Source organism: Chlorocebus sabaeus, chromosome 1 (genome assembly GCF_047675955.1).
Source record: "Chlorocebus sabaeus isolate Y175 chromosome 1, mChlSab1.0.hap1, whole genome shotgun sequence".
Taxonomy (NCBI): Eukaryota; Metazoa; Chordata; class Mammalia; order Primates; family Cercopithecidae; genus Chlorocebus; species Chlorocebus sabaeus.
The window spans coordinates 28,188,419-28,327,700 of record NC_132904.1 but is presented as its reverse complement, the minus strand read 5'-3'; the positions used below and the strand labels follow the sequence as shown (position 1 = coordinate 28,327,700).

At 37.7% G+C, this 139,282-nt stretch overlaps 3 protein-coding genes across 13 annotated transcripts; 2 read left to right on the top strand and 1 right to left on the bottom strand.

Moving 5' to 3' along the window:
- The first annotated feature begins 45,202 nt into the window (after positions 1 to 45,202).
- RAG1 (recombination activating 1) lies at positions 45,203 to 51,900 on the top strand. The gene has a single exon (XM_037999512.2). It carries the CDS (start codon positions 45,499 to 45,501, stop codon positions 48,628 to 48,630), a length of 3,132 nt encoding a protein of 1,043 aa, XP_037855440.1. The 5' UTR covers positions 45,203 to 45,498; the 3' UTR covers positions 48,631 to 51,900.
- An 11,406-nt stretch (positions 51,901 to 63,306) lies between these two features.
- RAG2 (recombination activating 2) lies at positions 63,307 to 70,179 on the bottom strand. Of its 3 annotated transcripts, none has more exons than XM_073017275.1 (3): positions 69,592 to 69,726; positions 66,164 to 66,553; positions 63,307 to 65,558 (listed from the first exon to the last, which is right to left on the bottom strand). In XM_073017275.1, the coding sequence occupies exon 3, from the start codon at positions 65,529 to 65,531 to the stop codon at positions 63,948 to 63,950; it is 1,584 nt and encodes a 527-aa protein (XP_072873376.1). In that variant the 5' UTR covers positions 65,532 to 65,558; positions 66,164 to 66,553; positions 69,592 to 69,726; the 3' UTR covers positions 63,307 to 63,947. The 3 variants fall into 3 exon arrangements, with proteins under 3 accessions (XP_072873376.1, XP_072873377.1, XP_007999806.1); XM_073017276.1 differs by having other exon boundaries at positions 66,164 to 66,358; XM_008001615.3 differs by lacking the exon at positions 66,164 to 66,553 and having other exon boundaries at positions 69,592 to 70,179.
- IFTAP (intraflagellar transport associated protein) lies at positions 65,829 to 130,711 on the top strand. Of its 9 annotated transcripts, none has more exons than XM_008001656.3 (7): positions 65,840 to 65,950; positions 69,133 to 69,219; positions 81,682 to 81,840; positions 102,749 to 102,903; positions 105,568 to 105,634; positions 117,921 to 118,060; positions 126,711 to 130,711. In XM_008001656.3, the coding sequence occupies exons 3-7, from the start codon at positions 81,705 to 81,707 to the stop codon at positions 126,873 to 126,875; spliced, it is 663 nt and encodes a 220-aa protein (XP_007999847.2). In that variant the 5' UTR covers positions 65,840 to 65,950; positions 69,133 to 69,219; positions 81,682 to 81,704; the 3' UTR covers positions 126,876 to 130,711. The 9 variants fall into 9 exon arrangements, with proteins under 9 accessions (XP_007999835.2, XP_037855437.1, XP_007999847.2 ...); XM_037999510.2 differs by having other exon boundaries at positions 65,840 to 65,999; XM_008001629.3 differs by having other exon boundaries at positions 65,840 to 66,118.
- Positions 130,712 to 139,282: the final 8,571 nt, after the last annotated feature.

The window sequence follows — 139,282 nt, the reverse complement described above, 5'->3', positions numbered from 1 at the left end:
TTAAATTATGACTGTAAGAAGGATTCCTTCAAGGGAAATTGGTAGGCCAAAGGCTGTGAATATTTATGACTCCTGGTACAAATGACTTCTCAGAAAGGTATCAATTTGTGTTCCATCTGGCTCTTGGTATCATCCTGTTTATTCTCTCCAGGATTCTGAGATTGAGTATTGTCTTAAAAACCAAATGAACATAACCCCTCCACGCTCTCCCACCAACCCACACCCACAACTTTAAAAAGAAATTCAAATTCACAGACAAGAGAAAATAGTCATGTTACAGAAGATTATAAAATAAAAAGTAGAAACGTCCTCTTTACCATTTTGAAACTCGGCTCTACTTTCTGAAATAGCCACTGTGATTGGAATTTAAATTTAAATTGATTACCAATTTTAAAATTTAAAACATAGTCTTGCTGTTTATATAAGAACTACATTGGGAAAGGAAGGAAGAGCTTACCTGCCAGGACTTGAGGGCCACTATCCCACAGTTCCTAAATTCATCAACATCACAAGCTTTCTTTCGACAGGAGTGCAATCTATCAAAGAATCGCCTTGTTTTCTTGCTGACATTGCAGTGGGGAAGATGAGACCCAAGGACATTCAGCCAAGAGGGAAATGTGAGTCATATGTTCACAAACTGGAAAAAGGCTATTTATTATTGTTATTATTATTATTTTTTTAGATGAAGTCTTGCTCTGTTGCCCAGGCTGGAGTGCAGTGGCATCATCTTGGCTCATTGCAACCTCCGTCTCCTGGGTTCCAGTGATTCTCCTGTCTCAGCCTCCCGAGTAGCTGGGACTACAGGCGCGTGCCACCAGGCCCAACTAATTTTTTGTATTATTTTTTGTTGTTGTTGTTGTTGAGATGGAGTCTGGCTCTATCACCCAGGCTGGAGTGCAGTAGCCGGATCTCAGCTCACTGCAAGCTCCGCCTCCCAGGTTTACGCCATTCTCCTGCCTCAGCCTCCCAAGTAGTGGGGACTACAGGCGCCTGCCACCTCACCCTGCTAGTTTTTTGTATTTTTTTAGTAGAGACGGGGTTTCACTGTGTTAGCCAGGATGGCCTCGATCTCCTGACCTCGTGATCCACCCGTCTCGGTCTCCCAAATTGCTGGGATTACAGGCATGAGGCATGGCGCCTGGCTGAAAAAGGCTATTCAAATGTAGTGATAACATGTATTTGAAAAGGTTACAGTATCTATCCAGTAAAACATATCAGATATATAAAAGGGTTACAAACTTTATCTAAGAAAGTAAAACATTAGTGTTGTAAAAAGGAATTGCTGTGTTTGTCCAGGCCAGTGAGACATTAAAGATTACTTTGTTAGTTGAGATCTTAACTCTTAAAATATGGGACAAAGTTTATCACTATTGGTTATGGAGGCTGCTTTCCTTTCCTTTTTTCTTCCCACTTCCCTTTCTCCAGTTTATAATTTCTCAATGGTTCGAGAGTAAGGGGCAGACATTGTTACATGTTATCCTTAAATATTTCATTATATTAATGGTATGGTTTGGCTCTGTGTCCCCACCCAAATCTCATCTTTTTTTTTTTTTTTTTTTTTTGGAATTGGAGTTTTGCTCTGTTTGCCCAGGCTAGAGTGCCATGGCATGATCTTGGCTCACTGCAACCTCCGCCTCCCAGGTTCAAGTGATTCCCCTGTCTCAGTCTCCTGAGTAGCTGGGACTATAGGCGCGTGCCACCACGCCTGGCTAATTTTGCATTTTTGATAGAGATAGGGTTTCTCCATGTTGGTCAGGCTGGTCTCGAACTCCTGACCTCACGTGATCTGTCCTCCTCGGCCTCCCAAAGTGCTGGGATTACAGGCTTGAGCCACTGCTCGGCCCAAATCTCATCTTTTAGCTTCCACAATTTCCCCATGTTGTAGGAGGGACCCAGTGAAAGACAACTGAGTCATGAGGGCAAGTCTTTCCTGTGCTGTTCTCATGATAGTGAATGAGTCTCCTGAGATCTGATGATTTTAAAAACGGGAGTCTCCCTGCCCAAACTCTCTTTTGTTGTCTGTTACCATGTGAGATGTGTCTTTCACCTTCCACCATGATTGTGAGGCTTCCCCAGGTATGTGGAACTGTGAGTCCAATAAACCTCCTTCTTTTGTAAATTGCTCAGTCTCAGGTATGCCTTTATCAGCAGGGCTCAGAAGAAGACAGGAAAATGTGGGAAAGTTTGGAACTTGCTAGACACTTGTTCAATGGCTTTGACTGAAATGCTGATAATGATATGGACAGTGTAATCCAGTCTGAGATGGTATCAGATGGAGATGAGGAACTCACTGGGAACTGGAGCAAAGGTGACTCTTGCTATGTTTTAGCAAAAAAACTGGATGCATTTTGCCCCTGCCCTAGAGATTTGTAGAACTTTGAACTTGAGAGAGATGATTTAGGGTATCTGGTGGAAGAAATTTCTAAGCAGCAAAGAATTCAAGAGGTGACTTGGGTACTGTTAAAGGCATTCAGTTTTATAAGGGAAGTGGGCCGGGTGCAGTGGCTCATGCCTGTAATCCCAGCACTTTGGGAGGCCAAGGCAGGTGGATCATGAGGTCAGGATTTCAAGACCAGCCTGGCCAAGATGGTGAAACCTTATCTCTACTAAAAATACAAAAAAATTAGCCGGGTGTGGTGGCACGTACCTGTAATCCCAGCTACTCCGAAGGCTGAGGCAGATAATTGCTTAAACCTGGAGGGGCGGAGGTTGCAGTGAGCTGAGATCGCGCCACCACGCTCCAGCCTGGGTGACAGAGAGAGACTCCATCTCAAAAAAGAAAAAAATAAGGGAAGTGGAGCATAAAATCTTGGAAATTTGCTGCCTGACAGTGAAATAGAAAAGAAAATCCCGTTTTCTGAGGAGAAATTTAAGCCAACTGCAGAAATTTGCATAAGTAATGAGGAGCCGAATGTTAATCCCCAAGACAATGGAAAAAGTGTCTCCAGGGCGTGTCAGAGGTCTTCACAGCAGCCTCTCCCATCACAGGCCCAGAGGCCTAGGAGGAAAAAGTGGTTTTGTGGGCCTGGCCCAGGGTTCCTGTGCTGTGTGCTGTCTTGCGACTTGGTGCCCTGTGTCCCAGCTGCTCCAGCCATGACTAAAAGGGTCCAAGGTATGGTTCAGGCCATGGCTTCAGAGGGTGCAAGCCCCAAGCCTTGGCAGCTTCCATGTGGTGTTGAGCATGCGAGTGCACAGAAGTCATGAACTGAGGTTGGGGAACCTCTGCCTAGATTTCAGAAAGAAGTATGGAAATTCCTGGATACCCCAGCAGAAGTTTGTTGCAGGGGTGGGGCCCTCATGGAGAACTTCTGCTAGGGAAGTGTGGAAAGGCAATGTGGGGTCAGAGCCCCCACACAGAGTTGCTACTGGGGCTCTGCCTAGTGGAGCTGTGAGAAGAGGGCCACCATCCTCCAGACCCCAGAATGGTAGATCTACTGACAGTTTGCACTGTTTGCCTGGAAAAGCTGCAGACATTCAACACCAGCCTGTGAAAGCAACTAGGAGGGAGGCTGTACTCTGCAAAGCCACAGGGGTGGAGCTGCCTAAGACCATGAGTACCCACCTCTTGCATCAGTGTAACTTGGATGTGAGACATGGAGACAAAGGAGATCATTTTGGAGCTTTAAGATTTAACTGCCCTGCTGGATTTTGGATTTGCATGAGCCCTTTAGCCCTTTGGTTTTGGCCAATTTCTCCCATTTAGAACAAGTGTATTTACCCAATGCCTGCACCCTCATTGTACCTAGGAAGTAACTAACTTGTTTTTGATTTTATAGGCTCATAGGTAAAGGGACTTGCTTTGTCTCAGATGAGACTTTGGACTGTGAACTTTTGAGTTAATGCTGAAATGAGCTGAGACTTAGGGGGACTGTTGGGAAGGCATGATTGATTTTGAAATGTGAAGATATGAGATTTGGGAGGGGCTGGGGTGGAATGATATGATTTGGCTCTGTATCCTTACCCAAACCTCATCTTGTAGCTCTCATAATTCCCACGTGTTGTGGGAGGGACCTGGTGGGAGATGATTGAATCATGGGGGTGGGTCTGTCTTGTGCTGTTCTTTTAATAGTGAATGGGTCTCATAAGATCTGATGGTTTTAAAAATAGGAGTTTCCCTGCACAAGCTCTCTCTTTGCCTGCTGCCATCCACATAAGATGTGACTTGCTCCTCCTTGCTTTCCAGCATGATTGTGAGGCCTCCCCAGCCATGTGGAACTGTAAGTCCAATAAACCTCTTTCTTTCATAAATTACCCAGTCTCGGGTATGTCTTTATTAGCAATGTGAAATGGACTAATACAACCAAGAACAAGGAGCGTTTTCTATATAACCATAATATAATTATCACACTTGAAAACTTAACTTATATAATAAACATTATCCAATACACACCCATATTTACATTTGTGCAAAGGTACTTCAAATATCCTTTAGAGATGGATGTTTGGCTTAGGCTTCCATCCAGGATCCAGTCCAAGTTCACAATTGCATTTGCTGGCCATTGCATAGTATTTTTTTTTTAAAATACACTTTCAATTTTGAGATCATTGTAAATTTACATGCAATTGTAAGGTATAAGAGAGAAATTTCATTTACCCTTTACTCAGTTTCTACCAACAGTAACACCCTGCAAAACTGTAGGCTAATATGACAATATCTTGACATTCGTATAGTCAAGTTATAAAATATTTCTGCTATCACCGGGATCCATCTATCATGTTGCCCTTTTCTACCACACACATTCTCTCCTCCTCTATCCGCCTTTAAACTCCCCAAACTACTAATCTGTTCTCTATTTCTATAGTTTTATCATTTCAAGAATTTTCTATGAATGGAATAATATAGTGTGTAGATTTTTGGATTGGGGTTGGCTATGAACATTCCTGTGACAGGTTTTTGTGTGAACATAAATTTTCATTTTTCTGAGCTAAATCCAGGAGTGTAATTACTGAGTCATGGTACTTGCATTTTAGCTTTGGGGGAGAGGGGAGGAATAGCATTAGGACATATAACTGATGTAAATGATGAGTTAATGGGTGCAGCACACCAACATGGCACATATATACATATGTAACAAATCTGCACATTGTGCACATGTACCCTAGAACTTAAAGTATAATTAAAAAAAAAAAAAAGAAAAGAAATGGCAAAATAGGTATTTAGAGTGTCTCTACCATGAGACATTCCCACCAGCAATGTATGAGTGATTTAGCTTTTATTTTGGGCATCCTGATAAATGTGTAGTTATATTGCAATGTGGTGTGTGCTGTTGTTTTTTTTTTTTTTTTTTTGGACAAGATCTCTCTCTCTTGCCCAGGCTGGAATGCAATGATGCAATCAGTGCTCACTGCAGCCTCCACCTTCCCTGGCTCAGGTGATCCTCCCACCTAAGCCTCCCAAGTAGCTGGGAATACACACACACACCACAACACCTGGCTATTTTTTGTAATTTTTGTAGAGATGGGGTCTCACTATGCTTCCAGAGTTGGCCTCAAACTCCTGGGTTCAAGCGATCCACCCACCTCGGCCTTCCAAAGTGCTGAGGATTACAGGCATGACCCACGACACCTGGCCTCAATGTAGTTTTAATTTGCATTTTCCTAATGGCAAAAACATGTAACGTATTTTCATGTACTTCTTTGCCATCCGTATATTCTATTTGGCAAAAAGGTCTTTTCGTATCATTTGCCCATTTTCTAATTGGGTTGCTAGTCTTTTTTACTGTGATTCATTTTGAGTTTTTGTACATAAGAGATGAGACTTATGTCAAGTATTATTCTTCCTTCCTTATTTCTTTCTTTTCTTCCTTCCTTCCCTCTCTTTCCTTCCTTGTTCTTTTTTCCCTTTCTTTCCTTTCTCCCTACATCCCTTCGCTTCTTCCTGTCTCTTTTTTCCTTCTTTTCTTTGTGATATTCAATTGCTCTAGTACCATTTGTTTAAAAGGCTATTTTTTCTCTATTGAATTGTTTTTGCACTATTATCAAAAAAAAAATTGGGTGTACTTACGTGGGTCTATTTCTGGTTTCTCAATTTTTTTCATTGATTTTTATGTCTATCCCTCCACCAATGCTACAAAGTTGTGATTACTGTAGCTATATAATAAGTCTCGAAGTCAAGTAGATAAATTCTTCCTACTTTAGATTTTAAAAATTCCCTAAGCTCTTTTAGTTCATTTACCTTCCATATAAATTTTAGAATAATATTAGAAATCTTAAAAAATTCTTACCAGTATTTTGATAAGAATTGTGTTAGACTTGTGTATTAATTTGGGGGAGAATTGATACTTTTACTATGTTGATTATTTCAGTCAATGAACATTGTATGTCTCTATTTAGATCTTCTATGACTTCTTTCATCATCATTTTGTTGTTTTCAGAATGCAAGTCCTTTACATGTTTTGTACATGTTTTGTTAGATTTATAGCTAAGCTTTGTTTGAGCAATTTAAATGATATTGCAAAAATAAATAAATCATTTTCCAGTGTGCACATTTTCATTGCTAGTATATTGAAATACAATTTATATTTTTAGCGGTTATCTTATGTTGCTTTGCTAAACTCACATTTTTAATTCTAGCAGGGTTTTTTTTGGTGAATTCTGTGAGATAGATGGTCTACATAGACAATCATGTCATCTGCAAATAGAAGTGGTTTCATTTCTTTGTGTTTTGTATCCTTTTCATTTCCTTTTCTTGCCTATTGTACTGGCTAGAACTTCTAGAACTATGTTATATAAGAACACTGTAATTGTGATTTTCTTTTCAGAATTGTTAGAATGGTTGATTACATTGACTGGGTTTTGAATATTGAGCTAGTCTTGCATCCTTGAGATAAATGTTGTAAAATTCTTTTCATATATTATTGAATTCTATTTGTAAGTATTTTGTTAAGAATTTTTTTTTTAAGTTCTGGGGTACATGTACACAACGTGCAGGTTTGTTACATAGGTATACATGTGCCATGTTGGTTTGCTGCACCCATCCACTCATCGATTACATTAGGTATTTCTCCTAATGCTCTCCCTCCCTGCTCCCCCCAACCCCTGACAGGCCCCAGTGTGGGATGTTCCCCTCCCTGTGTCCATGTGCTCTCATTATCCAACTGCCACTTATGAGTGAGAACATGTGGTGTTTGGTTTTCTGTCCTTGTGATAGTTTGCTGAGAATGATGGTTTCCAGCTTCATGAGGACATGAACTCATGCTTTTTTATGGCTGCATAGTATTCCATGGTGTATATGTGCCACATTTTCTTTATCCAGTCTATCACTGATAGACATTTGGGTTGGTTTCAAGTCTTTGCTATTGTGAATAGTGCCACAATAAACCTATGTGTGGATGTATCTTTATAGTACCATGATTTATAATCTTTGGATATAGACCCAGTAATGGGATTGCTAGGTCAAATGGTATTTCTAGTTCTAGATCCTTGAGGAATCGCCACACTGTCTTCCACAATGGTTGAACTAATTTACAGTCCCACCAATAGTGTAAAAGTGTTCCTATTTCTCCACATCCTCTCCAGCATCTGTTGTTTCCTGACTTTTTAATGATTCCCATTCTAACTGGTGTGAGATGGTATCTCATTGTGGTTTTGATTTGCACTTCTCTAATGACCTGTGATGGTGAGCATTTTTTCATATGTCTGTTGGCTGCATAAATGTATTCTTTTAAGAAGTGTCTGTTCATATACTTTGCTCACTTTTTGATGGGGTTGTCTTTTTTTTCTTGTAAATTTGTTTAAGTTCTTTGTAGATTCTGGATATTAGCCCTTTGTCAGATGGATAGATTACAAACATTTTCTCCCATTCTGGAGGTTGCCTGTTCACTCTGCTGATAGTTTCTTTTGGTGTGCAGAAGCTCTTTAGTTTAATTAGATCCCATTTGCTAATTTTGTCTTTTGTTACCATTGCTTTTTATGTTTTGGTCATGAAGTCTTTGCCCATGCCTATGTCCTGAATGGTATTGCCTAGGTTTTCTTCTAGGGTTTTTATGGTTTCAGGTCTTGTATTTAAGTCTTTAATCTATCTTGAGTTAATTTTTGTATAAGGTGTAAGGAAAGGATCCAGTTTCAGTTTTCTGCATGTGGGTAACCAGTTTTCCCAGCACCATTTATTAAATAGGGAATCCTTTCCCCATTTCTTGTTTTGTCAGGTTTGTCAAAGATCAGATGATTGTAGATATGCAGTGTTATTTCTGAGGCCTCTGTTCTGTTCCATTAGTCTATATATATGTTTTGGTAACAGTACCAAGCTGTTTTGGTTACTGTAGCCTTGTAGTATAGTTTGAAGTCAGGTAGCATGATGACTCCAGCTTTGTTCTTTTTGTTGAGGATTGTATTGGCTATGCGGGCTCTTTTTTGGTTCCATATGAAATTTAAGGTAGTTCTTTTCCAATTCTGTGAAGAAAGTCAGTGGTAGCTTGGTGGGGTTAGCATTGAATCTATAAATTTCTTTGGGCTGTATGGCCATTTTCATGATATTGATTCTTCCTGTCCATGAGCATGGAATGTTTTTCCATTTGTTTGTGTCCTCTCTTATTTCGTTGAGCAATGGTTTGTAGTTTTCCTTGAAAAGATCCTTCACATCCTTTGTGAATACAACCTAAGTTGTGAATACAACCTAAGTTGTATTCCTAGGTATTTTATTATCTTTGTAGCAATTGTGAATGGGAGTTCACTCATGATTTGTCTCTCTGTTTGTCTGTTATTAGTGCACAGGCATCCTTGTAATTTTTGCGCATTGATTTTCTATCCTGAAACTTTGCTGAAGTTGTTTATCAGCTTAAGGAGATTTTGGGCTGAGACAATGGAGTTTTCTAAATATACAATCATGTCATCTACAAAGAGACTTAGACTCCCACACAATAATAGTGGGAGACTTTAACACCCCGCTGTCAGTATTAGACAAATGAATGAGACAGAAAATTAACAACGATTTTCAGGACTTGAACTCAGCTCTGGACCAAGTGGACCTCATAGACATCTACAGAACTCTCCACCTCAAATCAACAGAATATACATTCTTCTCAGCACCACATCACACTTATTCTAAAATTGACCACATTATTGGAAGTAAAACACTCCTCAGCAAATGTAAAAAAATCATTAAAAAACTGTCTCTCAGACCGCAGTGCAATCAAATTAGAACTCAGGATTAAGAAACTCACTCAAAACCCCACAACTACATAGAAACTGAACAACCTGCTCCTGAATGACTCCTGGGTAAATAATGAAATGAATGCAGACATAAAGATGTTCTTTGAAACCAACAAGAACAAAGACACAACATACCAGAATCTCTGGGACACATTTAAAGAAGTGTGTAGAAGGAAATTTATAGCACTAAGTGGCCATTAGAGAAAGCAGGAATGATCTAAAGTTGACACCCTAACATCACAATTAAAAGAACTAGAGAAACAAGAGCAAACCAATTCAAAAGCTAGCAGAAGACAAGAAATAACTAAGATCAGAGCAGAACTCAAGGAGATAGAGACACAAAAATATCCTTCAAAAAAATCAATGAATCCAGGAGCTGTTTTTTGAAAAGATCAACAAAATAACCCACTAGCAGGACTAATAATGAAAAAAAGAGAGAAGAATCAAATAGACACAATAAAAAATGAAAAGGGGATATCACCATCGATCCACAGAAATACAAACTACCATCAGAGAATATTATAACCACCTCTACACAAGTGAACTAGAAAATCTAGAAGAAATGGACAAATTCCTGGACACATACACCCTCCCAAGACTAAACTAGGAAGAAGTCGAATCTCTGTATAGACCAATAACAGGTTCTGAAATTGAGGCAATAATTAATATCCTATCAACCAAAAAAAAGTCCAGGACCGGACAGATTCACAGCAGAATTCTACCAGAGGTACATAGAGGAGCTGGAACTATTCCTTCTGAAACTATTCCAATCAATAGAAAAAGAGGGAATCCTCCGTAACTCATTTTATGAGGCCAGCATCATCCTAATACCAAAACCTGGCAGAGACACAATAAAAAAACAAAATTTTAGGCCAATATCCCTGATGAACATCAATGCACAAATCGTCAATAAAATACTGGCAAACCAAATCCAGCAGCACATCAAAAAGCTTATCCACTACAATCAAGTCGGCTTCATCCCTGGGATGCAAGGCTGGTTCAACATATGCAAATCAATAAACGTAATCCATCACATAAACAGAACCAATGACAAAAACCACGTGATTGTCTTAATAGATGCAGAAAAGGCCTTCGACAAAATTCAACAGGACTTCATGCTAAAAACTCTCAATAAACTTGGTATAAGTGGAATGTATCTCAAAATAATAAGAGCTATTTATGACAGACCCACAGCCAGTATCATACTGAATGGGCAAAAACTGGAAGCATTCCCTTTGAAAACTGGCACAAGACAGGGATGCCCTCTCTCACCACTCCTATTCAACATAGTATTGGAAGTTCTGGCCATGGCAATCAGGCAAGAGAAAGAAATAAAAGGCATTCAATTGAGAAAAGAGGAAGTCAAATTGTCTCTGTTTGGAGATGACATGATTGTATATTTAAGAATTTTTTATCTGTATTCAGGAAGGATATTGATCTAGAATTTTCTTTATGTCTTTATTTCATTTTGGTATAAGGTTAATATTGGCTTTACAGAATAAATTGGGAAGTTTTTTTTTCTCTTATTTTCCAGAAAAGATTGTGTACAATTGATGTCAATTCCTAATTGACTATTTGGTTGAATTCTTCAGTGAAACCATTAGTTCTGGAGATTACGTTTCTTAAAGGTTTTTAAAATTGCAAATTCAGTTTCCTTAATAACTATACAACTACTTATTTATTTCATTTTGGGTTAACTGTGGCTGGTTATGTTTTTTGAGGAATTAGTCCATTTCATCTTAACTGTTAAATTTATATGTGTAGAGTTGTTTGTTATTATTCCCTTATTTTGCTTTTTAAATCTGCAGAGTCTATACTGCTATCCCTGTTTCGTTCCTGATGTTGGTGACTTATTACTTCTGTTTTTCCTTTGTTCATCTTGCAAGATGTGCAAATTGTGTCCATTTTATTGACATTTTCAAATAATGAGTCTTTGTTTTATTGATTTTCTATGTAGGTATGCCTTTTCAATTTCATTGATTTCTGCTTCTCTTTTTATTACTTCTTTCCTTCTGCTTGCTTTGACTTTTTCTCTTCTTGCTGTAGGTTCTTGAAGAGCTTAAATTTTTGATTTGAGACTTTTTCTCTCTTCTAATGTATGCATTTAGAGCTACAGATTTTCCTCTTATCACTGCTTTAGTTGTGTCCTATGAATTATAAGTTGTATTCTCATTTTCATTCAGTCTAATGTATTTTTAAAATTTCTTTGAGGTTTCTTCTTTGGCCCACTGGTTATTTAGGAGTATGTTGTTTACTTTCAAAGTGTTTGGATTTTTTTTCTAACTTTTTGTTATTGATTTCTAGTTCAACTTCATTTTAGTCAGAGAACACACTTGATATGCTTTGATTCTTTGAAATTTGTTGAGTTTTTTAATGGTCTTTCTTAATATATTTTCCTTAGGGCCTTCAAAAGAATGTGTATTCTGCTGTTGTTGGATGGAGTGCTCTATAAATGTTGATTAGTTCCTACTTGTTGATGGTGCTTTTGAGTTCTTCTTATATCCTTGCCAATTTTCTGTCTAGGTGTTATATCAACTGCTCAGAGAAAGGTGTTAAAGTCTCCAACTATACTTGTGGATTTGTCTATTTCTCCTTTCAGTTTTTTTCAGTTTTGTTTCACGTAATTTTCAACACATTGTTTGGTGCATATACATTTGGTTGGTGCATACACATTTAGAATTGTACATCTTCTTGATAGATTAAGGATTTTTTTTTGCATTATATAAGATCCTCTTTGGGTTTGGTAATTTTCTTTACTTTGCATCTATTTTATCTGCTATTAATAGAGCTACCTACTCTTGCTTTCTTTTGGTTAATGTTTACACCAAACATTTCCCGTTATTTTACTTTCAACCTGTCCTTATTATTATATTTGAAGTGGGTTTCATATGGACAACATATAGTTGAATGTTTTTTAATCCACTCTGTCAATCTCTGTCTTGTAATTGGTATATTAAGACCATTTGCTTAATGTAATTATTGGTATGTTATGGCTTAGGTCTACTATTTTATTAGTTGTTTTATCTCTGTTTTTCATTTCTCTGTTTTCTTTTTTCTGTGAATTGCTTAAACATTCATTAGAATTCCATTTTGATTTTTAATATGGTGGTATGTCTTTTTGTATAGATTTTTAATGTTTTTGCTCTAGGCATTACATTATATATATGTATACATATGATTTATATTAACAGTCTATACAGTCTACTGGTATGATTTTACTAATTTGAGTGTAATGTAGAAAACATACCTCCTTTACATTTCACCATCAAACATAATTTTGGTGATGCTTTTGCCATCAAACATAATTTTGGTGATGCTTTCGCTATCAAACACAATTTAGAAAATGCAAGAGGAGAAGGGAAGTCTATTATATTTACTGATATTTTAGTTACCATGTTTTTTTACTGATGATCCAAGATACTTAGTCATTTTCTTTCTGTTTAAAGAACTTCCTGTAGCCATTCAATAACCTTTTTTCTTATCAAATGACATGAACTAGAAACTTTCAAAATATTATATACTTTATTGCAACGCAAATGAAAGTCTTGCTTCTTCTTTCTGATTTTAATGGAATGCTTGTAATGTTTTTTCCATTTAGTGTGATGTTGAGTTGTAGATTGAGGAATGCTTATATATTTTTATCCACAAAATGCCTTTTCATTTTCTTAATTCTCCATTTATCTCTCAGGAAAATAATGTGATTTCTAGGGCAGTTATATACAATTCTTTTTAAGATTATTTCTAGATATTTCATGTTTTTATTGCATTTATTAATGAGATATATTCCCCAAATACATCTCCTTTTGAATTTCCTTTAAATATATTATTTTGAACAGAAAATCACTAGAAATATTGGGAAAAAATGGAAAGATATGGAGAAAAAACTGAAAGCTATTTTTAATATTCTAAACTAGAGAGACTGTGTGCTAATATTTTATGTCTGTCATTCCAGTCTGTCTGGAATATTTTTATGTGTTTTGTGTGAAGTATTATATGTGTTAATTTTATGTTGATCATTTTTATATATCTATATTTATATTTTACAAAAATGGTACCATATTAGTATATGATACACTCTTTCCATCTAGCAATATATCATAAACACTTTTCTATTTTATTCAATAGCATAATTTTAATAACTTCATCCAGGACAGATGCTTTCCAGAAATTTGTCTCTAGTACAGAAATCCACCTTATCTGTGGTTTTGCTTTCTGTGGTTTCAATTATCCACGATTAACCATGGCCCAAAAATATTAAATAGAAAATTCCAGAAATAAACACTTTATAAATTTTAAATTGCACACTGTTCTGAGAAGTGTGATGAAATCTCATCTGGTCCCTTTGCCCAGCTTATTTGCTGCTGTATATGCTACCTGTCCTTTAGTCACTTAGCCAGCCATCTGTGTTATGAATTTAAAAGGTCTCAAGAAGAAGAAAAGTAGGTACAGTACAATAAGATATTTTGAGAGAGAGGGAGAGAGAGACACACACAGAGAAAAGGAGAGACAGCACATTTACATAACTTTTACTACAGTACATTGTTATAGTTCTATTTTATTATTAGTTTGTTAATCTCTTATTTTGCCTAATTTATAAATTAAACTTTATCATAGGTATAAATGTATAGGGGAAAATTGCTGTATATATTTTGTTGTAAATGCAAGAAAGCTATTATAGTTGCAGGACAGTTTCCTGGGAGGTTGGAACAGCTTAATTCTTCCCTTTTTTTTCACTTGTAGTTCTCAAGAATAGCTGCAGAATGTGCTAGGAATGCAACATCCTGAGATAAGAAGGAACTGGCCAGAAAAACCTCGGTTCTGTTCTGGTTCCCCATAGAAACAGGACGTCTTTCAACACTTAGGCCCAGCATGTGATGTGACCCCATAGTATAAAGCCAGAGGAGAGGGCGCTACTTTCTGGGGTCCCTCAGCTGCTGTGCTAGTTGAGTACTTGTAAATAAGATTCCATCTGTCTTGGGCAACTTTCCTGAGACTTGCAAGATCAGCTTACAAGGAATCCTCAGCTTATGTTGCCGTTGTTGCCAGTCTGTAAGTAATAAACCCAATTCATGTAACGGGTGTGTGCGTGTGTTCTGTCGAATTGGACTGAGGCATATTGGTAAGCAGTGCACAGTGCACCTACTTAACATTCAGGGGCATTAATTTTATATGCACTTTACTAAATTTTTATGAATTCAAAGACTTATCAGTTTATTCATAAAATGTCTAAATAGGCAACCATATGGAAGAAGAATAATGATAATTTTGTTTCTTCCTTTTCATGGATTATTTTTTAGTTCTGTTTCGTATCATGATCTCAGCTAAAATGTTTAGACAATGTTGAATAATGGTGAATGTGTTTTGTTTCCTTTATCTTCCTCTGATTTTTAAATGGAGATGCCTCTATTCTTTCATTGTTAAGTAGGATTCTGGCTGATAGTTTGATTTGCGATAGTAATGCTTATTATTGACATTGAGATAAGCATCCTTCACTTTTGATTAAGGTGATCACATGTATGATATTAATTATATTAAATTATTTATTAGTTACTAGCAGATGTCCTGATATCCATCCAATCATCCAGATAAAATTTCCACTTTTTAAAGTAATATTACTTTTTTCAGGTTTTGGTAAAGGCTTACACTTGATTCCTGAAGGTATTTTCAGCTTTTTAAATAACCTAAATCAAATGAATATAGCATTATAATTAGTTTTTCCTTAGAATTTTGAAACCTCATTGGTAAAAAAAATATTGATCCCTGAAGACTTTTTGGAGGTAATTTTTAAATATTTGTATCTATTTCATATTTGTAATTATTCCATAATTGCTCTCTTCAGATAGGCTACTTCTTAAGCAGTTTACGTTTCAAATTATAGTCTTAGAAATTTTTCTGCAGCAGTAAAATTTTCAGATTCATTACCAATTAATTTTGTATGATACAGCAGGAACAGGCAAGATCCTTGCTTTCGTGAAAAGTACACTCTAGTGGAGAAAGAGGAAAAAAAAAGCAACAGGAAACAAAGATGATTTCTTACAATAATAACAGTATTTTGCTCACCAAATGTTTCTAGTTTTCCTTCTGGCCATGGGAAGGCTGTACTGTCCTGCCCCCTTGGAGTTAGGTATGGTCACATGACTTGTTTTCCCAGTGAAACGTGAGCAGAAGTCACATGTGTCACTTTAGGATGTATAATTTGCCATACCAGATCTTTTCCACTGCCATGGCAATCCTCTCTTCTGCCACATTTTATTGACCAAAGCATATCAGAAGGCCAATCTAGAATCAAGGAGTGGGGAAATAGATTCTACTTCTTGTTGAGAGGACATGCAAAGTTACATTGCAAAAGATGTAGGGAAGGGTGAAGAATTGTGACTGTTTTGCAATCAATCTGTCTACCACAATTATTTTCTCCTTTCATTGTTCTTTCTTTATTAAAATTTATTTAATTTTTAAGCCTTTAAAAATTTTCAGTTGCATGCCTATTTCATTTATATTTTCAAAACTTATACATTTAGGTCTATCAATTTATATTTTAGTAAGGCTTTTGGTATATCCTAGCAGTTCTAACATGTGGTAGTTTCTTTGTTATTGCCCTGCAAATAGACTAAAATTGTAATTTTACTTCTTTCTTTGATCTAATAGCCATTTAGGGTTAAGTTTTAAAACATTCAAATCATCAGAATTTTATCTTTACCTTTGACTACATTATATTACATTTTGACTGGAGAATTGTTCCATATAATTGTGTTGTTTTGGAATGCATCAGGGTCTATCATGTGATCAATTTTTGTAAATATTCCATGGATTCCTGAGACAAGTTGTTGGCTTTCATGAAAAGTACACTCTAATCATAATCATTGCAGATTATGTATAATTTAATTTCTGGTCCTTATCAGGCATTCATCTCTTTCGGATCTGTTAGACCAGGTGGATATCTATCAAGTTCTTTCTCTCCTACAGAGTTAATTAGGTGAGTCTTTCACTTCTTAGGGAAAAATGTAAAGGATGTAAAGTCTGAGATATATCTATTTCAAGTTCAACAATTCCATGGATTCCTGAAAGAAGTTGTCAGCATTTTTAAAAAATAGGATGTAAAGTCTGAGATATGTCTATTTCTAGTTCAACACATTAATTATAATATATGCAATGTTTAAATATATACACACATATAGGCCAGGCTTCATAATCCCAGTACTTGGGCGGCCGAGGCGGGCAAATCACCTGAGCTCAGGAGTTCCAGACCAGCCTGGCCAACATGGTGAAACCTTGTTTTTACTAAAAATACAAAAAGTTAGTCAGATATGGTGGTGTGTACCTGTAATCCCAGCTGCTCGAGAGACTGAGGCAGGAGAATTCACTTGAACCTGGGAGGCAGAGGTTGCAGTGAGCCAAGATAGAGCCACTGCACTCCAGCCTGGGCAACAGAACAAGACTCCCTCTCAAATAAATAAATAAAATATATACACACATATAATTTATTACATAGTAGTGTGTTTTCTTATTACAAGTGAATTTCTGTCCATTTATAGTCTCTCTCTTTTTTTTTTTTTTTTTTTTTTGAGACGGAGTCTTGCTCTGTCGCCCAGGCTGGAGTGTAGTGGCACGATCTTGGCTCACTGCAAGCTCCGCCTCCCGGGTTCACACCATTCTTCTGCCTCAGCCTCCTGAGTAGCTGGGACTACAGGCGCCCACCAGCACGTCCGGCTAATTTTTTGTATTTTTAGTAGAGATGGGGTTTTACCGTGTTAGCCAGGATGGTCTTGACCTCCTGACCTCGTGATCCGCCCGCCTGGGCCTCCCAAAGTGCTGGAATTACAGGTGTGAGCCACTGCGCCCAGCCTCTTTTTGTTTTAAATATTTGAATGCTATATCATTAACCCATGAAAGATATTGTTAGCTCATCATTGTGGATTATGTATAATTTAATTTCTGGTCCTTATTATGCATTCATCTCTTTCAGATCTGCTAGACCAGGTGGATATCTATCAAGTTCTTTCTCTCCTACAGAGTTAATTACGTGAGTCTTTCACTTGTTAGGGAAGCTAAAGTAATAAAAAATAGAAACAAGTGAATCAATTGTAATAATAAATATAAATGGATGGAAGTCACCTATTACAAGGGAAGGATAGGATTAAAACACCAAATCCAATTGTAAACAACTTACAAAAAACCTAATGAAATGAAGTACTATTAGTTAAAATTGGAAACAACTCAAATGGCTACCCACTGTAAAAAGCTTAAGTAAATTTTGATATATTATACAATAGAATATGGCAATGAAACCGACTAAAATAGACCTACACACAATAAATGGGCTGAATCTTAAACATCATGTTGAATGAAAGAAGCCAGAAAAAATAACATTTATTGCTCTTTTATTTACACAAACTTCAAAAATCTTGCTCTTAGGGAGCTATTTCTAGATATTAAAAGTCTAAAATAAAACCAATAAACATTTACTCCAAGATGTGAGTAAAAAGGAGCATCTAAGGTACTATTTCTTGATTTTTATGGTAGTTCTATGGGTATTTGCTTTATAAACATTCATCATACTGTGCATAAAAACATTTTGTATGTGTAATATATTTCAAAGTTTTTAAAAAAGACATAAATTAAGAAGAAAAAATAGCATAGGTAGGTGAAAGGATGAGGATATATAAAGTAAATAAAATATATTTTTATAAAGTAAATAAAAAATTATGGTTATACTACATATAAAAAGTAAATGTATTTATTTTAAATACAAAACAACAACAATAAAATAATTCAGAGGCAGAAATAATTTTCCTAACTTTAGTAGAAATAAAAAATCTTTATACCTATTGAGCCTCAGTTATGTAAGATGGGTAAGTTCTAGATATCTGTTGTACAACCTAGTATCTATAGTTAACAATATGGTATTGTGCACTTTAAAATATGTTTAAATAAATATGTTTAGGTCTCGTGTTAAGTGTTCTTCACACAAAAGCAAAGCAAAACAAAATGTAAAAGAACATAAGAAAATTTTCAGAGGTGATAAACATATTTAGGGTCTTGATTGTGGTGATGGTATCATGGGTGTATATACATGTCAAAACTCATCAAATGTATACATTTTTGAGTATCAATTTGTCTATCAATTATACATCAGTAAAGCTTAAACAGAAGAAATCAAATAAAATATTAAATAGCATAGAAAACGTCATTTTATATTATCACACTTCCTTATCTTTGTGCTTTAAAGTTAACTATTTTTCTTTGAAAAAGGTTTTTTCAAGATCTTTTGTTATTCTTTAAATTTTAAAATTTTAATAGCTTATGCCTTGAGGAGATCTCTGTTCATTATCTTTATGAGAGTATGGTGATAAACCCTAAAAAGCTAAAGCTTTGTTTTAGCTCTGGAAAACTGACTTTAATTATATCTTGAATAATGATTGCATTCCATTTCTTTTGATTTGATTCAGTTATCTTTGGGGGGAACACCCACCATTTCTTGGATTTCTTTTCACCATTTCATTTATCCTATAGTATCTATCTCCATCTTTTTCTCTGATTATTTTCATCTCTTTATTCATTTCTTATACAATCCTAGATTATTTCTCCAGTTTATCTTCTGCATTACCAAGCTGTAAAATTGTCTTTTAAAGCATAAATTTATTTTGCCCCTTCTGCTTGAGTATTAGTTTCATTGTACTTTCTTCTTGACTGATTTTCTTACCAAGGCCCTTACTTGTTCAATTGAGGCAAGTCCTTATAGGAACAAAAGAAAACATGTTGCAACTTTTCTTCCATTTTAGAAAAAGCCTTTTCTACTATATTATTTGGTCATTAAAAATGTTTTTCCTTGTGCTGTAGAATTTCTTCATAGATATCACGTAGATTTTGTTTTATTATTGATCCTAGAAAGAGGAGAATTCTATGTAGAGCTAGTAGTGTTAAAGAATGGTTATGCTGCCTAATTCTCCATCACCATTTGGGGTGCCGTCCAGGGTCCAGCTGCAGTCCCAAATGCTAGCTGCAGCTCCTGCTTGGGTGTAAAACCCTAATTTGCCACATATAGGAAAGGCAACGCTATCTTTCTTTCCAAATGCAAAGCTCTTCAATGCAAAAGCAAACAAATTCGTACTGAAATTGTTCTTGCTGTATTCAATAGGTTCTTATTTGGAAGAATAAGAGCTAATGGAGTAGGTTCTTGGTTTGTTGTATATTTTGCAGGTTCCTTTTAGTTTCATGCATTTTCTTTTAGATGGTAAAACAAATACATGTTCATTGAACTCAGCATAAATCTTACATGCTCTAAAGCTGAAGTTACAAAAAGGCACAGTGAAGTTTTAGAGCGGTTTTTTTGAGGGGGTCTTTAACCTTTTTCCTCTGGCTGATTTCCTGGTTAGTGCAGTGATGTGTGGCTGAAATAAATTTTTATTCTTGCCTTTGAAGTCTGCTTCTCAAATACTTGTGACAGCTTCTTATCTGAGGCAGACTTTCAGTTCAGCTTAATGCTTGAAAGCCCTTTTGCTCTGGGCTGCCCAGTTCATCAGGGTCACCTCCCTTCCCACCCACCTCCAAGTTGGAAGCTGTCCATAGGGCTGTCCTGTGGCTTGGGAAGAGGCCTCAATTCAATCATTAATGCACTTTCTCTTTTCTCCCTCCCTCCTCTTCCTTCTCAGTCTTTTTCTTCTGTTTTTCTTACACGCAATTTTCTCTGCAAAAATCGATGAATGGATTGAGACTCTTGTGGATTGAATTGTGTACCCCTCACATTTGTATGTTGAAGCCCAACCCCAGTGTTATTGTATTTAGAGATAAGGCTTTTAGGAGGTAATTAAGATTAAAGGCAATCATAAGGGTGGGGTCTTAATCCAATAAGACTGGTATCCTTATAAGGAAAGAGAGACACCACCAGGGATGCATGCACAGAAAAAAGGGCTATGGAAGAATGCAGCGAGAAGGCAGTCATCTGCAACCCAAGGAGAGAGGCCTCAGGAGAAACCAGGACTGCTGACACTTTGGTCTTTGTCTTCCAGCCTCTGGAAGTGTCAGAAATAAATGCTTGTTGTTTAAGCCACCCAGTCCGTGGTGTTTTGTTATGGCAGCTCTAGTTGACTAATAGAGACTCTATCTACCCATCATCTGCTAATTGTTAGAGACTTCTGGGGATCTTGCCATATGTCCAGGTTTTTTTGTTTGTTTTTATTTTTTTCGAGACAGAGTCTTGCTCTGTTGCCCAGGCTGGAGTGCAGTGGCGCTATCTCAGCTCACGGAAAGCTCCACCTCCTGGGTTCAAGGGATTCTTCTGCCTCAGCCTCCCGCGTAGCTGGGACTACAGGCACCTGCCACCACACCCTGCGAATTTTGATATTTTTAGTAGATACAGGGTTTCACCATGTTGGCCAGGTTGGTCTTCAACTCCTAACCTCAGGTGATCTGCCCACCTCGACCTCCCAAAATGTTGGGGTTATAGGCATAAGCCATCACACCCAGTTCATTTTTATTACTAATATCAAGTACTGCTGAAATTTTCTCTCCTTTTAAATGTAAATCACAGGTATTTTAAAGGGACATTTGGGAAAGAAGAATTCATTTGGTCTTCTATGAATCTCCTCTGAAACTTTACATTTCTTTTAGTTTCTGTCATGTCACTTAGCAGTTATGTTCTATTTTGTTCCATCCATTAATAGCAATAGCTTTAATATCATCTGCCCAATTAACCTGTAGCTTGCAAGCAGCAGGTTATTATGTTCTATAATTCCTGTCTAGCACAATGTTTATGCTTAAAAGTGCTAGAGGACTGGTGGGAACATTGATCCTACAAATTGAGTCATTCTTATTATATACCTAACTAAAATACAGTCGAGAAGCTGGGGGGAGAAGTACTCAGAACATGTAACATTGCTCCAAGAATGTAATTCTCTGCAAACCTGCCTACTGAAATTGCCTGCTGTTATCTTCAACTGGTTTTGTCTAATGGTTTCTGAGACAACCTGCTACAGCTCTAAGATTAATTTTACTCACTGATGTCACTCACCAGTTGAAGCTTGCCAGCCCCCTAGAGCCTTACTAGTGCCAGTGAACTTGTCAAAAAGCAATACTTAACATTTATTTATTTATTTATTTATTTATTTATTTATTTATTTATTTATTTTTGAGACAGAGTCTTGCTCTGTCGCCCAGGCTGGAGTGCAGTGGCGCGATTTCAGCTCACTGCAAGCTCCGCCTCCCGGGTTCACGCCATTCTCGTGCCTCAGCCTCCCGAGTAGCTGGGACCACAGGCGCCCTCCACCACGTCTGGCTACTTTTTGTGTATTTGTAGTAGAGATGGGGTTTCACCGTGTTAGCCAGGATGGTCTAGATCTCCTGACCTCGTGATTTGTCCGCCTCGGCCTCCCAAAGTGCTGGGATTACAGGCGTGAGCCACCACGCCCTGCCTCTTTTCTTCATTTTTTAAAATGAAACCTCCAATCTTTTCTCTGTTCTTTGGACATACCGAAGACCGCCCAGTCTCCGTGTATGGTCTGAACTGCAATTCTTTCTTCCCAAATAAAATGTTACATTTCAGAGATTCGTCTCTACGTTTTTTATTTTGACTTGGACAGTTCATTGGTTTAAATCCTCAAATTGGACTCAGGGGCACAGTGATTTTGATCCTTTCTGTTTCCCACCTAGGTTTAGAGGTGAATTCAAACTCTACCAGGTGTGAGGGAAGAGGGACTGGGGACTTCTCCCAACAAACGTGAGTATTTAGGAGTCCCCATTTCTGGTTTCCACATGACATGATATGCTGGTCTGTTGTTTTCCTCAGGGACCTAGAGGCAGATGTAGAGAAATAGCAGGTGAGGAGGAAGGGTGGCGCTGAGCTGTAAACAACAGCTGCGGGCTGTAAACAATGGAGCTATATTAAGAAAGTCCTGCATCTGCAGCCTTCGGTTCAGTCCTGCCACCCACTGGGCATACTCTGGAATTGACTTTCCATTGTCAGCTGATCAGTGACAGATATGAAATGACTCGTAACACATGCAGGTCACATTGGGAGGATTCTTAGACGTCATATTCTTTGGTGCTTCACAAAGTCTTATTGTGGCACATGGAATGATTTCAGATGGCACACAAGATGATTTTACATGGACACACATTAATGTTGAACACACATTAACACTGAATTGCATTTCCAATATTCTTTCCATCTTTTTGGTTTGGGGATGGAGAAAGTATCTGTTTAGTGCTAGTAGGCCTTTTGACACTTCTGTTTATATTCACTAAAGGAAATAATGTATACAGTGGTCCATATCCAAGACAAAGTGCCTTGAATTGGCTTAGGTCAGCAAACTACAGAAGACACAGGATATACTAGGCCCCTGCTTGGATAGCCGATGCCTGCTTGTTGGCCTCTCCCTTCTCCCTCTTGCCCCCACTCTTAGTTGCCCTCACCCAAACCAAAAGTTTAGTCTAATAAAAAAGCATACTAGCCTGCAAAATAGCTTGTTTTGTCTGTTCTTATCAGCCTGCCCAGCTACTTAGGTCATAAGTCAAATACTTGAAGAGCCTCTGAGCTAACTAGGATTGCAATACAGTGTCAGCTGCAACAAAATGCAGCCAGACAACCCTAAAAAAACCCACCTATGGCCCCTACCCAACAATCAATAGGCAACGTCTGGGAAGATTGTGACCCCATAGTACTCAGCCTATAAGGAACAGCAAGAGGGACCTGTGCACTAGGGGATAAATTGCTTGTTGAAACTGTGCTGGGTGTGCCTGCCTATCAGACACCTGATCTTGCAAGACTGTCATTAAAAGTTTCACTTTCATTGTTCTTGAGGCCTCTGAGTTCATTGTTTGGGTTTGGATGGGTGAGTTTGTTTCTGACATTCACTATCTTCCCTCTCTAATAAAGAGAGCATTTTCTCTCCTACATTGTATTTCTGTTACTACCATTTCATATCATATAAAAGTCCTTCTTTATATAAATTAATTTAGCTGAACAAAGTGAGTCTCTTTAAAGACAAATATTAAACACATAACGCTGCAGGTGATATCTGGATAAGGGAATGATCGTGAAGGTGGTACACAAGGTAACACAGAGATGCTGGCATAGTTTATTATCAACCTCTATCCCCTCCCCTTTCCTTCTACACACAAACTGAGGCCTCTTTTGGAATGTTTTGCTGAAAGGCTGAATTGGGAAAGTTGGGATAGACAGTGAACTAATGGCATCTGTTATCACCAAGATGCCCAAGAGGAAGAGGGGCTGCCCCAGAAGTAACCAGAGGTTGGCACCTCTATGGATCTGGACCATGCCTGCTGCACAGAAAAGATCTCTGACCAGCCACTCCTTTGCTTGTTCCCAGAAGACAGGGAGAAGAACAGTGGGAGGAGAATCGAGAATGTGGCTTGTGTGGCATTGAATGGTACAGAAAACAGGACTTTCAGTCATATGAACTAGCAGTGCCACATGAAGGCAATAAAGCTTGGTGTCAATGGTGGTTGAGCTTGGGACCATAAATGATGTTTTGAATTTTTTCCTTTTAATCAATCACATAATTATTGCTCTATATGTTATATACCTCCAGTGTAAAAAAATAGAAAAAACCTGTATATGTAAAATTCACATGCAAAGTATTTACAGATCTCAGTTGTGCAAATAAGTCCATTTTTTAATTTTCCTAAGCCAGCTGAATCTCCATTAGGAATCCCCATCAACTCAAAGGCAGGAAAAATTAATCTAATCAATGCCTAGTTTTCTCTGTTACTTCAGATTGAACTAGTCACTAGTGGATCTTTCTTCTTCCCCCATCTCCTTCTTCCTTGGTGACTCCTACATTTCTGACATTATGGTTCAGGGATGGCAGATGGGGAACTGGCTGACATCCTCTCAGGGTCTCAGACCCTGGCTGACCTTCTCAGGGTTTTAGGTATAGCCTTGATTAGACCCCAGTCTCTGTGGACATCACCCTGGTCATCTGACTGTACCTCTGCCTCCTCCTCCTCTTTGGAAATGTGAGGTTGCCTCTCAACTCCTTCTGTGTCTTTTTCACCAGTCCAGCATCAGAGAACCCACAGCATGCTTGCCTCTTCCCTCTGATGCCCTGTACCCCACACAGCTTTACTGCCTCTGTGGCTGCCAGGCCACATGCCAGCATGCCATAGCAGAACTGTGGGATTTGCTCACTTTTCCAGGCTCTACCCAGGAAGTCAGATCCTCCCTGCCCTCAGATCCCAAAACTTATTGGGAGGTGATTCTGTTGTGGCACTTACCCTGCTCTTGACTGAGGTAGAAGTGCAGCTAGGGCACAGGGGCTCTTCTTGGAGGCTCTTACCAGCCTTTCTCTTACTTGGCCTCTCCCTTCCATCTCTCCTCCTAACCTACTTCTCTAGCTCAAGAAATATTGATCACATGCGGGAATAAGATGACTTATCTCTTGGTCCAAATTTATTATTTATGGAATACACTAAATTCAGAAGGCCCAGGTTAAGTCAAATCAGCCTTTTTTGGGGGGGGAACTTCTTCTTTTCTGTGTAATGAGTGACAACAGACTAATTAGAAGATGCTATAAAGATTTGTGGACAAGTTTTTATGTGGACATACTATTCATTTCTCTGGGATAAATGACCAGAAGTGCAATTCCTTGGTTTTATGTTAGTTGCATGTTTGGTGTTTTCTAATTCAGTAGACATTAAAAAAGAGTTTCAAAGGTACAGAGAAATTGAGAAGATAGTATACAGAATTCTCATATACACCTAGCTGGTTTCCTCTGTTAACATTTATATTCATATGGAACATTTTCCAGAATTCATGAACCAGTAAACTTCCTTTAACCATTTTTTTAGGGTAGGTACAATTGGCTGAATAATGGCCCTCAGAGATATCAGGGCCTAATTCCTGGGACGTATAAATGTGGCAGAGACTGCAGATGTGATCAAGTTGAAGATTTTAAGTTAAGGAGGTTGTCCTGGATCATCCAGATGGACCCCAAATACAATCCTAAGTGTTCTTATCAGAGAAGAAGGGGGATTGTTAACATAGAAGGGTCGACAAGGAGACCACTGAGGCAGAGACTGGAGTGATGTGGCCACTCTGATAGAACACAAAGAAAGCAGCTCTGGGGGCTGGAGGTAAGGAACAAATTCCACCACAGAACCTTTTAAAATTGAAATGGTTCCAGAGGAATCTAAGAATTTCTCTCTAGTCTATTCTCCTTTCTGAAGACAGCCAGTGTTAATAGGTCCTTCTGCATCTTTCCAGAGATATCTGATGCATATATAAGCAAAAATATGTTTTTATATTTTCCCTCTCTTTTCACCCAAATGATGTCACGTACATTGTTTTGTATCCTGCTTTTTCCCACTAACAACAGCTCTTGAAGGCCGTTCCATTTAAGTAGTTTTCTTTTTCTTTTTAAGGGTTGAAATGGTCTGGCTCTGTGTCCTTACCTAAATCTCATCTAGAATTGTAATCCTTATGTGTTGAGGGAGGGACCCTGTGGGAGTGATTGGATCATGGCGGGGGTTCCCCCATGCTGTTCTCATGATTGTGAATGAGTTTTCATGAGATCTGATGGTTTAAAAGTGTGTGGTGGATCCCCCCTCGCTCTCTCTTTTCTGCAACCATGCTTCCCCTTAGCCTTCTGCCATGATTGTAAGTTTCCTGAGGCCTCTTCAGACATGTGGAACTGTGAGTCAATTAAACATCTTCTCTTTGTAAATTACCCAGTCTCAGGTAGTTCTTTATATCAGTGTGAGAGTGGACTAATACAATGGTTGCATTACATTCCGTTGAAAAGATAGATTAGAATTTATCCAGTGATAACTTTAGCTGTTCTCAATATTTTATTATTACAAACAGAACTTCAATAGTTTTCTTACACATATCTTTTTCTGCATTAAAATATATCTGAATATTCTTGGGATAAATTAAACAGATGTGGAATTTGTAGATCAAACAGTGAGTGCATGGATTGAATTGTGTCCCCCCAAAATTCCCATGTTAAAACTCTAACCTCCAGTGTGTCTGTATTTAAAGATAGGATCTATGAAGAGGGAAGTAAGATTAAGGGAGGTCATAAGGGTGGGTTGAATTCAATGTGACTGGTGTCTTTGTAAGAAGATAAAGAGACACCAATATGTGAGTCATAGAGAAAAGACCATATGAGGGCACAGCAAGATGGTCATCAGCAAGTCAAGGAGAGAGGTCTCACCAGAAACCAATTCTCCTGACACCTTGACCTCCAGAACTGTGAGAAAATAAATTTCTGTTGTTTAAGCCACCCAGACTGTGATATTTTGTCACAAAAGCCCTAGAAGACAAACATAGTGCATATGTAATTTTGACAATTATTGCCAAATTGCTGTCCATACAAGTTGGATCACTTTGTACTTTTTCCAGCTTCTGTTCTTCTATTTAGGCTATTTTCAACAGATTGTAACAAACCATTCTGCAATTAACATTGTAAACTTTAAAAACAAGTTATTTTTTGTGTCTTAGAGACTCTGGTACGTTGTGTGTTTGTTCTCATTGGTTTCAAAGAACGTAGGCCTTAATATCATTATTTGTCCAATAGTCATTCAGGAGCAGGTTGTTCAGTTTCCATGTAGCTGTGCAGTTTTGAGTGAGTTTCTTAATCCTGAGTTCTAATTTGATTGCACTGCAGTCTGAGAGACTGTTTGTTATGATTTCCGTTCTTTTGCATTTGCTGAGGAGTGTTTTACTACCAATTATGTGGTGAATTTTGGGGTGGAGAGTTCTGTAGATGTCTATTAGGTTCACTTGGTCCAGATGTCTATTAGGTCCAGAGCTGAGTTCAAATCGTGAATATCCTTGTGAATTTTCTGTCTTGTTGATCTGTCTAATACTGACCGTGGGGTGTTAAACTCTCCCACTATTATTGTGTGGGAGTCTAAGCCTCTTTGTAGGCATCCGATAACTTGCTTAAGAATCTGGGTGTTCCTGTATTGGGTGCATATATATTTTGGATAGTTAGCTCTTCTTGTTGCATTGATCTCTTTACCATTGTGTAGTGCTTTGTATTTTTTTTTATCATTGTTGGTTTAAAGTCTGTTTCATTAGAGAGTAGGATTGGAACCCCTGCTTTCTTTTTGCTTTCCATTTGCTTGGGAAATCTTCCCTTTATTTTAAGACTATGTGTGTCTTTGCACATGAGATGGGTCTCCAGAATACAGCACACGGATGGATCTTTACTCTTTATTCAATTTGCCAGTCTGTGTCTTTGAATTGGGGTATTTAGCCTGTTTATATTTAAGGTTAATATTGTTATGTGTGAATTTGATCCTGTCATTATGATGCTAGCTTGTTATTTTGCCCATTTGTTGATGCAGGTTCTTCATAGTGTCAATGGACTTTACAATTTGGTATGTTTTTGCAGTGGCTGGTACTGGTTTTTCCTTTCCATATATAGTGCTTCAATCAGAAACTCTTGTAAGGCAGGCCTGGTGGTGACAAAATCTCTCAGCATTTGCTTGTCTGTAAAGGATTTTATTTCTCCTTTGCTTATGAAGCTTAGTTGGGCTGATTTGAACATTCTTTTCTTTAAGAATGTTGAATATTGGCCCCCACTCTCTTTGGGCTTGTAGGGTTTCTGCAGAGAGATCTGCTCTTAGTCTGATGGCTTTCCCTTTGTGGGTAATCTGACCTTTATCTCTGGCTGCCCTTAACATTTTTTCCTTCATTTCAACCTTGATGAATCTGATGATTATGTGTCTTGGGGTTGCTCTTCTTGAGGAGTATCTTTGTGGTGTTCTCTGTAGTTCCTGAATTTGAATGTTGGCCTGTTGTGCTAGTTTGGAGCTAAAGCAGTGTTTAGAGGGAAATTTATAACACTAAATGCCTACAGGAGAAAGCGGGAAAGATCTAAAATCAACATCCTAGCATCACAATAAAAAGAACTAGAGAAGCAAGAACAAACAAATTCAAAAGTTAGAAGACAAGAAATAACTAAGATCAGAGCAGAACTGAAGGAGATAGAAACATGCAAAACTTTTCAAAAAAATCAATGAATCCAGGAGCTGTTTTTTTGAAAAGATCAACTAAATACATAGACCACTAGCCAGACTAATGAAGAAGAAAAGAGAAGAATCAAATAGACACAATAAAAAATGATAAAGGAGATACCACCACTGATCCCACAGAAATACAAACTACCATCAGAGAATATTAAAACCACCTCTATGCAAGTGAACTAGAAAATCTAGAAGAAATGGATAAATTCCTGGACACATACACCCTCCCAAGACTAAGCCAGGAAGAAGTCGAATCTCTTATAGACCAACAACAGGTTCTGAAATTGAGGCAATAATTAATATCCTATCAACCAGAAAAAGTCCAGGACCAGACGGATTCACAGCAGAATTCTACCAGAGGTACATAGAGAAGCTGGTACCATTCCTTCTGAAACTATTCCAATGAATAGAAAAAGAGGGAATCCTCCCTAACTCATTTTATGAAGCAAGAATCATCCTGATACCAAATCCTGGCACAGACACAACAAAAAAAGAGAATTTTCAACCAATATCCCTGATGAACATCAATGCAAAAATCCTCAATAAAATACCAGCAAACGGAATCTGGCAGCACATCAAAAAGCTTATCCACCATTATCAAGTGGGCTTCATTCCTGGGATGCAAGGCTGGTTTAACATACGCAAATCAATAAATGTAATCCACCATATAAACAGAACCAAAGACAAAAACCACATGATTATCTCAATAGATGCAGGAAAGGCCTTCAACAAAATTCAACATGCCGTCATGCTAAAAATTCTCAATAAGTTTGGTATTGATGGGATGTATCTCAAAATAATAAGATCTATTTATGACAAACCCACAACCAGTATCATAATAAATGGGCAAAAACTGGAAGCATTCCCATTGAAAACTGGCACAAGACAGGGATGCCCTCTCTCACCACTCCTCTTCAACATAATGTTGGAAGTTCTGGCTAGGGCAATCAAGTAGGAGAAATAAATAAAGGGTATTCAATTAGGAAAAGAGGAGGTCAAATTGTCCCTGTTGGCAGATGACATGATTGTATATTTAGAAAACCCCATCGTCTCAGTTCAAAATCTCCTTAAGCTGATAAGCGATTTCAGCAAAGTCTCAGGATACAAAATCAATGTGCAAAAATCACAAGCACTCTTATACGCCAATAACAGACAGCGAGCCAAATCATGAATGAACTCCCATTCATAATTGCTTCAAAGAGAATAAAATACCTAGAAATCCAACTTACAAGGGATGTGAAGGACCTTTTCAAGGAGAACTACAAACCACTGCTCAACGAAGTAAAAGAGAACACAAACAAATGGAAGAACATACCATGCTCATGGATAGGAAGAATCAGTATTGTGAAAATGGCCATACTGCCCAAGGTAATTTATAGATTCAAAGCCATCCCTATTAAGCTACCAATGACTTTCTTCACAGAACTGGAAAAAACTACTTTAAAGTTCATACGGAACCGAAAAAGAGCCCGCATTGCCAGGACAATCCTAAGCCAAAAGAACAAAGCTGGAGGCATCATGCTACCTGACTTCAAACTATACTACAAGGCTGCAGTAACCAAACCAGCATGGTACTGGTACCAAAATAGAGATATAGACCAATGGAACAGAACAGAGCCCTCAGAAATGATACCACACATCTACAACCAGGTTTTTGACAAACCTGACAAAAACAAGAAATGGGGAAAGGATTCCCTATTTAATAAATGGTGTTGGAAAAACTGGCTAGTGGTATGCAGAAAACTGAAACTGGACCCCTTCCTTATACCTTTTACAAAAATTAACTAGAGATGGATTAAAGACTTAAAGGTAAGACCTATAACCATAAAAACCCTAGAAGAAAACCTAGGCAATACCATTCAGGATATAGGTATGAGCAAAGGCTTCAGACTAACACACCAAAAGCAATGGCAACAACAGCCAAAATTGACAAACAGGATCTAATTAAACTAGAGAGCTTCTGCACAGCAAAAGAAACTATCAGCAGAGTGAACAGGCAACCTACAGAATGGGAGAAAATTTTTGCAACCTATCCATCTGACACAGCGCTAATATCCAGAATCTACAAAGAACTCAAACAAATCTACAAGAAAAATACAAACAACCTATCAAAAAGTGGGCAAAGGATATGAACAGACACTTCTTAAAAGAATACATTTATGCAGCCAACAGACATATATAAAAAAAAGCACATCATCACTGGTCATTAGAGAAATGCAAATCAAATCCACAATGAGATACCATCTCACACGAGTTAGAATGGGAATCATTAAAAAGTCAGGAAACAACAGATGCTGAAGAGGATGTTGAGAAATAGGAATGCTTTTACACAGTTTTGGGAGTGTAAATTGGTTCAACCATTGTGGAAGACAGTGTGGCGATTCCTCAAGGATCTAGAACCAGAAATACCATTTGACCCAGCAGTCTCATTACTGAGTATATGCCCAAAGGATTTATAAATCATGCTACTACAAAGACATGCACACATATGTTTATTGCAGCTCTGTTCACAATAGCGAAGACTTGGAAAGAACCCAAAAGCCCATCAATGATAGACTGGATAAAGAAAATGTGGCACATATACACCATGGAATACTATGCAGCCATAAAAAAGGATGAGTTCATGTCATTTGCAGAGACAAAGTTGGAAACCATCATTCTCAGCAACGAACAGAGGAACAGCAAACCGAGCACTGCATGTTCTCACTCATAAGTGGGAGCTGAACAATGAGAACACATGGACACAGGGAGGGGAACATCATGCATGGGGCCTGCTGGGGGTTGGGGAGCTGGGGAGGGATAGCATTAGGAGAAATACCTAATGTAGATGATGGCTTGATGGGTGCAGCAAACCACCATGGCAAGTGTATACCTATGCAACAAACTTGCATGTCCTGCACATGTATCCTAGAACTTAAAAGTATAATAATAATAAGAAAAGGTTTTTGGTTTTCCAGTTAAGAATTGTGTACCAAATCAAAAGATGGTCAGATACTTGCTTTAATCAGAAATCCAAATTTGACCTACCCTAAGAGAAAAAAAGAGACTTATTTAGAACATCAAAGAGGCTCTAAAATTCCAAACATACCATGGATTGAACTGAACTTTTCCTTATGAGATGACCCCACATTTTTAGAAAGGCATAGTTTCAAGGGATCATTCACAATGGCAGAAGAAAAGATCTTCATATATATTAGTTAGGACTTAAGGTTTTGATGGTTAAATGACCCAAATACAACTTAGGTTAAACAGGAAACGGAACTGCTTGGCTTTTATTACGAGAAGCATGTGAAGTTGGAGTTTATTTCAGGCATAGCTGTGTCCAAGAATTTAAATGATGTCATCAGTCTTTTCTCGGTGCCTTTTTGCTGAATTTCTCATTAAGATCATAAATTGTTTTTCTGTATTGCCTATCTGTATTTGCTTGAATCTTGCTGAGTTTTCTTATACTCATTATTTTGAATTCCTTTTCAGGCATTTCATAGAGTTGCTTCTTTAGGGTCTGTTATAGGAGAACTCCTTTGGAGGTGTTATATTTCCCTGCTTTTTCATGTTTCTTGTGTTCCTTTGTTAGCATCTGTGCATCTGCTGGAGCAGTTGCCTCTTCCAATTTTATGGACTAGCTTTTGTAGAGAAAGACTTTTTCCTGTGAGTCTGTCCTATAGTGTTGACTGGGTAAAGTGGTTTGGATTTGGTTCTGAGTGCTGCAGTAGTGTAGTATCCATGTGATTTCTTTGACTGTAATCAATATCAGTGGTGTTTGTAGAGATAGTGATGTGGCTGTGCTGGGGTTGGGGAATGACAGGTGGACTGGTTCTCAGGCCTTAGTAGGGCATGTGTTGGGCATAGCAGCTCTGCAGTTCTTCAGTACAGTATTGCCAGTGGTGGCAAGCATTGGGTGATCAGTCCTTGGGCAATGGGGGTATGCATGGCAGTGCCCCTGGTCTTGGGGGAGGTTTATTTCCTATTCTAGACCACCTGTTTCTTGGGATGCATGTTACTGTGTGGGCTTAGGTGCAGGGTTTACAGCTGAACCACTGAATCTAGATAGAGTCTTGGATTCCTGGCTTTGTAGTCTTTTGCCTGATCATGGTGGAATGACGGCAGAGCTCCGGGTAGGTGGAGATGCCAGGACACTGGCTTCCAAAACAGGATTCACTTTATCAGTGGCTCTGTTCTCAGCATGATGCGGTTCCATAGCAGCTTGGGTCCTGAGGAGTGGAGAACCCAGCATGATTTCCTACTGTGGAGCAATGGAGCTGTGTAGACTCCAGGCAGCTTTTGTATACTGGGCTTAGGGACTGTGAGGGTCTTTTGTAGCTAGGATTTCAGGCATCTGCAGTGGAAATGAGGACTGCTAGGGATCTCCTGATTACCTTTCCCCCTTTTCCCCACTATAGGGGATCCCTCTTGGCTCTGAGCTGATCTTGGCTGGGTGCTTCATTTCCTTCTTTATACTGCCATCTTGAGTCACCATGATTCAGAGGGCTTCATCACTTCCTTACTGAATTCCAGTGTTCTGCCTTAGACACTCAAAGTGTAGTTATTTGTTTGTTGTTTTGATCCTTCTTTGTGGAGGAGGTGAGCTTTGACACTTCTAGGCAGCCATCTTGTTGACAACATCTCCCATGTGCCTTCCTGAGGCACAATTATACTGTCTTCCTCCTGCCGTACTCACCTATTTATGGTGTTGCCCAATGGCTGGATTAAACTGGAAGCTGGAGGTTGAGGGCCTTCTGGTGATGCAGTCCAAATGGCTCATCCACTTGGAGCACAATGTGGGGCTGAGGAAGGAAAAGATGGATTTTCTTGGGGCTTCTTTACACCTTCCTTACCACACTGTACAGGGTGCCTGGTTCTCCAGGTCTTGTAGGCAGACGGGTGAGCATGGTCTCCTACAGCTTCCTTTTCCCCAGAATTCCACAGAGGGAACTGAGGATGAACTAGGGGGTCTTTGGATGAGCTACTCTTCAGCCTTTGATTCCAATCTCATCACTCTTGGTTCACAATCTCATTAGCTCTTTCTGCCGTACCAATTACTCCAGGTTTGTTTATTCATTTTCTGTGTGTATGTTAATACGGCTGGATCACAGAGTGCAGAGATATTTGGCTAAACATTATTCCTGGGTGTGTCTGTTAGTGTTTTTCTGAATGATATTAGCATTTGAACTGGTTGACTGAGTAAAGCAGATTGCTCTCCCCTATGAGGTGGGCATCATGCAATTCATGGAAGAACCAAATAGAACAAAAAGGAGGAGGAAGAGTGAATTCTTTTCCTCTTTCTACCTGATGGAAATTTTTGTCCTCTTTCTACCTTGCTGGATCTGGGACATTATTATTTTCCTGGCCTTGGACTAAGACTTGAACCATTGGTGCTCCTGGTCCTCAGACTTCTGGATTGGTACTGAAACTATAACACTGACTTTCCCCTCTAGCTTGTGGGTGGCAGAGTGTGATATCCTCCATAATTGTGTGAGCCAATTCCTCATCTCTCTGTATTTTATTGGCTCTGTTTTTCTGAAACTCCGACTATAAAGCAGTGGCTAATGTGTCTAAAGTAATATTTTAAGCAGAGAGAATAGCCAATGTCAGCATATCTGGACATTTTGAGGATCAGCAAGGAGGCTACTGTGGCTGCGGGTAAGTGGGAAAAGAGATGGAAAAGGTAGGGAAAGTCATGTTCCCTGTTGACCCTTGAGAGGCCTTTCGCTTTTATTCTCACCATGATGGGGAACCATAGGAGGGTTTTGATTAGAGAAGTAAAGTGATTTGACTTCTGGTTTTAACATGATTAGAATTTATTGACTGATTGGGCATGAGGATTTAGAGGAAGAGATAAATGAAAGATAATTCTAAGAGTTTGCCTTGAAATGTAGAGTTGCCATTAAGCAAGCTGAGAAAGACTGTAAGAGAAGTGGCTTTTTGAGGAGGATTGTGAGTTTTCAAGATAACATTGTATTTAACAGTGTGCTAAGCACCTCAAATGTTTTAACTCACTTAATTCTGCCAAGAACGTTACCAGCTTTGTATTATTATCCTCATCTTCAAATGAGAAAATGGAGTCAGAGAGGTTAAGAAATGTGCCCCAAATCACACAAGTTGCAAGAGATGGGGCTAGAATTTAAACCAATGTTATGGCACTCCAATGACTGGGTTTTTAACCAGTACCCCACACCACAGCTCAACATTAGATTTATAATAATGGTCATAATAATCACACTTGCTCGTTAAGAACGAAGCCCAATGAGTATCTTCCAATTTGACCTCTTCTTCTTCCTCCTGGGGTGGGTGGATGAAGGAAATGCCCAAGATGAGAGACTTGATCCCCACTCTACTAGTTGGCTTGGGCTACCATAACACAATACCATGGACTGGGTAGCTTAAACAACAACAAAAGTATATTTTCACAGTATGGAGGATTGAAGTAGAAGATCAAAGTTTGATCTATTGATTTATACCAGTGGTTTTCCTGGTTCTCCAGCTTGAAGGTAGCAGATTGTGGGACATCTCAATCTCCATAATTGTGTGATCCAATTTCCATAAGGCAGATGTGATTTCTTGGGAGGCTTCTGTCCTTGGCTTGCAGACAGCTGCCTTCTTCCTGTGTCTTCACCTGGTCATTCCTTTGTACACACACACTTCTGGTGTCTCTGTGTGTATGTCCAAATTTCCTTTTCTCATAAGGATACCAGTAAGATTGGATTAGAACCCACTCTAATGACCCCATCTTAATCACCCCTTTTAAAGCTTGTGATGGTTAATCTTATGTGTAAACTTGACTTGGCGAAGGGATACCCATATAGCTACTAAAATGATTCTGGGTATGTCTATGTTCATATTTCTGGAAGAGATTAGCATTTAAGTCAGCAGACTGAGTAAAGAAGATCCACCCTCACCAATGTGGATGGGCATCACCTAATGTGATTAAGGCCCAGATAGAACAAAAAAGTGGAGGAAGGGTTAATTTGCTCTCTCTGAGCTGGGACGTCCATCTTCTCCTGTCCTCAGACATCCATGCTCCTGGCTCTCAGGACCTTGGGCTTGGACTGAATTACACTACTGGTTTTCCTGGTTCTCCAGCTTGAAGACAGCAGATTGCAGGACTTCTCGAACTCCAAAATTGTGTAAGCCAATTCCTGTAATAATCTCTCTCTCTCTTTCTCATAGTTCTGTTTTTCTGGAGAATCCTAACTAGTACAAGGCCCTATCTCCAGATACAGTCACATGCTGAAGTACTGGGGGTTAGGGCTTTAATATATAAATTTTGAGATGAAACAGTTCCACCTCTAACACCTGCCTTCAGGTCAACAGACAGCAACCACACATTGTTGTAACTATATACTATATTATTATTATTATTATCAAGATAGATAGCTTTTATGGAGACAGGGGGTTATGAACCTAGGTGGCCAAAAGGTCACTGCACCTAGAATTGACTCCTGGTATCTTACACACAGTCTCTACATGACAGTATGGCCCATGAGCAACAGAGGAGTTACAAAGAGGCTTCGGAGGCCTGAGGACTATTCACATTGTCTTGCCATGTTGCTGAGAAAATTTTTTTTCCTGATAATACACATGATACATGCTAATTAAGGACAATCATAGGTTTTTATGTTGGTGATTGGATCACTTTTTGGAGAGGTCACTGGAGAGATTGGAAAGCTCAAGGGAGGCCTAAGAATAATAAAGGTAAATCCCTTTTGATAGCAGCATAAAGGACTGCAAATTTCAACCACAGCACAGCTCAACTAGTCTCCTCTTATTTGCTACATAGCAAAGTTACTTTTTGAAACTGATTTATAGATAAGAATCACTAGAATTCAGCTGGGTCTTTATAAAAATTTATATAAATGATTTTATATTTAATTCAGATGGGTCTTTAAATTTATGTAACGACTCCTGTTAGCCATTCTCACATGTGGAAAGGAAGACTTTTTTTTTTCTATAATGATAATGGCAAAGTGGGATTTTTTGGAAATGCATTCTTTGAGTGAAACGAATGTTCCAAGAAAAATGTATAACAAGACAAACATTTAAATCACATTGTAAATCAGAAACTATTTTTTTGAGAAACATAGACAATTTAAAAGCAGATTTTGTATAAAAATAATCAGAAAATGATGCTCCTTTTCTATCTCTCTCCAGAAGCACTAACTGTTCATAAGCACTAACTGTTCAACTTATGAAATAAGACATGGTCCTCATGTCTTCTCTTGTTTGAGGAATAAGGAGAAGGTATTTATTACATGTTTTCTGGCCCTGGTCAGGATAAGCAAGATAATGAGAATGGAGTTCTATGTTGTCTCTTGACCTTTATGGAAGACTGGAGTTAATGAAGTGTGGGGTCTTGTGCAAGTAACTTTGACCTTTTAAGCTTTTGGCTCTGTTTCCTAGTCTATAGGAATTGTGGGGGATTTCTACAAAGGTAAGTGATGTTGGAAGCGGGGATAGGGAGAATAGAGGTTGGGACAAGGGGAAGAGGGAAGAGAAGAGAAACAAACACATAATTCATTCTTAACCAGTTCATGGATTCAACAACTTCTGAGACTTTTTCTCATGGCTTTTTCTGGTAGGCTTTTTCTTTTTCTATAAGAATATAGACTTTTCTTTGCCCACAGGGTGGCACTAGCTGCTTAGAAAACAGCGTAGCTAAAATCAGAAAGTCCGCAGAAGCACTCCTGAAAGCATGGAGAGTGAGCTGCAGTTGATGTTTAGAGCAATTAATAACTCATTAGAAATTTTACTAACGGGGTAATTCACATTGAGTTAATTAGAAAACAATTTTAAGACAGAGAAAGGGAGAGAAATGAGTGTGTGGAGATGCTCTCTCTCTGCCACCAGTGCAGGGTGGTGAGTTTGCATGCTCACCCAGGGCTCTGATCTAGCTATGACCTGTTAAGGTTCTGCTCCATTGCCAGCTTGAGTTTCTTTACCATCTAAGATGCATCTTGGGCGGGTTAGGGAGGGATGTTCCCTTTTCAGTGTAGTGGAAAGAACGTTGTCCTGGGAGCTGGGAGATCAGATTTGTAATGCTATTTCTGCTACTAATTCCCTTCTGTGACATTGAACAGGAACACTTTGCCCTTCAGGAATAAATAAAACACAGGCACTGGGGCAAGTAACCTCTAAGTTCCCTTCTAGTTCTGGCTTTCAAATTGGTGATGTTAGAAGACAAGAGTTTTGCTAGTTAGAGATGTATAGATACATGCTTATGTATGTAATCTCAATGTCCGTAAACAGCATCTGCTTAATTATGATAAGAGCTCAAAATGCAACGTGCACACACTCAGACCATGGCTGCAGGAGTAGATTTTGATTGTTATCAGCAATTGGAACTCATTGCTGTCTGGGAAGAAATTGAATTTGAAAAGGTTACTTAAAAGGGCCTTTGGGAGCCAAGGGGAGTAAGTGTAGGCAACCTGCTAAGGGGGATTGGGGCTTGGATGGAGAGGCAGGTGAAAGCAGGGATGCAGGGAGCACATTGCCTGGAGGAGCAGGGCCAGTGAAGGGCCTGTCGGCACTTCCAGGACTAACAACAGCTAATTACTAGTCTGGGAGGTCTGTACGCAAGGCTGGAAGTTGGCACCAAATTGTCCAGGCTCTAGTTCACCCTTTTCATTCTTTGTCTCTTGCAACAATTGGCCAATACATGTCGGCTGTGTTTTATTTTTAATTTGCTTAGAACAACATGCATCCTAGGCAGCTCTGACTTTGCTATTTTATGATGCAAGTCAAGGTTTTCTTGTCATGTGGAAAAGATTTGAAATAAAGACAGTGAATAAAATGTTAGCGTCCAGGCAGAGGGACAATGGGGCACCGTTTAACTTGTTTTTTCCAGGTGATCCAAGGGAGGTCTCACTTCTCAGCAGGAGACAAGTGCCTTGATTTCAACATGGACGGGAGAAATTGGGAGAAACATGGAAATGCTGGTGATGTATACAAATCCAGACTTTTATCAAACAAAGCATTTAGAAAACTGTATCTTCATATGCACCCAATATTTTGTTATGTCTCATTTAAAATTCATTGAGTACTTTATTTGTAAATATTGTGATTTTTCCTAATTATAAAAGTATATATAGCTGATGAAAAATTCAGCAATACAGTATGTTAAATACGATTAAAAAAAAGAGAAAGAGAGAGAGAGAAAGCTCCTCCATTATCTGGTCTGAACCTCACACCCCCACCGTTCTTTGATAAGTCCATTTGACCAGCTTACTTTTTCAAGAAAAATCGAAAAGGATTCCATCTGTAAATTTTTCAGCTCAGAGAAATTTTCTAACTCTGGTTTGGAGGTTACAGGCAACCTACCAACTCTGTTCACCTTAGACTCCTGATTCTAAACCAAGGAAAGTCCAAAACAAACCGGTGCATTTTGTCACCTTAGTTTCACGTAACTTCCAAGTGAACCTACAGAACTGAAGCCTGATCCTTGAAGTTGGTGCTTTGTTCTAATACTGTGAGATATTATTGTTTTGCTCTTTCCTTCAAGGGGAAGGAAATCTCACCTTTTGATCAGAATGAACATCTGACCATCATTCAGAATGAAATCAGAATGAACATCTGACCTTTTCTTTTTCTTTCTGTAAGTCCATTGGAGATGCAAGATTTTAAGGAGCAGGAAGATGGGTGGGAAGGACACCCTCTTGCATGTAAGTCATGTTATGACTCCTCTCTACTTGACCTCATTGTATAAGGAAGGCCCAGGGCCACAAAGCTTGCTTCCTGATGGTTCTGTTGAACATGAACACTGTCTTCAGGAAATTCTTAGCTCTCAGCTGCCGTTTCTCGCCATGTTGCCTTAAATATGACCCTCAGGTAAGGCTGCATATCCTTAGGGAAAAACACACTGAAGCACCTAGAAGCCACAGACCAGTTTCCCCTCTCCCCCAGTGTTACTGCAGTGGCTTCTGCCTTGTCTTTAGTGAGCAGAAGCTGTGGCCCCAGGTCTGTTGTGTGGTTAGACAGGTCCAAATGCAAAAGAGTGGGAGATGTAAGAGGAGCGTCTAATGAGGGCAGCACAGACCAGTGAAATCCTTGCACCTGCCTCCTTGACAGTTTTTTTGAGAATCAGACAAGCAAGGAATCTCTCACTTATTAGCTGAACACAGAAAGACTTTGAGGATAAAGCTGATCTGAGAATTATAAAGGGGTTTTGAAACAGAGACAGAGGTGTGTATATACCTATTCATTCTTGAGTTTTCCTTAGACTATTACTACAAAGTGGCTTTCATTATTCTCCTTTCATGGCATAATGGAGTGATTAAGAACATGAGCTTTGGAATTCCACCTCACCTTCACTAAGCAGTGGCTGTGTGACCGTGGGCAAGTCACTCCATTGCTCTGAACTTTTGTCACTTCTTTTTAGAGATAATACTATCAAATGCATATGATTGTTGTGAAAATTAAATGACACATAAAACACTTAGAAGCCTGGCCCATTGCTCTCAATAATGGGGACTAATATTATTAATCTTAGGTTGCAGGTGATGAGATTGAGGTTCATAAAGTCTAAGCAATGAATCAAAGCCTGAGTCAAGATTTAAATCCAGGTCTGTTGACTTCTATACTCGAGTAATGTTTAAACTTAGAGTAGTTGCAAGGAGCATCAACCTTCCTCAGCAAGATTTGACCAGGTTGAAAGGTTCTGAGATTGTTTGGATATCATTTCAAGATAATAATAAAAAAAATCCCATAGTGTTGTTAATATCTGATGAACATTCACAAAGAGGCAGGCATCGTTTCAAGTATTTTCCTGTAACAACTCTCATCGTATAACATTATTGACTCTTTGAGGTACACACTACTAGCATTTCCTTTTTACGGATGTGGAACTGAGGCACAGAGATATAGAACCCTGGCATAAGCTGGGGTTTATACTGACTGACAAGACCATTTCCAACCCAAACATTCTCAGGGAGGGAACTGGCAGCCAGCGCCCCAGCAAACTCACACATCGTTCTACACTCAGGCCTCCTCTGAGCTAAGCTTCCTAAAGAACCAGGTGGCAGCTGGAGCTGGGGTCTCCTGGCTTGTGATTGGCTGCCATCATTTGTGGTTAGCCCTCCATGGTGGGGGAGGCTGGGAAGGACAGTGGAAGCTGATAAACAGCTCAGCAGCATGTTCTGAGAAACGAGAGCAAGGAGAGAGCAGAGAACACACTTTGCCTTCTCTTTGGTATTGAGTAATATCAATCAAATTGCAGACATCTCAACACTTTGGCCAGGCAGCCTGCTGAGCAAGGTAACACTCATACTTTTCATGCCTTGAGCCAAAATATTTATTACATTTTTATGTTTCTAACTAGAAGTGCTTGAGCTTTCTTTCCTTCCAGGTGATGAGGGGATGGAATGAGCAAAGCTACATCAATTTTTTTAAATGTATGAAAATAAAAAAGGTATAAGAGGCCAAGTTTAGGGCCCCTGAAGGTTCATAGAAAGATGCAAAATGTCTGAATTACTATAAATGAATACTATTGTCAGAGGAAGGGTTTAAGGAGTGCTTCTTGAATGAATGTGTACAAATCAGCAGAAGGGAAGGTGTGAGACTCTTGGAAATAAATACTGTTAGTTCAGGCAAGAAAAATAGTCAGGAATGCAAGTTCTAGGGTGGGAGGAAATGTGTGGTTTCCCAGGTATGAACAAGTATTTCCAGGCATTTCCTGAACTAGATTGGCCTGAGTAGGACACCAATGTCTCTCGAAATATCCGCTCATTTTAGAATCACTGAACGTTTAAAAATGCAATTCCTGGATTCCTTCCCTAACAGCGAGACTCTTTGGGACCTGATGATCTGCATTTCTTTTTAAAAACAAGTTCACTCATGATTCTGGTTTGTATTAATTTTGAGAATTGCCATGGTAGAGACCCTGCTTTGAGGTTTTGTTCTTGAGTCAGGATTCCTGGCCAGGGATTGTGATGATAAATTTCACTTTCTGAAGTGGTTTGTGCAAGAGGTTCTCTGAAGGAAGAGCGAGGATCATAGTGCTATTTTGTGGATACTTGAGACTTATAAAAAGCTTTTGTATTTTGTCACGTTTTTGATGCATGATGTTTGACAAAAGACAGACGATGGTATTTGCAGAGTGGATGAATAAGTGGAACAGGTGTGATAATGAGAGGTCACACTTGAGCACACAGTTATTACTTGAAAATTGTGTACAGACTAAGTTGAAGACGTTAGGAGGGAAGATTGTGGGCCAAGTAATGGGGTGTGTGTGTGTGTGTGTAGGGTGGGCAGCTGGGATGGAAATGGGGGGCTGCTGCTGCTGCTGTGCCCTGGCCTCCTGAACTAATGATATCACTCACCAGAAACTACTGTTCCTGCACTGTCCAAGGCACCCCAAACTAGTTTGTCAAAATGAATCTGTGCTGTGTGGAGGGAGGCACCCCTGTAGCTCTGATGTCAGATGGCAATGCTGAGATGGCAGTGCACGGTGGGGACAGGGCTGAGCCAGCACCAACCACTCAGCCTTTGAGATCCTGAGGCTGGTCTACTGCTGAGATCTTTTGTTAGAAGAGAGGAGATCAAGCATTTGCAAGGTTTCTGAGTGTCAAAATCTGAGTCCAAGATAACTCCTTCACAATCCTAACTTCATTCTGTCTACAGGTCCATATTTTAGCCTGCTTTCTACATGTTTATCTGAAACGAATGAGAAGCTAAGGGTGGTGGTCAGATTTGAAATTAGCCAGATCTTAAGCTTTTCTGGGGGAAATTCAGAAGAAAATATGGAAAAGTGACTATGAGCACATATAAATCTAGTCTTTAAAACAGTTTTATCCAGAATAAATGTATCACAAAGTTAATAAAAATAGTACTTGCTTGTTTTGAATAATTCAAATGATACAAAAATGAATAAAATAAAAAGTGCAAGAGGCCCTCTTATCAATGCCAATTCTATTTTTTTCAGAAATTAAACACTGTTAAGATTTTAGTGCATATCCTTTCAGAATTTCTGTGATTTCATATATGTACAAATACAAACATTATACACAAACAGAATCCTACTATACTTGCTATTGTCATTCTATTCTCTGCTTTTTCATGTGGGCATCTTTCCGTGTCACTGATGCATACAGAAATTGCACATATGCATCAATGCATACAGAAAATTAAATTTTCTACATGGTTGTCCACTGTATGTCTGGACCATAGTTTATTTAATAATGAATGCCCTTTGGGTAATTATTTATATTGTTTCCTGCTTTTTCAAAGTAACAGTTTTTGAAACAAATCTGTCTGTCTTTATATAAATATTGTTGTATTCCTGTGGAAATGTTTCTATCGGATAACTTCCCAAAAGGAGATATATTGCACCAAAGATAATATAGTTAAAAATTTTAAAGACATTGCTAAATTGTCTAGTAGGCATTTGATACCAATTTATACTCCTCCCAAGAATGTATGGAGATATCTTAATTTCTCCATGCCTTCATTAATGCTGAGCCATACAAGTAGTTTTAATCTTTGCTAATTGAATAGATAAAAAATATCTAATCTAAACCTAGTTCTTAAAAGTTCTATTTTCTACCAAAAGTAATACATGTCTGTTTTAGGGAGTAAAAATCACAAGTAAGGATAAAAAATAGTGTAGTAATAAACACAGGAGTGTAGATGTCTCTGAACATACTGATTTGATTTCCTTTGGATAAATATCCAGTAGTAGGACTGCTGGATCATGTAATAATCCTATCTTTAGTTTTTTTGAGGACTTCCATACTATTCTTCAGAGTGGCTGTACTAATTTACATTCCTATTATTGCTTGTCATTTGGATAAAATCTATTTTAACTTGGGTGAGATGACACCTCATTGTAGTTTTGATTTGCATTTCTCTGATGATCAGTGATGTTGAGCACCTTTTCATATACCTGTTTGCCATTTGTATGTCTTCCTTTGAGAAATGTCTATTCAGATATTTTGCCCATTTAAAAATTCGATTATTAGTTTGTTTCCTGTAGAGTCATTTGAGCTCCTTATATATCTGGTTATTAATCTCTTGTCAGATGCATAGCTTACAAATATTTTCTCCCATCATGTGGACTTTGTCTTCATTTTGTGGATTGTTTACTTTGCTGTGCAAAAGCTTTTAACTTGATGCAATCTCATTTGTCCATTTTTGCTTTGGTTGCCTTCCACAGGAGTATTTAAATAAATGTAGTTTGGTAGATTTTGATATAGTAATTCAGGTCAGTGGGAGTCAAGGGAGAAATGTGTAGGGAAGTGAGATACTTCCAGGGATCCTACCACCATGCCTTATGATTGACTTACTCAATTTGAAAGTCAGTATTAAACTTGATGAGCTCTAGAGACGGTCATGAATTTTAAAAAGAATTACTCATAATATTATCTTGGAATACCAGAGAGCAAGTGATTTAAAAATAGTCTGGGAAGTAAAATGCTAAAGGAATGAGAAGGTATTTGGGGTTGAGTTCAACCTAAGAGGCAGGGAAACCACAGGGAAAGACCTAGCACCTGCCACAGAAGATAATTAGGAAGCAGAATGGAACTATAAGAAATTTTGAGGTGTTCGTTGGGCTGCAGTTGAAATATTTTTTGAGGTTAATGAGACATTTGAAATGGCTGTGTATTGTTTTAACTCTTGCGTAGTCCTGCATAGGTAACAATCTAATAGGATTTCTCTGTTAATCAAGTCTTAGAAATTTGCTTTTAATTTTTATGAAAAACACCCATTTCTTTTTTTTGAGACAGAGTCTTGCTCTGTTGTCCAGGCTGGGGTGCAGTAGTGGGATCTTGGCTCACTGCAACCTCTGCCTCCCGGGTTCAGGCGATTCTCCTGCCTCAGCCTCCTGAGTAGCTGGAATTACAGGTGCCTGCCACCATGCCTGGCTAATTGTTTTTTGTATTTTTAGTAGAGATGAAGTTTCACCACATTTGCCAGGCTGGTCTCACACTGACCGCCTTGGCCTCCCAAAGTGTTGGGATTCCAGGCATGAGCCACTGCACCCGTGCCCCAAAACACCAATTTCTGATGTGTAATGCTTGTAAGATGGAACAAACTTCAGTAAAGCAGGGACTTGAAAAGAGTCTTTGGTAGCAGCTGTCAGAGTTAGCCCTTGCCCCTCTGTACCCCCTAATCTCACCCCTGTTGAAAGTGTGTTCATCTGAGAATTTGTCTCCATAACTATGTGACTATAAAAATTCTCATCGATTTTGTTAGTTGATCAATTGAGAGGAAAACATATGTTACTTGACATAACTGGTGGGTCGAAAGAGTTAACCCAGGCAAATTTGAGATAGGTGGATGGGATGATGGATTGAAAATATAGTTGCTCTTTTTGCAATTATGTACTAAGTAATTTGGGAAAGATTGGTCTAATTGGGTCTAAAGAGTACACCTCACATGGCATTGTTAGACTTTTTTTCTGCATCGCTAGTGATCTGTGCACTACAACTGAAATCAGTAGGGTTTCCTAGCATATGCAATTCCCAAAATGTTTTTTTACCAGAAGAGAAACAATACTCCCACCTCTTCTTATTATGTTACAAACTATAGTGCTAATGACCATCGACCGACAATGACTTTCAGGATGACCTGTGTGAGTTTTATCTGAAACCATGTGAATTTTTCATCTTAAAAGTCCCTCAGAATCTTAGTTTATGTACACTCTGGTTTGTTGCAGGTTTAGAGTTCTGTGGTTTTTGTTTCTAATGTAGACACAGCCTTATAATTTATAACAGCATTCACTAATTAAAATTGTAAGCATAATTACTATCCATGATACTTAGTTTGCACTCATAAAGTTCAAAATTCACTTCATCCTTTCAAGTAGTGAATAATTAGTTTCTTTGGGTTTGCAGCTTTATCATCCTTTTATGACCCATTTGGAAGAAATAAACAACCAACCTCCCGGAAGACTGCTTTAAAAAGCTGGAAATATATTGTCCAGCTAGTGCAATGAGGCTAATACAATGTGGAAAATATTACTTTTCTTTGGTGTTAGTAGCCAGTTCATCTTTACATTTACTGAACAAATAACTATTGAGCATCTAATGTATACTAGGACCCTTGGGGAGACAAAGATAAATCAAAGATTCTGTCCTCAAAGTCCTTAAGGTGTTTGTGGAAGGGAATAAAACTTTACACGTATATATCTAAACATTTATATGTGTGTAACAGGTATAAGTAACCGTAAACACTGTCAGAACAGGAAATAACTCTATGATCAGCACCTAACATGATATATTAAGATAGAAGATTTAATACATATCTTTTGGAATAAATGAATAAATAATTGAATGTATTTATTTTTATTATTTAGAAGATACATCAGTGGGATATTGATATTGGTCTTAATATGATTTGTTTTCATTGTTCTCAGGTACCTCAGCCAGCATGGCGGCCGCTTTCCCACCCACCTTGGGACTCAGTTCTGCCCCAGATGAAATTCAGCACCCACATATTAAATTTTCAGAATGGAAATTTAAGCTGTTCCGGGTGAGATCCTTTGAAAAGACACCTGACGAAGCTCAAAGGGAAAAGAAGGATTCCTTTGAGGGGAAACCCTCTCTGGAGCAATCTCCAGCAGTCCTGGACAAGGCTGATAGTCAGAAGCCGGTCCCAAATCAGCCAGTGTTAAAAGCCCATCCTAAGTTTTCAAAGAAATTTCATGACAGTGGGAAAGCAAGAGTTAAAGCCATCCATCAAGCCAACCTTCGACATCTCTGCCGCATCTGTGGGAATTCCTTTAAAACTGATGAGCACAACAGGAGATATCCAGTTCATGGTCCTGTGGATGGTAAAACCCTAGGCCTTTTACGAAAGAAGGAAAAGAGAGCTACTTCCTGGCCAGACCTCATTACCAAGGTTTTCCGGATTGATGTGAAGGCAGATGTTGACTCGATCCACCCCACTGAGTTCTGCCATAACTGCTGGAGCATCATGCACAGGAAGTTTAGCAGTGTCCCTTGTGAGGTTTACTTCCCGAGGAATGTGACCGTGGAGTGGCACCCCCACACACCATCCTGTGACATCTGCAACACTGCCCGTCGGGGACTCAAGAGAAAGAGTCTTCAGCCAAACTTGCAGCTCAGCAAAAAACTCAAAACTGTGCTTGACCAAGCAAGACAAGCCCGTCAGCGCAAGAGAAGAGCTCAGGCAAGGACCAGCAGCAAGGATGTCATGAAGAAGATCGCCAACTGCAGTAAGATACATCTCAGTACCAAGCTCCTTGCAGTGGACTTCCCAGAGCACTTCGTGAAATCCATCTCCTGCCAGATCTGTGAACACATTCTGGCCGACCCTGTAGAGACCAACTGTAAGCATGTCTATTGCCGGGTCTGCATTCTCAGATGCCTCAAAGTCATGGGCAGCTATTGTCCCTCTTGCCGATATCCATGCTTCCCTACTGACCTGGAGAGTCCAGTGAAGTCCTTTCTGAGCATCTTGAATTCCCTGATGGTGAAATGTCCAGCGAAAGAGTGCAATCAGGAGGTCAGTTTGGAAAAATATAATCACCACGTCTCAAGTCACAAGGAATCAAAAGAGAATTTTGTGCACATTAATAAAGGGGGCCGGCCCCGCCAACATCTTCTGTCGCTGACTCGGAGAGCTCAGAAGCACCGGCTGAGGGAGCTCAAGCTGCAAGTCAAAGCCTTTGCTGACAAAGAAGAAGGTGGAGATGTGAAGTCGGTGTGCATGACCTTGTTCCTGCTGGCTCTGAGGGCGAGGAATGAGCACAGGCAAGCCGACGAGCTGGAGGCCATCATGCAGGGAAAGGGCTCTGGCCTGCAGCCAGCTGTTTGCTTGGCCATCCGTGTCAACACCTTCCTCAGCTGCAGTCAGTACCACAAGATGTACAGGACTGTGAAAGCCATCACAGGGAGACAGATTTTTCAGCCTTTGCATGCGCTTCGGAATGCTGAGAAGGTACTTCTGCCGGGCTACCACCACTTTGAGTGGCAGCCACCTCTGAAGAATGTGTCTTCCAGCACTGATGTTGGCATTATTGATGGGCTGTCTGGACTATCATCCTCTGTGGATGATTACCCAGTGGACACCATTGCCAAGAGGTTCCGCTATGATTCAGCTTTGGTGTCTGCTTTGATGGACATGGAAGAAGACATCTTGGAAGGCATGAGATCCCAAGACCTTGATGATTACCTGAATGGCCCCTTCACAGTGGTGGTGAAGGAGTCTTGTGATGGAATGGGAGATGTGAGTGAGAAGCACGGGAGTGGGCCAGTAGTTCCAGAAAAGGCAGTCCGTTTTTCATTCACAATCATGAAAATTACTATCGCCCACAGCTCTCAGAATGTGAAAGTATTTGAGGAAGCCAAACCTAACTCTGAACTGTGTTGCAAGCCATTGTGCCTTATGCTGGCAGATGAGTCTGACCACGAGACCCTGACTGCCATCCTGAGCCCTCTCATTGCTGAGAGGGAGGCCATGAAGAGCAGTGAATTAATGCTTGAGCTGGGAGGCATTCTACGGACTTTCAAGTTCATCTTCAGGGGTACCGGATATGATGAAAAACTTGTGCGGGAAGTGGAAGGCCTTGAGGCTTCTGGCTCAGTCTACATTTGTACTCTTTGTGATGCCACCCGTCTAGAAGCCTCTCAAAATCTTGTCTTCCACTCTATAACCAGAAGCCATGCTGAGAACCTGGAACGTTATGAGGTCTGGCGTTCCAATCCTTACCATGAGTCTGTGGAAGAACTGCGGGATCGGGTGAAAGGGGTCTCAGCCAAACCTTTCATTGAGACAGTCCCTTCCATAGACGCACTCCACTGTGACATTGGCAATGCAGCTGAGTTCTATAAGATCTTCCAGCTAGAGATAGGGGAGGTGTATAAGAATCCCAATGCTTCCAAAGAGGAAAGGAAAAGGTGGCAGGCCACATTGGACAAGCATCTCCGGAAGAAGATGAACCTCAAACCAATCATGAGGATGAATGGCAACTTTGCCAGGAAGCTCATGACCAAAGAGACTGTGGATGCAGTTTGTGAGTTAATTCCTTCGGAGGAGAGGCACGAGGCTCTGAGGGAGCTGATGGATCTTTACCTGAAGATGAAACCGGTGTGGCGGTCATCATGCCCTGCTAAAGAGTGCCCAGAATCCCTCTGCCAGTACAGTTTCAATTCACAGCGTTTTGCTGAGCTCCTTTCTACCAAGTTCAAGTATAGGTATGAGGGAAAAATCACCAATTATTTTCACAAAACCCTGGCACATGTTCCTGAAATTATTGAGAGGGATGGCTCCATTGGGGCATGGGCAAGTGAGGGAAATGAGTCTGGTAACAAACTGTTTAGACGCTTCCGGAAAATGAATGCCAGGCAGTCCAAATGCTATGAGATGGAAGACGTCCTGAAACACCACTGGCTGTACACCTCCAAATACCTCCAGAAGTTTATGAATGCTCATAATGCATTAAAAACCTCTGGGTTTAACATGGACTCTCAGGCAAGCTTAGGGGACCCATTAGGCATAGAGGACTCTCTGGAAAGCCAAGATTCAATGGAATTTTAAGTAGGGCAACCACTTATGAGTTGGTTTTTGCAATTGAGTTTCCGTCTGGGTTGCATTGAGGGCTTCTCCTAGCACCCTTTACTGCTGTGTACGGGGCTTCACCACCCAAGAGGTGGTAGGTTGGAGTGAGATGCTACAGACACTCTCAGGTCAGGAATGGAAACTGATGAGCTGGTTGCTTGAGCCTTTTAGTGAGTTCCGAAAAGCAACAGGAAAAATTAGTTATCTGAAAGCTCAATAACTCATAACAGGAGTAACTGCAGGGGACGAGAGTAAACAAAGATCTGTGTGTGCTGGGGAACTGTCGTGGAAATCAAAGCCAAGGTTGTCAAAGAACAGCCCGCGAGGCCAGGAAAGAAATTGGTCTTGTGGTTTTCATTTTCCCCCCTTGATTTATTATATTTTGTATTGAGATATGATAAGTGCCTTCTATTTCACTTTTGAATAATTCTTCATTTTTAAAATTTTACATATCTTGGCTTGTTCTATAAGATTCAAAAGAGCTTTTTAAATTTTTCTAATAATATCTTGTATTTGTACAGCACAATGACCTTTACAAAGTGCTCTCAATGCATTTACCATTTGTTATATTTATGCAGAATTACTTTACATCAGGACAATTTTGAGAAAATCAGTCATTTTTTATGTTTAAATTATGTATCTATTGTAACCTTCAGAGTTTAGGAGGTCATCTGCTGTCATGGATTTTTTTAATAATGAATTTAGAATACACCTGCTAGCTACAGTTAGTTATTAAATCTTTCGATAATATATATTTACTTAGCTATCAGAGTGTGATTCTTTATTTTTGCTTTTCAATTTCAGGTAATTTAGAGTTTCCAAATTTAGAGCTTCTGCATACAATCTTAAAGCCACAGAGGCTTGTAAGAATATAGGTTAGCTTGATGTCTAAAAATATATTTCATGTCTTACTGAAACATTTTGCCAGACTTTCTCCAAATGAAACCTGAATCAATTTTTCTAAATCTAGGTTTCATAGAGTCCTCTCCTCTGCAACGTATTATTCTTTCTATAATGATCAGTTTACTTTCAGTGGATTCAGAATTGTGTAGCAGGATACCCTTGTGTTTTTCCATCTGCTAAGTTTAGATGGAGTCCAAATGCAGTACAGCAGAAGAGTTAACATTTACACAGTGCTTTTCTTGAGGAATGTTTTCACACTCATTTTTCCTTACAACAATTCTGAGGAGTAGGTGTTGTTGTTATCTCCATTTGATGGAGGTTTAAATGATTTGCTGAAAGTTACTTAGGGGTAATAAATACTTGGCTTGGAAATTGAACACAGCCCTTTTGTCTCCAAAGCCCTTCTTCTTTCCACCACAAATTAATCACTATGTTTATAAGGTAATATCAGAATTTGTTTAGGATTCACAACTAATCACTGTAGCACATGACCTTGGGATTACATTTTTATGGGGTAGGAGTAAGCAAGTTTTTAAGTCATTTGTGTGCTCTGGCCCTTTTGATAGAAGAAAGCAACACAAAAGCTCCAAAGAGCCCCCTAATCCTCTGGTGGCTCCAGTTATTTGGCAACTATTATCTGCATCCTTAGGAATTTGGGATTTGCCAGTTGCTGGCAATGTAGAGCAGGCATGGAATTTTATATGCTAGTGGGTCATAATGATATGTTAGTGTTAATTAGTTTTTTTCTTCCTTTGATTTTATTGGTCATAATTGCAACTCTTCATACACAGTATATCAAAGAGCTTGATAATTTAGTTGTCAAAAGTGCATCAGTGACATTATCCTAAATGGTATTCATTTGGTGCTTCCGCAGGGATTCAACTCAGTATCTTTCATTAACAAATACAGCAGTTTTCCTTGCTTTTTATATGCAGAATATCAAAGTCACTTCTACTTTAGTTGTCAAAAACATATACATATTTTAACGTTTTTGAAAACTCTTGGTTTTGTTTTTTTTGGGAAATGAATGGGCTACTAAGCCACCCTTTCCTTTCATACTGCTTAATCCTTCCACCATGTCTCTACACTAATAAACAGCTAAATTCACATAATTATCCTATTCCCTGAAGTATGGTAGTGCTGGTTTATAGATTTTTTTTTTACCCATTTCTACTCTTTTACTCTATTGGTGGCACTGTAAATACTTTCCCATATCAAATTATCCTTTTCTAACACTGTAGGAGCTATTTTGAATGCATGTGACTAAGAGCATGATTTATAGCACAACCTTTCCAATAATCCCTTAATCAGATCACATTTTGATAAACCCTGGGAACATCTGGCTGCAGGAATTTCAATATGTAGAAACGCTGCCTATGTTTTTTTGCCCTTATTGTTGAGATGGCAATATGCTAGACCCTAGTTTTATACTAGAGTTTTATTTTTAACAATGCCTATTGCAAGTGCAATTACATACTCCAGGGAAATTCACCACACTGAATGGAGCATTTATGTGTGTGTGTGTGAAGTATATACTGGGACTTCGGAAGTGCAATGTATTTTTCTCCTGTGAAACCTGATTCTACAAGTTTTCATGTCAAGCCACTCAGGTGCATTGCAGGGACCAGTGATAATGGCTGATGGAAATTGATGATTGGTCGGTGAGGTCAAAAGGAGCCTTCAGATTAATAAACATGCACTGAGAAGCAAGAGGAGGAGAAAAAGATGTCTTTTTCTTCCAGGTGAACTGGAATTTAGTTTTGCCTCAAATTTTTTTCCCACAAGATATAGATGAAGATAAAGATTGTTTCAGTTGAGAGTGTGGGTCTTGCATTACATCAAACAATTCAAATTCCACACAGATAAGAGGCAGGATATGTAAGCACCAGTGGTAGTTGGGAGGAATAAACCATCATTTGGATGCAGGTGGTTTTTGATTGCAGATATGTATGTGTCTTCAATGATTGTATGAGAGATGGTGTATTCTTTTCATGTTAAAAGATTTTAAGTAAGAGTAGATACTTTGTACCCATTTTACATTTTCTTATTTTAACTAGTAGTCTACATAAATATACCTCAGAGATCATTTTTGGCAATATTTTTTGTTTTGTAGAATTGCACTTCAGTTTATTTTCTTACAAATAACCTTACATTTTGTTTAATGGCTTCCAAGAGCCTTTTTTATTTTTATTTTTTCTATTTCAGAGAAAATTCAGGTATCAGGATGCAATGGATTTATTTGATGCAGGGGACCTGTATTTCCATGTCAAATGTTTTCAAATAAAAAGAAATATGAGTTTCAATACTTATTTTATATTTTAATATTTCCATTCATTAATATTATGGTTATTGACAGCAATTTTACATTTGAATATTTGAAATAAAAGTTTAAGATTTGAAAATAGTGTGTTTTGTAATTTCTATTCAAATATTAATAATATTGAGTGCAGCATTTAAAAATTAACATCTTTTACTTTGAGAGAAATACAGAATAAATTTGGGGGTCTTTGGATTAAAGGACAATAGAATAATGATTATGTGAAAAATTTATCCTAATGGAGATGAGACAATTTTTCCCCCCAGATACACAGGATAAATGGTAAATCTTTTTATTTGTTTTTTAACTTTTTTAGGACTAGTGAAAATACAGACTTAGTCTCCTGAAAATTCACATACTTATTATATTAGGTCATTCTTGGCATTACTATAAATAAATACCTGAGACTGGGTAATTTATGAAGAAAAGAGGTTTCATTGGTTCACAGTTTTGCAGTAAGTATGGCACTAGCATCTAGTTCACCTTCTGGTGAGGCCTCAGAAAGCTACAATCATGGCACAAAGGGAAAGGAGGGCAGGAGCGTCACACAGCGAGAATGGGAACAAGGGTGGGGAGGTGCCACACACTTTTACACAACCAGATCTCATGTAAACTTGCTGAGCAAGAACTTGCTCATCATTGTGAGAATAGCACCAAGCCATCCGTAAGGGATCTGCCCCCATAATCCAATCACCTCCCATCAGTCCTGACCTCCAACATTGGGGTTACATTTCAACATGCGAATTGGAGGGGACAAATATCCAAAACAGCATTCTGCCCCTGGCCTTCCAAATCTCATGTTCTCCTCACTTTGCAAAATACAATCATCCCCTCCCAACAGTACCCCAAAGTCTTTACTCATTCCAAGTATCAACTTAAAAGTCCCAAAGTCCTAAGTCTAGAGTCTCATCATTGGAGACTCAAGGCGAATTTCTTCCTGATCCTGTAAGATAAAAATCAAGTTATTGACTTCCAAGATACAATGGTGGTAGAGGCATTGGACTGACATTCTCATTCCAAAAAGTAGAAATTGGCCAAAGGAAAGGGGTAATAGGCCCCACACAAAACTGAGAAGGGCAGACATTAAACCTTAAAGCTCCAAAATAATGTCTGTTGACACCATGTCCCACATTCAAGGCATGTTGCTGCAAGCGGTGGGCTTCCAATGCCTTGGGCAGCTCCACCCCTATATCTGCGCAAGGTGCAGCCCCCATCGCTGCTCTCAAGGGTTGGAGTTGAGTGACTGCAGCTTTTCCCTGCTGAGGTTGCAAGTTGCAGGTAGCCATACCACTCTTGGAGTTAGAGGGTGGTGGTCCCATCCCACAGCTCCACTAGGCAATAACCTGGTAGGGACTTTGTATGGGGGCTCCAGCTCCACATTTCCCCTCTGCATTTTCCTAGTAGAGGCTCTCTGCAAGTGCTCACCCATAGAGTGGGCTTTTGCTTTAGCACCCAGGTTTTCTCATACATCCTCTGAAATCTAGGGCGAAGCTGCCAAGCCTTCTTCTCTCCTGAATTCTGAGCACCTGCAGGCTTAACACCATGTGGAAGCTGCCAAGGCTTATGGCTGTGCCCTCTGGAGCTGCAGCCTGAACTGTATCTGGGGCCCTTTGAGCCAAAGCTGGAGCTGAGTGGCCTGAATGCAGAGAGCAGTGTCCCAAGGCTATGCAAGGTAGCAGGGCCCTGGGATTGGCCCCCAAAACCATTCTTTCCTCCTAGGCCCTGGGCCTGTGATGGGAGGGGTTGCCTCAAAGAGCTCTGAAATGCCTTCAAGACCTTCCCTTTGTCTGGGATAGTAGCACTTGGTTTTCTTTTAGTCGCTGTAATCTCTGTAGCCAGTGGTTGCTCTGTAGCTGCTTGAATTCCTCCTTTATCACAAAGTCAAGCTGCAAATTTTCCAAACTTTTACATTCTGCTATCATTTTAAATATAAATTCCAAATTGAAGTCATTCCTTTGCTCCTGTATTTGATCTTAGGCTGTTATAAGCAGCCAGGCTACATCTTAAATACTTTGGTGCATCGAAATTTCTTCTACTAGATACCCTAAGTCATCACCCTTAAGTTCAACCTTCACTGATCTCTAGGATGTGAACACAATGCAGCCAAGCTCTTTGCTAAGGAATAACACAGGTGATCTTTACTCCAGTTCCCAGTAGCTTCCTCATTTCCCTCTGAGACCTCATTAGCCTACCCATCACTATCCATATCTCTATCAGCATTTTGATCATAACCATTTAACCAGTCTCTAATAAGTTACAAACTTTCCCTCGTTTTCCTGTCTTCTTCTGAACCCTCCAGGCTCTTCCAATTTTAACCTCTGCCTATTACCCAGTTCCAAAGCCACTTCTACATTTTCAGGTATCTTTATAGCAATGTCCTACTCCTTGTTACCAATTTTCTGTATGGGGCCATTCTTGCATTGCTATAAAGAAACATCTGAGACTTGATAATTTACAAAGAAAAGAGGTTTATTTGGCTCACAGTTCTACAGGTTGTACAGAAAGCATGACACTGATGTCACATACTGAAAGTGGGAGCAAGAGGTGGGAGTAAGGTGCTCCACACTTTAAACAACCAGATCTTGCATGAACTTTTAGAGCAAAAACTTGCTCATTATCATGAGGAGAGCATCAAGCCATTCATGAGGGATCTGTTCCTGTGATTCAATCACCTTTCACCAGGTTCCACTTCCAATACTGGGGATTACATTTCAAGGTGAGATTTGGAGGAACAAACATCCGAACAGCATCACTTATGTACTCAAAATTTTGGTCAGAGTTGTTGACTTTTCCAGGGTCACTCAGAAAACGGCAGAACTGGCTACAGTCCAAGTGCTTTTAGTCAGTGCTTTTAATAATAATAATAATAAATAATAGTAATAATAGCTATAATTTACCAAACTTTTTTGTGTGCTAACCACTTTGCATACATTTTCTTATGTGATCCTTTTGAAGTGGATACTCCTATTATCTCCATGTTACACTTGAAATAACTGAAGCTTATCTCAGCTAGAAAATGGCAGAGCCACATCCACACATTTTTAAGTACCATAGACCCACCTTAGCTGGAGGTTTCCTAGCTCCCTTCCAGTCAGGGCTGAGATTCAGTCTTGCTGTCTCTCTACAGCTATACCATTTAAAAAAAATACTGAAATATGTTTGTATTTGTATGTAAATAGCCTGTGGCCCAAGACCCAAGTGCCCTTTTGCTACTCTCACAGCCCTACTCTATCTTTCAGGAACTGTGGATCGCTCCACAATCCAGCAAGTAACTTGCAGCACTGCTGGAGGCCTCTGGATCTGGGTTTTTAAACATTTGAATATTTGAATGCTACCTCTACCTTTCAGAATGTAGCACCTTCCTACCTTTTAAGACCCAGGTAAAGTCTGCATCCTTCTCACCCTTTCTAGTTACTTCAGCCTATATATTAAATACATATTTGTAGGATGCCTTCTGTGGGCAATGTGGGCTTGGCAGAGGAGATACAGTGGTGAAGAACATAGTTTCTGCTCACAAACAGCTGGGGAGAGATAGACTTCAAATCAACAATAGGACTCTAAATGCACTGTCACACACTCTAGTAGGTGTCATGAAGGAAAAACACTAAATGTGATCAGAGCACAATAGGTGCAGTATGAAGTACAATAGGACAATAGAATTTAACCTGCAGTATCAGAGAAAGCATCTAGGAAGAAGGAACTTTTTAGTGGAGACTGGGAAAATGAGTGGGTGAGGTCAGGTAGGTTACCTGGAGCGAGAGACCTGGAGTAAAGTTAGTCTGTGGAAAGACTCTGTGAGGGGAGAGCAATTGTCAGTGTTTAAGAACTGAAGGAAGGTAAGTGTTCAGGAGCCACCTGAAGGAGGAGCTGCTCTGGAGAATCAGGCAGAGGTCTTACAATGCAGGACCCAATGGCCTTGAGTGCTATCAGAAGTACAAAGGAAAAAAACCACTGAAGAGTTTGAGGCGGGCCAATGAGGCAATCCACACCACAACAGCAGTGGGGCACGAGTGAAATAGTTTTGGAAGCTATAAAGTATGAGGGAATTGATCCAAGTTTGAGAAGGGTCATGCAAAGGAAGCTAAATGATGGGGTAGCAATTTCAAGCATTTTTTTTCTCCTCAATGATACCTGCCTACTGATTCACATGTCTCACTTCTTTAGATGACTGTGCCCAACTCTAGGCAGGAGGAGGTGAAAGAAGGTTCTCTGTCCTTGGTAGCCTCATTTTTTTTTTCATGAAGTCAGTGTTTCTTTCCCTGACTTTTTTCCTCCTTTCTTTGGAAATTTTCTTTTTTCCCCCTTTTGGCCTTTATATAATCTTTTTCTTCTTTTTGATGATGACAGCGTATTTGTGCCATTGCAAAATACATACCAACTTACTTGGAGGCCAAGACCTGCAAATTATTTTTATACTGAGGTCTGATCCAGGTCTAAATAAATACCTAATCTCACATAGACAGTTTTTCATCTTTTCCTCAAAAAACTAAAACTTTTCCTAATTGAAAATTGATGATTTAGTCATCTTTTGCACACACACAAACCCTGCCTCTTTTAAGTTATCACTATATATTTTGCATAGCATTTCAAATAGTCTTGTCTACATTTCCAGTTATCTTGATCACAACATCTCTTCAGCAGGGCTAAAGAAAACAAAGGAAACTTGGAAATATTTTAGCCCAATTTCTTAATTTTCCCAGTATATCCCAAGTTAAAGAAAAAAAATGAACTGTTATTGCACGGACAGCCTGGACTACATAGTTTCAAATTTGAGTCTATTATTTTATTGTCCACAACTCTCTTGTCCTGCCACTTTCCCCCATTCTATAGTGGGAGTATAAATTCACTAAAGGTGAGGCTTATGTTTTATATTTCTTTTGCAGGTCTCATAATATTTAATGTCAATCTTGGATTTTCAATAAATGCTGACTGATGTATACCCTGGATAAGCCTACCGGTAAAGGAATTGAGCCATGGATTCAGGAGATTTTTATTCTTAACCATCCTCTTAAAAGGAGTAGTATTGATAACTTTTCTTTTCTATTCTCACAAATTGTGATTTAAGTGAATACACACATTTTTTTGGATTGGTATCTGGAGACAGGGTGAAGAATTGGTTTTCTTAGAAATAAGTGTGCAATGTTAGATGTTTCTTGACAGAATTAGGTTTGGAAAATATGTTATCATCTATGGTGAAGTCCAAGCCAAAAAGCAATATTCTATGCTAGAGTGGAATTTTGTGGCATATAAGTAATGTGGAATTCTTGTCACTGTGTATTACAACGGCTGTCTATTCTATCAGAATTTACCATGATATCTATTCTAATCCTGTGTGAACTCTTTTCACCAGAAAGGAGAATAAATACAACCTAAGAGCTCATCACCTTCTGTGAATTTTGCTGTACTTTTGATTTCCAAGTTCTGTGAGATATTTTAATTGATCAAGATAGTTAGAACACATAATTTATTTCCACAGCTCCTCTTTCATGTATTAAAGAATCAGAAAGATAGTAAGACAATAGCTGCAGAAGTGAATAAATTTCAGTCCTTATAGATGGAACTTAATTTAATTCAATGAACATTCATTGAGCAACTATAATGTACGAGACTCTATGCCTTCTGTTAAGAACACGCAACTGAGAAAGAAACTTTCTTTTAAGAAGCCTGTTTTCAAATAGCCTCTCTATTTGAAGATCAGGCATATACATAAATGTTTATAAGTTGATAGGTGCTATGAAAAGTGATGGTTTGGATAGAGGGTTGAGTATTCCACACTTTTTAAACCAAAGGCTTTACAGAGAACAACTAAATCTTGAAAGATGATAGTTATTAACCAGCAAGAGGGACTTTTCAGGTGGAAGATTTCCAGCATTGATAGAGAGTAAGTACCAGGGGTGTGCGTAGAAGGGAAGGATGGCCTACAGAGTCATATCTTGCTATAATGAGGCATTTGGATTTTTTTTTCTCATGGAAGATGGGAAGCCACTGAAGAGTTTTCATCAATGAAACATCAGACTTTTATTTTTGAATGTTCGCTGTCATTTCAGCACAGTTAGAGGACTGGAAGGAGACAAGGCAAAGGCAGGTAGACCAGTTAGGAGGTTGCAAAAGGTAATAAAAGATAATAAAAGCAGTGGCAATGAGTATGCACAGGTTGTATATTAGTCCATTTTCACACTGCTGATAAAGACATACCTGAGACTGGGTAATTTATACAGGAAGAAGCATTTAATGGACTTACAGTTCCACATGGCTGGGGAGGCCTCACAATCATGGCAGAAGGAAATCAGGAGCAAGTCATGTCTTATACACGGATGGCAGCAGGCAAAGAGAGAGCTTGTGCAGGGAAACTCCACCTTATAGAACCATCAAATCTTGTGAGACTTATTCACTATCATGAGAAAAGCAAGGGAAAGACCTGCTCCATGATTCAATTACCTCCCACCAGTTCCTCCCATAACACATGGGGATTCAAGATGAGATTTGGGTGTGGACAGAGCCAAACCATATCACACAGCATGTACTTTTGTTTGTAGCCTACAAGAGCTATTCTAGTACCTTTCATTACTATTTCAGGGCAAATGGGGCTATTGCAGCTGGAATGTTTAAAATGTATACTGTGTCAGATGCTGGCTAAATGCTTGACACTTACAATTCCCTTTTATAGACACATAGTTAAACTACATTTCCCAGCCTTCTTGCATCTAGGTGGGGCCATGTGACTAGCTTTTGCCAATGAAAGTCAGAGAAAATGATGTATCATTTGCAGGCTGAAGTATTTACAAGTGAATGTGACTTCCCCACATTTTCTCTTTCTCTTTCTTTCTTTTTTTCTTTTTGTATCTGATGTCTTGAGGACACACGATGGAGATAAAGATGTTACAGTTGCCAAATAGAAAAAGCCTGGATCCCTGAGACAAATCTTGGAGGAGAGTCACTCAGATGAATAACCTGATAAGAACACCTGCATTGGATTTTCCGTGAGCAAGAAATAAACTTTAAATGACTTACTGAAGTGTTTGAGAGTTTTCGTTATAGCAGCTAGTGTTAATTACCCTAGTATATATTTTCTTATTCTTACCTTTGCCATCAGCCAGAAGTTTGTTGGTTTCCTTTAAGCTCATATCCCTTGCTTCTTTAGTTGCTTTAAGTTTTTACTGTCTCTCTCTCTTTGTGTGTGTGTGTAAGTACCAGGGGTGTGTGTATATATATATATGTGTGTGTGTATGTGTATATATATGCCATATCTGTATAAACACATGTATGTTTAGCAGTAGTCACTCTGCTGGATGCTGGAGATTCAATAATAAATAATTAAGATCTCTGTCATGATGGAACTAAGAGGAGGAAAAGATAAGTTATAAGTAGTTATAGCAAATGTAACAAAGTATAATTAGTGTTATGCTAGAAAAAGTGTACATCACTTTGGTTACTCACAATAAAAGTCAGATACAACTCAGTAATGTATTTAATTCAATTCAGCTTAACAACACGTTACCTAAGGTATACTAGGCATTATGTTAAGTACTTGACATAAAAAAATTATAAAAACATTGTTCTAGTATTCATGAAACTCATAGTTGGTTGGAAGAGTCAGACACTTAAACAATACTTACCAAGTAGTAGTTTTTAACTCATTTAGGTGTAACAACAGAAATAATTACAAGGTGTTGAAGCAGCACCAAGGAGGATGTGATGGACTCTGTGTTGTATAATACTGCGAGATAGTACTTGACTAGTTTTCCTCCTAGATCTTTCTTTTATCCAAGATTTGAGTGTGAAAAGTCTATGCTTAGGAAGCTGGTGCAGTGGCTTATTCCTATAACCCTAGTGCTTCGGGAGGCTGAGACAGGAGGATTGCTTGAGGCCAGGAGTTCAAGATCAGCCTGGGGAAGATATGGAGACCCCATCTCTGCAAAAAATAAAACAATTAACTGAGTATGGTGGTATGCACCTGAAGCTCTAGCTACTTGGGAGCTGAGGTAGGAGGATTTCTTGAGCCTAGGAGTTAGAGGTTGCAGAGAGTCATGATGGTGCCACTGAACTCTAGCCTGTGTGACAGAGTGATACTCCATATCTTAAAAAAAGAAGAAATCTAAAAAAAGAAAGAAAACGAAAAAAAGAAAAAGGAAAAATAGTCTATGCTTCATGGGGAAATGGAAAAAAATGGAAAATATTAGCATTATGTTTTGAAGAGCATCTGATGAGTAAGAGCTATTCTGTCACACCCTCAGTCATTCAATAGTCATTCTTTCACGCAATAAATATGTATTTGGTAAGCAACATGACAAGAAACTGTTTCCATGCCTAGATAAAGATTTTTGAGAAGTGAATTTGAGACAAAGATGGAGTGAGCAGACAGTGTGGGTCCCAGGGAAAAGAATTCTTCATACCATATACCTTGGACTGAGCTGTGGAGTTGGAGAGAGCACTAGGAATCCCAGATTAGTTTCTGGGAGTTGGGAGCAGTGGGGATGTGCATCTTGCTTCCGTGATAGAGCCTAGGAAACAAGTAACATCCAGAGGTGAAATGTTGGTGATGTGTGTTTAGCCAGTGATAGTTTGGACGAGAATCTGTGGTCCAGAAAGCTGCAACAGTAGTAGGATGTGCCCAAGAAAGGTACAGAAATAAACAAGTTCCTAGATGGTCCCAAACAGAGAACTGTGGCCATGCTGGGAAAGGAAGAGGCAGAATGATCTCCTTGTCATCATGTTAGCTCACTGGAGACCAGAAAGCAGCTTAGAGAGGGCTAGACATAAGGACGACCTGCAGTGAAGACTGAGCTGCAATTCAGGATCATCCTCCAAGTCTGATAATGGCAGTGGGTGTTGTAGTTGAAGTTGATGAGGAGGAAAGATGACCCTAAGCACCAGATACTTCACCTTTCATCACCCCTCTCCTGACAACTCAGCATTATATTTCTCCCTGGAACTTGGATGAAAAGTTGGGTGAAAATAGGTAGAACTCTAAAATTGTTGAAATTATATTTCCAGCATACTGCCAAAGAGATGCATAATAGTATGTAAGCTGAGTTAGAGAAAAATACAGCCAAGTTTATTTCTTGCACCCTGAGTATTTAAGCTGTAAAAGATAGTGGGGTTCAGAGAAGTCTTCTAGAGAGAGGAGGTATCTAAACTAGGATATAAAGAGTGAATAGAACTTAGGCTATCTAAAATATTTTTATGTAATCCTTGATGATGTGTGGTCTAGATCTTGTATTTGTCAGTTAGAATGTGTATTATGTATGTTTATTATGGTAAAATCTCTGGCAAATACCCTCTTAAATAATTTTTACTCAGTGTCTGCATTTATTTCACAATGATAGAGAATAATGAAACTATGTTTTTGAACACACATATAACAAGAGTATACATTATTTTTCAGTTTATAATAATGTGCTTGGCCCTTAGTGATTTTATTTTACTGATGAAGAATTGGATCCCTAGCCCCTGCCAGGCTCTCTGGGCTCATGCCATTCCACCACTATTTGTTTACTGTGTTTTAACCAGGCTGACCTTTCAGTTCTTCAAATGTGACAAGCTTCATCTCTCCCCAGAGCCTTTGGAATAACAATTTCTTTTTCTTTATGCTTTCCCTTTCCCCTAAAACACTGAACTCACCTGTACTTACAGACTTGTATAGTCCCCTGAAATGATTACCTTGGGAAGCCATATACTTATTTCTTGATACTACTCCTGTAGTCTTGTGCAAACAATTTTGGGACTTTCCTTTAAAATCCATTTATAAGCCATATCAGAAAATCCATTTTTTTAGCTTGTATTCACACTTTGTTTTTGATCTAAAGTGGTAGTGTAATACTGAAAATCTCACTCTGCTAGATTTCAAATGACACTTGTCTGTTTCCAGAAATTAAATCCATCTTTAATGAAGAAAGAGGTACAGCTGTTGAACACCTTCAAGGGAATGAACCATGGATTCTGAAAGTGATTGATTGAAATGTGAGTCCCTGAAACATTTTTGGCAAAAGTAATATTGCTGAAATGGTGTCTGCTTTTCTAACGTGGCTCATTTGAATGTTTGCATTAGCTTATTAGAAAAGCAACGACATTATCTTAAAGTCACATCGAATAAACTGATTGCTGAGATGACATAAAAAAGACTTAATTTTACTCAAATATATAATCTGTATAACCAATTTGCATGCTGTTGACACACACACACACACACCCTCCCCCAAAAGCAGCTATGCTGGTGAGATCTGAGTTTGACTAAGAAACTCAGTGAGTTCACAATTGAATCACTTAGATTACCATATCTGGATTCGTTGGCTACAAAATAAATATGTAGTAATAATTCTTTAGCCACCAAATCACTGCAGACAAATCAAGAAGACAGAATATACCTACTCCTTGGGGAAATTTCACTTTTGGACTCTGTAAAGCGTATTTTCACTCCAACTTGTGCCATTTTCTACTAACAAATAGAAAAAAAATCAAAGTGGATTGATCCTGAAAAAATTAGTTTAATTTTGCCGTTATTTAGGTAACATATCTTAATAATTTGAGTAAATCAATATAAACAGAAGATTTTTATATTTTATTATTTTTACATAGGTGATGGAAACAACAAAAGATCAAATCAACGTGCAACAATTGTTCAACAGGAATATTCAGCGAGCAACATTATTGAAACAGAGTGAACATGATTCAGTTTATCAAAATTAACTTCAGTATCTGGGACATGGAACTATCAGCAGAAGAACTTGTGCTCCAGTGTTTCATCTCTTGTATAATTCATGTTTCTCCTAAATTTGCTAGTTGTACCTTACACAGTGTAGACTTCCAATGAAAAGTAAGAGTCTCCACTGTAACTGAAGCTCTTAAGTTAAGGTTTTTCCAGAAAAATGTGTGTGTGTGTGTTTTTTTTTTCAGGAAAATATTCCAGGAGGAAAGAAATTTGTTTTTAAGGTAATCTAGCTGTTTTTAAGGTAATCTAGCTATCAACCGATGTCTTGAAACCTTAAAATTAACAGTCATTTCTTGAAACCTTAAAATTAACACTAGTTTCATCCTAGCTAGTGTCTAATGAAACCTTGGCAAGATCACTGATTTTATAATATTCACTGGCAGCAATCTCCACATGTTAACTACACACGCACGCACACAAATACATTTCTTTTCCTCTGTTTAAATCTTCTACCTGTAAATGCGATGAAATTCTAACATATTATTTTGGGAAATAATCAATATTATTATTCTCCACGAGATTTATTTGGTGGGCCTTTCTTATTGTATTCTTACTCATTTCCTTTTTCCAGAGTACTAAGCAGCAATGGGCTTCAATTTTCCATGAAAACGCCCACAAATAATTCGTTAAAATGACTGACTTTGGCACATCATTCATACATCATATAATGGGGAGGAGAAATCCTTAAAGAAAATGCACACAAATAATTCAAGAAAACATATCAAACTTGATGTAAATTTTTATTTCTTCGTTCATGTCAGTGGAGAACATTATCTATATGTATATGTATATGTATATTTATATCTACATCTGTAAATCTATGAGGAACTAACTTGTTCATAAGCATAATCCAGGGGGTTGCTTGAATGTATATAAAGAACACTGGTGTGGGACGTAGTTGATCTTGCTTTTAAGTTTTGGCCAACTGCTGAATTGTTATATTGCACAAAATAATTAATTCCTTTGTGTGTTAATTTCATTATTGGCTAAATTTGTCATAACCACTCTATAGGTTATTTGTTACCAAGACTCATGTAAGAAATATAAACATACCTTGATGATTATTACTGCTTCTGGGTGTTTAAGTTTTGTTGAATAAAAAAAAGTCAGATCAGAAATTCTCAGTTAAGAATAAATTAGTAAATTGAGTATTCGGGTAAAATATTTTCAAAATGTATAGGTTCTAGAGTGACTTTGTTTATCATTGCATTATAAACACATTTTTCTGGCCCTTAATTCATGTAACTAAAAGAAAACATAGGCATTTTAAATAAACAAAAATAAAAACATACTTTTAAAATCAATGTTATGATTTTTAAAATAGGTTCAGAAATTCCATATACCTGAATCTGAAAGGCTTTTGCAAAACTAATCAAACAATCTTCTAAGAAAGGATTTCTTGGCAGGAGTCAAGATTTTTCCAGAACCTTTTTTACGGAGTGATTTCATTGGAGGCTTTTTTAAGGGTAGGACTCTTTGGGGAGTGTGTAGAGCTCTTGCTATCTCCACATGCTCGTTGCAGTAATACTTGTTGCTTCCTGCTGACAGATGGATGAGTGTGCGTTCTGCCAGATCCATGCACTGAGCATGGACCCAGTGCCCATCCCCATGAGAACAGTAGATCATGGCGGGTTTGTTCAGCTCGGTTGAATAGAATGGTACCCAAGTGTTGATATCCACATCACAAGTAGGGCAGCATGTAATCCAGTAGCCTGTCTCAGACTCATCTTCTTCATCATCTTCATTATAGGTGTCAAATTCATCATCACCATCAAAACTATTTGCTTCTGCACTGAAACAAAATTCTTCAGAGTCTTCAAAGGGAGTGGAATCCCCTGGATCTTCTGTTGATGTCTGACTGTTTGTGAATGTTGTTTGCTCTTCATTCGTATCATCTTCAGCATATTTCAATGTATAGAAATAGAATGCTTCTGAAACAACTTGTTTATTGTCTCCTGGTATGCCAAGAAAAACAGTTCCATTTCCCATGTTGCTTCCAAACCATATCTTGCTGTGCTTAATGTCTGGGGTCCAATCTGGGGTCTCCATCTCACGAATTTCTATCTTGTTGTCCTCTAAAGAGATTATGTTGCAGATCATTCTTTTTTGGTTTTCAAGCTGATATCCACCAACGATAACAAATTCATCCTTGTTAGTTTGAGTCAGGATTGCACTGGAGACAGAGATTCCTCCTGGCAAGACTGTGCAATTCACAGCTGGGCTACCCAAGGGAAGATCAACCCTTATTCTGTACAGGTTGGCAGGCCGGATATTATTGGCAAGTGAATGTCCTCCTAAAATATAGATGGTATCATTTTTGGCAATAGAGACATGAAAAGATAGCCCATCCTGAAGTTCTGGAAGAATGTATGATGTAGCACACCCAAATTCAAAATCCACCAGGAAAACATGGGGCAGGCAGTCAGTTACACTATTCCATTTTTCCGTGGTTCTGTGGGTAGAAGGCATGTATGAACGTCCTCCAAAGAGAACACCCATACTTTTCCCTCGGCTATACACCACATTAATGGAATGACCATATCTGGCTTCAGGAACATCTCCTACCAAGTCTTTCTCTGTGCAGCGAAAAGTAACCCTTTTGTTGTTCTTGCAAACAATAGACATAACATAAATCTTATCTGAAAGCTCATTGTTTGGTGTTTTCCCTCCATGGATGATGTATTGATGCTTTTCAGACTCCAAGCTGCCTTTGAATGTGCAAGTGGCTGGGTAGCGAAGAGGAGGGAGGTAGCAGGAATCCTTAGAGAAAATTGTAGGCTTCAGTTTGACATGGTTATGTTTTACATCCAAGTGGAAAACTCCAGTGGGACAGGATCTTTTGGGCCAGCCTTTTTGGCCAAAGAAGAAAACTTGTCCATCAAAATTCATCAGCGAGAAGCCTGGTTGAATTAAGGCTATGTTATTACTGACTGTTACCATCTGCAGAGACATATTTTCTGATGGTATGTAGATTTTTGTCTGAAAGAATTATAAAATAAAATTAGAGATCGCTTCATACAAATCATCGTATTTAGATTCCTTCACATGTAAATAGCATTTTTTTAAAGTCCTCCCACACGCTTGCAGTGGGACTGAATGAGGAAAATCCAAGGAGTTAGGTCAGTAAAGAGCCACAGAACTTTACTGCCATGCCATCCAAGGAGCTGGGACATGTTTTAGCCACGAACTATGCTCCCTAGGATTTCTGGGAATTGTAGTCCTTTTCCTTAAAGAGTCACCACGCGTCTGCTGAAAGAACCACATTTCCCAAGAATCCATTTTCTCTGGGACGTGTCGCTTTGGAAATCTGTCTTTGTTGCTCTGGGAGAGAGGACTCCTGGAATGTGTCTCTGAATAAAGACTAGCGGAAGGTGCGAAGTGACTAGATAGGAGCCAAGGAGGAAAACTAGGGAATGGGAGGTGAGAGTGGCTACACCGACCCAACATCCGGGTTGCCGGAAGGCTGCAGCGCCCGGAGCGGTGTCGGGCAAACCGCTACCCTGGTATTGTTGGAGCCTCTCCTGGGGACTTTTGAACAGGTGACCTGGTAGGAAGCACAACTGCTTCTGTTGGAGTGCGGTTGCCTGGAGACCGCAGTCTGAAGGGACTCCCGGCAGAGATGTCGTTACGGTGTCCTGCCTATCTGGATGCTTACGAGCGCGACTCAAAATTACACCCCTGAGGACCTCGGAGGTGCTTGGGGCGGGAGGTTGAAGGGGTCACCGAGGTTACAAAAGCCGTGACTGTCTTACAGAACCGAAAGATGGGTCTTTGAATCCCTCGAGTGCAGGGGAGACTTTGCCTGTTAATGATTTTTACCACTTCTACATTTAGTAATTGAAATACAGTTACTAGGTTTTAAGGAGTGCACTTTAAAGGCCCTTTGTTTTCTTCACTGTTTTTTACTACTGTTTTTAGGGTTCTTTTAGGGAAGCAGAGAAGGTTCCTAAACACATCTCCTTTTCATCTTAATTCTAGGAAAATAGAGTTAGTGGCTTTTTCACATCTTTCCAGTCCAAAAACTTTTAGGTAATTCTTTAATAATTCTGTAGTAAGAAAGCAGGGACTAAGAAGCGAAATGTTTGAATTATTCAGGATTTCATACTTGTGTTACAACAAAAAGAATATTTACTAGATGAAAGAAGCTTGATAAATTTCTATTTTATTATTGTTTACCTTAGAGAGATGTGGAATACACTGCCTGTTTGCAGTGTGAAGTCCTGTGCACCAAATATTAAAGGAAACAAAATAGTACAGAATACTTGACTTTTAAGAGTTAATTCTTAATGTGGTTCAAAAGTGGTATAAACAATGGCTAAGAGTATGGACTCTGAATGCTTACTGGCTGGATTCAAATCCTGGCGCTGCCACTAACTACATGACTTTGGGCAAGTTCTTTAACTTCTGTGTGCCTCAGTTTCCTCATCTGAAAACTGAGATAATAATTTTACCAACCTCGTATATTGATGTCCGTTATGATTAATAGTTGAATGTACGTAAAGTACTTAGAACAGGGATTTGCACACAGTAGATGATAGTTATTATTATGATTTTTAAAAAATTTACCAAAAAATAAGGTCTAGTGCATACGCACCTGCCAGTAATGGCAGTTGATAAGGTTGGAGAGGATGAGAAGGGGCTTTAGGATCTGGGAATCAGGTCAATGGGTATAGAGAGAGAAACATTTGAACTAAAAAGAATTGGATAAACATATATGATGAGGGTGCTGGTAGTAGTTAATTTATTAACAGAAGATAGTTAATATTTTATTCTTTTGTCACCCTTTGTCTAACCTTCATTAAATATGCAGGCCCTAAAGTTGAATTCTCTGAGTCCAAATTAGGCTCTAACACTTAGTTGCTGTGTAACCACCTTGGGCAAGTTATTTTTCTCTCTGTTATTTTTATCTGCAAAATGGGGATAATCTTGGTATCTATTCACTGGGCTGTTTTGAGAAATACATGGGATAGCATGTGTAAGTCAAATAGAACAGTGCCTGGCACATAAACACTCAATAAATGTTAGTTGGTACTATAATTTATCTAATTTATCTTTATTCCTTCTGCAAAGATTCCTTGAACTATTTAGAATCTCTGGTCACTAATGAGATGTCGGTGGGTTTCTTTTTTTTTTTTTTTTTTTTTGCTTTAAGAACTTCTGTAGATCAGCTGCAATTTACTGCTAAATAATCTCTTGTAGTTAATATTTTTAGTCTACTTGGGAGACTCCTAAGGGGGTGATCTTTTAACAGTTATCTGGTGGGTTATTAAAGCAGGTGAGGAAATGGTGTCTGAGAAGCGTGATTATCAAAGTTATGAAAGCAAGCCCCTCTCCCTCAGTTGTACATTCAGCAACCTGTCCTGCTTAAAAATAATCTGGGCAGTGTTTTATTTCATGGCCTACCCAAGCCTACATGAGTGAAGGCATCTGAGCAACTATGAAAAATGCTAGTCATAGAAGCTAACAGGAGACCTTATTGACCCTCACTTCAGAACACTGTAGGTGATTACACTCAGCCTGAGTGATTATGATCAGAGAGTTGTTCCAATTTGGGTAGGGGGAACACCGAAGCCAAGGCCAGCTTGTTTCAAATACCTGTGGTGACTGCTTCTGAGATACAAGGCAAGCCATACAGTGGTAATGGATTCCATTACCACTTGAAAAATCTCTTTGTGGGATTTTTCAAGAACACTTGCTTTCAAAACAGTGTTTTCATTGTCGCCCTTTGGTTTCACTTTAAGGTTGCTGTAGGAATTTTGGCTTCTCATAAGTGAAAACATGATTATTGTAGATTACACAGAAACATTTTCTTGGGCAAGATGTAAGGAGGATTGTCCATTTTTGTAACTTAGTCTAGGCCCCTAAAGATTTTTGAAATAGGGCTTTTGACCTGTTTTCCCTTTGATGCCCTGCTTTTGGCTCATTTCATAATTTCAAGGCCCTAAAAACAGTGGTAAAGTTTCTTATTGCTAAGATGAATTACCTCCTCTTGTAACACAGTTCAAGTGTGAGTAATTTTTAGATTACTCACTTTAACCAGATGATATATGCATTTAAAGAATAAACAGGACTATGGAAAGTGTTTTCACATTGTTTTACCCATTTAGTTTTTGAAATTTTGCTTTATTGACTTGATATATTTTTCACTGGAGTAGACTATTGTTTCTCTTCCATGGTTTCAATATGACTGTATTAGTCACATCTTGGTTTTTTAAGAGTTTTTGAATGATTATACTATATCTAAAATAACCTACTGAAGTATTTTCCTTTTAATAGGCTATATAAAATAGACAGATTTAAAAAAAATAAGACCGTGTTCTTCAGCTGAGGGAGGTTTCAAGGTCAACACATTAAAGATTCTTTGTAAAGGACAGAAATATAGGACCAATAAATATATACAATTTTCCCAACCCCATGCTAACATTCTTCAGCAGGGAGATTTTCATTTATTCACTGTGATGCTAGGGCATAGTTGAGTATAATAAAAGGACTCATGGTATGAGGTCTGGGTTTATAGTTCCCCACATCTGAACCGACTTTTTCTTTTCCAAAGAAAGATACTGTACTCTGAAACATTAAATCTTGCTGATCCGTGCTGGCCATGTTTTCCTGATTGCTCCAGAGTAGCAGGTAACCTCATGTAAGTAACTTCAGGCATTTAATGTGTGAATAACACTATCTTGCACTGTTAATCAGGTTTGAGGCATACATTATTTTATTTTTGCTGGCAGTAAAAGCAGGATTAGATCTTCCTTCCTATACTTAGGCCAGAGAACGATTTATGTACTAAGATTAATAATAGTGCTCTGAAGGCCTAAGAATTAAATCCCTGAAGCTGCCAGAGAACAGAAAGCCCCACATTTTCCAAATTCTACTCATCCCTTCCCTATCTAGATATCAAATCCATTTGTAACTAACACACTGCTGAAGTGTGGCATCTTCATTCCCTTGAAGTTTATGAACATAGGCTCCCATTTTTTAGCTCTGGTAGAAATGAAGGTATCAGACCTACCTGAAAGCCAGAGGGGCTGCTCACGCCTCTCTGAATCTTTGCCGCTAAACCAGGTATTAATTGTCAGCACCTGGGGAAGATTCACTGACTGCGCACTATGACTGTGGCAAGCAGAAGGCTGAGTGTAAAGAGAGTGTGTATGTGTGCCTACAGATGTTCTCATGAACACTGGTCTAATGGGAGTAACTGACTGTGACCTTTTTTTTTTTTTTTTTATCTCTTTCTCTCTCTTTAGATGGTTGAGGGAGTTACCCACCAGGGTGTACCCTCAGGATTTAACTATTTCACTACTAGCAAAAATGGCAACACAATTCACTATTTGTAAAGATAAAAAGAAATCTGGTCAAAACTTGATTTTTAAAAATTAAAAGCATTTTAGAAAAACACAGAAGAAATGCATACAGTTTCTGTGGTTTAAATAAATACTATTTTGAATCAAATGAGAAATTATTTGTCCTAAAGCAGAGACCACTAATACCAGGGCTATTCATTTTAACTTTGAAGTGCGCTTTTGTGGTCTCATTTTCTTTAATGCAAGACTCAGAAGGAAAGAGTTATAATTATTCGAGGCCCTCTACCAACTTTATATCAGGCAGCTACTGTCTAATAATACAGTTTAATGATTAAGAAAATGGGCTTTGGGGTCAAGCTTACCTGGTTTTCTCTGCTAGCTCTGCTATTTTTTCAGGTAAAGTCATCTTAATACTTAAGCCTTTGTTTCTCTGTCTCTGAAATGATGATAATAGAAATATTTACTTCAAAAAACTGTTGAGAAAAGATTAAATGAGATAATGTATGTAAAGTGTTTAGCCAAGGAAGAGATTAATATTCCATAGTGATCTGGATAGCAAAAAATTACCTTTATAATTTTTACCTTTTTTTATTTTTTATTTTTTTGAGATGGAGTCCCGTCTGTCTCCCAGGCTGCAGTGCAGTGGCATGTTCTCGGCTCACTGCAACCTCTGCTTCCCAGGTTCAAGCGATTCTCCTACCTCAGCCTCCCAAATAGCTGGGATAACAGGCACATGCCACGACACCCAACTAATTTTTGTATTTTTAGTAGAGATGGGGTTTTACTGTGTTGGCCAGTCTAGTCTCAAACTCCTGACCTTGGGTGATCTGCCTGCCATGGCCTCCCAAAGTGCTGGGATTACAGGTGTGAGCCACCTTGCCCAGCCTATAATTTCTAATAGTAGCGTAACATTACATTAAGTAAATGTAATATAATTTACCTGACCTTCCACTGTTGTTGGTCATTTGATCAGTTTCCATATGGCTGAGGTGATAAAATGTAGTGAACAGAGGTAGGCAAATCTGGGTTTGAGTTTCAATGTTGTGACCTTTTTGAGTGTCAGTTTTCTTAACTCTAAGATGGGAGTAGTAACTACCTTGTTTTAAGGCTTAATGGATTGAAATGTCTACTATATAGAATGTATACAGTAAATCTTACCTAATGAAGATGCTATAAATATATTTGTATAGTGACTACTTTAAATTTTTTGCAAAATTTTAGTGTGTATATTTTCAGGGTTGATTTTTTTTTTAAACAGATGTGTGTAGTTCAATTGCTTGGTTGATTCTCATCATTTGAAATGTCAACCCATCCTTTAAACAGCATCATCATCTCTTCTAGTGCCTTCCATGATGATTTTTTTAATCTGCAAAAGGACGTTGGGTTATTTCTCTAACATAATTATGTGTTTTATATATAAGATACTTGAAATTAGAGCAACAATAAGGACAACTGTCATAAAGTTGATATATTGGATGTCTCCACTGTAAATATAAAATAAGAAATGCAAAAATAGAAACCATGGGTAGGTTTAGACATGTTTTAGCCTTTGGATTTTACTAACAGGCCATTTTTAGCATAACAATTAGTTGCTGAACGAGTAGTTGTCTCCTGAGGAGACTAGAAATTAGTAGCACATTTGAAAATGGGTTTTAAGACTCCAAGTCCTTGCTCTACCGTTAGGAGAGCATTAGACTTACAGTGATCTCATACAAGGTCCCTGATCTCCCAAATTCCTCAGCATTGAAACTAAATATAAAATAGTAAACTATATTTATTGAGCATCTACTATGTATAAAACCATGTGGAGAATTAGAAAAAAAATCAGACACAGGTCTTGCCCTTAAAGCAGGGGTTGCCAATCCCTGGGCCAAGGACAGGTACGGTCAGCAGTCTGTTAGGAACAGGGCTTCACAGCAGGAGGTGAGCTGCAGGTTGGCAAGCCTTACTGCCTGAGCTCTACCTCCTGTCAGATCTGCTGTGTGGCATTGGATTATCATAGGAGTGTGAACCCTATTGTAAACTGCGCATGTGAGGGAGCTAGGTTGAGTGCTCCTTATGAGAGTCTGATGCTTGATCTTAGGTGGAACAGTTTCATTCCAAAACCAGCCCCCTCACTGTGGTCCATGGAAAAATTGTCTTCCATGAAACTAGTCTCTGGTTTCAAAAAGGTTGGGGACCACTGCCTTAAAGAACATATATGATAGTAGAATGAAGCAACTTTTGGTTGCAGATGAACATGCCTTATATTCTTGCCACATTCATCTTTTCTTAAAAGGTCTTAGAAGTTCATTAAGAAATCACAATTATAAGTTTCTCAGCCCATTTTTAAGCCTTGAGGCAAAATCAAATTTAAACTCCTACAAGAACATATTGATTTATCCTTCAGTAAATTTCAAAAAACCAGTACACAATCAAAGAATACAAGTCAGTGAAATTACAGAGTAAAGCAACCTTTATTTTATGGGAAAGATAAAAACTTAGTAATGGGATGTCCTGGCATAATAATTGGACCAAAAAGGAAATGTAATTGGAAAAAAAAGATGGAAGCCAACCTCAAGCCCAATCCCTTTATTTTTACACTCAAACTATGCAGGGTCAGAAAAGTTTATGTAACTTGACAAGGGTAACACAGCTGTAGGGATCTGTGGACATGGTGGGTTGGAGGGAGGCAGAATTCATGACAGTGCATTTCAAGAACTGTAGTGCATCTCTCAAGTATTTCTATCACCATTTTATAAATGGAGAAACAGCTTAAACTTCATTATCACTCAGTGAGTTAACTAGCGTTTGAAATAATGTCAGTGGCAACTTTTCATAGCATTAGGATAAGCATAGACAATGATTACTGTTTTACTAAGTGGCAGAGTTTTGAGGAAGTAAAATAAATTGTGTTGGAAAGGGAGATGTTTGGTCTGTTGAATAAATTCCATAATAGGAGCCACAACTGAAACTGACAAAGAAAAGAGGAAGGAAGAGGAAATATATAGAAGGAAGCAATTTACAGTTAGTATGATGGATTATCGAGAGAAGAACATGACAAGTGACTTGACATTTTTTATTTAAAGCAATTAATTAGATATGGCCACCTGACCAGAATGAGTGGTATCTTCCTATAAAAGTTTCATGCTCTCTGATTTAAGGTGGATTCTTTGCTTGAAAATAAAATGGAAAAAAAATTTCAGAGGAGTTTGGCTGGAAAATTTTTCTTGCTAGAAAAAAATTTACTGAAATATTTTATTTTTAGAGAAGGAAAGGAGTTTGAAGGAGTTTGTGATTCTTTTTTTTTTTGGAGACAGGATCTCGCTGTGTTGCCCAGGCTGGAGTGCAGTGGCATAATCTTGTCTCAACTCAGCCTCCACCTTCTGGGCTCAAGTCATCCTCCCACCTCAGTCTCTCAAGTAACTGGGACCACAGATGGACACCACCATGCTCAGCTAATTATTTAATTTTTTGTAGAGATAAGGTCTCACTATACTGCCCAGGTGGTCCTGAACTACTGGGCTAAAGTGTTCCCCCTATGTTGTCCTTCCCAAGTGCTGGGGTTACAGGCACGAGCTATTGCACTTGACCTGATTCTTAATTTCTACCTTTGAGTATAGAAACCATATTGACAAAAAGAAATTATTTACATATGTACGTGCATGTCTATATTATGTTTTGTACATTGAGGCAAAATTGCAGATAAAGTATTGAGTGAAATTGGAAGCTGGGGAAGCACTGTATTACCTCTTACAGCCCATTTATTATTCCACAGCCTTAGGAATTTATAATTCAAAATAGCTGGGAAACAAATCTAAAATCTTACTTCTTTTAAGAGAATGCCAAGTGAAATAAAGGTTGATTTTATTTGCAAGATCTGGCATTTTGAAACACTTTGAAATGAACTCCTAGGTGATTTAGTTCAGTTGGTCTACACCTGCTCCTAACCAGCTGTGTGGGTTTTGCTTTAGAGTAGACTTCTTGGTATTGTTTAAAGTCCTGTGCGCTGTGCAGGTGGCTAACAGGCTCAGGAAGTTGGAGAGAAGGGGACAACTTTAATTAAGAGTGAATGCCTTTGTGTCATAGTATGCAGTATAGATAAAGTAACCATTAGTGGGACACTGTATCTTATGTGAGGGTGGGATTATGTTTGAGCGAATCTTTTATGATTGAAATATTGTGTGATTATAGAGCTATAAAGTTGACTCAGAAACCCTACTGCTTTATGGATTCACAGTTTTATCAGGAGTCTTGAAGAAAATGTTCACTGAATTACTCGCCGTTACTGCCCATAACTCATTGGTATAGTTGATAGCATTTCTGAGGCTAGGAGATCAGTTTTGGACATGGTTGAAATATGTGTATGGCAGATTTTTCTTGATAAATGTCTAGAGGTCAGTTAGTGTGCTTATAGGAGTTTTGTTAGGGGGTGAAGGTATGGTGTTTACTTGTAATTCCACACAACTGTAAATTCTTAAAAAAAAAAAAAAAAGAAGCAAAAATGGTTGTGAAAAGGCAGACTTTCTGATTTCAAAAACAATGGATTTCCTGAGATTTGTCTTATAAGTGTATCCTACAGATTCTGTGTACACAGTTAATCTGTTTTTAAAAAATGATAGAGAGTAAGTGGGGAGAGTTCAAATGCTTCACTGGTTTGCATTTTTCTTTGTTTGATAGAATTAATAGCTGTGTAACTGAAAACAGTCTAATACTTACTTGACCTGCCTCAGTGAGTCAATGCAGACATTTCTGGATTGACTTAAACAGCTAGGAGGAAGAGTATACTTGGGGAAATAAAGTGGGTCTTATACAATCTGCGGATGATGAACAGCAGGGCTTAATGAATGATAGCCTCAAGAAACCTCATTACAGTAGCTTGGGTGAATGAACAGGAAAGGGAAGCAAAGTTTTCAAGAGGAAAGTTTCTGTTTATGCATGTAATTCTATAGATCAGTATTAGTCTGTTTCCCAGAGTTTTCTGTAGGGGGAAAACAACACACTTGGTTCTCACATTCTTGGTAAACTTTTAGTGATAATTTACTTTTCCTAAATATCTTTTGTTTTAATTGACTTATCATTCGTCTCTGTTTCCATCCCCCCTTTCTAAGCGAAAAAAATAATTACAGATTCACAAAATAAATTCACAGGAGGTTCCAAAGAGGTATATAGGGAGGTCTCATGCATCCTTGGTCCAGCCTTCTGCAATGTTAACATCTTGCATAAGTATAGTATAACATAAAAATCTGAGTTATTGCTATTACAAAAATGGAGTGTTGTATAGAATATGTAAATTACAGTCAGGCACAGTGGCTCACGCCTGTAATCCCAGCACTTTGGGAGGCCGAAGTGGACAGATCACTTGAGGTTAGATGTTTGAGACCAGCCTGGCCAACATGGTAAAACCCTGTCTCTACTAAAAATACAAAAATTAGTCAGGTGTGGTGGTGTGTGCCTGTAGTCCCAACTACTCACGAGGCTGAGGCAGGAGAATCGCTTGAACCCAGGAGGTGGAGGCTGCAGTGAGTCGAGACTGCGCCACTGCACTCCAGCCTGGGTGACAAGAGCAAAACTCAGTCTCAAAAACAAACAAACAAAAAAGAATATGTAAATATGTAAATTATAAATCTCTTTAGGGAAGAACCTAGATCTATTTTTGTTAAGGCATCCTTTGTGGTATCTTTGTTTATAATCTGAACCCACATTTTAAAAATTATATGCAGTTTTTAGGATGGATGTGCTGTCTTTTCCTTTTGGTGAGAATTTATCAAGGAGAAACGTATAGCTAGTAAGACATACTTCTATTACTGCTGCATGGAATGCAATTCATCTCTCTCTTAAAGCTTTGTAGTCAACAATAATCCCCAAACCTTTCCTACCTCCTTCCAAATACTTCCTTTAATATTCACTGAAAAGGGCTATATACCTAGGGGAATTTAATAATGTATAGAAGTCTAGATGCTTATACTATCAACTTTTTTGGTGATAATGAAGAGTTTGATGCCTTTTACGTGTTAGAAAAGGCTTTTGATAAAAGCTCATGACTTGAAATGCAGTGTATACTTTTTGCTCTAATTGTATGTTTTTTTATTTCATCCTGATGAAAAACAATAAAGGAGTGTAGGTTCTTTTCTATTTTGCAGGAGATGTTTTGTTTTATATTCTGCTTTCCCTTTATTCCTTTTGTTTCTTCTTTTGTTTTCTCATTTGTATTGGTGGGTCTCTAATATATAATGGTATAATATGTGCTCAGCCTCTGGCCTTTTGAATGTCATTAGGGTATGGAGCACAAATGGAGGCATGAATATACCTGCCAGGGTAAGATTGCTGCTTTGTGCTTAATTTCCTGAGGCTTCAGATATGCCTTAAAGTTCATAATTATGAGCATCTCATTACTATTTATGATGAGAGAACCACCCATTACTGCTCATCAGTAGAGTCATTAGTTGACAGAAACCCCACATGAAGTTTCTTTCCCATACTCATTTATTCCTATGATTGGACTAGATAACCTTCAGGTTTCTCTCAAGTCAGAGAATCTGAATTTCTCATTGGATGTTTTTCTTTCTTCTTGATATTATCTGAAAGACAAAAAAATTAGAGGATGCAAAATTGTTGTAGGTCAGTCAAGGAGGAAGACATCAGTTCATATTGGGTCTGTTCTAATCACATCTGTGCAGTCTTGCTAAATCTCTGCAGTTAGAGTGCAGTTTGGTCCTTTGGAGATTTGACCATTTACACAAATATAAAAGGACACACCCCTTGTGCAATTGTTGAAGTAACAAATGTTGATGATTTTATTTCCTTAGGCAAAGTGATAATATTTTGATGATATCCCATCTTACCTTTCGGTATAGCAGTAGATTGTTACTGAGCAGAAGAATACAATTTTGAGTAAGTGGGCTTTCATAGACCTGCATGACTCAGAGTTTTGAACCACTGCCCCCTACTTTTTTTTTGCAGGCATATAACCCTAGTGCTGTTAAAAAGTACGCTATGCACTTTCAGAGAAGCAAGCTCGTGGTGATTTACTTCTTTAGGTCGACTATTGTGTCTGAAAGTTGCATTTTGTTTGAGTGAGTTCATTAACAGGTGTCTGAAGGTGAACATCAAAGATGTGCTGAATCAGTGCTGACAATTTCATATACCATATTTCATAATAATGTTCTTTCAGAGAGCACATAACATTAACTAGCTTAGGTGGTTGTTAGCTTCATTATTTGATAGCAGAAAACAAGACTTTAGGGAGGTTATATGATTTTTCTATCTCTCAGTGACTTGGTAAAAAGTGAAACCTATTCCTTACCAGGCCTGTGGTCTTCAAATGAAGTGTAGTAGTCCAAGGAGCAGTGCATGTTCCCTGTATTTCCTTCTGGGGGCCATGATTGTGAAAGTGTTGCTTGTGATTTACCAGCAGATATTTATACACATTTACTTACCTCAAGACGTTTTGAGTCTTTCATGTGGAGCTCAAAGCCTTAAAACATAAAAACCAAACCAAAACAAAGATTTCTCTTATCCAGGCAAGTGTCTCTCTCTCTCTCTCCCCCGCTTTTTCTTTTAGAAAAATACTTCATGATAAAAACAGAAAAGTATGTGAATGGTAATTGAAAATGCATTGCTTCCTTTTAGAAAACCACTAGGATTTGCATAAACCACTTGGCTGTCTGATAAGTGATTATCTGTTCTGTCAGTCCCTGGGGACTTTTAATATTAGGTTTGTATTTTTGTAGAAAAGGCAAGTTCTAAATTTGAAGATGGGTATTGTTAAGCTCTTCTAATAATGACAGTTTGTGAAACTGGATGTTCCAGAAGTCCTTTAAGAAGTCAATAAGACCGGGCACGGTGGCTCACACCTGTAATCCCAGCACTTTGGGAGGCTGAGGCAGGTGGATCACCTGAGGTCAGAAGTTCGAGACCAGTCTGCCCAACATGGCAAAACCCTGTCTCTACTAAAAATACAAAAAAATTTAGCCAGCCATAGTAGGGGGCGCCTGGTAATCCTGGTGACTCGGGAGGCTGAGGCAGGAGAATTGCTTGAACCTGGGAGGCAGAGGTTGCGGTGAGCCAAGATCGCGCCACTGCACTTCAGCCAGGGCATCAAGAGTGAGACTTTGTCTCAAAGTAAACAAACAAACAAACAAACAAACAAACAATAGTCAATAAAAGCATGTCATCTCTGTATTGGGGTAACCACACAAATAAAATTAAAGGTCTAGAAAGATTTTGAATTTGTGCTGGCACAATCTGTTAATTGTTTGCTTTTAGTACTACTGAGATGTGTTGAATAATACTCAAAATATGCCAATTTGAGAAGTGGAAAAGAAGTTTAAAGGAATTTCTGTTAACACTCCTAAAGCATTATGAGAAGACATTTACAGGAATGGAAACTACAACCTGGCTGCATCTGTTTGGTATTTGTTTGCTGAAGTAACTTACCAAAGATGATTTTAAAGAAGAGATTGATAAACTTTTGAAATTTTTCTAGGCTCCAATTCTGGAAAAGCAGATTGACATTGAAATTCTTGTAATGAAGTATACATGCTAATGTAGTGAAATAATAGCCACTTTTGAGTTTACTTATCATTAGTTACTGTCTAGCTACGGCAAACACAATTTATTCAGCTTTGCATGGCTAAAGCCTTGGCGGTGTTACAAGTAAATGTGCCTAAGCCATAACCGATGCTTTTTCATATATCTAACTTTTTTAGTTAGATATATGATATATATTTTGTTATATATCTAACAAAAGCTTGAAACAGTTTCTTTTGTTTTAAGTTGGTACCCAGCTACACTTTTAATTTTCACTCAGTCCTCTACAACTCCATGCTTTCTCTGGGGTTGTAATACATGTGGAATTATCTTGATTTATCTTTAGATAACATCACTGCCTTCAAAGTTGTGTGGGCACAGTTATAACAGGTCTTTGTGTAGGCAAAGGACAGAATCCTAAGACTGATCCATCATCATCATCATCCTGGCTAACATTTTTTGAGATGCCATGTGTACTCATTTAATTTTCATAGTAATCTTGTGAGGCATGTGTAGCTTCACGATTCTTTATTTAAACCCTCAGGGTCAGATGTGCTTCAGAAATAAGAACTTTTTGGAGTTTAGAAAGGTAATCAGTGCATGTGCCATATATTATACAAAATCTCTAGGCTGGTTCTGGGAAAGCACCTTATATGCAAGCACACTGGTATTTCTACAGGGAAATATATGAATAGTAATGCTGAGTAGAATAAAAGCCATAAGTACTCTCATGTTAATTCAATCAGGTCTTACCCCCAAATGCATTTGGGCATTATCTTATGAAATTTTTTTTTTCCTGAGCTTTTTGGTATTTTGGAATTGAGGTTAAGGAAATACAGACCTGTACAGTTGTAATCCCTTTTATTTATTTATTTATTTTTGAGACGGAGTTTCGCTGTTGTTGCCTAGGATGGAGTGCAATGGTGCGATGTGGGCTCACCGCAACCTCTGCCTCCCGGGTTCAAGCGATTCTCCTGCCTCAGCCTCCTGAGTAGCTGGGATTACAGGCATGTGCTACCACGCCTGGCTAATTTTGTATTTTTAGTGGAGATGGGGTTTCTCCATGTTGTTCAGGCTGGTCTCGAACTTCCAAACTCAAGTGATCCACCCGCCTCAGCCTCCCAAAGTGCTGGGATGTAATGCCTTTTTATAGATATGGGGGAACAGAGACCCAGAGAGGTCAAGTAACTTGCCCAGTGCTACACAGTGAGTGGCAGAGCTGGGCTGTGACTATACAGCTGTTTGACAGATAGGCCAGATCTGCATATACTAAAGTGGTGATATGTCCATGATAACTTATTAAATTAAAGCTGTAAAGAATGATGTATAATATGGTTCCATTTTTAGAAAAAATCTGTTATTCTCTATAAACATTATAGGGAAAGATTTAGAAGTACATTCTTTAGACTTTTGACAGCATTTACCTCTGATGGTTGGGAATTGGCAGTCAGGAGATACTTAAAGGTTTCTATAATTTTATATCATACACATGCTATTCGTATTTTTAAAATGATAAATGTGTAAAGGAAAAGTGGGAGAAAAAATTAATGATGTGTACTCTTGTTTCAGATAGAAGGAAGCTTGGTGCTCTCCCTTCCTTACAGTATTGGAGAAACCCCAACTTTTTTACGGTCCCCCATGTAGTATAGTGGCTACTTAGGCAGTAATTACATATCTGCTTTCTGTAGATAATTTTCTCAAAGCTATGTAAGAAGAATACTTTATACAGAATGAATGGAGTTTAACAAGGTGAAATATTGTAAGTGAAAACGAAGTCCAAACTGTGCTTGGATTGAGGCATTGCGTCTCAGCTGACAGGTGTTTGGTTAGCACTGTGCTAAATGAATGACAATGTGGAATGGCCACTACCAGTGTAAATGTGAGCTCTAGCTGTATAGCATGAGTGGAATATTGAGAATGTGAGTTAGTCTAATCTCATCGTATCTGGAGTCTTGTGTTCAGTTGTGGATGGTATATACAAAGAGGTACGGTCAGTGTGAAACTTTTTCCAGATAGATTGACCAGGAGGATTTAAGGATTTGAAACCATGTCATATAGGGTACACATGAAATAATTGAGCAAGTATAGTTTAGTGTTTTGCCAGCTTCTAGCAATACTTGACTGTTGTACCTGCTCAAATGAGTAATGTTAGCTCAATATTGATTGACTGCCAGCTCTATGCCACATCCTGAGCTATCAAGCATTTGGGATACAAAGATGAAGAGATGTGGACTCTGTCTTTTATGTCTCTGAGTCTAGTAGAGAACACAGAAATGTACACAACTATTTCCAATATGGCATGATAAATTTAACAGTAGACCCTAGTACAGAATGAACACAGATAAATTAAGATTAACTCTTCCTGCAGTAGTGGGAGATGGAAGGATAAGTCTTCAGAGAGAAGCGGAATTCTGAGCTGGGTTTTGAAAAATGGATTTGTTTCAGTGAATGAAATCAGAAGATTGACAAAGGACAGTATAACCTTGTTCAAATATTTGAAAAGATGTCATGTATAAGAAAGACTGAAATTTTTCAGTACGACATTGGGGGCTCAGAAACCAGTTGGGGTAGGGTTCAGGGAGACAGATTTAGGCTTAATTTAAAAAAGTTTTTAACAGAGCTGTGCAAAGGCTTTTTTGGAATGTTCAGAGTTACCAGTCCCTGGATGTGTTGATGCACAGGCAAGTCAACTTTTATCAGTGATAGTAGGGAAGGTGGGGGCTGGAGAGGGGGGAGGGCGGGTCACCCAGTGAATAGAGTGATGGATAGTGAAGTGTTTAAAGGCATGGGTTCTAGGATCAGACTTCTTGAGCTGGCACTTCTCCGTATTGACTCTGTGACCTTATCTAGGACTGTATGATAATTAACAAAAAAAATTACTCAGAACAGCACCTGGTACACAGTAACTACTAAATAAGTCACTAAGCTATTGTCATTGGATGGGTGGTTAGTTGAGTACTCTTTAAAGTTCCTCCTACCTTGAAAGACTTTGAATTTCTAATTGTGTAATTGGGTGACAATATTCTTATGAATATATGACAATATTCTTATGAATTAAGAAGATAGTAATGAGAAGACTGAAGCAAAAAATAAAATTGTGATAGTTAACAATTCAGCAGCAAAGATATGAATAAAACTCTGATCTCTTGAACTAGAGGTCGTTGCTCTAGTAACTATCTTGATCTTTCTTTTGGAGCCTTGGGATTTTTCAACCTACCCATCCAGAATATTTTCAAAGGGGCTAGTATTGCCTGTTGCTCTCTAGCTGGTATTTTTCTGTCTTGCAGATACTGTGGCCTCGTGAATAGAAATGTCTACCCATGTGTCAGGACTGGAAATAATGAATGAAGATCAGTTAATCAAAGAAGTCTTGGATAAATTCCTTAATTGTCATGAACAAACAAATGATGAAGAATTTCTGAACACTTTTGCTCGTCGTTCACAAGGTAAAATGGAGAAGTAAACTTTCTGCAGCAATAGAGATAAATAATATTATTATAAGTTTATGTTTTTGTTGCCTCTTAAGAAAGACTATTTAGTGAACATTCATTCCATTCATTTATCAGGTAATTCTTACTAGGGCACTCGTGACCAGTGCCCTAATGTTACTGATGATATAAATACTAGTCTTCATACATCCAAGAGTTGTGTGATGGTGTCAGAGCCACAGAATTTGATAACTAAAAATGACTTGAGAAATCATTTAGTATAATCCTTTTATTTTTTAAGAAAGCCAAATGCAAAGAGTGGAGGTTGTTAAAAGCCTATTTTAAAAAATTTCAAAGAGAAATAGCATAGTATAGACTATGGATTACATTGCACACTTCTGGAAACTGGGATCACACTTACTGGCCATGTGATCATGGGTGGAGGTAGTTTTTGAATAAAAGGGGAATAATAATAGTACTTCTCTCAAAGGTTAAGAAAGGTTAATTGAGATAATCCATGTGAAACTCTTAGTGTAGTGACTAATATATAATAAGTACTTACTGAGTGTTAGGTATTGGTATTGCTGTTGTGATGCTGCTGCTGCTGCTCCTGTTGTGGTTTCTGTAGACTGGAAACAACCCTTTAGACTGGGTGAGATGAGGCCAAACCCATGTTGTGTTTTTCATTATTTGTTTCCCTCATCCAGTGTTATTGTTTTAGTAATTGAGCCAACATTTGAAAGTTGGGTAATTTTACATGAAAATCTTGATTTGTGTTTTTTTTTGAGTGGGATCCAGTGAGAATATCTGTTACTTCCTCATGGCAATGTCAGCTAGAGCTCAGGAGCCCTTGCCTAGTGAGCTCCTTAGTTTGCCATGCTCTCTGGTACTCACACAGTCTAAATATGTGTGCTTACATTGTCTGCTTCATTCATTCAAGTGGCATTTGAGTTGTTATCTTCCTTCTGGATTCTGCTTCAGATTGCCATCGGCTTGCTCTCAACCTTGATCCACGTTTCTTTCTGGGTCATTGATCCACGTTTTTGAGACCATTGGTTCTCTACCTAGCTATGCATTAGACTCACCTGACTTGCTTTTAGAATGTATCGACATCAGAGCCCACTCTGAAGCTCAGCTAGGATCAAGGGATTCGTATGTTATAAAACCTCCTCTGGTGTTTCTAATGTGTACCTAAGGGTGAAAACAGGGAGTTCCATAATCTCTGAGGTCATGACACTGTTAAGATACCAGACTTCATGATTTGAGTAATGATTCATGTGTCCCAAAGAAATGTAAAAGAAGAGTAGTAGTTATAATGAAATTATAGTTATAATGTATAAATGTAAAAGAAGAGTAGTAGTTATAATGAAAAGAAAATGTGATTCTAACCTGTTTCTTTTATCAGGCAAGATATAACATAATTGATATCTGTTTCGTTTACACTTAAAAAACATAGATGTGGTGGTTTTGTTTATACTTAGTGGAAATGAAAAATTTAGGAACTAGCTAGTTAACTTTGGGGCTGACTGTGAGTGGTCTGTTTGGACATGATATGTAGATCAAATTAATCTTGAGAATGACTAAATTATCTTTTAGTCTATGAACCTGGGTTTAGAAAGATACCTCCTTTGTTCGAGACTGATGATTTAGTTTGCGTTTTCTGGACCTAAATATAGCAGTATGAATGGCTGTGGTGGGGTGGTGGAAACAAGGGTAAAATTGGCAGAATTAATGAATTTTGGTATGCTAATGGCATTTTGATAATTCATGTTATTTTGGAAATCATTTGTAAGGCTGACTTTATTTTTGTGCCCTAGAAGAATAAAAACTTTTTGCAAGGACTTTGATATATTTAGGGGGTTATAATACATTTACTTTTGTGAAAAGGGGTCTTACTCTGTTTTCAAATTCCAGTGTGATCATTGCATGCTGAGAAAGAAACTGTTGTAGATGTGATAACTTCCATTTTGGGTTCAGTTTTGGGCCCCAAATTGAGCTGAAATAAATGATGATGCAGGTCCCATAAACTGCATCTTCAAGCATACTAGTTTTTTTTTTTTTCTCCTTTCAAAATATCCCTAGGCACCAGTGCACATTATAAACTAATGACCTGAACAAATTCCTCTTAAAGCACAAAGAGTTGTGAGTGTAAAAATGTCTCTTAAATCAGTAAGTGTCCTTTTTTTCCTTGAAACATTTAAATACCTTCTGAGAAACCAGGACTTAGGGACAGGCCTAAGAGTTGAATGATAGCCGGCAGAATTGATCAAGGTAAATGTGGTTAGTTCTGCTTAAGAAAGACATTAAAGCTGTATTTCCAAAATTCCCATTTTCCCTGCTTCTTTCCAGGCCCTTCATTTGTCTCAATGTGTTTAGTTGTTTTGTTGATATACACTGAGCCTTTTCTCTGTTAAAGTGGCTATCACCGTGCATACTTATGTACATTTCTTTAGTAAGTTTAGTTTCTCAAGTCCATTACCATTTCCACTGATTGACTGTTCTATTTATTTTTATAATAGTTATACACCAGAATGCTCATGGGATTCATTTTCTTTCCAAGAGTTTTAAAAGGGTCAGTAATCCTATTAAAAATATTTCTCTGGAAAAAAATTAAATTATAGCCTTGTTGAAAGAAATTCTCATTACTGCCTCAGACTCTTGGAAAACATTTGGAAACTGTTAATATTATAGCATAATTCTCACTACAGTACATTTATGTTGATCATGTTTTGTAGTTTTTTCTCTTTTAGAGCAACTAAGTTTTTAAACCGTGGTACATGTTTGATAGTAAAGACAATGTTCTATCAAAATGTTTAAAGAGACATTAATTATTAGTTTTAAACGGCCAATTATGAGTTAATTCTCAGTAGTATCTTCCGTTCAGGAGGGTAAATCAAATTGTAAGATATGTATTAGAAAATTAGCATGCAGATTTTTTTAAATAGTTGGTAAAGACATCGTTATATTGTTGACATAGTGGATAAAGATAAGCAGCTAAGTTTCTATCTTTTGTATCTCAGTTTCTCAGTGAATGTAACTAATTTATGGGAATTTCTAGAATATCTGTTTAAAAGGAAAAAAGGATTCTTTCTTCTTGCCTGTCATATTGCTATCATGTTTTCTAGGTTATAGAAACACTGATGTAAATACTTATATTTGATTTTTTATTAATTCATTAAATCTGTGAGTGTCTTGTTATGGTCCAGATATCATTTTAGGTGCTGAAGATTAAAAAGTAAATAAAATATAGTTTGTGTTCTCAAGCACTCATAATCCAGTGGTAGAGATAAATAAGCAAGCAGGAAATTAGACTAATGCATGATAAGTATCACAGTGGAGACTGAGAGTTTATAGGAGGGCCACCTAGCCTGTGGTTGGAGGGAGGGCAATAAAGTCTAGTCATCAGAGGGGCTGCTTGAGATGAGTCTGGGATAACTACTGAACCCAAACTTGCCTTGGGCTTCAAGACATTAAGTAGAACCAGGAAAGTTTGACTGAAAAGAGCTGAAACTGAAAGATGTTAAAATGCCTACGCTAGTGATAGTTCTTTGGGTCATGGTTTCATTGATTTTAGTACTGATATATCTCTATCTCCTTTAAACAATACATCTTGAAGACGAATATGTAGCCTTGCTTTAGTAAAGTTTAGAGTTACTTCTAAACTGCTGAAAGAAAAAGGCAATTTCTTTTAATTTCCTTCCACACGAGGATTACAACATGATCCCATTTGGGAAGCATTTGCTCCCACCTTTTAGAGTGGTAATTACTGCTCATGTTGCTGTCACACAGAAATTGTATAATTAAGAAGCCAATGACTTAGAAATTGACATTAAATCTTTTCAACTCCATTTTATTACATATGGTAGCTGTCAGGAGTTACAGTAGTTATTTCCAAATCTCTCTTTCTCTGTCTCACGTGCCTAGCATCCAGCTTTCCAACTGATTCTAGAGTTTTTATATTGCCACATAATAACAGCTTTCTATTCACTGCCATATTTGTCTACTTTAACCTGTTTTCTTCTGTGTAGATCAAAGATTTTATTTCAGATTTTGATGTGTAATTTCATTCCTAGTTTTCTTTATGCTATTCTCATTTCACTTGCAATACTTTGTGCTTTTAGCATTTTATTGTTCTTTTAACATATCTTTGAAAAAAATTCCTGTCAACTCAACCTCCCTTTTTCTCTTCATACTTGTTAATATTTGAATTGATTTTCCTATTAGGTAGAACATTGTGTGTCTGAATGTTCAGGACAAATGGCTATGCCTGTGGCTTTATAAATTGGTGGAGGGCTGGCATTTAATAGTTCCAAACTCTCAGAGTTTCAAAACCACTGAATAGGTTTCAGTTTTTCTCAGATTTTAATAATATTGTATAATCATAGAAAATTAATCTACATTTATTTAATTCACATTGAGTTATTTAAGGAGTGATGCCAGTGCTTTTCCAGCATTACAGATTTCATGAGTGGTGTAGTAACCGTATGATTCGTGATCATACAGGCCTGCACTGTCCACCACAGTAGCTACTAGCAACATGCAACTATTGAGTATTGGAGACATGGCTAGTGCTAGCCAGAAACAGAATTTTAAATGTTAATTACCTTAAATTAATTTAAATTTAAATTAAAAAACTGATATTCGTTTATTGGAAAACTTTAAAAGGTGTTTGGAACAACTTGGATAGGTGAATCCATTTTTTTAAATGTAAATTTTATGAAATCTAAATACAGATCAAATATTTCTGATGAAAATTTACTATCTGAATTGAGACATGCCATAAGCATAAACGTACACTGGATTTTGGAGACTTGTATAAAAATAGAATGTAAAATATCTTAATATTTTTATATTGACTATATTTGAATGATAATATTTTAGAACATTAATTTAAATAAAATATATTATTAAAATTAACTTTACATTTTATTTGCATATTTATTTTTTACCATGTCTACTTGAAAACATAAAACCACATATGTAAGTAGCTCTACTATAGACATGTAGTTCTCAAACTTGGCTGAATATCAGGAAGACTTTTGTGATGACAGACTTTTATAAAAGTATAGATTTCCAGGCTTTTAGCTTATTAAATGAAACTACAGCAAGGGGTCTAAAATTTTTATATTCTTTAGGCTCTCTAGGTGATTCTGATGTACCACTAGTTTTGAGAACCACTGATTTAGGCTATAGATTCTCATAATGCAGTCTGTTAAAAAGCAGGACTGTCTGTACTGCTTTAAAATACCAGATAATTGCTTAAAGTATGTTTCTTTTTAAATTATAGAGTTGGCAGAGGCTGTCTAGTGCTCTTTATTTGAGATTCACTTATGGATGTATTTACTAAGTATTTGTCTCGAGTAACTTATTTAATTGCCACAATGATGCAAAGAATTAGCTATTATTCTTCCTTTTTATAGCTCAGGGAACTGAAAGTCATTGTAGATTAAATAATTTGCCTGAGTTAAGGTCAAGGATTCAAACTCCAGACATCTGACCCTCCTCTGTACAATTATACCTGTCTCACAGAAACATCTGTGAGTGAGAGATTATTACAAAACAAGTCTAATATTACAACTGATAGCATTAAGTTCTAGGGATTAATGCTTAGCACTTCACATGTATCATCTCGATTAATCATTATAATGACCTAGTGAGTTTTTTCTTACATTTTAATTTTTATCATTTTATTATTTTTAACTTACAGATGAGGAAACCAAGGCATAAAGTTAAGTAATTGCTGTTATGGACTGAATTGTGTGCCTCCCAAATTTACATGTTGGAGCCCTAACGCCCAACGTGGACTGTATTGGGAGACGAAGCCTTTAAAGAGATAATTAGGGTTAAATGAGGTCATAAGGGTGGACCCTAACCCAATATGACTGCTGTCCTCATAAGAAGAGATGGAGTTAGACTATGGGCCTAGTCAGTGTGATTTCAAAGCCCACACCCTGAACCGCTTTGTTCTCTGCCTTCCTTAGGGCATCGGGCAGTTCTTCTCAAGACCTGGGGTCACTGCTGTGTAGATAATATATGCCAACAGGAATGGATGTGCTACCTCAAAATACACTTACCCTGTCTTCTCTAGAGTATCAACTCCATGCAGCTAGTGTCTCGTGGGTTTTCACCACTCTTACACTTGTATCTAAAGCAGTGCCTGGTGGGGCAGAATGAGTAGATGCTTAAATATTGGTTGAAAAAATGCAATGAAAAGAAAAGAGAATACAGAATGACAGGCAGGCAGACAGGAGGGCCTTAGAGTACAACCCTGAGGAACACCCACATTTAGTGGATGGCACAGAAAGGAGAGCCTGAAAAGGAGGCTATGTAATGATGCTCAAGTTTGGATTTTGATATACTATGTGGCTGGGAACCATAGTAGAATTTTAAAACAAACCATCAAAACCCAGTAATACACACTGCTTGTGATTTTGAAAGGTAGAGCAAAGAAGAAGTAGAGAAAACATCTGGAGTCAGGGAGACCAGCCGGGGGCAAAGCAGAAGTACATCGCTGGAGGTCTGGACTAGGGTAGTGGGGGAGAAAATGGAAAGCAAAAGGGCCTAGGAGATGCTGCCAGTGAAGGAATAACTGACAGCACTTAGTAACAGGTGACTGGCAGAGGATTAGGGAGAAGAAAGAGTCAAGGAAGAATCACAAGTATCGTGCCTGGGAGATACTGAGGCCCACAGAGGCCAAGTGACTTCTTCAAAGTTACACAGTTCTCATTTCAGGAGTCTTTTAATTTTTTTTTTTTTTTTCCTTACTGAGTACTCATTCTGTCAAGAGCTTAGAATCTTGGGTTGGGATTTGGTTTACACTTCTGGACTGATAAATTTTGAGTTGTCATTTCAGGCAAAAGAATATCACTACTTATACTTGACAGCTTTTAAAAAATATAATTAAAAATGAAACCGGTGACAGCACATAAAACAACACATTTCCGAAGTTGACATGTCATCTTGGTCCCCAAAGCTATTTTGAATTTGAACATTAGCAATGCATCTTTAAAATTCTATGAGGGTACAAAGAGAGGCTTTTCCCAATCTGAAGAATGAATTTAAAATCTGCTGTAGAAAAATACCACAGAGAAAAATATAGAAAGCAGCTGGCCCTCTTACCAATTTCAGAGCAGGAAAGGAATTTCAGTAGAGCAAAGAAACAGCTTTCTCTCATAAAAGAAAACACAACAAGAAAAATAATCCTTGCTGTGTAGCCTTTTGCAATTATTTTTTGTCATGTATTAGATAGAGACCAGAGGTCTTAACATTGTTTTGATACCCTTGCAACTGGCAGATTGCCTGTCAGAGGAAGTTGGAAACGAACTGACCAGCTTTATGCTTCCAGGTGGCACTGAAGCCACATTTTCTGTGCTGTTGTTATCAGTCATTTAATTCCCTACTGAATATTGAGTGGTGTTTTTAGTTCACAGGCCATTTGCAGTGCCTTTCTGTTTCCTTTTTAACGTTAGCCACATTAAGAAAGAAAAAGACAACTCGGGAAGCGCTTTTGCAAATGTGAATTTAACAGTAAAGAGAAGATAATTGAAAATATCACAGCAAATAGCAATAAACTTACTTTAACTGAAGACATAGGCCATGGGACATAGGCCATGGGGATAATGTTACCTCGAGAGAAATTTGCAGAAGACGTAAGGACTTGCTTATAAAAGTAACTAGGCAATAAAAAAAAATTAATTAATCTTGCATCCCAAGGGAGCGAGTAAGGAAGCGATGTTATTTTAAAGCTTTTTATTGATGTGTTTTTTAGTATTGCCAAAAAGAATAAAAGGGTAAGAAAAAATGTTGATAGTTTTATATTGATCATAAATTCAGTAACCATGTGTATGTAATCTCTTTATCACAACATAACATCAAACATCACATAGAACACTGAAGGAAAAAAAATATTGAATGAAGTGAACTAATTTATAGCAGAGTCTTGTGGAAGAAACAGCATCAGCAGCATTAACCTGTTTTTTTCTCTTTGGGGGAACATCTGCAAGCTGTAATTAAGCAATTTTCATTTGTTTCTGTATTTCTTTTGTCATCACTAAATCACTACACTTAGGGAACAAATTGACAAATTATGAAACACACAAAAAATTGCTGGTTCAGTTGCAGAAGGAAATTTCCCCTTTCAAATTATGACAGATTTTGAGCTGATCAAGCCATTTTGTTTTAGATATATTAGCATAAACCTTCAGCTGAAGTTGTTATAATTCATATTCATTTCAACATGAATATTTGGTCCATAGATAATCATTTGTTTATTGTGACTGCTGTAGTTTACACGTAATTGGATAAGGAAAGAAAATGTATTTAAATGAGCATGGCATTTTGAATTATAATCATTACATTTATTTTTGGCAGTGTTTTTAATGCATAGTATTTTGTTCTAATAAATATCTTTTCTAATATGCTTTCTCAGTGAAGACATGGGAATTAAAAATATTTATTTTTCCTACAAATAAAATAATCATTTTCTTTGATTCTTTGAAAAGAATAAAATTGTTTGATTTACTTGAAAAGATACACATCTTTTCAATTTATATATATTTGATATATTATATATGTACATATAAATTAGAGAGTTGAACTTTTCTAGACAAATGGGATTTTAAACTTTTACAGAATGGAAGAGAACTACTAATAGCTAAATAAACTTTTAAGGTGGTCATTATCAATCTTTAAATAGCCAACTTAAACAGTATTAAGTGAGTGCATATTTGTTTTGTATGCATTTCTCTTTAACTTGAGACATTATTTTTATTCTTTGTTGCTAAGTGTATCATTACTTGAAGGAAAAGGGTAAATCGTTCCACTTGAAACTGAGGTGATCATAAGACTGTGTCCTTTGATTCAATTGAATGGGCATGTTTCAGATCTGAATGGTTTTAGTAAAATGTTCTTTTAGCCGTGAAACAATAATATTTTCTTTGAAATGGTCAGCTAAACCCAAAGGGATACAAACAGGAAACTTTATTTTAACCAAACCCTTATATGAAAATCAAACCACAATCTGTCTAGTTTGTGATTTTTAGTGTCTTTTTTTCCCCTTAATTTGGATTCGTTCCAGAGGAGGTAGATTTAAGTGACACCCATCAGCTCACTCTTCTTGCAGTTCATGCATCCTTAGCACAGAGAGGAATCATTATACCATTTTCACGTGTTTTCCAGACTTAACTTGCCTTTTGCATTCGATTTTATTGTATATTAACTACTATTTAGAAAACTGGGGTTGTAGGGAGTCATCTAATTCTGAGTGTTGAGTTTAGTCCCTAATTATAGTGTCAATCCAGGTCTTCTTGCTAATGTTGAGGTCATTTTGGTATTGACAGTTCCTTCTGTGTTTTAAGCATTGAGCTAGAATCTAGGAATACTCAGATGAACAAAACAGGGTCCCTACCCTAGAAAAATTCATCAGCTGATATGTCATTCCTGCTGCAATCTGCTTATAAAGGATGATGTGATTCCCAAATGCTCTAAATGTGTGAAGGCAGAATAGCAATCTGTATGTTTATAGATTGTGTAGTTAGAGGTTGATTTGGTAAGGCAATATTAACTGTTTGCCTAGTGTTGATTAACATCATATCCAGAATATTGCCATTGGTTTTGGGGTCTCAGTTTTAGATTGAATAAATACTCTATGAGTTAATAAAATAACAATAAGAATGATTAGAACAGTGAATTTTCAGACTTTTTCCTTCTTCTTTTACTTTAAGCTGTATTTTTTTTGGGGGGGTGGGGGAAGGCTGTCCTGGAGTTTTCTGAAAAAAATGAGAGAATGTGAAAGACATGTATAATTTAAGTCTCCTCTTGAACTGCTCCAATGCAACATGCCAATGTCTGAGTCCTATATTATTACAAATGTGTTCAGCAGATGTTATTCTACTTTAGAGAGTTTCAAAACTTCTAAGAAGTATTTACTTTTTTAAAAAGAGGGAAAAATTACTCCTAACTTTCTCCAATGTAGGTGAGTTAAAGAGGTTGCCTTGAGTAAATGCAACTTTGTGCAGGTAGGCAATAGGGCATGATCTTAGGGTGAAGGAAAATCTTTTAGGTTGCAAATATTTAGTTTTATAAATAATTTACTATATTGCTTTTATAGTTCTCATTTTGTTATGGGCAGGGCCAGTGTAATGGGAAGGGACCCTTCTATCCTTGGAGTCAGAAGAGCTGGGTACTAGTCCAGGCATATACTAATTTCTTAAGACCACAGGCCTGTCACTTACTCTGTCAATCTGTAAATCAGGGCTGATTCTGCCTGTTTGGTATGTCTCAAATGATTGTGGTGAGAATCGGATGAAATACACATGAAAGTATTTGGTAAATTTTAAAAGACTTACTCGTGTAAAGTTTTATGATGAGGAGTTCTAATTCTCTAATATGAAAGAGAAAAACATCAAGGTTAAATATGAAAGGAATCTTGAATGTAAATATAAAATATGTAAAATATTGTCTACAGTGTTAGTTGTTTATACCCCATTTCTTAAAGTAGTTAAAACCAACTATGTGTAGTACATATTGTATTGTATACATGTACGTGGTATATTGTATGGTGTAAGAGTACAATTCAGGGAATGATCCCACACTGGCCTCTGGTGGATGGACGCAATACTATGTCTACATATAATCATCAGGCAAATGTATTTACATGCGTTGACAAAAGATAAAGTATCAGATTCTTCTTTTTAATTATCATTGTTAGATTTTTACTTCATGGAATCTTTACTTGGGAATTTTACCTTATATACAAATCACCTGGAAGGTACTTATTAAAAAGCAGATTCCTAGGGATCTTGCCCCAAGATTCAGTAGTTCTACTAGTGTGCAGATCAGGAACTTGGACTTTCAGACCAGCTTTCAGAAATAATTTCTTACTCTAAATGAAATCAAGGAGGAGTTTAGGGAGATAAATGAATTTTTCAACATTTTATGCCCATTTTTGTAGATACGATATTTTTTCTATGAATAAGGTCTATAGCATTCATGAAATTGTGACACTCCCCACCCCACTCAAAGTATAAGAACAATTATTTTACTTTAAATATGACACTTTTGTTGAATGTCACCATTGTATATTATTTAAAAGGCACTTTGACAGTGAAAAAGTATGATGGGTTATAGGAATAATTTTACTGCGATCTTGCTGATTGCTGATACAGAGGCTAGGATATTATAGCTTACAGAATTTTAGGGTGGGCTTTAGTTCGGCACACGTTCTGTTCCAAGTCTGAAGGATTACAGTGCATGTGCGTATAGGTCAAAGCTACTCCATCACAGGGAAATGTCCTTGCCACTTCTGTCTGTTGCTGCCAGAACTGTGTTCTTTGTGAGTGTTTTGCCATTAGCAAGTGCACAGACAAGAGACTAGGGAGACCACCCAGGCTGTGGAGGCATCTCATTGCCTGTACTTTCAGGAAATGCCCCTCCAATCATTTCGCTGTTTCTGGCAACTTTTCTGTTGTATATTTCATACACAAAGGTACTTGGTAGTTTTAAAGACTGACACAAGAGTAGAATTTTATGATTAGGGTAATTGTGATTTAAAAGAGGGACATCAAAGTTAAATATTAAGAGAATCTTGACCTACAATAGAAAAAAATGTAAAATTATATATATGTGTGTATATCTATGTGTGTAGGTATGTATATTTTTCCTCCTTCTTCATTATTTCCAGGAAAAACTTTTTAAGAAGGAAGAAGATGCATGTAGGTATTCTCCCTAGATTGAGGATTAGAAGCTTCGTTAGAAGAAATGCTTTTTTGCCTCTACACATATAAGTATAGTTTTTAGTTTTTTTGTTCATAGTAGAAAAATTAGAAAATACTCAGAGGCACCAACACCCACACACCCATGCACATACTCACACCCACACACACAGCAAAACAATAAACATGCTCTTTCTATAGCCGTAGAATTTTTAGCTACTCTATGGCCAGCCAGAATAAAGATTACATCCCAGTCTTCCTTGAAGCTGCGTATGGTCATTTGACTAAGTTTGTGCCAATGAGATGTGAGGGGAACTCGTATGTGCAACTTCTGGGTCAGATCCTTAAGACACATGCACTATATTCTTTTTATCCTTTTCCTCCTGGCTGGAAATTGGGAATCATTAGAACAACTCCTTTAGACCCAGACATGGAGGCCATGTGCTTAGGATGATAGAAAACTCCAGCAGCCTGAATCCCTGCATCATTTCATGGAACAAAGTGTACCCGCCTGTCCTAAACTGTTACAGGAAAGAGAAATAAAATTCTTGTTTGAGCTGCTCTGTTTTTTGTGCTTCCTTGATCTGGTAGCTGAAATCAGCCTTAGCTAATTACAGAGGAGTGAGGTATGTGCTTTATTCTTCCTTATCTTCATCCTCTTGCTTGGAACAAGGGTGTGGGGGTGTGTCATCCTGGACCATGTGGAGAAGGTTTGTGCTGTAGTCATGGCAGAGTAGAAAGATAGAAGCCTGGGTCAGATGACTGTGCAGAACAATCATATTATCCTTGGATTGTCTATATCTCTTACTGTGCATGAGCGAGAAATAAACTTCCATTTTGTTTAAGCTGTTGTTACTTTGGGTGTCTTTTTTATGTAGGCAAACTTACATGCAGTTAACTAATAAAGCCATAGTCTATTGTCCTGTAGATAAACCATGGTTGTATGCATCCTTTTTGAATTTTTCTGTTTATTAATATGTATATATGTATTCAGTTATTAGTTAAGAACATGGAAGTTGGAGACAACCAAGATTTGAATCTAAACTCTTACTTTCTAACTAGATGGTCTTGGGAAACTTACTTAACATTTCTGAGCTTCAGTTTTATCATATGTAAAATAGATATAATAACTTTTACCTCATTGTTATTAGGATTAAATAAAAATATATAAAATGCACATAAATATATTTATTTATTTATATTTATAGTACCTGAATTATTGTAAGGGCTCAACCTAATATTTTCATTCATTTATATATTCAGCAAATTTATTATAATTATTTTATAAAAGTGGGCTTGTACTACACATAGTTTTTGTAACTTGCTTTTTTCCCCTCACCACTCTACAGATAAGAAGTAACTTGCTTTGTAATGTAACATTATATTATGAACACCTCATAGCAATAAATATTATTTACCAGTGTTTTGATGATTTCCTGGTATTCAGTTGTATGGATATTTATTTAGCCATTCTCTTTTTGTTGGAGATTTGAATTATTCCCAATTTTTGTCTATTACAAATGATGCTGCATTGCATACCCTCATTCATTTGGTAAATGTTTGTTGAATATCTACTATATGCTAAACGTTACTTACAGAAGTGAACAAAAGACACAAAGATCATTGCCTTCAGAGAAATTGTATTCTAGAAGGGGGAAACTGAAATTTGTATTCTAGAAAAGGGGAAAACAACCAGAGCATGGTATAGGGAATCATGAGTGCTGGCAGGAAGATGTAGGGTCGCAGTTTTATATAGGATGATCTGGGAAGGTAAAATTTGAATAAAGTTGGAATGAGGTGAGTCTGCAGATATTTGAGGCCCAGGGAACAGCGAGTGCAGAGGTCAGGTCATAGCAGCACCTGCCCAGCTGAGGACCAGCAAGGAGGCCAGTGTGGCTGGAGTTGCATGAGCAAAGGTGAAAGGAGTGGAAGCTGAGGTTAGAGGGCATGGAGGTAGGGAAAGATGGGGCATGGACAGGTTTGTAGGTCCTTGCAAGGGTTCTGGCCCTTATTTATTGATTGGTTTTGGTACCAGCATCTTTGCACCCTTCTTATGTATGGCCTTTAGATACATTTTCATCCATGGAAATGCTGGTTCAAAGATCTGCAAAAACATATATCCTCGATTAAATAAAAATGTTCAAGGGAATAAATCAGACATTTTTGGCTTTGCAGTGAAATCTTCACCCACGTACTTAATCATTTCTTTTGGATACATTCTTAAACATGGAAATGTGAGCTGAAAGATATGTAAAATGTTGTGTCTTTGAGTGAGTAAAAATTTTAAGGGACTAGATGATATGTTTCTTATAGGCAGAGGCCATGTCGTATCATTTTCTTAACTCCTCTTCCAGCCTAGCAGAGTGTTAAGCACATGGTGAACTCTCAGTGTAGAACTTCCTGGTTGAAGGACTGAATATCAACCTATGTTTCAGTCTTAATTGTTACCCATCCTTTAGAGTGGAGAATGAATATTTTACTTTACAGGAACTGTGAGTAAGTTCCTGACGGTGAGATCCCTGCTCTTCTTAGGGACACATTTTAGTGGGAATAGACAGGCAATGAACAATTTAGGATGGTAATTTCAGACTATTTCATATAAATTTGAAGAAAACAGGCCATGTGATAGAGAGTGGCCTGATCCTGTGACTCTGATGGTACGGTGGAGATAAGGTGATTAGAGAATTATAGCCTCAATGAGCATCAGCATTTCTTCCACTGGGTGTGGAGGGAAGTTAAACTGCATAGTTACCCTGTGGTTTTATTTTGTCATGTGGGATAGCATGGAATTGGATTAGTGATGACAGTCCTTAGGTCAAACTCAGTATCATAATTAAGGGGGTGTAAAATGTGGAAACACTCCAAATTGTCATCAACTAGTGAGTGGAAAAATAAGACTTGGTACTATTCATACAATGGACTATTTGACAATAAGAAGGGAAGTATTAATACACACTCCAGCAGACCAACTTCAGTAATGTTACACTAAGGGAAAGAAGCCAGGCACAAAAGAACACATATCGTAAGATTCCATTAATACAGAATGTCTAGAAGAGACAAATACATAGCAACACAAAGTAGATTAGTGGTTGCCTGTGGTTGAGAGTAGGAATGGGGAGTGACTGCAAATGGGCTCCAGGCACCTTTTTGGGGTGATGGAATGACCTAAAAATGGAATCATGGTGATGGTGGTACAACTTTGCATACTTCCTAAAAATCATTGAATTGTACACTTAAAATGAGTGAGTTTTGTGGTGTGTAAATTATACCCAGTAAAGCTGTGGGGAAGTGGGGGTATTGTTCATAGATACTTAGATCCTTCCTGGGTTCTTCACCAGATAAGCATGTGTCCTTGTGATCCTGGGTTTAGCTCAAGAACTAGGAGGATCCTACTTGTTTGTAAATATTACCTATTGAGAAAATAAATCAATTATGCATAGACTTGTAAGTTTAGCATAGAAAAGGGTTGTGGTGCAAAAAGAAACAAACTTGGATGTAACAGAATCTCCCTTGTGCTGACATTGTCACCAGCAGCTGCTGCTGTGTTAGGAATTCTGGAGCTGTAGGAGGCTATGCTCAAATATGCTGCATCTGTTCCCAGTGTGGGCCACCTCTTTTGTGGTCTTGACTAAGTCAGTTGGGAAGGTAAGCTCATTTTATGGGATGGGTATATGTGGCCTCTTAGCACCAAACTGTTACCTACTTGCCCTCATGCATGTTATTTGCACCCACCATCACAGAGATTGTTTAAAAAAAAGTTATCAAGGGCATGCCAGATTATATGTAAAAGTATAGTACAGATTGCAGTGCAAAGATAATGTGATGATTCTGTGATATCTGGAGAGAGGACACATAATCAGTTGGAGATAGTGCCTTCATTTTTGTTGTAAAAACAAAAGAGAACTCACTTGCGAACTCTTTTTTTTTTCCTAAATCTCTTCTGTTCCCACCACTGCCACCATAGCTGAAGCTCCCCTTACTTCTCACCTGGGTTACTATGGTAGCTCCACACTTTCTTGTCTCTAGTACCTGAACCACTTTGATCCATTCTGTCTGTTTGTCTTCTTAGAGTACAGCTCTAATTGTGACTCCCCAGATGTAGGTCAAGCACAGAGTTTTTGTCAGACCCTCCAAATATACCCCATCGATGTGTCCCCAAATCTTCCTGGAATAATCAGTGATTCTTCCTCAGGCCTTGTGCGTTCCCACGTTGAGGGCCTTGCTCAGGGAATTTTCCCTGTATAAAATGACCTCTTCACAGTGCTCACCTGTTGAAATTGTAGCTGTCTTTCAAAGCCCAGCTCAGATGCCTTAGTCCTGTGTGAAGCCTTTTGTGATTCTCCCAAACCAATTATGATTTTACCATTCTTTGTCTTTGTACCTCCCTTATGTCATCTGCCATCGGTGCCTTCTATTTTGGTGGTTTGCATATATGGCTTAACTTCCTAGTTTGTAAACTCTGTAAGGACAACAAGGACTGAGTGTTAACTATTTTTGTCACCTTGCACATAGTTGATGACCAGAATATAACTTTTGGATTGAATGAGCTCCGTAACTCAGCCACCACACAGAATTTTTTTCTGTCTGAAAATAAGCTTTCAGAAACATTACACTCTCTTCATATTTTTCTCTCTGTAAGTGCCTAACACTGGGCATTTCAAAAATTTCAACTTACTGCTATTGTATCCCTCATCTGGGGCTTTTCACACACATTTTTCTAGGCCAGGGTTGTGCATTTGTGCCTTGGCAGGTTGATGGCTATGACTGTGAATAATGAGTCAATTATCATCCAGCCTCGGGGAAAGCACAGTTATTCCTGACTGGCCAGACTGAGGCAATCCTCTCCTCCCCGTGCCCTCTCAAATGAGGAACATAAAACAGTTGGAATTCAGAGCACTGCAAAGGGAATTTAGACAAAGCATTTGTCAGCCGAATTTAGCTTCTTTGGATTTATTCTGAGTTATGATTGATTGGTTTTTAAATTGCTTATTTAGTTCTAACGACTGTTGCTCTAGGGGAGGCCAGATACCAAGGAGCATGAGATCAAGAAGCAGTGGAGTGAAGTAGCTTGGCTGGACAAATCAAGAGCAAATATTATTGTCCAGAGAAACATTGCTCTAGGCAAGGAGTATAATGCAAAAATCACGCCCTGACTTTCAGAGTACCCAACCTTGTTATCAGCATGATTGCTTATCCCCTATTCTCTTTGCAGAAGGCTTTTTGCAATTGCCTAGTGTTGCACAGAATTGTCCCCCTATGAATTTTTCTTTCCTTCTAGCAATATATTCAGTATCTCCTCTCAACTGAGAACATGCTCTTGATTTATATTGCTATTGACCGGAGTGTGGAAGAACAGACACTCCGAGGTTGCTGGCAGATTTGGTTGTGAATTCTAATGTTGGTTGTGCTGATCTGTGAAAATTCTCCTGCAAGTGTGATAATGCTTCTCATTGCATGGGCACTAGTCTGGCTTTTTTACAGGTTAATTTGAATTTTTAAAAAAGTTTCTTTCGAAATTGAGTTGTTTAAAAAAATCACTTTTATCTGGAAGATATATAATCAATATATGGTTAGTGTTTAATTTATCAAGACATCAAAAGTTTCAACCTTTTCAAGGTGTGTAACCCTTTTCTTTGGTCTGAAATTAGACCCTATAGGTGTAGTGGGGGCCTTGTAAGGGAAATCTGTTGGAAGCTTGTCTGTTGGTATCAAAAGGAAATTGAAATTCCATTGCTTCAGAATAATGAAACCTCGAAAAACCTTTAGAAAAAAACTTTTGTCTCATCTGTATTGAAGTTTTGACTCAGAAATGCCCAAAGAAACACTTTTTCAGGTCTCAATAACCTACTTGTTCTCTGAAATATTGCTGTTAGATTTCTAAACCGTATTATGTCTGACATTTATTTCAAAGCAAGAAACATTAGGGATAAGATGAAAGAGTGGAAGAGGACCCTGATGAAAAACAGAACAGAAGAAGATGAGTCGAACACTTGGGTGGCACTTTTGGATTGCACCAGGATTGCTATAGGAAGCGGCATCCGGCTCTCTAATTAGGCTTTCAACCACTTCGGATTCTGGGCTGTGCCAGCATCTGCCATTTTGACATTATCATATTGAAAAATAACTTTTTTTTTCCTTTCTCATTGTGCCAAGGTATTTATTATTTGCTGGATTTTAAAAACAACGATAAAAACCTTTAGAAGGAGCACTTCTGGGTCTTAGGAGGGATATAGCATATGTTCTTGTGAAACCAATTTTGAAGTTTAGAAAGGAGCTGTAAACTGTAGCTTTTGTCAGAGAGCGAACAAGTTCTTTTCTACATCATCCAGTCTTTTAAAAACGAAAACTTCATGTTTATAAAAGGAGAGTTTTTAAAAGAGTGAAAGAACTTTTGTTAGATCTGAGATCCCAACAATAGTCCAACATCAGGATCAGAAGCCGAGACTTCATGATATTTTGTTCTTTATTTCAGAGGAGTTTCATCTGGTTACCTGTCACATAACCTGGGTGTTTTACTGGAAATAGAGAGTACACTGAGTGGTTGTGAGAACAAATAGAACTCGTCCTTGTAGAACATCTTTGATTTTCAGACATTGCTGTGCTTTTCAAGTATTTAGGTCAATAGATTATTACAATAGTGTTGTGCTGGGTACATAGTATTTTCTTAGTAATTACTAGATTTAGGTTATACTTGACTTAAAGGATGAGCAGGGAAAATGAAAACTGTTTCACCTTTTATTAGAATAGGGCACTAAGGCATGGCAGTAGCCACAGGAAGTCTGCTTTCCTTTTAACATTGATGAAGTTTGAGGAACCCTTTCATCCCTCAGTTAACTCCTATTTCCAAGTGTCTCCGTGCCTATCTTGCTTTACTCTGCTACCCATGCTTTTTGCCCTAGGACTGATTCAGGACATCTCTGTGGCTGTAAAAGTGGAAGAAGTCAGGGAGACTAAGGCCTAAGACCATTTCTTCCTCATTTATCTCATCTTGTATAGGGCTGGTTACTCCAGCATATTCTTAGCAACCCTCCCCACACTTTGCTCAGCACCCCCAAGCCCTCCACCCACAGAAGCCAAGGTTGGGTGCTTCACACCAGAATTTCCAAGGATTTGTTGAGGCAAAAGGCAGGGGCCACCTCTCCCTCTAGTAGCTAGTTCGAAGTCACTGGTGCTGGTGCAGTAGGCAGTAGTAGAGAGCTGGCCTGAGCTGGTGTTATTTATGGATATGACCTTTTTAAAGAGAGTGTGATGCATTTCATATTTGTGTTTTCCCTCTCTGGCTTATTAATTATGTATTATAGATTAGGTCACCTTATCTCTGCTTCCTATCAGTATATCTGTGTTATGTCCTAAACATATCCTCACAAGTCTTAATTCTACCAATGATAGGGTATTCAGAAGCAAACAAATGATGTTAACTGGATTTGTATGAGGCTGTGTTCATTACAACAACATGAATCTCACTGATTTTGACGCCATGCACTGACAGGTCAAGAGAAACAAACATGGGCATTGTGCTGGGTTAGGCTATCTGTAACCCCTTCAGTTAGGGATGTTCCTAAGGAACTCACAGATAAAACAATTGCTGGGTCTCTGGAACATTTTTATAGTAGAGGCTAGGAAGGGGATGGAGTAGGATTGCCCAGTCCAACAATGGCTTGATTTCTGCCACTTGACTTCTTTTGAATTCCTTTATCACTCTTTTAGTGATCATTGACGTAGGTTCCTGTACTTGCTATTGTCAGAAGAAGCAAGTTTCAGTTTTGGAATGTACCCTGCACCCTTAGTTCTTCTTTGACTATTGTAAGCCATTTTTCTTTGTCTCCTTTTTGGCTCCCCGCCACCCCCTGCCCTTTCTGCTTCTTTTTTCTTCTATTCTCTAAAGACCTTTTCTTTTCATTTGCTGCACTAACGCAGGTAGCAAGGCACAGTGGTTAGAAGGATAGGTTCTAGAGTCAGAAGGCAGTGTTCAGATCCCCACTCTGCTGCTTAACCATCTGTATAGCCTTGAGTGAGTTACTCTTTCTCTGCAGGCCTTAGTTCTCTAATCTGTAAAGTGAGGATAGTAACAGTGTCTACTTTTAGTGGTATTCTGAGGATTAAATGAAATTATTCATGAGATGCTTTTGAGCAGGGAAAACAGAAACTGTTTCACCTTTTATTAGAATAGGGTGAGTGCCAGACACTCAATGAATGTTAACTTTGATTATTAATTTTAATATTACTATTAATATTTAAAATAATGTTATGGCTTAAACTATTACCTCAGTGTAATTGATGACCAGATATTTACCTCCTGTGAAATCTCTCCCAGATTTTAACCTACATTTGCAGCTGCTGTTCGGTCATTTCCACTACAGTTTCAACTGGCACTTCAAATGCCACATGGCCAAAGCTAGATTCATTATCTTTTACCAAAATTATTTCATTTTCCCCCACATTTCTTTTAATAGCATCATGATATAATTGTCTTAGTCTCTTAATTTAGGATTACTCTTAGATGCTCTCCTCAGCCTAAGTAGATAATCATGAATGTACATGGATTTAGTACAAATATATTCATGTTTATAATTTTAAACAGTCAAGAATAAGGAATTGGTTAAACTATCTTACATTTATATAAAGGAGTTCTTGATAACTATTAAAATTACATGGAATATTCAATAACCTGAAAAGAGATACTGCTGGCAAGTTGAGTTATGTACAGTATGATTGAATTTGGATTTTTAGAAGTGCATGGATACATAAAACATTTTAGATAGCCACTGAAAAAACTTTGTTATGGCCTTTCTGGCTTGTAGGATTATGAGTGATTTTCATATTTTACTTTTTTCCCTCACAAGGTTTCTAAAATCATCCACAAATTGCTTTCATATAAAGAAAAAATCCCTCAAATTTAGAAAAAGATGGGATAGGTCATGCCTAAGAGTCTTGCAAATACTGTATTTTATTAACTTTTTAACATCGCCCAAGAACAGTGCTGGATATGTAATAGGCACTCAGTAAATATATGTTGAGTGACATAATGTTATCTTTCTATCCAAGTTTAGAAATCAGTTTTAACAGTTCAGAGTGCTTAATGCCTCAAGGGTTCAGTTTGTAGAATTCTTTGAAAAGTATTCTTTTTTGTTGCAAGGAACTTTCTCAATATACACAAAATAAACCAGACTGGGTGTTGTGGATGTTTTCTAATAGTGCATAACTTCTTATTTCAGAGGATCTTGTGTCCGAAAGGGGAGTGGTTGGAACTGATTCTTCAGAAAACATTTTTACCTCAGCAAAAGTTACTCATGAAAATGAAGCAAATAACTGCCATCTTAGAAATAAAACCATCTTTCTTCGTACTTCATCACAGTGTTTAGAAGAACAGGTAATGCCAACATAGTACATTTATAGAAACAACCTGAGAAGAAAATAATTCTTCATGAATCAAAAAAAAAAAAAAAAAAAAAAGAGAGAGACCCTACTAAACACTAGATAGTTGTTAGATCTGTAACTCCTAATTCTAGAAGGAGTACCGTTGGGGCACTTTATTGAAGGTCATCATTACATGTATTTCATGATTTTGACAGCTATTGTTTATGATGATAATCGGTTATCCCCAAGTTTTATTAAAAAGTTCTTAAGGATCTGCCATCTATAAATTATTGAAATTATTTCTCTTAGCTTATCTTCTTCTAGTTGAGACAAAGGAGTTCCTTTCTATAATTACCTGTGTAAAATGGGGCTTTCTTTCACCTCTCCTAGATTCATCTCTTTCAAACTCAAGGTGGAATCGGTTATTTTGTTTTTCTCTAAGATTTGGTCAATAAATGTTAGATACTCTTTTTCTAATCTTGAAGACTTTATAGACTCTTCACATTCTCCTCAGCTATGGTTTTTAATTATCAAAGAATTATAGTGGAAACTGTTCTGCTTTTTAAGCCATTTAAGTTTCTAATATCTGCTTCATCATGTCTTCCTTGCAATATTGTAGACAGAATTGTATATTGTGTTCTTTTTTTTTTTTTACAAGGGAACAAAAATCTCTGTGTTAGAAATATGTTTATATACAGCAGATGCCTATAATTCTTTATTTCCAGAACTTGCTTCCAGAGAGATAATTGTGGGATATGAACTTTTTTCATTCTTTACTGGCAATGACTGACCATTGGGATTATATTATATAGACAGTCTTTAACCAGCATGTGAGAAAAAAAGAATGGTTGAATGATATTGTTTTCTAATAACTTGAAAATGTTGTGTTAGCATTCTCCGATTTGTTCATCAGAGGTTCACTGGGATGGGATAGGAGTGGGAAGTATTCCTGTTTTACTCATTAGAAGACTGAGGTTAAGTAGTCTATTGTAGGTTACACTGTGGATGAGTCTATAGGACAGAAGTAGAATCAGAGCTCCTGAAACCTATTCCCTGACCTCTGCTATGGCTTACTGAATTTGGTCTGTTATGCTTAGCTAATTAACAAAAACAGGAAGGGGAGTTTTGTCATCTGAAGGGCTACATGATCAGCTTCTTTATTTTCGGTTGTTTCATTTTTCCATCAATATGTGACAGATGAAGGCCAAAAAGTATTTTTTCAGATAGTGATGGATGAAGGCCAAAAAGTTGGCAGTTCTTTTCAAGGTGATCTGAATTGGGCAGAAAAGGTGAAGGTAAGGCATGATTCAATTTTCTTGGCAAAAACCAAAAACATAACAAACAAACTAAAAACACAGGACTCATTTACTGTCCCTTATACAAAGTTAGAGAATTCAGCAGATTTTGTCCCTGAAAGTTTTTTTTGGTTTGTTTTTATTCATTGGTGTTTGAATATCTTAAACTATTCTTGGTCAGCTGGGTTCTGGATCTTTTTTCCTTAGAGCTTAATAAATGAAAGGGTTGCTTTGATATAGCAACACGACTCTAGTCCCCCTTAGCACACACCACTAAGTAAATAACAATATAATATGAGAGAATTTCAAAATTTAGTAGTGAAATCATTATATGGAAGATAAATTTTTGCCTTCTCTTGGATGCCAGATAATAACTGCAGGTATGTACTTAAAAGCAATGGAAGTACCATTTAAAATTCCTATGTAATAGCTCTGGTCTCACAGGTAGAGCTGAGGGAAGAAAGACCCAGCCTGTCTTTTGAATTACAATTATGAAATGTAAATTTGTAATTTTATGGTATTTTGTTATGCACATGTTTAGGTCATGAGCATAAAAGGCATTGCCACCTTATTCCTTTACTCGGTCTCATTCGTGCCAGTGGTGAGATCATTTTCTTATTTACACTCTTTGATATATTCACTTGAGATGAATTAGTTCCTGTCTAAATCTTACCATTTTGTTAATCTAAAATGTCTCATTGTCAGCTTGCAGTGGAAAGCAGTATTCCATGTGGAATAGTTTTTCATTGAAATGCTGCTATTGTGTCTGTAAAGGTCATTTGCCCTGCTTTTTACCTTTGAAGTAATTTTCAGTTTTATTTGCTCGAAAGAGAAAACACTTGAGTTTTTGCCCTGCTCACCTCTCTTGTGATTTTGTTTTGCATGAACTTTTCTCTCCTGTTTTCTTTAGTTTCTTCTCTCTGGCTCTTCAGAGTGCTGTAAGAAAGCCTGCTGTCATGACAGTAGCCAGAGCCACCACCACCATTTGCTTGAGAGGCAAAAGCAATAAAATGAAAACAAAACCCAGAAACACTGTTTTTGATTCTCATGGTGGTGGTATATATTCTGGGATAGAATCTGGAACAAAGTCCCTTTTTAAAAAGTCTCAGACTACTTTTTTCCCTTTCAATGCAGAGGTCTGACTATGGTGCCATTTTGACCTGCCAAAATCCAGGCCAGCTTTCAAATTTACTACTTCTTTCCGATGTCTCTTGGGAAAGCACAGTGAACACAAAAGCCTTGAGCTGGGACTCAAGAGTTAATGAGAAAAGTGGATTCAGCTGCTCAGTTAGGTGTTGTGGAAGTGGATTCATTGACTTTTCATTGCAGTTTTTCTTTAGGTCTATTCTGCTTAAAAATGATGTTAATTCTTTTTTTTCTAGGTAGAAAATTTCCTAGATTTAGAAGATCTGGACATGGATGAAGAGACTAAACCCCAAATGAGTGAGGGTATGCTTTCTATTTCCTTTCTATACTACCTGACCTCTTTCTAGAACTACAAATAAGGTTTTAGACGGCTTTCCTGTTTTTGGCAATTCTTACCTCCACCTCTCCTAAGACAGGAAAAACTAAAGTTGTGAGCTATTTTTTTCAATAACAAAAATTTCAGCTGAAAGGTCAAAGCTTTTTGAAGATTGTGAAACCTTTGGTCTTAAATAAAATAAAGGTGTGCCCTCCTGCTAACGATTCATCACAGGATTGATTCTTAGGTAATTGTCTCAAGTGGAGCCCTTGTAAGTCAACTCTTTATTTCTTAGAAGTACAGTCTTGTAAACTGAGATTATTTTTGAGGGACACATGAAATACTTATTGATCATAAAAATCATAAAAATATCAGAATTGATCACAAAAATAAGGCTGTCTTGCCTGGTATTAAAGGTTACTGAGGTTGAACCAAGTTTCAGTGGACTTGAGTGAACTAATGTCAAGACTGTCCCACATGTAGAATAACATGCAAAGCCTAGACAGAAAATCTACGCAGGCTTCAGTGAGCTAGTCAAAAGAAAATAAAAGAAAATCCATTTTTTTGCTGTTAAAAATATTTATTATGTAAATTAAACCCTTAATACTAAAGATACATTGTAAATGTTTCTTCTGAGGCATTTTTCCATATGGGCTGGATTGAAAAAGACTTCATGCTAGTCTGTTGATGTTTATTTAGAGGAAAACTTTTTTCTTTCTAGTTAACATTTCTGGATAGGCATAGATATTCTTTGTTTCTGAAAGGACGTTTGAAATATGTTCAAAATCAGGAGGTTTTTTTTTTTTTTGAAAACACTCATTCCTGATTTAATATGCAAGAATATATCAAAGTCAATGCCTACTTTTACGAAAGGAGCAGTTTCCATGGAGGTTTGGTTGTTGATGTTTCACTATTGTTTACTGTCTTTAGGTAGTCATAAACATGATTTATGGTCATTAGCGTTGGAAGGATGGCTTATTTATAATCAGACAGAAGTTAAAGTGACTGGATAAAGTTGGTTTGGGGATGGTGACTATCTATACATTGGTTGTATAAACCTCTACTCTAGCTTCTTCAGCTGCTTGAATTTGAGAGGCTTTGGTAATTGGAAGCAATGAACATTTTTATTCTGCTTTCAAACATCACACTACTCCATGAAGGGATTGCTTCTCAAGCACACTATTAACCAGTAGATGTTGCAGATTCTTTAATTACTTACTTGGTTTAAGTGAAATCAGAGGTCTAGAGGGATCACATCCTCTAGGGAGAGGTTCTCTAACTAATACGCTGAGTGGCTCTGAATTTCTATAAGAGCAGCATAGGGACTCCAGTTGGATTAGAAGGGAGAGCTAAGGACTTGTCAGGAAGCTACATTTGTAGAGGAAGCACACTGTTTTGGGTGATTTGGGAGAGGAAACTTTGTTAAAAAAGCAGATTTCTGGATCTCCCTCCCAATAGAGAATCTAATTCAGAAGGTCTTTGGTGGCATCTGGTGATCTGCATTTTAACCAACACCCCAGATTGCCAGTTAATATTCTATATTATTAATATAATTAACATTTTATATTATAATATTATAATTATATATACTGGTATATATACTGGTGTATATATAATTAATATTATAATAATATCAATTAACATTATTATAATATAATAATAGTATATAATATATAATATACAATATTGATATTATATTAATATAAATTAATATTGATATTATATTAATATTAATTAATATTGATATTATTAATATATTATGTTGCATATAATATATACTAATATAATATAATAATGCATAATAAATAATATTATTATTTACTATTATTCTTTAAGTTCTACGGTACATGTGCACAATGTGCAGGTTTGTTACATATGTATATATGTGCCATGTTGGTGTGCTGCACCCATTAACTCGTCATTTACATTAGGTATATCTCCTAATGCTATCCCTCCCCCGTACCCCCTCCCCACAATAGGACCCTGTGTGTGATGTTCGCCTTCCTGTGTCCAGGTGATCTCATTGTTCAGTTCTCACCTATGAGTGAGAACATGTGGTGTTTGGTTTTCTGTCCTTGTGATAGTTTGCTCAGAATGATGGTTTCCGGCTTCATCCACGTCCCTACAAAGGACATGAACTCATCCTTTTTTATGGCTGCATAGTATTCCATGGTGTATATGTGCCACAATTTCTTAATACAGTCTATCATTGATGGACATTTGGGTTGATTCCAAGTCTTTGCTATTGTGAATAGTGCCGCAGTAAACATACGTGTGCATGTGTCTTTATAGAAGCATGATTTATAATCCTTTGGGTATACACTCAGTAATGGGATGGCTGGGTCAAATGGTATTTCTAGTTCTAGATCCTTGAGGAATCACCACACTGTCTTCCACAATAGTTGAACTAGTTTACAGTCCCACCAACAGTGTAAAAGTGTTCCTGTTTCTCCACATCCTCTCCAGCACCTGTTGTTTCCTGACTTTTTAATGATTGCCATTCTAACTAGTGTGAGATGGTATCTCATTGTGGTTTTGATTTGCATTTCTCTGATGGCCAGTGATGATAAGCATTTTTTCATGTGTCTGTTGGCTGTATGAATGTCCTCTTTTGAGAAGTGTCTGTTCATATCCTTCACCCACTTTTTGATAGGGTTGTTTGTTTTTTTCTTGTAAATTTGTTTAAGTTCTTTGTAGTTTCTGGATATTAGCCCTTTGTCAGATGGATAGATTGTAAAAATTTTCTCCCATTCTATAGGTTGCCTGTGCACTCTGATGGTAGTTTCTTTTGCTGTGCAGAAGCTCTTTCGTTTAATTAGACTTCATTTGTCTATTTTGGCTTTTGTTGCCATTGCTTTTGGTGTTTTAGTCATGAAGTCCTTGCCCATGCCTATGTCCTGAATGGTATGGTGTAGGTTTTCTTCTAGGGTTTTTATGGTTTTAGGTCTAATCCATCTTGAATTAATTTTTGTATAAAGTGTAAGGAAGCAATCCAGTTTCAGCTTTCTACTTATGGCTAGCCAGTTTTCCCAGCACCATTTATTAAATAGGGAATCCTTTCCCCATTTCTTGTTTTTGTCAGGTTTGTCAAACATCAGAAGTTTGTAGATGTGTGGCACTATTTCTGAAGACTCTGTTCTGTTCTATTGGTCTATATCTCTGTTTTGGTACCAGTACCATGCTGCTTTGGTTACTGTAGCCTTGTAGTATAGTTTGAAGTCAGGTAGCATGATGCCTTCAGCTTTGTTCTTCTGGCTTAGGATTGTCTTGGCAATGAGGGCTCTTTTTTGGTTCCATATGAACTTTAAAGTAGTTTTTTCCAATTCTGTGAAGAAAGTCATTGGTGGCTTAATGGGGATGACGTTGAATCTATAAATTACTTTGGGCAGTATGGCCATTTTCACGATACTGATTCTTCCTATCCATGAGCATGGAATCTTCTTCCGTTTGTTTGTGTTCTCTTTTATTTCACTGAGCAGTGGTTGGTAGTTCTCCTTGAAGAGGTCCTTCACATCTCTCGTAAGTTGGATTCCTAGGTATTTTATTCTCTTTGAAGCAATTGTGAATGGGAGTTCACTCATGATTTGCTCTCTGTTTGTCTGTTATTGGTGTATAAGAATGCTTGTGATTTTTGCACACTGATTTTGTATCCTGAAACTTTGCTGAAGTTGCTTATCAGCTTAAGGAGATTTTGGGCTGAGACGATGGGGTTTTCTGAATATACAATCATGTCATCTGCAAACAGGGACAATTTGACCTCCTCTTTTCCTAATTGAACACCCTTTATTTCTTTCTCCTGCCTGATTGCCCTGGCCAGAACTTCCAACACTATGTTGAATAGGAGTAGTGAGAGAGGGCATCCCTGTCTTGTGCCAGTTGTCAATGGGAGTGCTTCCAGTTTTTGCCCATTCAGTATGATATTGGTTGTGGGTTTGTCATAAATAGCTCTTATTATTTTGAGATACATCCCATCAATACCTAACTTATTGAGAATTTTTAGCATGAAGGACTGTTGAATTTTGTCAAAGGCTTTTTCTGCATCTATTGATATAATCATGTGGTTTTTGTCTTTGGTTCTGTTTATATGCTGGATTACGTTTATTGATTTGCGTATGTTGAACCAGCCTTGCATCCCAGGGATGAAGCCCACTTGATCATGGTGGATAAGCTTTTTGATGTGCTGCGGGATTTGGTTTGCCAGTATTTTATTGAGGATTTTTGCATCGATGTTCATCAGGGATATTGGTCTAAAATTCTCTTTTTTTGTTTTATCTCTACCAGGCTTTGGTATCAGGATGATGTTGGTCTCGTAAAATGAGTTAGGGAGCATTCCCTCTTTTTCTATTGATTGGAATAGTTTCAGAAGGAATGGTACCAGCTCCTCCTTGTACCTCTGGTAGAATTCTGCTGTGAATCCGTCTGGTCCTGGACTTTTTTTGTTGGTAGGCTATTAATTATTGCCTCAATTTCAGAGCCTGCTATTGGTCTATTCAGGGATTCAACTTCTTCCTGGTTTAGTCTTGGGAGGGTGTAAGTGTCCAGGAAATTATTCATTTCTTCTAGGTTTTCTAATTTATTTGCATAGAGGTGTTTATAGCATTCTCTGATGGTAGTTTGTATTTCTGTGGGGTCAGTGATAATATCCCCTTTTTCATTTTTTATTGCATCTATTTGATTCTTCTCTCTTTTCTTCTTTATTAGTCTTGCTAGCGGTCTATCAATTTTGTTGATCTTTTCAAAAAACCAGCTCCTGGATTCATTGATTTTTTGGAGGGTTTTTGTGTCTCTATCTCCTTCAGTTCTGCTCTGATCTTAGTTATTTCTTGCCTTCTGCTAGCTTTTGAATGTGTTTGCTCTTGCTTCTCTAGTTCTTTTAATTGTGATGTCAGGGTGTCAATTTTAGATCTTTCCTGCTTTCTCTTGTGGGCATTTAGTGCTATAAATTTCCCTCTACACACTGCTTTAAATGTGTCCCAGAGATTCTGGTATGTTGTATCTTTGTTCTCATTGGTTTCGAAGAACATCTTTATTTCTGCTTTCATTTCGTTATGTACCCAGTAGTCATTCAGGAGCAGGCTGTTCAGTTTCCATGTAGTTGAGCGGTTTTGATTGAGTTTCTTAGTCCTGAGTTCTAGTTTGATTGCACTGTAGTCTGAGAGACAGTTTGTTATAATTTCTGTTCTTTTATATTTGCTGAGGAGTGCTTTACTTCCAACTATGTGGTCAATTTTGGAATAAGTGCAATGTGGTGCTGAGAAGAATGTATATTGTGTTGATTTGGGGTGGAGAGTTGTGTAGATGTCTATTAGGTTCGCTTGGTGCAGAGTTGAGTTCAATTCCTGAATTCCTATATTATATATAATAATATAATATAATACATAATAATAAAACATAATAATAATTATATAATGTGTTAATATATTATATGTTTATATATAACATATATATTATATAATATGTAATATATAAACATATATAATCTATATTATATATAAAAATATATTAATATAATTAATTTGAGGATAACACGTGGAGACAAATGATTCTAGTCTGCATGTAATACATATGGAATATAAAATAAATTTCATAAGTGGGCACAAAAGTACATGTTTTGGGTGCTTTTGTGAATGGTTTAAATTTTTCACTTCTTGCCAATGTGAGAAGTCTGTATATTGACATAAATCAGCGTAGCCAACAGATCTGATTTTTCTTATGTCAATCTTTGTTTTTTGAGATGGAGTCTCACTCTGTCGCCCAGGCTGGAGTGCAATGGCACAATGTCAGCTCACTGCAACCTCTGCCTCTCAGGTTCAAGCAATTCTCCTGACTCAGCCTCCTAAGTAGCTGGGATTACAGGTGCATGCCGCCACACCCGGCTAATTTTTTTGTATTTTATTAGGGACAAGATTTCACTGTGTTGCCCAGGCTGGTCTCGAACTCCTGAGCTCAGGCAATCCACCTGCCTCAGCCTCCCTGAGTGCTAGGATTACAGGCGTGAGCCCCCGTGCCCAGCCCGTCAATCTTTTAAATTAGCCTTTTTACCTTCTCCAGTATTTTCACATTGCTTTCTTTAAATTTTTTTTTTCAAGTTACATTTTTCAATTAACAGATTTATTTTAAAATATTGATAAAAACATCTTACTAGTATGATTTTTCCAGAAATCAGATAACAAGCCTTCTTATATTTGTGTATAAAAGATTACTGAGGCTGAACCAAGACTTGAATGAACTAGTTAAGACCTTCCCACACATAGAATGATGTGCGAAGCCTATGCTGAAAATCAAACTAGGCTTCAGCAATCTATTCTAATTACTGAAAAGGCCACCAGGGCTTTACAATTTTTATAATGCACAATCTGGGTCATTTAAAGGAAAAAGAAATTAAATAGTTTGTGCCAAGGTGAATTTTATTTTGGGTCTAATTTGTATTACACTTCAGGAATGTGAGCAGAAGGCAAATATTTATATCAGATGGGAAATGTGACATTTTAAATAGTCAAGTTGCTTGTATAATTTTGGCAGCTGGGAGGTTTACTGATTAGATTCTGTTGTTATTGTTTAAGCAACAGATTTGCCTGGGGCAACAAGGAAGTGGTTTGCATATTGTTTTTCTACCACTGACTTTATTTGTTCACCCCATTCACTCTCATATTCTCCAAGATTTAGGAGCATGATTCTTTTCTGATATTTGTTTTATCATTTGGCAGCCCAGGTGGAAAGATTGGAGACGGTTTTTCAGTGGAGCCAGTTCTGTTAAGCAATGGTATTAAGCAGTTTTCTGAGGTTAGCGTCTGCCACAGAGTTTTGTGCACTGTGTTTATTTGATATCAAGTTAACCTATTCTTCCTTTTTTGAATTTGAGATAAGGTAGTTAACCTGGTGACTGTCAGGCCTCAGACAAACTGGCCCAAATTTTACCCAGCACAATTATTGTTTGGATCAGTTATTAGTTATTGTGCTGAGACCATTAGAATAGGAAGATTTTCTGTTCATCTTTATTTTTATGCTTCCTCAGTGGGCCCAGCCCAAGTAGCTCAAGAGACTTTTTTTTTTTTTTTTTTTAAATCTACTTCTGAGATTCATGCTGTCTTACACACATCTCTTGGCCAGTGGGTGTACTTATGCTGTGACTAATTGTATTGCTTGAGAATGGGCACTGATTCCTGCTCAAAGGTTGGCAGCCTTGTTTGATTTTTATTTTCAGGTTCTCCAGTACTGTACTTCTGCCTTAGTCCATTTATGTTGCTGTAAAAGAATACCTGAGGCTGGGTAAAGAACAGAGATTTATTTGGCTTATGGTTCTTCAGGCTGTGCAAGAAGCATGGAGCCAGCATGTGCTTCTGGGGAAGCCAAAGGGTAGTCACATGTGCAGAAACTGCATGACAAGAGAGAAACTGAGAGAGAGGGAAAGAGGTGCCAGGCTCTTTTCAACAGTCAGTTCTCTTGGGAACTAAGAGTGAGAACTCAGTGAAAACTCACTCACTCAGGAGAGAATGGCACCAAGTCATTCCTGAGGGATCTACTCTCAAACCAAGCACCTCCCTCCAGTCCCTACCCTCCCACATTGGAGATCAAATTTCAACATGAGACTTGCTAAGGCCAAACAAACCATATCCTAACCATAGCAACGTCCAGTCATTTTTAGTCCATTAATGGGATTAATTGCCATTAATGAGCAAGTGCATACAAATGATGACATTGGTTACCTCTTTTTTTTTTTTTTTTTTTTTAAAAGAAGTATTTCTTAATTTGCAACTTTAAGCAGTTTTAGGCTACCCCTGAATGACTAGGGACTCTTATTCAACAAATATTTAAGAACTGTGGCTGAAATCTTGGTTCCTCATCCCTCTCCAATGCCTTTCAATAGTTGATTTTTGTAATTTATCTAGCTTTTCTAGTTGTTGATGGTGGGAGGGTTGGACTGACATTAGCTAGACCAGCAGACTCCTGAGGATGTGGTCTGGGAATCCCTCAGAAACCCTGAGGTTGGCAGGTCATGTGCTGATGTTTGCATTGAAGTTGGAAAAGCAATGATGGGTGAAGATGCTGGCACCTTAGTCTGAATCAAGTTTGTGGCACCAAGTTATACTAGCAGTTGTCATCTTCACTGTCATAAATTTATAATCAAAAACAAATGCCAGTTTTCACTGAAAATTTCTTGATGTAGTAAAAATTATTAATTTTATTAAATCTTGATTCTTAAGTATACCTCTTTTTAATGATTTTTGTGCCAAAATAGTAAGTGTTCATACGGCACTTCTGTTACATACTGAAATACAGTGGTTGTGGAAAAACACTTGGGTGATTGAGTGGTGTGCTGAACTAGTTTATTTTTCTCTTTCATGAATCACCATTTTTATTTGAAAGAATGACTGACAAACTATATTTCTCAAAAATGAATGAAGTGAGCCTGTCTCTTCAAGGCTAATAACTAATGGTATTCGTTGCCAATGATAAAATTGGCAATGCATCAAGTGAAAATTAGATTTTTAGAGAACTTGTATCTAGTACTGTGAGCTTGACAGCTTCTCAATATTTAAAGGCTCCTATGGCAAAATTGGTGATATTAACTAATGTGATTTTTATACTGTATAATGAAATATGTCAAAATTTGGAATATCTACATAACACAGTGAACCAGTGTTTTACAAATGACCGATTAATAATGTTTACAAAATTATACATAGGAGAAAGATCCATTCAGTGTGCAAGATAGACCAATGGATTTTAATGTAGCAGTACAAAAAGTTCACTGACATGTTTTCAGAATGCTCATTGAAAATAACTTTTGAAAAACTTTATCATTTTTCAAATGGTGGTGTAGTATCAAAGAAAAATATCCACAACTGTATAAAAAGACTATTAAAATACTCCTCCCCTTTCCAACTGCCTGTCTGTGTGAGTCTGGATTTTCTTTACTTCAACTAAAAAACAGCATATTTCAAAAATTGAATGCAGAAACAAATAGGGAATCCAACTTTCTTCTGTTCAGCCAGATATTATAACAGATTTGAAAAAATGTAAAATAATGCTTCTCTTCTCAATATTTTCTATTTAGAAAATAGACTTTAATAAAAATACTTATTTTAATATAACTTGATTATTTGTAATGATTCTAATATACAAATATTAGAACACTTGTCAGTTTTAATTTCTAATATGGTGAGTGTTGATAGACATAACCCATATAAACAAAAGCTCTTTGGGATCTTCAATCATTTTTAAGAATAAACACTACTGAATGAGACTATCATAGCTGGAAGCTCTATTTAGAAGTGGCCTGGATGGCTAAAGTATTTTTCATCTATATCCTTTTTGTATTAGGATGCCCAAACTTTCAGGAAATTTTTGCCATTTTATGTGGTAACAAATGAACAGATTGGTTAATATTATAAATATGCCAGGCAGATTAAATATTATTGTATATCAAATTTCAGATGTCAAGTAGATTGCTCACTTTGTAACACTGTATTAGATTACATGGCTGTAGTCTTTGACTTTCTGATCATTGACAAAATACAGAGACAAATGGCATGATTAGCTACTTTTTAAATAGTAGAACTTCTAAACATATGGTTGAGAAAGACGAGATTAAAATACTTCAACCAGTCTTGCCGTCCAACCTCAAGATTCGTTTTTGAAAGTGTCCCTGACTCTATAATGCCAAAATGGTGGCATTTCATTAAGGTGAAAACAAAGCCTTTGGTTGTTTTAGAAACAACTAATGTGATCAGATTAAGTCTCTTAAAGCATTTCTGTTTTAGAAGGTTATACAGAGAATTTCAGAAATTTCATTTCCTACCATGAGTGAATACAGTATTTTTTTTCTCCTGAGAGAATATGAGTATATATATAACCCACCCACGATTGTAAAATGGCTAAATGATTGCAGTAGTTTTCTTTATAACATATGCCTTGCCAGGCTCTTCTCATTCATATTGTTTTTGCCCTTTTATAAATCTGTCATCTTTAGAGTTAGAGCCATTCAATTTTTTCTGGATTATTCTTTGATTGATTTTATATATGAAAGTCTTATTCCTGTAATGTTTAGTTTTTGAGGGTAAGGGCTATACTCATTTTACATCATCCACAACATCTTATTGGCAGGCAGACTCTTGATACTTGCTGTTCAGTTTAAAAGTTGAGGTGTACAAAATTTATTTTCTATCTCCAAGTATTTGTTGAGAATTCACTATGTATGAGGTGCTATGTTAGGCACTAATAGATATGCATTGGTGCATTTCGCTTTTACTCTGAAGAAACAAATGACAAGAATTTAAGACATGGAGAATACTGAATCTTGTTATTTTGAAAGAATTGTTCCCATGGCAGTAGAATTATTATGAAAGAAACCATTTTTGTTGAAAATCCTACTTTCTTGGCAAATAGGTTAGAGAAGTGAAGTTTCAGTAAAGAAACTGCAGAGTTATCCTCCTCGCTGCACAATACTGTCAGCCAGAACAATGATTTTAAATAGCCCTGAAAGCAGAATTGATTTTGATTTCACATTTGAACTGATGTTTGCTCTGTCAGCCGGTGGGTCAGGTAGATAATGGTTTTCATGTTGAGAGGCCCAAGCCTTTCTCTTGTTGCTTTCCTTGTTGGTGGGTCCCTCACCAGATTTGTACCAGTCCTGGGCTATTACACGAGGATGCTCAGTGAGGGTTTGACTTTGAACTCATAAATAGGTGCATTAGAAAACCAGTCTTCCCACCAACCTCATTGAATTTTAAAATGCTGTTTCTCTGGGTATGAAATGTTTGGGAAATGTACTTAATGTTGCCTAACCATGCTAATGTGTTATAGTAATGACATTTCTTGGTTCTGAGTTTGAGTGTTTAATTTGATCCAGTAAAATAAAATATGTAATGAAAATGCTTGTTTAAAAGAAGTTCGTAATGTGGCATTGTAGGATAAGAGCATGGGCTCTGTAGATAGACTGCCCAGCTCTGCCCTTTTTAGCTGTGGGATCTTGAGTGAGGCTAGTCAGTGTTTAGAGCTCATTGCCTGTAGAACAGGAAATAATAGAGCTTTGGGAATATTAGCAGAGCTAAAGCATACAAAATGATGAGTATGTAAGTGTTGGCTGTTATTATTGTTTTTATTTCTGCTAATTAATGAAATCATAGTCTAAAATTTCAATAATTAGCCATAGCAGAATTACCTTCTTTGCCATTTCCCCTCCACAATTCTATTTCCAGGCTGTCTGTTTTCTCTGTTGCTGGAGTCATAAGAATTTTGTAATTATATTTTTGTGTGTGTGAAGGGGATATCTATAATGTTGAGGGATTCATTTCAAATAAGTTTCAGTTTTTGAACAGCAATACCTGCTCAATTATCTCCCTGTGCATGCTGCCATTTGCAGCAGTCAAGTCATGCCTGTTATTAATTAATCACTTCCATTGAGAACTTAATTAGTGCCTTAATTAGGATCATCCTTGAGAAGGGAGCAGCATCATCCAGAGTTGGCTCCAAGTTGTTGACTAGTTCTAGCAAGCCCTTCTGGTCCTATGAAAACAGACTGAGGAGGAAACCTGTTGTGCTTCTATTTGTTTTTTTGTCCTCCTTGAAGAAAGCTGTGGAAGATCATCAGTTGTCTGTGATGCATCCATGTACTCTCACACATGCAAAAATCAGGAGACATATCCACTTATAATGGGTCAATCAGAACTCCAAGATTGGTTATTGAATTCTTGAGATTGTGCTTAACAAGCAGGAAACACATTGCTGTTGTTCTCTGCAAGTGTTGAAAATTAGACCATGCCTTCTGAATATGACAGAGTATTTCATTTTTCTGCTGAAAGTTGAAGTACTTTCCTTCTGGCATTACTGTTTTTTTAATATATATTTTTGAAATATTGCCATATTGTTACAGGATGAAATCAGCACTCCATTTTCTTTCTCTTTATCCCTTCAAGAAAATATGGGAAAAGGAAGCAAAAGTAACATCTTACCACCTTATTTTCCGATAAAAGTAGAAATTGAGTTGAGAGTAAAAGGGACAGTCAGGTTACTCCAAAAACAGTACTCCTCCAGACATTTTGGGGGGACTCTTAAGTTTGCAATGACAAAATAAAAATACACTAATGGCTTCTATTATGAGGAAAGGGCAAACCCTTGAGTCCAGTTCCCAAAGGGGGACAGGCATTGTGAAATGGACCTACTTTACATGAGCATATTTGCTTCATTTTCTTTGACTTCTGGGCATTTAAATGATTTAGGTAAATTGTGAACTTGGTGAAAGGCTCAATTGAAATGTTTTGTATCCAACAGATTTGCTGCTACTTCCAGGAGAAGTGGAGCAGGCTGCAAGCACCAGCATTCCTCCCTGTATCCCTTCTGTGGCCCAGCCTCCTACCTGTGAAGTGAAGCCAAAGCCTGCTGTAAAAAGAATGGGCAAACAGACGAAAGAGGTACTCTACAGGGAATTCAGTCATTCTCTACACTGCCTTGATTTTGTAATTCATCCCTTCAAAGAAATGCTGTATACTTTTGTATTTTTCTAAGATTTGGGAAAATATAAAATTCAAGTTGCTTAATTGGTCCCTCTCATAGCCATCTATCTCAAATGCATACATTTCTTTTTAAACACATAGCACAATTATGTTTTTATGTGGAAACCATTTTGTTTTACAGTGTATGCCATGCTACAGATCTGTGCTACCCAAGGACTACACAATAGAAAGGATGGACAGTTTTCTTGCGCTTTTTAGTCTGAACAGGCCGTTTTTATTATTATTGATAAGGTTCTATAAACTTTTGAATTAGTTAAGGTAAGGCCAGGCTTCTATAACAGAGAATCCCAATAATAATTCAATGACTGAAAAGAGATAGATGTTTATTTCTCTTATTTAGCAGCCTATATAGAGCCCTTAAAATGAGCAGGTGGCTCCTTTTTGGGGGGTCATCAGGGACCTAGGTTCCTTTCTGGATGTCCATTATGTTTTAGGACATCGTCCTCACCTGCGTATTCCAGGTCAGGTCATCATCATACCTGGAGGGCAGAATAGAGGAGCATGGGGACAGCATGTTTCCCCAAGGCTTAGGACTCAAGGTCCTTAATTTCTGCTCACATTCCATTGGTGACCACTTAGTCACATGTTCCTACTAGCCACTGGGGAGCCTGAGAAATGTCACCTAGCTATGAAAATGGAATCTATGGCATATCTTTCGCAAATGTGCAACTTGAAAGTCATCTTTTGCTATCATTTTGCAGCTCTTCTACATATGCTTAATAAACTTGTATCAATAGAGGCTGTTGCTAGTGCTGGTAGTGACCTTTCTCACCCTCCTTACTGGAACACAAAGCAGGATCAGGCACAAGAAGTTGTTAAGGGCTCTTTATTATTGTTTTCTAATAAAATCCTTAGGGTCTTTTTGGATTATTTAATCATGAGGTACTAGTCTTGTTACTAGAAGATATTCTGTTATAGAATTAGCCATTCAGTCAGAAATAATCCACACATTTCACTTTTAAATTACTACTTTCTAATAAGTACTTTTGTTCACTGACATCATGAAAGTATATCCAGGATGCATGCAGGCTTATAATAAACTCCCAAATTGATTACCGGCTAAACTGTTAGGGACAGTCACTTTTCAATATGCTTTTTGAATTATAGATTGCTCTCTCTGAGTTGTAAACAGCTAAAATTATAAGGCTATTTGTAGAAGGAATCAGTTTTTTTTTTTAAGATTTGTTCATGCTGTTGACTTCACTTGTGGCCATACAAGTTATTGGACCAGCCAGTAGACATGGCACCTAGTACTTTTATAGAAATACAATTTTACTTCAGTACAATTAGAGAATATATATAATCTAGTACAATTATAGAAATTGCTACAAAGTGATTTTAGTTAATGGGTTAAAAAAACTGAATGATTAAACATTAGTTCTATTTTCTTTAATTTGCCTATGTGGTACTATGAATGAAAACAGAATCTATCAAATAGCAGTATAATTCAAGTTGAGACCCCATATATGATGGTGTGTTTAAGAGGAATATAAATTTCTTACCAGAAATGTGGACATTTAAAAATGTTGGAATCAAAATGATACAAGCCACAGATGAACAACTTTTGCTGTTTTTTGAATATCTGAAGTAATATCTTGGTTGGGAATTTTTATTTCTAATTACTATTTTTTAGAGTAACTTTTCACAACCATCTAGAATCACAGTATAGGTTGAACATTCCTAATGGGAAAATCCGAAATGCTCCAAAATTTGAAACTTTTTGAGTGCTGACCTGATGCTCAAAGGCAATGCTCATTGGAGCATTTTGGATTTCAGATTTTGAGATTAGGGATGCTCAACTGGTATATGTTCTGCAAATATTCTAAAATCTGAAACCCAAAATACTTCATCCCAAGCATTTTGGATAAGAGATACTCAACTTGTACTGTATCAACTCTGCTTTGGTTTGATAACATTCATCTTATTTTAAAGCACCCAGAGCTCGTAAAAGAACATAATCATTAATTTATAGCAAATGGGTCCTGAAGGGCTTACTGAAAGGCCATTTTGGGATTAGAGATGATAGTTTCTTTCTGTGATTTCAATCTGAAAAGCTGAAAATATATTCTGGATGTCCTTCCTAACTTTCTCTTAATTGCCTATTAAGAATCCATCAACTTTCTGATATGAATTGGACCAACTCAATCTTTTACCTAATTTAGTTTTTTTATTTTTAAATTAGCATATAATAATTGTATATATTTATGGGGTATAGTGTGATATTTTAGTACATATATATGTGTATGATCAAATCAGGGTAATTAGCATATCCATCACTTCAAACATTTAACATTTTTTTGGTTCAGATTTTTTCCCTAATTTTACCACTGGTTCTACACACATGCATCATTGTGTATAGAATTATGTGTATAGAATTATCTTGCCTTAGTTACTCCATTTTGATGAACTTTGGAAGTTTGAAGCTGCTCTACAGAACAAATAGAGTTGTTATTAGGAGGATAAAAAATTGTGATACCCACCCCCTCCCCCTGAAAACTGTAGAAGAGGTCATAGAAGAAACTTGTGTGGTGTTTTAATAGGAGCTCTCCTGTTTGTCCAATTCATAATGGTACTCTAAAAATTTTCTCCTATAAAGACAGTTTATTTACCATATTACTTTGTATGGTAGCCTACAGCTAAATGCTACCATTATTGATTTAAGCATTAGTTTTATTTTCTTTAATTTGCCTATGTGGTACTATGAATGAAAACAATCTCTCCATAAACAGTGCCTCTATTAGAATAAGTCACATGAGCAATTTTAAGGGGACTGAAAGTTTTCCAATACTCCACAAATTTTATTCCCTGAGGGGCTACAAAAAGGTTTCAATAGATTTGAAATTAGACACCTGAAATCCACATATTTCTTTCAGCTCCTTAGGCAAAAATAACAAGTTAATAACTTAATTCATAGTTGTTTTTTGTTTGGCAGCAGGGGACTTGGTGTTCCATTGCACAAAGTCTTCACTGAAGTAAATCATAATTTCAGTTTGTAATCTAAAAACCTTGGCTTTGAACCCTAACACGAACTGAATTGGAAAGAAGAGAATTTCCAAAGTATGCCACAACAGCCAATAACTGAAATATATACATAGAAATGCAACCTTTCTGTATTTGAAAAGCTGTCCCATCCTGGCTAACACGGTGAAACCCCGTCTCTACTAAAAAAAATACAAAAAAATTAGTCAGGCGTGGTGGTGGGCGCCTGTAGTCCCAGCTACTCGGGAGGCTGAGGCAGGAGAATGGCGTGAACCCGGGAGGCGGAGCTTGCAGTGAGCCGAAATCGCGCCACTGCACTCCAGCCTGGGCGACAGAGCGAGACTCCATCTCAAGAAAACAAACAAACAAAGCTGTCATTTAGAAGATCACAGTGATATCTTGTGAATTGCAGTGTGCACCTACCTAGGCTCACTTTGAATCACTTATGTGTCTCCTGTCTTGGAAGACTAAATTCACTCATGCATGTCATCATAAGCTTACGTAATTAACATGCAAAGTCAGAACTAGTGCTGAGCTCAGTGCCATGCATATAGTAGACCTACAGTAAACATATATTAAATGAACAAATAAATAAACAAACCTCACCACTAAATGGGAGTGATTTTCTGGTATACAGTAATAACATGGTTGGGGTCATTCTCTCTTTTCTATTTGTTCATTCACATCAACATGTAAACAGGTTTAAGTCTTTCCTATCCTTAACAAAATTAAACAAAACAAGGAAAACAAGCTTCCCTTCATCTTGGACCCCTCTTTGGCTACTGTCTGTTCTTTTTTCTCTCTTTTCATCCAGAATTGAAAAGCTATTAGACTCTTCAGTATACTGTAAAATATCCTTGGCTCCAATCACCTGCCTGGATGTTTTCAGAATGAAGGCACCAATTGCTTTATGATTGCCAAATCCAGGGAACACTTTCCAGTCTTCCTTTTAATGGATATCTCTACCATGTTTGACACTATTGACCTTCCTCTGGCACTCTTGCTTCGTTGGTTCTCACTTCACTTTTCTTCTGTGATTCTTTACGTATTTCTCAAATTGTGTTTTCCCTGACTCCTTTGGGTTTTCTCTCCATCCATCACTTATGAGTTGGTGTGCCTTAGGGTTCAGTGCTTAACATACAGTTCTTCACAACCTACATACTTGAATCCATCTTCATCTTCAAATTGACATCTCTAGCCTCAGACCTTTTTTTTTTTTCAGTTTCAAGTTTGTATATTCAATTCATCTAGATTCCTTCAGGTACATTCAAATTAAACTGTGCTTTACCTGCTTCCCTTTCTGCATTCTTCCTTTTCTTACATTTCCATATTCAGTCACTTATTGAGTGCTGCCAATTTCACTTTCTGTGGATTTTTCAAGTCTCTGCTACCAGTCCCCTGTTCTCATGATGTCTTATTGAACTGCTCTAGCAGGTTCTTGAGTACTCTTCTGGCTCCAGGCTTATCCCGCTCAAATCTACCTTCTGTTTAACCTTCATAGTGATCTGTCTCATATAATTTCCAACAGGGCAGGGCCTCTTTTTTTTTTTTTTTTTTTTTTTACTCCAGCACCTGTCTCATTGTAGGTGCTTAATAAAAATTAAATGGATGAAGGAATTTATCTGAAATGCATAGATGACCAAGTGTCTTCCCTGCCTTCAAAAAATTCTTCAGTGACTTTTCATCATCTCTAGGATGATTTGGCACCATATTTGTCTCTTGCCACTCTCCAACTTACACTTTGTGCTCTGACAATGTTGACCTAATTTCAGACTCACAAATGTGAAATTCTGCATCTTATTTCCATGGACTGCTCGTGGAAACTCCCCCTGTCAGCAAAGCTCTTCTCTGTCAACTTGTAAACTAATGTTTACCCTTTAAGAGTCGGCTTAGATATCACCTCTTCCAAGAAGCCTTCTCTGATTCCTTCCTAATCCCCTCCAACTTAGTCTGGGTCAAGTATTCCTTCTGTGTTCCTATCATCCTGTTCTTACCACATTTTACTCTAATGATTTGTTTGTGATTTCACATAGGTCTTCATCTTTGTATCCCCAGCACCTAACACAGTGACTAGAATTTAATAGGAATGTAGAGTTTGTAGAAAGAATGTAAAATATCTGAATGATTGCAGGAGGCTATTCCTCTGACATTTTGACTCAGGGATGTACTGGCCACATTACAGTATATCCCCAAAATGGTTTAGAGTGTCCTGAATGTCATGTTTTGGCATTGCAAATGTGACATTATTACTATTCTTTATTTCTTGCTTTAATATCTCAGTATCTAACTGATTGCCTAGAAAATTTAACAATAGCTGCTGTTAATAACCCTTAATTTCTTAGTGAAGAAATTTATATTTTAAGTATATTTTTATACATTGAAGGATATTATAAATGAATAATCTTTGTGTTGACATTATCTTTACTGACTTGCTGAAAACTTTATTTCATGTTATTGTTATGGTTAGTACCAAGTGACTGATGAAGAAAATCATCATCCATAACAGAGAAGAATGTAAATGTATTAAAAAAAACTTAAAGGAAAATAAGATATTTCCATTTAAGAATACATTTCTACATGTCTAGTCCCATAAGTTTGGATATTATAGCCACAGGGTAGTTTGAGACCTCAGGGAAGGGAAAATCTTAAGGAGGCAATGGGTTGGGCCGTATCTAGAACTAACTCGGCCATGGGAACCCTGATCAAAGTTTAGAAGTAAGTCTGAAATACAGGACTTACTTTAGCTGGGTTTCTAGGATGAGGTAGATAATAAGTGAAGTGATGTGTGGGGAGGCTAGTAGGATTTTCTGGAGAGTGGCAAAACTCAATCAAGAGTAAGAGGCCAGGTGCGGTGCTCATACCTATAATCCCAGCACTGCGGGAGGCTGCAGTGGGTGGATTACTTGAGGCCAGGAGTTTGAAACCAGCCTGGCCAACATGGTGAAACCCTGTCTCTACTAAAAATACAAAAATTAGCCAGGCCTGGTGATATGCGCCAGTTGTCCCAGTAACTCAGGAGGCTGAGGCAGGAGAATTGCTTGAACCTGGGGGCTGGAGGTTGCAGTGAACTGAGATTGTACCACTGCACTCCAGCCTGGGTGACAGAGGGAGTCTCTGTCTCAAAAAAAAAAAAAAAAAAAAAAGAAAAATAGAAGAGTAAATGAAGCTTCTACACTTTCCTCTCTGTGCTTCTGTTTCCCTTTTTTGCATTCCTGTATTGGAGAGCACAGCACGTGATACGGAAATCATTCCTACACTTCTATCTTCTCCTTGAAGTTATGAAACCTTGTAGACATAGATTTTGCTATAATCACTTTATGTTCTCAGAATCTGCTATATAATAAATGTTTATTGAGTGAAGAGGTAAGGGGAGGGAAGTGAGAATTGAGGTTATTTGTGTTCTGTAGAGGGAGTTGGGGGCATGGTATGGTGTCACTGAGATTTTAACATGGCAAAGGGATTTGTCTAATTTGAAATTGTATTCCTAACCCCTAAGTGAGAAGTGGGTGAAGACAAAGTGACTGCATCTAGTGGGGATGGCTAGTAAGGTGTAGGCAAGTTTTAGAGGTTTCAAGGTAGAATTTAAAGACCTAGTATAGGGGACATATGCAGGTATAGGCAGCTTGAAGCTTAACAGACATGTGATGAAAGGCCTTTACCCAGGCATTAAAAGGCAGCAAAATTCCCATCAGACTGAATATATTGGTGGAAACAGGTTCTCCTCCTTATGCTTTGCCAGGATCAGCTAGAATCAGCTCCAGAAGGGGTTGTGGCCAACCAAGCCTGCAGACCTCAGTACTTACTGCTGAGTAGAGCTGGAGACAGCAAGAACACTTAACATTCAGGAAATGAACATCTTGTGTCATTGTGTGTGTGTGTTTCTGCATTTGAGCCATCTAAGCAAGACTATCCCACTGTCACTTTGGCTGTGTTGATGATAAATTTGATCTCAGAAAGTGATCAAAATCAGCCTTGCGGGCTGATTTGCTTTTTGTATACAGCTGGGTTTTAAAAGCTAGTACTGGTATTACACGTAGCCTTGAGTACAGTTTTCTAATGGTAGGCTGTGAGAATTGATCATCTTATTTAGAAAAGGTCTTCTCTCCAAAGAGCTATGACTTGGCTTAGTGAAAACTTCAAGGTTGATTCTTGTTGATGTTTCTGTTGAGCAGGTGAGACTTTATTTGAAGCAGATTACCCTGGATTCAAATATTGCTTCTCTCCCTTACTAACTATATTTTGGGCAAGTTACTTAACCTTTCAGAGCTTTATAAAGTAGGGGTAACAGTGACTACCGGTAGGGTTGTTTGAATATCACTGCTGATGCCATGTGGTTCCTAGTATCAGGACTGGCACATGGTGGAAACTCACCATGGAAACTCAGTGGCAGTTTTGTCAGGAAAGCACTAAGGTCCTTTCTAATAAAGAGGAAATGAGCACATCTCCAGAAGTTGTTCTCCTGCTGATTTTACTAAGAAAGGATGATAAATGGCTGAGCGTTTGCTATTAGCACTGCACACCTAACTTCAAAACATAACTTGCGGAACAGGTAGGATATAACTACTCATTATTTTTTCTTTCACCTTTAGTAACAGCAGATAGTTTCTGAGCTACATGCTACATTTTTACCAACATTGTATAAGCCACTCAAAGAGATCATCTTCCATGCAAGAATATTTAAAGCTGATTATAGCTTTGGGACATTTTTTCATTCTTGCATAAACCATAGTTTTCAATTATTTCAGCATCACTATACATATTGTAGAGCTACATAGAAGCACTGGATGATTTCATTGTATCACACACCATTTGTTTTTGGAGAGGCTTTTTAGGGTGTGATACAAGAGATTTAAGGCATACTCTTGGTTTGTTGGAAAATATGCTTTTTTATCTGCCTTCCTTTAGGAATTCTTTAAAACTCACAAATTATGAATAGATTCAAAATTATTACATTTCTTTGTAACACTTTACTTATAGATAAACTAATATTTTTAAATTCTTGGCAGGAAAAAAGAGATCCTGGACTTTTAAATTTAAACTATGTTTCAAGTTTTACTGTTATTAGCCAAGATTTATAGGTATTATCTGAAGAAGTATATTCAATGTAGTGTACTTTTATCTTTAAAAAAATTATGTTTTATTAATATAGATCTTTTTTGGCAAGTGGTGAAAATCTATTTAAGGTTGATAAAAAATCTTAGTGTATATTTTTCTCACATTTTAATATAACTGTTGGTTTTTCTGTATGCTTCTCTAGTCCTAACACTACAAGTGGTAAAATGCATAATGAGTGTATGCAAGGGAGACTTTCTGATTCTTGCCTTGGGCAGCATTAGTTAATGATATTCGTTCAGATACAGCATGGTATAAATGGGGCATATTAAGAGGCTTAAATTAGGTCAAACTGAATAATTGAATTTATTCCTTTACTTAAAAACAGCTTAATCAGCTGAGAGTGCTGAAGTCTGAAAAAAGGTTTAATTAAATATTACTAGGGAGTTAATTTTCTCAGTTTTATTTCATTTACAATGATTGTGTATGTTTTTTCCTCCTTTGTTACCTTTTATAGATACTTGGAGATGAAGTTCAACCCTTCTCACTTGATGAAGAATTTGACTATGACAATGTGACACTAACCTCCAAGTTTAGTCCTACAGAGATAGAGACCATCAAAGAGTTATGCAAGCAGAAGAGAAAGGACACCAGCCCAGACTTAGAGGAACCCTGTGACTGATTCACAGAGGCATTTTTTTGTGCGTGTGTGCTTATTTTAATTTTGTTCTTATTCAAGCAACATTAGAATAAAAGATAAACCTACTATAATTCCCTTTGTGGAAATTTACATATGTGCACTCATTTATCAGAGTTACCTGTTATTAGGGATATAGAGCAATAAGGCCAAGGAGATTGCAGCCCTTACAGAATTCTCTCTTGCCATGTTGTTGCTGCATCTTGTGCCTGGTTGGAGGAGATGGGAGTGGGAAATGGGAACAGGAAGCAGCATCTATGGAGGGATCCATTTTGATGAAAGCATTGCACTAGGTGATGTGAGGTGCTGTACCAAAGGTCAGAAACATGATCCTACTTCCTTGAGAGTAAAGGACAATTGCACATGAAAACACATTGTAGCACATTAGAGAAAAATTGCTAATATGAAGTAGGTCTGGGTCCTAGCTAGGTCCAGAGATAGTGCTATCAATGTGAGTGTTGTTGAGAGATTTGGCTTCTGGAATTGATTGGGAAAGGCTTTACTGAAAAAAGGCATTGAGAATTGATGATATGTCATACATTAAATTATTGCATTTCTTTATTACCATTAAACCATGTGTGATAACAGTTACAAAGTACAAGGATATTGGGGGAACCTGCTGCCAATATTTCAACATAGGTTCTTTCTATTTTCCCTAAGTGTCAGCTGGCTGAGAAACAAAGAGAAAGAGTACAGAGAGAGGAATTTTACAGCTGGGCCTCTGGGGGTGACATCACATATCGGTAGGACCATGATGCCCCCCTGAGCCGCAAAACCAGCAAGTTTTATTAAGGATTTCAAAAGGGGAGGGGGCGTACAAACAGGGAGTAGGTCATGAAGATCACATGCTTCAAAGGGCAAAAGGAGAACAAAGATCACATGCTTCTGAGGCCAATAAAGATCACAAGGCAAAGGGCAAAGCAAGATCACAAGGCAAAGGGCAAAGTCAAAAACTCCTGATAAGGGTCTGTGTTCAGCTGTGCACATATTGTCTTGATAAACATCTTAAACAACAGAAAACAGGGTTCAAGAGCAGAGAACCGGTCTGACCTCAAATTTACCAGGGCGGGATTTTTTCTCCACCCTAATAAGCATGAGGGTACTGCAGGAGACCAGGGCGTATTTCAGTCCTTATCTTAACCGCATAAGACAGACACTCCCAGAGCTGCCGTTTATAGACCTGCCCCCAGGAATGCATGCCTTTCCCAAGATCTTAATTATTAATATTCCTTGCTAGGAAAATAATTCAGCTATATCTTCCCTACTTGCATGTTTGTTTATAGGCTCTCTGCAAGCAGAAAAATATGGCTCTATTCTGCCCGCAGGCAGTCAGACCTTATGGTTGTCTTCCCTTGTTCCCTAAAATTGCTGTTATTCTGTTTTTTTTCAAGGTGCACTGATTTCATATTGTTCAAACACACATGTTTTACAATCAATTTGTACAATAGTGGTCCTGAGGTGATGTACATCCTCAGCTTACAAAGATAACAGGATTAAGAGATGTAAGACAGGCATAAGAAATTATGAGAGTATTATTTGGGAACTGATAAATGTCCATGAAATCTTCACAATTTATGTTCAGAGATTGAAGTAAAGACAGCATAAGAAATTATAAGAGTATTATTAGGGAAATGATAAATGTCCATGAAATCTTCACAATTGTTACTCTGCCACGGCTCCAGCTGGTCCCTCTGTTCGGGGTCCCTGACTTCCCACAACACAAGGAGTGAGCTCTATCTCCAGAAGCTTAAAATACAACTTGAGAAGGCAAAGCAACTAGAGAATATAAAAATGCATTATGAAATGCTAATTATGTAACATACCCATAAATGCATTAAGGGAAGGAGAAAAGAGAGATGAAGGCCCAGAGGAAGGGGGAGTAATATGTTTCAAGTAATTTTTATTATTGTGGGAATTAGTAACAAATTGAATGTACTTAAACTTAACTGATTTTCTTTTCTTCTTTAAGTACACTTTGTTTTTCAGAGCAGTTTTATATTCACAGAAAAATTGAGGAGGACAGCACTGTTTTCATACACCCACTGCGTCTCCCTGACGTAGACTCCCTTGCCATCAGTATCCCACACCAGAGTCATTTTTTTTGTTTTGTTTTTCACTATTAGTTTTCTTTTTCTTTTTCTTTTTTTTTTTTGTGGTAAGAACATTTAACATGAGCTCTACTCTCTTAAATGTTTAAGTGTACAATATAATCTTGTTACCTATATGCACAGTATTGTACAGCAGATCTCTGGAATGTATTCATGTATAATTGAAACTATACCCACTGAACAGCAACTCTCCATTTCCCCCTGCCCCTAAACCATGGCAACCTCCGTCCTCCTTTCTGCTTCTATGAGTTTGACTTCTATAGATAACTCATGTAAGTGGACATGGAGCATTTGTCCTTCTGTGATTGGCTTATTTCACTTAGCATAATGCCCTTCAGGTTTGCCCATGTGGTCACATAGCGCAGGATTTCCTTTTTTTAGGCTGAGTAGTATTCCATTTTATGTATATACTACATTTTCTTTATCCATCCATCAATGAACATTTAGGTTGTTTCCATATCTTGGCTATTGTGGATAATGCTGCAGGCCTGTGCTTATATGCATGCACTTGTGCTTGTGTGTGTGTGAATGTGTGTAAGTATTCATAAAAATGCCATTTATGTTATTTACAAAACAACACTCTTGATTTCATGTTGCCCTAGGGTCAAGTGACTTCCACATTTATTTTTACTTGTTTAACAAGCTTTCATAAAGCTGCATTTGTGTGTTCAAGCTTTAGGCAGTGGGGAGGATACAGGCAAGTTAGACATGGTCCAATTAAGTAGGGAAGAGAGATGTATACACAAATAGTTATAATAGAGCTATGTTGTTCAATGTAATAGCCACTAGCTGCATTTTAGTACACTAGAGTACTTGCAGTATTATGACTGAGAAACTGATTTTCAGCTATTTAATTTTTAATTCAAAATAAATGATACTTGATTCATTTATTAGAAAACTTTCAAGTACATTTAGAACAATTTGGGTATGTGAATCTACTTTTTCAATTATAAATTTTATGAAATGTAAATGCAGATCAGTTATTTTGGAAAACAGCTTAGTGTATTAGGGTCCTCTAGAGGGACAGAACTAATAAGATGTGTATATATATATATATATATAAAAATATAGAAACTTATTAGGAGAATTGACTCATACGATCACAAGGTGAAGTCCCACAATAGGCCATCTGCAAGCTGAGGAGCAAGGAAGCCAGTCAGAGTCCCGATATCTCAGAAGTAGGGAAGCTGGCAGTACACCCTTCAGTCTGTGGCCGAAGGCCTGAGAGCCGCTGGCAAATCACTAGTGTAAGTCCAGGAGTCAAAAGCAGAAGAACTTGGAGTCCATTGTTTGAGGGCAGGAAGCACCCAGCACAGGAGAAAGATGAAGGCCAGATGACTCAGCAAGTCTGCTCTTCCATCTCCTGCCTGCTTTATTCTAGCCACGCTGGCAGCTGATTAGATGGTGCCATCTAGATTGAGGGTGGGTCTGTCTCTCCCAGTTCACTGACTCAAATGTTAATCTCCTTTGGCAACACCCTCACGGACACACCCAGGAACGATACTTTGCATCCTTCAATCAAGTTGACACTCAGTATTAACTATCACAGCTTAGTGTCTGAATTTAAAATATGCTGCAAGTACAAAATATGTGTTGGATTTCAAAGAATTAGTAGTGAAAAAACTGTGAATTTCTTGTTATATTTTTTGTATTAGTATATGTTGAAATGGTACTATATTTGATTAGTTAAATAAAATATATTATTAAAATTCACCAATTTCTTTTTTCCTTTATCATGAGACCACTAGGAAATCTGAAATTACACATGTGGCATGCATACTTATATTTGACAACACCATAGTCGAGGGTAATCTTTGTTGTGAGACTGGTGTATACCAAGAGCTACTGGGACAAAGCATGTTGGAGTTTTAAAATTATGTTTTGGAGAACTAGGGACTCCTTACAGAGAAGCTGATGTTTAAGCTTGGTTGTAAAGAATTAGTAGGAGTTTTTGAGGCAGTAGAGGGGGAAAAGCATTCCAGTCCAAGGGAATAGTGCACAGAGGTGTAATGGAGTGTGACAAACTATTGCTTGGTTAAAGTAAAACCATAGTTATCTAGTTTATGGGATAAACAGGATAACTGCAGGAGAGGAAATTAGAAGTGTAGATTGGAGCCAGATTCTGCAAGCCTTGTGTACTGTAGACTTTATTCTCTAGTTGATATGGAGCTATTTAATGTTTTCATGAGAGGAATAACACAATCAAAAATGTATTTCAGAAAGATAACTTCAGCGTGAATGTGAGAGGTAAAATGAATATAGGTCAATTGGGAGACAAGTTCAAAGGATAGTTTGTGTGGGTAAAAGTGGGGGGCATAGATTTGATGAGATCTGGGAGCAGAAGTAGCGAGGATTTTTGACTAGTGCAATGTGGAAATGAGAGAGGAATTGTGAGGTTAAGACAAGATCTTAGTGTGCAATCTATGTACTCTTTGGCTTGAGATAACCTTGTTATATAATTGTTAACAGGATTGGATACTCTTTTGGTTCTCTATATATAGCATTTTGGTAGTTTCAATAAAAAAGACTTTTTTTTTTTTTAAGAGACAAAAGTTCTGTCACTCAGGCTGTTGTTCAGTGGCACAATCATAGCAGCCTCGAACTCCTGACCTCAAGCAATCTTCCCACCTCAGCCTGCTGAATAGCTAGGACTACAGGTGTGAGCTGCCATGTCTGGTGATTTTTTAAAACTGTTTTTTTTTTTTTTTTTTTTCCCCATAGAGACAGGGTCTCCCTATGTTTCCCAGGCTGGTCTCTAACTCCTGGCCTCAAGTGATCCTCCTGTTTTGGCCTCCCAAAGTGCTGGGATTACAAGTGTGAACCACTGCACCTGGCCAAGACTTCATCATTTTTTACAACATCTCCATTTTATGGACTTAAATAGTTTTATAATCGAAGAAACAAAACCACCTTTTTAAGTGTTTATAAAGAACTACATTTCAGTGAAGTAGTTAATTACTTAACTAGGCAGAGAAGATGGCAGGTGGAACATTTCTCTCTGTAGGGTTGGTATACTATGTCTTGGCTTCATTCCTCTTGACAATTTTTGATCCCTGAATTATTTGAGGGGAAATTGTGTATTATGGCAAAAGTGACAGTGGAAAATGAGCCCCTTAAAGCATTTGAATGAAATTGTTTTGTCTCCATTGTACCATTACCCTTGCCCTAACTAGCAAATACTTCTTCATGACTGCCTTTCAGTCTTAGCAGTCCCTTAAATTGATGGAAATGGTATGTTTTACACTGGTTGGCAAACCCTAACCAAGTAATCCTGCACTTGTAAGGATGGAAAATGCTCACATGGATTAGGTTGTGGCAACGAAAATAAGATTAATAACGAGTAGAAGATAAGGAGAAGCATCTGGGTGTATACACCAAAATGGGAGGGAAGAACACAAAAATTTTAAAAGTACCTTTAAATAATGTGACCAGTGCAACATGAACTAAACAGAAGTGGAAAATATCACTTCAAGCCTCTCGCACCAGTCCTGGCTTGTTCAGCATGGTGACACACTGAGAGCTCTTTCTACTTCAGGATCCATCTTGTGTGGCATAGCACAAGAAGAAGAAGAAAAATTCTGCTCCAATATTGAATTTCCTCAATTTCCTTTGTCAATAATTATCTTTCATTTTCCTCCAAACACATATAACTATATTCTCATTTTGTTTATTTGTTTATTTAGACACAAATCTCCCTCTGTCACACAGACTAGAGTGCAGTGGCATGATTATAACTCACTGCAGCCTGGAACTTCTGGCCTCAAGCGATCCTCCCACTTCAGGCTCCTGAGTAGGTGGTACCACAGGTGCATGCCACCATATCGAGCTAATTTTTAATTTTTTTGTAGAGACGGGGTCTCATTATGTTGCCCAGACTGGTCTTGAACTCCTGGGCTCAAGTGATCCTCCCACCTTGGCCCCCCAGAGCACTGGGATTACAGGTGTGAGGTACTGCTCCTGGACAGTATCCTCTTTCTTTAAAAGTTCTTTTAAAAAAGAACTTTTCCCTGTGTGTTAAGTTACTGTGGTTGAATAAACATACGAAAAAGTTAAGGAAAAACACATTTTCATTTCATTTGCTTGCTTCTTGGAAGTTGATGGTAAGTGAACACAGTAACATGAAATAATGTGACAGAGACAACCTTACCGAGAATTTTCTAGAAAAATATTGCTCCATATGTAAAAAAGCAATCCATGCGCCTCACCATGACTTACCCAGCTTTATGTAATATGGCCCTTACCTGACTCTCCAATCTCATCTAGCATCATCTTCCTCAGTTTTTACTGTGTTCTGGCCAGTTTGTATTTTTGTTTGTTTGTTTTTCAAACACTCTGCCTTCTTTCCACCTTAGGGCTTTCACTCTTGTTTTTCCTTCTGATTGGTCTTCCCTGGTCTTCATTTGGCTGGATCCTTGTTATTATTCAGACCGTAGGTGAAATATATCTTCCCAGAGTCTCTCTCTGACAGCCCTGTTTAATCTTTTCCCCACAAGCCTCCATCCCTATCACTGTGCACCCTTGTTTTGTTTATTATTTGACTCTCCCTTTAGAACAAGAGCTACAAGAAGGCATGAACCCAGTCTGCCTTTACATTGCAGCTGACCCAACCCCTGAAAAGATCCTGCAGTAAAGTAGGGGTTCAATAAATATTTACTAAATGAATCAAACCTAAAAATATAAACTTAGTAGCTTGAAGAATTTGGAGGTCCATTTCATCAATTCAATTTGGTTAGATGTATATTGAGCACTTTTTGTATTCAAGGCATACATAAGTTTTTCACTTCCTAGACTGATGAAAATCTGATGACCAACGCAAATTTGGAAAGCATGGCCTGTTGTACAGAACTGTTCCATGTTCAACAAGTTTCTTTCTTTTATTCATCAGAATCCCATAGAGAATTGAGAGAAAGTTGGTTCTCATGGGAACTTTACCCATTCCTCAATTGCTCTTTTGAAACCTTGTTATGATGTCTTAAATTGAAAATCCTATTCAGGAGCAATTCATGTGATGTAATACTGATATTAATACAGGCATTATCAATTAATTATTTTTAGGCAGCTAGAAAGGGTGAAAGTTCTCAGTGGAATTATTTTTTTTTAATAAAAAGCTACTCCCAAAACATTTTTTTCCTAACAAAAAGTGGCTTGAAAACCCAGACCTACAAGCATTGATATGCCAATGCCAGCAGCTAAAAGCCAGGTCCACCCAATATGGCATCTCCTGCCCTCTTTTCCTTGTCACCATGTGTGCCAGGTTTCATGGCAGCCTCTAGACAAAACCATGTGTACTAGCATCATGGCCGCCACCAGAAGGAGACCGCATTTGCATAACAAAAGACTCGAGTAGGAGGGCCAGTGTTTTCAGGGACTATGTAAATGGCACCTGGTCAACCCAATCCCCTGAGGCCTATGTAAATCAGTCACCGCCCCCTCAACCTTCTGTACAAACCTATTGCGTTCCGCCACAAATGAGGCCCTCTTCCACCTGCTTTCTCAACAAGAGAAAGCATTTTCTCTCTCTTTTCTTCTTCTATTAAACTTTCCGCTCCAGAACCCAATCCTCACGTGTGTCTGTGTCCTGAACTCTTTCTTGACCTAGACCAAGAGCCGGGATATATACCCCAGACAATGAAGTCATTTCATTTTGGGTTCTCGCCCAGGATCTGGATCAGAACAGAAGATAGACACATTGGAGTGGTGAGTATGGAGCGAATCTCAAATCTGTCCTTTAATCTCACGGCTCTCTTCCAGCTATCCTGTTGCTAAATTTTCCTTTCTTTTCTATCCACGGTTGCTACGACTATTCTCTGTGTATGTGATGTGTGGAAATTTTTACAGTTCAGGGAAACAGGTGTGTTAGAAAAGATGGGCAAACGTGACAAGCAGTAACTCAATAAGCATCTCTCTTCCATTTCTCTGGTGAGCACATGGTATTTCTTTTTTTTTTTTTTTTTTATACTTGGGAAAATGAATGATGTGCCATCACAATCACCCTAGGATCAGTTACATAACATTTAATCAGCATAAATTATATTCATCCAAAATGTGGCATGGGAAGGTCATATGTAAACTTTTTTTTTTTCTTTTTTAACTATACTTTAAGTTCTAGGGTACATGTGCACAACGTGTAGGTTTCTTACATATGTATACATGTGCCATGTTGGTGTGCTGCACCCATTAACTCATCATTTAATTAGGTATATCTCCTAATGCTATCCCTCCCTGCTCCCTGCTCCCCACAATAGGCCCCTGTGCGTGATGTTCCCCTTCCTGTGTCCAAGGGATCTCATTGTTCAATTCCCACCTATGAGTGAGAACATGCGGTGTTTGGTTTTCTGTTCTTGCGATAGTTTGCTGAGAATGAGGGGTTTCTAGCTTCATCCATGTCCCTACAAAGGACACGAACTCATCCTTTTTTATGGCTGCATAGTATTCCATGGTGTATATGTGTCACATTTTCTTAATCCAGTCTGCCACTGATGGACATTTGGGTTGATTCCAAGTCTTTGCTATTGTGAATAGTGCCACAATAAACATATGTGTGCATGTGTCTTTATAGAAGCATGATTTATAATCCTTTGGATATACACCCAGTAATGGGATGGCTGGGTCAAATGATATTTCTAGTTCTAGATCCTTGAGGATTCACCACACTGTTTTCCACAATGGTTGAACTAGTTTACACTCCCACCAACAGTGTAAAAGTGTTCCTATTTCTTCACATCCTCTACAGCACCTGTTTCCTGACTTTTTAATGATTGCCATTCTAAGTGGCGTGAGATGGTATCTCATTGTGACTTTGATTTGCATTTCTCTGATGGCGAGTGATGAGTATTTTTTCATGTGTCTGTTGGCTGTATGAATGTCTTCTTTTGAGAAGTGTCTGTTCATATCCTTTGCCCACTTTTTGATGGGGTTGTTTGTTTTTTTCTTGTACATTTGTTTGAGTTCTTTGTAGGTTCTGGATATTAGCCCTTTGTGAGATAAGTAGATTGTAAAAATTTTCTCCCATTCTGTAGGTTGCCTGTTCACTCTGATGGTAGTTTCTTTTGCTGTGCAGAAGCTCTTTAGTTTAATTAGATCCCAGTTGTCAATTTTGGCTTTTGTTGCTGTTGCTTTTGGTGTTTTAGGCATGAAGTCCTTGCCCATGCCTATGTCTTGAATGATATTGCCTCGGTTTTCTTCTAGGGTTTTTATGCTTTTAGGTCTAACATTTAGGTCTCTAATCCATCTTGAATTAATTTTCGTATAAGGAGTAAAGAAAGGATCCAGTTTCAGCTTTCTACTTATAGCTAGTCAATTTTCCCAGCACCATTATTAAACAGTGAATCCTTTCCCCATTTCTTGTTTTTGTCAGGTTTGTCAAAGATCGGATGGCTGTATATGTGTGGTATTATTTCTGAGGGCTCTGTTCTGTTCCATTGGTCTATATCTCGGTTTTGGTACCAGTACCATGTGTTTTGGTTACTGTAGCCTTGTAGTATAGTTTGAAGTCAGGTAGCATGATGCCTCCAGCTTTGTTCTTTTGGCTTAGGATTGTCTTGGCAATGAGGGCTCTTTTTTGGTTCCATATGAACTTTAAAGTAGTTTTTTCCAATTCTGTGAAGAAAGTCATTGGTAGCTTAATGGGGATGGCATAGGATCTATAAATTACCTTGGGCAGTATGGCCATTTTCACAATATTGATTCTTCCTATCCATTAGCATGGTATGTTCTTCCATTTGTTTGTGTCCTCTTTTATTTCACTGAGCAGTGGTTTGTAGTTCTCCTTGAAAAAGTCCTTCATATCCCTTGTAAGTTGGATTCCTAGGTATTTTATTCTCTTTGAAACAATTGTGAATGGGAGTTCATTCATGATTTGGCTCTCTGTTTGTCTGTTATTGGTGTATAAGAATGCTTGTGATCTTTGCACATTGATTTTGTATCCTGAGACTTTGCTGAAGTCGCTTATCAGCTTAAGGAGATTTTGGGCTAAGACGATGGGGTTTTCTAAATATACAGTCATGTCATCTGCAAACAGGGACAATTTGACTTCTTCTTTTCCTAATTGCATACCTTTGTTTTTTTTCTCTTGCCTGATTGCCCTAGCCAGAACTTTCAACACTATGTTGAATAGGAGTAGTGAGAGAGGGCATCCCTGTCTTGTGCCAGTTTTCAAAGGGAATGCTTCCAGTTTTTGCCTATTCAGTATGATATTGGCTGTGGGTTTGTCCTATATAGCTCTTATTATTTTGAGATACTTTCCATCAATACCAAATTTATTGAGAGCTTTTAGCATGAAGGGCTGTTGAATTTTGTCAAAGGCCTTTTCTGCATCTATTGAGATAATCATGTGGTTTTTGTCTTTGGTTCTGTTTATATGCTGGATTACATTTATTAGTTTGCGTATGTTGAACCAGGCTTGCACCCCAGGGATAAAGCCCACTTGATCATGGTGGATAAGCTTTTTGATGTGCTGCTGGATTCGGTTTGCCAGTATTTTATTGAGGATTTTTGCATCGATGTTCATCAGGGATATTGGTCTAAAATTTTCTTTTTTTCTTGTGTCTTTGCCAGGCTTTCGTGTCGGGATGATTTTGGCCTCATAAAATGAGTTAGGGAAGATTCCCTCTTTTTCTATTGATTGGAATAGTTTCAGAAGGAATGGTACCAGCTCCTCTTTGTACTTCTGGTAGAATTCGGCTGTGAATCCATCTGGTCCTGGACTTTTTTTGGTTGGTAGGCTATTAATTATTGCCTCAATTTCAGAGCCTGCTATTGGTCTCTTCAGGGATTCCACTTCTTCCTGGTTTAGTCTTGGGAGAGTGTATGTGTCCAAGAATTTATCTATTTTTTCTAGGTTTTCTAGTTTATTTGCATAGAGGTGTTTATAGTAGTCTCTGATGGTAGTTTGTATTTCTGTGAGGTCAGTGGTGATATCCCTTTTATCATTTTTTATTGCATCTATTTGATTCTTCTCTCTTTTCTTCTTTATTAGTCTTGCTAGTGGTTTATCAATTTTGTTGATCTTTTCAAAAACGAGCTCCTGGATTCATTGATTTTTTTGAAAGGTTTTTTGTGTCTCTATCTCCTTCAGTTCTGCTCTGATATTAGTTATTTCTTGCCTTCTGCTAGCTTTTGAATGTGTTTGCTCTTGCTTCTCTAGTTCTTTTAATTGTGATGTCAGGGTGTCAATTTTAGATCTTTCCTGCTTTCTCTTGTGGGCATTTAGTGCTATAAATTTCCCTCTACACACTGCTTTAAATGTGTCCCAGAGATTCTGGTATGTTGTATCTTTGTTCTCACTGGTTTCGAAGAACATCTTTATTTCTGCCTTCATTTTGTTATGTACCCAGTAGTCATTCAGGAGCAGGTTGTTCAGTTTCTATGCAGTTGAGCGGTTTTGATTGAGTTTCTTAGTCCTGAGTTCTCGTTTGATTGCACTGTGGTCTGAGAGACAGTTTGTTATAATTTCTGTTCTTTTACATTTGCTGAAGAGTGCTTTACTTCCAACTATGTGGTCAGTTTTGGAATAAGTGCAATGTGGTGCTGAGAATAATGTATATTGTGTTGATTTGGGGTGGAGACTTATGTAGATGTCTATTAGGTTCGCTTGGTGCAGAGTTGAGTTCAATTCCCTGATATCCTTGTTAACTTTCTCATTTATCCATCAAAGTTGACAGTGGGGTGTTAAAGTCTCCCATTATTATTGTATGGGAGTTTAAGTCTCTTCGTAAGTCTCTACGGACTTGCTTTATGAATCTGGGTGCTCCTGTATTGGGTGCATATATATTTAGGATAGTTAACTCTTCTTGTTGAATTGATGACTTTACCATTATGTAATGGCCTTCTTTGTCTCTATTGATCTTTGTTGGTTTATTGTCTGTTTTATCAGAGACTAGGATTGCAACCCCTGCCTTTTTTTTTCCATTTGCTTGGTAGATCTTCCTCCTTCCCTTTATTTTGAGCCTGTGTGTGTCTCTGCACATGAGATGGGTCTCCTGAATACAGCACACTGATGGGTCTTGGCTCTTTATCCACTTTGCTAGTCTGTGTCTTTTAATTGGGGCATTTAGTCCATTTACATTTAAGGTTAATATTGTTATGTGTGAACTTAATCCTGCCATTCTTAGCTGGTGATTTTGCTCATTAGTTGATGCAGTGTCTTCCTAGCATCGATGGTCTTTACATTTTGGCATGTTTTTGTAATGACTGGTACTGGTTGTTCCTTTCCATGTTTAGTACTTCCTTCAGGATCTCTTGTAGGGCAGTCCTGGTGGTGACAAAATCTCTAAGCATTTCCTT

Bases quoted from the DNA above. Each gene is read 5' to 3' on its own strand.
- RAG1 (XM_037999512.2), top strand. From the start codon at position 45,499: ATGGCGGCCGCTTTCCCACCCACCTTGGGACTCAGTTCTGCCCCAGAT.
- RAG2 (XM_008001615.3), bottom strand. From the start codon at position 65,531: ATGTCTCTGCAGATGGTAACAGTCAGTAATAACATAGCCTTAATTCAA.
- IFTAP (XM_008001644.3), top strand. From the start codon at position 81,705: ATGTCTACCCATGTGTCAGGACTGGAAATAATGAATGAAGATCAGTTA. The intron at 81,841-102,748 runs GTAAAATGGAGA...TTCTTATTTCAG, and splicing joins TTTTGCTCGTCGTTCACAAG to AGGATCTTGTGTCCGAAAGG. The intron at 105,635-117,920 runs GTATGCTTTCTA...TGTATCCAACAG, and splicing joins TAAACCCCAAATGAGTGAGG to ATTTGCTGCTACTTCCAGGA.